Genomic DNA, 144179 nt, shown 5'->3' with positions numbered 1-144179 from the left:
GGTTTTGTATAGTGTAGTCAAGGTGGCCTCATTGAGAAGGTAGCATCTCAGCAAAGACCTAAAAAGGTGAGGGAATGAGGCATACAGATTTCTGAGGTAAGGGAGTTCCAGCGCAGAAGAGAAGTCTAGGCTGGAGACATAAATAAATGCATGAATCTTGGCATCTGAATGACATTAAAATGAGACTAAATGAGATCTTGAGAATGAGTAGAAAGGAATAGAAAAGAAAAGATCAACAACTGCAGCTTTAGTGCACCGCAATTTTAAGACACTGAGAAAAGGAGAAAGAACAAAGAAGGCTGAGAGGGAGAGACCAATGACATGAGAATAAAATCAAGAGAGTGAGGTGTCCTGGAAGCCAAGTGAAGAGAGAAGGAGAGATTAACTCTGCCCAGTGTCATGGAGAGCTCAAGTAAGACAAGCATCTGTACTGTAGATTGTTTTGAAGCCTATTATTTTTCCCCATTTACTCTTTAAACCATAAAGCTCAAATTACCTCACAATGAAATGGGTATGTCATAGTACCAACAAATCAAAATAATTTTTATTTGATTTATGTGGTCAAATTTTTTAATTTGATTTATGTGGTCACCCTACTCGCATACTATTTGTTACTTGCCTATGGCAATTAAATCCCTTCCAAGGGTCTACTAAAGAATAAAAGGGCGATGAAAAACTCACCTTGTCCAGTGATGTGAGAGAATAAGGGTCAAGGATTTAAAAAAGAAAATAGAAACAGACTCATTAGCACATGGTAAATCTGAAAGTCAAGGTTTTTCTAATAATTCCTTCAGAGACGTAGTATAAAAAATAAACACCATATTCTTAGTATGACACTACTTCTGACCTCCAGAAGTCTGAGAAGTTATAAAGAGAGAAACATGGGAAGAAAAAGAGAGAGAGAGAGAGAAGAGTGAGAAGGAGAATGAGCATCCAGTTTTTTAACATGGGATCTGGTTTCAAAAAGGCTCTAGAGACATTTTTGACATATACATTCTAAAACTATTGACTTCCTGCCTTTGGCATCCTTCAATTTTCTCCTGCCACTATTTCATTAGATTTCATTTCTTTACGATTTTTGATCTGAAATTTCTAATTCAAGCTCTATTTTGTACTTCATCTGGAACCTATCAAATTCTCATCCTTCTCTCCAGTTGAACCCTCTTCTTGAAATTTCTCACAGATTTCTTCCTCATTGGTCATTCCCATTGCCATCCCCCTTGGGTTCTAACACATTTGTATTAGCACCTTAAATACTCCTCCTCTACTTACTTTGTCCTTCAGGCTCATCCACTTTGTGGCCTCTGAGTTCAGACCTTCTGAAGGTGAGGAAGAACCCTGGGGGACCATTCCTTTTGTGGAACCTGGGTGATTTTTTAGCCTCTTTCTACAGGCTCTTTCTACGGACTCTTTCATAGTCACCCTTCCTGATGGATCTCTCTACCTGAGTTTTCCCTCTTCCTGTATGTTCTGAGAAGTTGACAGTTTTATTTCCTTAAAATATGAATCTGACCTTTTCTCTCCCACTTTCCCTGAACATCAAGTTCTATGTATAAATGTATATCTCTATCAATCCCTCTGTCTAATTTCTCCTTTCTGCTCCAGACAGGACAATCTCCCTTATGGACCTCTAACACATTGTTTCAACCCCTCTCATGCTTAGAAATGCCTTCTCTGCTTCTAAAGTCTACTTTCTCCCTGCAACAGCTTTCCTGTAACTCACATTAATCCTTTTCAATTCATGTTGCACTCACTGCTAATCCCACACACTACTATCATTCACCACGATATACTACCCTGGGCTCAAATCATGCATTAGTTAGCACTTTGTTTCATCAGAATACAATAACGGTTGGTTTACTATTCTTTTTTCTTCTAATTGTTTTGAGCATGTGTCTTATCTCTCCAGCCAGACAGTAAATTCATTGTAAGAAGGAGCACTGTCTCATAATCTCTTATATCCCTACCTTCTAATATAATGTCAACTAATTGACTCTAACTTTTAACTCTTGCCATCCTCGTTTACACTGGTTGGAAAACAACAAAAATATTTAGTAAAAGTAGTTCAATAAGATAATTGACAGCAGATAGCACTCTATTATATATTTATTTTACAAAGGCTGAATTTGGTCGTGAATATATAGTTAATATTTAATGGAAGCTAGTTCACTAACATATGCTGCTTTTTGAACTATAATTCTGCATGTTTTCTGATCCTTCCGCACTTACAATAAATTTTATAAATCAACCTGACACTTCTTTCCTAAGCTCCAAATTCATATATCCAGTTGCCTACTCAGCATCTCCATGTAGAAAACCAATTGACTTTTCCAAAACTTGGGGTATCTATCCTCTCCTTCAAAAAAAAAAAATCCTAGTTCATCAACTTCACTATCTCAATTAATGGCAACTTCTTTTTGGGGGGGGGCGGGGGACGGAGTCTCGCTCTGCCGCCCAGGCTGGAGTGCAGTGGCGCGATCTCAGCTCACTGCAAACTCCGCCTCCCGGGTTCACGCCATTCGGCACCCGCCACCACACCCGGCTAATTTTTTATATTTTTAGTAGATATAAAAAATATAATTTTTTATATTTTTAGTAGGGTTTCACCGTGTTAGCCAGGATGGTCCTGACTTCGTGATCCGCCCACCTCGGCCTCCCAAAGTCCTGCGATTACAGGCATGAGCCACTGTGCCCGGCCAATTGATGACAATTTCTATTCACTCAGGCAAAGAGTGATTATGAATCCGCTCTTTCTCTTAAACCCCCATATCCAGTCCACCAACAAAATCAAAGACATCCATGGTACAACCAATTCCACCACTCTCATTGTTACTACCTTGATACAAGCCACCATCATCTCTCATCTGGATTACTGCAATAACATCCTATCTAGTCTTCCTGCTTTCGCCCTTGCAAAACACTCCTCTGCTCAAAGCACCTCAATGTCTTCTCATCCCACACAGAGTAAAAGCTAAAGTCCTTACAATGGCCTACTCTAGACCCTGCATAAATTGGAACCTGTTACATTTCCAACCAAATTTCCTGTTAACTCTCTCTTAGTCCCAGCTCTCTAACCACACTAGCCTTGTTCCTAAAACATGGCAGGTATGACCCACCACAGGACATTTGCACAGGTCCTTCCTGATATGCTGTAACCCATAAGTATCCTCATCACTAACTCCCACCTCTTCTTCAAGACCTTGCTCAAATGTTGCCTTCTTACTGAGGCTACCTTAATGACCCAATTCTAAATTGCAACATTCCCTGCCTTAGCCATCTTTATTCTCCTCCCTGCTCTATTTTCTTTCCATAGATTTATCACTGTGGCTGATGAGAATGTGCCTCTCAGACATTGAACTACAGGAGCATAATTGACCCAAGAATCCCACTTTGGGTCAATAAAAAAAATCAAACCTTTATTCTGAAATCCATTCCTATGGTTGTTTCAAGGCTATGCTTCCCAGGGGCTACTCCCAGACAGTGACTGAGCATGGCAAGAATGCTAAAATTCCTGAGAGACACTGGACCACTCTGGTTGCTGACAACTGATGGGTCTCACCACGTGTTTATTCGTTTGTTTAGTCGACAATACTAATAATTGTTAATTTTTTAAGCATTTGTTATTCATTCTGCATATATTTATTGAGAACCTCTGATGTGTCAGGCACTGTGTTAGGGGTTTGGGATACATGGATGAACAAACTTTCTCCTCTCCTGGAACTTACATTCTGGTAGACAATAAAAGATTAAATAAATAAAATATAGTAGATGTGGAAGTTATGATGTTATTCTGGATCCTATGAGAAACAAATGCCAAGATGGGTTAAATGTACAGAATTGTATGAGGAGAAATGACTGTACGAGAGAACATGGGAGGATCGGCAGAAAAGGCTGGAGCTGGACATGTCTAAGAGGCAGGTGAAAGAGAGAGGGAGGGAAAGTTGAGTGGAAACAGCCTAATCTGTAGTGCAGACCAAGGGAGATTGTCAAGGCCATCAGAGCTCTGGCTCCAGGATTCCACTCAGGTCCCCCAGATTTTCCCAGCTCCAGCCTTTTCTGCCTATCACCCACATGAAGATGCCAATCAGTTGTTGCAACTCTGCTCCCTCTTAAATTCCCTGATCCTCTTTTTTTAAATCTTGTCCTCCCCTACACTAGCAAAATCTTGGGTTTTCCTCTAGCAGAAATGAGATTTGAGAGGTAAATTGTTTTTAGGAAAAGATCCAGACTAATAATTGGATGACTGCCCATTTGTTCTGGGCACCAAATATGCAGTTCTGACTGAGATATTTATCATTACTGCTTTCTTATCTTTAATTTCAGCCAGGATCTACAAATAAACAAAATCAAAAATTTTGAAAGTTTGATTTTTTTTTTTTAACGCGTAAATATGCATCCAACAGTAAACAAACTTGGCCTACATCCAAACAATCCTCCTATTCTCTGGTCTCCCTAAGTGTCCCTTCTGAGGATGTATGAGCAAAGACAAACTACTCTCAAGTATAATTTCAGACTCTTAAAACATGGGTTTCACCTTATAGTGACTGACTTGGGATGAGGGCTCTGTGGTTGGGGAACTCCAGCCGATAATGTGGGGAAACCTCAGTAGGGCCAATAAATTTCTCCAGAGGACATTCCCACACCATTCTGCCTTAGGCTGTTACACCCAGCTGTAGTGTTCTAGGAGCTAGACGGAGGAGGAGGCTGGGGGCCCAACCCCTTCTCATAAAGACTGACTTCACCTTCAGCCTGTGCCTCTCCTTGCCCTGTGTCCTTGGGCAGTCCTTGATGAATGCCACTTATAAAGTCAGGCAGCTGGAGTTCCAATCCTGGCTTTGCTGCTTACTAGCTATATGGCAAATTACCTCTCTGAGCCTGTTCCCTCATTTTTAAAGCGGGGATTATAGCACTTATCCCTCAGCACTTTGCAAGAATGCATTTGCCTATAGAGAGAATGCAACAGATATTAGCTATTATTATTACTAATATCAAAACTACAAAGGAAATATGTTCAATGTTTGGGTTGTCCTTTTCACCTCTTCAGCTGAATGTCGATATGAAAATGCTTAATAGCATTCAAACACATAATAATAAGGTAGTTGGTAATCAGGATTTACTTCCACAAAATTTAATTAAAGAACCTGTAGGGAAAAGAAAACAGACAGAGCCAATTGTACAGCTTCCCAGCCTCTGCTTTGACCTAAGAGTCCCATTGGGCTTGCCTGCCTTTTTCTAAAGAGGGGAATATCCACACAGTGCAGGGCTCCAGGCAGTTCCAGAATGTCTCATCACATTTTCAAAGGCTCACTCCTTTCTCTTGCGTAACCGGTGAGGTCAAAATGGGCACCTTCCTGAAAGCCAAGAGTGTCATTTCTGAACAACGTCCAAGAAAGAACTGCATTCCACAGAAATCCAAGTCAAGCAATAACAAAAGGTGGCACTTGGTGTTTAAGCCACACTAAATACCTTGGTGGGCCAACTTCTTAATATAGTCACATTAACACCTTTGAGTTCTCCATGACCTAAAGATTCCAAAGTTTGCAACAAATTGCTGAGCAGGTGGGTCGGGGGTGGGGTGTAGAAGGGGGAGAACAAACGAATGTAAATTCACCGCTACATGAAGTTTAACGTAGCTATAGATTGTTGTATTATTATCAAAGCCAATCAGTGGAAGAAAGGCAAACAAGTGACTTGGCACTTCTGCCTCAGCCAAGGTAAGGCTCTCTCTCTAGAGGCAGAGAGCAGGTAAACGAGCTTGGTACAAACACACACAGACCCACACATCCGGGGATGGCTGTGTGTTGCTAGAGCGGAGGCTGATTAAACACTCAGTGTGTTGGCTGTCTGTGCCACTCCTGGAAAATAATGAATTGGGTAAGGAACAGTTAATAAGAAAATGTGCCTTGCTAACTGTGCACATTACAACAAAGAGCTGGCAGCTCCTGAAGGAAAAGGGCTTGTGCCGCTGCCGTTCAAACTTGTCAGTCAACTCATGCCAGCAGCCTCAGCGTCTGCCTCCCCAGCACACCCTCATTACATGTGTCTGTCTGGCCTGATCTGTGCATCTGCTCGGAGACGCTCCTGACAAGTCGGGAATTTCTCCATTTCTCCACTGGTGCAAAGAGCGGATTTCTCCCTGCTTCTCTTCTGTCACCCCCGCTCCTCTCCCCCAGGAGGCTCCTTGATTTATGGTAGCTTTGGACTTGCTTCCCCGTCTGACTGTCCTTGACTTCTAGAATGGAAGAAGCTGAGCTGGTGAAGGGAAGACTCCAGGCCATCACAGTAAGTCTGCGTACAGTTATAACTCATGAAGGTGGTTGCTTAGAGGAAGGCAGACCGTGGCCGGCTGCCCCTGTCGCTGAGCCCTTGTAAGTGGAAAAACAGAACTGTCAGCCTTCATGGACGCGTCTCTGTTTCTCTCTTAACCCTTATGACCCTCTGTAACTCTGGGGCTTCAGAACCTGAGTGCAGGGCAAATGTTCTTGATTTTCAAAAAGGCTGTGCCTGCATTTTAAACAACAATCCAAAGCTGTTAAGGCAGTCTGATAACTATCTTTCACACTCTGTGTACCTTAGAAATGCAGTTTTTCCTTAAATGTTCATTTGACTGGTCTTAGATCAAAAAACAGATCCCCAACTTGGAAACTTTTTTAAGCTATGAATGCATCAAAAAGTTAGAATTTTTATAAAAGAGAGAAAAATAAATTTTAAAAATCACCTGAAACTTTGTATTTGTAGTGTGATAGCATGTTCCAGAAAACCTAAGATAATTAAAATGAATGTTCGTATACGTAATTTAAGCAGTAAACAAGAGAAAAGTAGGTAAAAGCACGTATCAGATTAATTCTAAGATATCAGTTTCCAGCAGAGTCACAAACTGAATAAGATCCTGATAAAGGAATGCAGTGCATGCAGTGGATTTGGAAAATATTTTGTTAATACCGAGAAGGAAAATCGTACATTTTTTATGTTTGTTCCGGGAAAAAGTCAAAGTAAGAAATAAATTACTTTTCTTAAATGATCCAGCTTTCTTTTTAATTTCATAAAGCCCTGCATTTGGCAGTAACTTGAAAATCTGTGTCACAATCATTTATCATTAGCTACAACTTTTGATGTAATTGTTTTAAGAAATAAAAGATCTTTGTAAAGCAAAATCCCAGTTTCTCAGCGTTTTCTGCCACTGACATTAGGTATAGGAAAAAAATTAGTACTTTTTAAAAACTGATGCTAGATCAGGGATTTTTTGTTGTTGTTCTTAAAATTTTCATTGTATAGCTAATTATGCTAATCGTAATTTAGATTTTTTTACTAAATTGATACAATGTCTTAGTTTCACCCAGAAACATTCAGTAAATTGAAATGTCTTCTTAGCCAGTAGTAAGACACCAGAAGTCTATTGATAAGGTTGCTACTTATCCATAAAACAATGCTTTGCTAAATGTCTAGCTTCTAATTATTACATTTTCCTTTCTTCAGAAAACCTTGGTTGGGATTGTTGTTTGTTTTGTTTTGTTCTTTTTTGTTGTTACACTGAGACACCATCTCAGCTGTCCTGCTTTAAGGGACAGGAACTCGGCTCTGCTCTGTTGTTTTTGGCATGGGCCTTTTACATTACAGCTGTTGTCTAAAGGTTACTTTATTAGACTGTGTGAGTTATGTGGTCACAAGCTCCACTATTTCTAATGCTTATATCTCCTAATTAGCTAATTGAAATAGACAAGTAGACCCTTGTTCTGAATTTTCCTCTTTCAGTTGGGGCACACCCTTGCTCGAGCCCTTTTTCCCTCCAGTGCACCTTATAACTCTTACCAAAACCACACATTTCCAAAGATATGGCTGTATACAGTTATTTCTAAGGCTAGGAATCTTAGTCACTGAAGGTTCCAATTGCAAATAGAAACAGAAAATCGTCATAATGCCTTAAAAGCCATCAAGAGAGTAAGTAGGTTCCTGAATATACAGATGTATGCTTTTTTGATGATTAAAAAAATATTTGGATTATTCCATCAGCCTAAATATATCCCATTAGAAAGGATTAAACAAATCTCCAAAGTAAGATCACAAAGTAATTCTAGCTTGGAAGTAATCTACTTGTATAAAGGTTGTAGGGAAAAAACTGGAAAAAGTTTATGGGAACAAATTTCTCATAAACCAGCCTACACCTCACCAGGCTAAATCCAGTCACATTTGTCACCACCTAGAGGAAAAGTGGAGCAGTGGTGTGTCCATGGAAACAGCACATCCAGTCTCCTCCCTCTTGGACGCCCTGGGACATGCCAGCTTTCCTCGCCCTCACCCTTGCCTTGCCCAGGAAGCCACCTCAGCTAGTCTCTTCCCCTCTAGGAAAACAAAATCACAGAGTGTGCAGAGAGTTTGCAAGAATTATTCCATTTTTGGAAGTACTTAAGCCTCAGAATCTCCAATCTAGACTAAAACTCAGTGAGAATCTTTGCATTTTAGCTTTTTCCTCCTGTTTACCTACACTGGAAATAATTTTTTATATTCTTCAAGAATGAAATCAGAACAACGCACCCAGACATACCAACACATAGACCTCACTTTGGAAGAAAAAAAAAAAAAAAAAACTTTTACACTATAGGATGTATTTGATTTTTACATTAAAATTTGTTTCTCCAATGACTGGCTATAAAATAAAATAATCTTCACAGTTGTATTTATTCTATCTGGTTTCAAGTGCCTAAAAAGTCATTATTTTCACTGCAAAGAATTGAAAAAATAAATTGAAAAGAGAATTGAAAAAATAAATTGAAAAAATATACCTAGAATTTGACAGAACCAAGATCCAAGTGCCCATCTTTTTCTTTTTCTTAAAAAAAAAAAAAAGATTAAACACATTAAGTAGTTGAAATGAGATACTTAGGTTCTCAAATTGAAAACTAAATAACTATCATGAAGCCATTCATTTCTCATATCAGATCAGTAAATTGAATTTTTGATTAGTCAGACGTCTTCTCAAAGATTTAAAGAGAATAAGAGCAAAATTATGATGGTATGCAGAAACAATTGTTCAAGGGTAGGTACTTCAGTTTGGGTGTACCAAACACAGATTCTATTTTACACAATTGCTTTCATGTTCTTCCTTATTACTTTATCCATGCACCAACTCTTCCCTTACCAAATTAATGGTCAAAGTACCCCTTTGCCTAGAAGTTCAGTTTTCAACTATAATTTTAAAACAGGGGTGCTTAAAGTTAATTAAATATTATGTTGATCTTTAAAATGTCTCTTGAGGCCCTTTTCAAGTCAGTACACATTTTAAAAAATAGTTGATCTTTCTACAAAAGGAGAGTTAACTGGAACTCAATAGTATTTTGAAATAGACTAGTAATTTGAAATTCACCTTTAACAATACTGGAACTGAGGATACCAATGACTCCAGCATTCTCGAGAAGCATGAGATGAAGGACTGAATGTACCACTGACAGAGTTATCCCTGCAGAGTTCCTGTCTGAAAGTGAACGTGGGCCACACTGAAGAACAATGAAAAGGCCCAGGGAGTCTCTCCTCAGAAATACAAAGATTCCCTTAGAATGAGTAACATTCTGTATACCCTTGACATCTCCTCCACAGCTAATACATTTTCTTACTCCCATGCCTACAGTGACATTGGAAAATACCATTACAAATATGAATATGCTCAAACTGGAAAACTAGATCTTAGACTGTCTTGTGATCAGAGACTCAGTTCTATTTGAAGGATGAACTCAGAGGAAGTTTAAGAACCAGAATCCACTTTCAGAGAACAGACTCCACTGAAGAAAAGAGAGTAAGAAGAAAGCTGACATTTTATTCTCATCCAGGCTAACCTTTAATTGTAAGGAATGTGTGTTATAAACACAGTCTCTCATGCCTCTATTCAATTAATGGTTATTAGGCACCTACTATGCACCACACCTTGTGCATTTGAATGAAAAGAGGTGAAATAAGGGGAATCTGGAGTGTGAGGAGTGGGAATGGGAGTGCGTTGTAAGTTTAAATAGAGAGGTCAGGATGGGCTTCACAAAGAGGGTGACGTTTGAGCCTAGACGTGAAGGGGTGAGTTCTGTCAAAAGTTGGACAATAAAAATAATCACAAGTACAAGCACCTGCTTAGGACTGCCTCCATTTGGAAAGAAGCCATATAAAGTCCTGACACTGGAATTTAGGCAGCAGAGCCAGATTTGCTGGCCAAAGCTGCTCATGATGAAAAAAAAAAGAAAAAAAAAAAAAAAAAAAAAAAAAAACTCTCACATTTCCCCAGATCCACTCCCTACTGCTTTCCACTCCCAAATACCCAAATAAGTTTTTCTTGATTTGTAAATATAGGAATTTAAGAGGCATGGAGTTCTTTACATAAAACAGAAATCTCCACAGTACAGAGACCAATATTAAAACAATAACATGAACACAGATGGGTTCTAATTATTTCTTTAGCACATGTTCCCTGTTACAAGTGTCTCCGAGCATTCTACCTCATCTTGTTCCCTTTTTGTCAATATCTGGGATCATCTAACAGTCAATAAGACAGTGGCCCAAAGCAAGACCTGCTGTGTGATTTGTGGGGCCAAAAACACAATGGAATGTGGTGGCCCTTGTTCAAAAGGTATTCAAAATTTCAAGGTGGTGACAACAGAGCTTTGATCTAAGTGCTAGGCCCTTCTGAGCATGATGCCCTGGGTGACTTCACAGGTCAGAAACCCAAGAAGTCAGCCCTGCTTCTGTATTCCAGACTGGCCATATATATTTTTCCTTATTTGCTCTATCTGAATCAGTGAGAGAGTAAAAACAAGTGTAAACTAGCCTGGGTCTTTAACAAAGGCATACCTTAACATGTGTTTGGATCATTGTATTATTTAGAGTTCTAAGGAATTCTTAAAGTACCGGTGGCCAAAGAATGTATAATGCCCCATTGTTAACCAACATATCTCATGATTAAGACATAGTTAGAGGAACAACTTCTAATTTGTCATGAGCTTCCAAAGAAATTCACATGAAGATGGTACGTGAAGATGTAGCAATCTTCTAAATAAAAAAGTCCCATGCCACAATAGTCAGCAATGTAACCTCAGCACAATTTTCCACAGTGCTGTACCAAGATTACATGTTTCTTCCAGAGAGGGAAAGGTTTCTTCAAACAAATGTGGTATGCCACACTTCTTTGCCAAACATAATAGCCCACCCATAAAGGAGACCATGTGATGAGGTATAATAATTTTGATAGCTCATTAAGGAAACTGCTTTATGATAACTGGGGAAGGTTTTTCCACTGTGCAACAGAATGATAATGCTACTTTGCTAAATCCTCTACTGACAAAGATCCCCATGAACTTTCTGAACATTACTGGATGGTTGAAAGGAAAAGCTGCTTCTTTAGAAAACTATGATTAAAACAAATTAGAGAATAAGCATCTAAGACTAACCAGAGTATAAACAAATGTAACATAGTTCAATGCTAAAACTGCAATAGGACTTCCACTTTTTAATCTACAGTCTCCAACTACCTACCCTCTCTTAAAATGAAATAAGAATATTTTAATTTATTTAAATGATAGTAATGTCATTTTGGGAAGAGACTCCATGAACATTTACTGCTTAAGAAGTTCCCTTACCCAGAACCCTGTGGCATGCACATTTTCCTAAAACATCATCAAAGCAGTTTGAGTGAGATCTGTAATTATAGTTTTTACATAAAATCCCAGGGACTGAGAGGATTCAGTCAAGCCACTTAAGACACACAGCTAGGTTATCCTCAGAAGTTCTGAATGGAACTTAAAACTAGATTCTTCTGTCCTAAGCATCAAGTTTTCAACCTATTAAATGTATCAGTGATTGACACAGGATGATGTAACATAGCAAAGTGGGCTACAACAGCTATTATTAATCAAATATGCTAACAACTGTGGAATAAAATGGACATCTCCTAAGAAAAAGAATTGTGAGATTTCTAACAATAATAACAGTGCCTATTCTTACATAGCATTTAGGCTATGAAAAATAAAACTTTCACATCCATTTTATCTCATTTGTCTAATTAGTCCTATGAGTATTTTCAAAAGCATATGTTATCATTCCCGTTTTATAGTAGAAAGCCAAGGCCAAGAAAAGCTAAGGAATTAGTCAAATGTTGGAACTTGAATCCATTCCTCTGCTTATCGGATTCTCTGACCATCATGATAAATTTTTATAAACATCAAAATCACACCCCTGACCCCTGTTCAGGACTTCCTCAGATTTCTGGCTGGGCACGGTGGCTCAGGTCTATAATCCCAGCACTTTGGGAGGTTGAGGCCGGCAGATCACTTAAGGCCAGGAGTATAAAACCAGCCTGGCCAACACGCTGAAACCCAGTCTCTACTAAAAATACAAAAATTAGCTGGGCATGGTGGTCCATGCCTGTAATCCCAGCTACTTGGGAGGCTGAGGCACGAGAATCACTTGAACCTGGGAGGCAGAGGTTGCAGTGAGCCATGATTGTGTCACTGCACTCCAGCCTCTGTAACAGAGTGAGACTCCATCAGGAAAGGAAAGGGAAGGGAAGGGGAAGGGGAAGGGGAAGAGAAGGGAAAAGACAGAAAAGAGAAAAGGAAAGGAAAGAAAAAAGGAAAAGAACTTCCTCAGATTTCTGTTGTTCACGCTTGTGAATAGTTTGAAGTGGAGTCAAGAGAAGAAACTATGGAGGTTCTGCTTTGCTTAACCACATTTTCTAACCTGAAACAGTTCTCCACCTCTGCAGTTTCCTCCCACTTTCCCCAGTTTGCAAGGAATAGAAATGGGCAAGAAGAGATTGTGGTGTCATTTCAGAAGCATTTGTTATTGTTTTAAGAGGGTTGGAACAGAATCAAAGTGATTTTTCAGAACACCTAATAGTTCAGGCCCTTTTTGCCTCTGCCTTCCTCCCCATCCCACTTCTTTGCGTAGTTTCTTCCCTCCAGCCAGGAATTCTAAAGACAAAGACATCCTTGCATCTTTCACAGTTCCCTCAACAAAGAGCTCAACACTAGCTGGAGCACCAAAACAAAACAAAACAAAAAAAACCGTCCTGAGTGGGTGAATGAATGAATGAACAAATACAATCAAGCTGAGAAAGGGTGAAAGCTAATGATTGTCTGGCCTACTGACAGATTTTTCTTCAATGAAGACCTGGCCAAGTTTACCATCACTCCTTGATTATTCAGGGGTTTGTTTTGTGTTTGTTGTTTATCCTGGTTTTGTTTTGTTTTGTCGCTATTTGTTAGAACAAACAAGATAGGGTAGACAAAGGAATAAATAAGTAAAACACACACTGGATTCTGTTTAGAGGTCTGTTAGAATGTGTTGTAAGGTTGGGAAAGAAGACTACAATTATTTGATAAACGGGGTTTAGAAAATTTGTACTTTTTAATTCACCCCATAAATAGTAGTGATAACCATGCCCAATTCCCATGGCTAACTTAAGAAGTAGGATATTTCAAAGCTAGATGCAGACATAATCATTGGAACAGAAGCAAATGTAGAAACTTCTTTATCCACGTCCTCACTCTGTTAACACCATGCTCAAGCTCACCTTGAGCTTCGCCTTGAGCACTTCAATATCAGGTGGATCAACACCCCCCAAAACACCCTTTTCCATTTGAGAACAACTCTCTGGGTTAAGAGTTCTGACATAATGTACCAGAATCTGGTTGCCTTTAACTTCCACCCGATTATCATGACTCCTGCCACTGAAGCTATACAGCTTTGTTTTCTGGATTTCAGTCATTCTTCACAGACTCATTCCAGACAGTCTCCAAATTGTCGGTGTAACTGTTAGAAGTTGGTGCTAAGAGTTGATCAGAACTCTGATGAGCATAAAGCCCCTTGCTGTTATAATGTCCCTTATTTGGGGAATTGTATTTCTATTGATATATTTGGAAAGCAATAAGGAAGAAAGAAAATAATAAAAATAAAAAGATAAAAAAGCATCACCCCTGGAATTGTAGAAAATCAGGTTTGACACAAGTCCCACCACTCGATCAGTCACGTGACTTGAGAAAGTTAATGAACTCTCTAGTTTTCATCTTCAGTGTCTCTACGGTTAGGAATAAGAATTGACTTGAAAGTTCAGTAAAGAAACCAGATACACAATGAATATATATAAAGCAGTAGTTTTCTGAAAAACAAAAATTAATCAGAAAATATAATGTGAAAATTTTCCATCCTTAATAGCTACAACATTTTACAGTGTTAAAATTTAAAAATAATACTAGTAAGGAAGTATGCCAGATTTACATGAAGAAATGTTTGCATTTTTATACCTACTAAGGAAATGTGCAGTATTTAACAAAACTTTACCAAGTGACGTACTATATGTGACCAGAGACACATATTATTCCTGAAAGTGCAGTTTTAAAACAGAAAAGTTATCATATACTTCCAAATTTATTTTAAGTTTAATATAGTTTCAATCAATATCTCTAAGGAGGTATTCGCATCCATTGCTGGTGTGGCCAATTTATATTACTAAACATGTAAAAATAATCCCAATTTTATATGAACTGTAATAAACTATGCAGATATAAATCTTATGTAACATTATCAATCTCTGATTATCTCTGGATAGTGACCATTAAGAGTAACTTTAAATTTCATCAAGGCGTGTAGATTTTTGCTTGGTTGGTTGGTTGGTTGGTTGGTTGATTTCTCTGATTTGGTGGGGAATGTGGATAAATAAGGAATTAGTTGGGTTTTCAATTTTGTTTCTATTGGAATTTAACAAAACGATTCCAAAGTCCAACTAGAAAAATAAACTATGGCTATTAATCAATACATTTTTGATAAGAGCAATAAAGGAAAACTTGAATATATCTAATTGGTAAATGATCTAAACTATGCAGTATTGGTACCAGAATCAATAGCTGGAAAACTATACAGATAACCTGCAACCAGACCCTAATGTACAGTTTAAAAAATTAGTAAGTAATAAAAGTTTCATCCTAAGTCAATAGGAAATAATTATTTGATAAAACTTCAGATACACAGTTAAAAATTTAGAAAAACAATTACTCAGCATCTATGATGAATCAAAATAAATTCAGCTGAATTACAGTCATTTTTTGAAAGAAAATATGGAAGAATAATTATTGAGTCTTAGATGATAAATAATATTAAAAACATTAAAAAATTCATAAATGTTAGTTATTATTAAAACCAGCTTAAACCTTTGTTATCTGCAGATCTTGAAATAATTAAGCAATAAAAAATAGTGTGTTTTAAATGCGTTGTTTTTAGTTATCAACTGCTACCACCTAGAGTTATTCCTTGTCTAAATACCACATTCCTTGTCTAGATGCAGTTCACTCTACAACTTTGCTAGGGATTAATCCATAATTTCACCAGTCTTTAAATATTCATTATTCACCTCTTTGCCTCTTCAAAAAATTGGGTCATTTGCCACTTTCGGTCTTCTGGTATCTTTTCACTTCATCCAAGATTCCAAGGAGGTTACTTAACAATATTTTTCTGTCATGTCTATAAATTTTTCTACCCACTGAAATGAAACCCATCAGAGACTGAAGACTAGAGCAGCTCTGTCTTTAATGCTGTATTTCCTCTTCAGCTTTGATTTCCCTTTAGACATTTTTGTTCTACCCTTTTGAGGATCAAGATTATTCTCCTTAATCAAAAATATGAAAGTAAAGTAAGAAACGGAATAGTATTTTACCTCTGTCATTTTAATATTATGCTATGTATCTCAGCAGTCATCTTGTTGCCGTTATCTTTTTGTTCTTAGCATAACACACATGCGCACACACACATGCACACACACACACATGCACTTTTTGTGCCCTCGGTGTTTTCATGTTTCACATCTTCACATCACCCTGAATTTTTACCTTATTTACACTATTATAAATAAGTGTCACCGTGTTATCTTTATTCTTGGTTGTGTGAACTTATTGGGAAACTCTCAGTGATAGTAAATGATTTGGTTTTATTTTTTTAAATAGTAGCTCTCTTTTCCTCTTACCCGACATCATTTTTAATTGTGTGTCCATGTTTCCATTCGTAAATTGCCCATGCCTTATGATCTGTGTTCCCTCTTGAAATTTTTGCTCCATTTTCAATAATTTTTTTAAGAATGTTTCTCAAGAATCGTTAAAACATACTTTTACTGAAATCTGGTAAACTTCTAATTATGCCCTGGATTCTTTCCTAAGAATATTGTTAGCACATCTCTTTTTTTCCAAGTTACCATTACTTGTACACCACCAACTCTGCACTGTTGGTAGTAATTACATTCAAATAAGCAGTTTCTATTAGTGTTCTTTTCAGACCCTAGGCAATGAAAATAATCAGCAAAGCTAGTCATGAAGTTGTAAGATTATCAGCTTCTAGCAAAATGAATCTGAAAACATTCAACTATTTTAATTCTTCAGTCATTGCTCTAACTTGCCTCTTCCAATTGTTTCAGATGGTTTAGAAAAACTACCTATACCCTCTTTCTAGTCAAGTAGTATGATGGCTTCTATTTTTCTTTACTTTTATCCTTGCCTAAATGCCCACAACCATGCTTTTCTTTTGTAGAGATAGTGAGAAGTAAAAAGAGCCCAGGACTGATCATTAAGATCTTCTTACAAGTCTTGGCCCTGCTACTAAATACCTTTCTAAGCAAGCCATTTAACCTCTTAAGGTTTCAAACTCTTACATGTAAAATGAAGCATTTGGACTGTAGGATTAGTAGATCTCTCACAACTTACAATATCATGACTCAGTGGTTGCCCTTTGTGCTCCCCACAATCTGTTTATTTGAAATAACACATGTTCGTTCACTGCTCCTTTCAGTTATGCAGCCAAATTCACCAAGTCCTATTATAAATAAGATCAGACTGACCCAAAATAAACTTCCACGTGGGTTCCCCTTCTCCTATACCCATTAAAGGTAGGTGCTTCATGGAGGCTCTCCTTAGCCTCCTTTTCTTTTCATAAAAAATGTCTCCCATTGCTCTCATCTATCCCTTTCAAAACTCCCACATCTTTATCTCTAGCTCTGATTCTTTGTCTCTCTCCATCCAACATTCCAACTGCCTAGCAGATAATTCCACCTATTTGGCCCAAGGACACCTCAAACTTGGTGAATCCATCCTCTTTTTTCCCAAACTCTTCCTTCTCCTGATACTCCTATTTCTATGTGTCATTCTGCTCTCCCACCAGTTTCCTAAGCATAAGAGCCTTGCATTGCATTTGACGCTTTCCTTTTCCTCAATGATATGTCATCAGTTGCCAAGTCCTGACGATTCTAACTCCTTGTTAATTCTGACATCCATGCCCTCTGCTCCTTCTCATGCAAGCTCTCATGGCCTCATGTATGAGTGGTGCAGTGGCCTGATTCTCCTCTTTGTATTCTCTCCCTTCCATAGCTACTAAACAATGAGGCCATATTCAACTTCTTAAAACATGCTTTTAACTCTATCATTCTTCTTCCTCAGAAAACTTTTTATTACTCCTTATCTCAATATGTAAATAAATTCTAAACCCTTTGTCATGCCATTCAGTATTCGCTACTGAGAATCTATCCTCATCTGGTTGTCCTTAATTTCCTGCTACTCCTTATATGGTAACTTAGATTCCAGACTTGTTGTTTTAAATAATGTCCCAGTGTGCTGGTTCCAGGCCTTTGCTCACATCAAGCCCTTGACTTGAATGCCCTTTCTCCCTACTCCCCAGCCCCACTGTAACCACCCAAAATATTCCACTCACATGCTACTCCAAAGTTTCTCTTAATGACATCAGCTAGGAACAACCTCTCCCTGTCTCCCCTCAACCTGCATCCTTACTAGTGCCTTAGTGATAACATGTATTACCTCTAAAGTTATTATATGTTGGCTGGCGCAGTGGCTTGCGCCTGTAATCCCAACACTTTGGGAGGCCAAGGCGAGCGGATCACTTGAGGCCAGGATTTCAAGACCAGCCTGGCCAACATGGCAAAACTCCATTATCTCTACTAAAAATACAAAAATGACCCAGGCGTGGTTGGGCATGCCTGTAATCTCATCTACTCGGGAGGCTCAGGCACGAGAATCACTTGAGACCAGGAGGCAGAGGTTGCAGTGAGTTAAGATTGTGCCACTACAATCTAGCACTCCAGCCTAAATGATGGTGCAAGACTCTGTCTCAAAAAAAAAAAAAAAAAAAAAAGTAAAGACAGAAAGAAAAACTATTACATGTAATAACTTTATTTCTTAGACTATAGTTACTTGCACAAATTACTTTCTTTAGCCAAGGTGGGAGGATCACTTGAATTCAGGAGTTTGAAACCAACCTGGGCAACACAGAAAGACCTTGTGTCTCTTAAAAATAAAAATATATATATAGCCAGGTGTGGTGATGTGCACCCATAGTCCCAGTTACTTGAGAGGCTGAGGCAGGAGGATGATTTGAGCCTGGGAAATTGAAACTTCAGTGAGCTATGATTATGCCACTGCACTCCAGCCTCTGTGACAGAGCAAGATGCTGTCTAAAAAAAAAAAAAAGAATGTAAACTCACATCTACCAAATAATTTTTAAACACTGCACAACTCCTAATGTCATCTTGAATATAGCATTTGCACATAAGTAGCTAAGTGTTGAATAAATCAATAATCAAACAAGAAGGAAATTCTGCCTTCTTGACAGGATTAGGCATATTAGAATTTAGCACATTGTTAATCAATAATATAACTAAAATACTTATACTCTTAAGCATTGTGCTTACTTTTTATCAAATATGTGATTGTGTTAATATCATTGGATCATATTAATAGATGGTCACAATAACTTTATAGTTGTACAAGGTGAATAAATTAATTTTCAAAATAATTAAGAGATAACCTTTTCCAGATCGAAATTTGTGGGCATCAGTTGCTAAAATAGGCTGTCAGATGGCTAAAAATCTAGGTAAATGCCCATTGAACAAAAAGTCAAGGTAGTTGAACATTGAGAAATAAGCAACAATATGTTATTCATAATGGTTACGTTAATAACCAGTAACGTCTGATGTGCCAGGTTGCGATAGCTATCTATAGAAGTGCTCCAGGTGCTGGGGAAATCTGGGGAAGCAGATGGCATTTCACATTTATTTGCTCCATGAAAATTTGGGAAGAAATTAGCTGACGATGATAACTTTTGGTACACTAGCAACCGAGCTAGATAAACATCTTAAGGTTGACTTATAGTTTATTCTGCTATACTGAAACAAAGTTATTGTCATACTATTTTTCATTAATGCTAACAGTCCAGTGAAATTTGGCAAAGAAACAATAACTCTGTGCTGATGAATATCTTATGAGGAAAAAGTACACCTATCTTAAAATAGGATCGTGCCTATAAACATTATGAAATTTCCTTCCTACATACCTAGACTGATATAAGAGAGGCATTATATTACCTCTGAGTGACAAAACATTAGTATTCCTTAGCAACTCTTGTATAAGCCTGGTGTTGCCAAAATACTCCAGATGCCATGCCTCTACCCACAGATTCGATTACCTGATTACTAACCCCAAGATGAAACTAGCACAAATGGCAAACCAGCCCAAACTGGCAACGAGCAGGGGTGGGGAGGCATTGCTGAGTTCAGCAATCCTGTCCACGACACAAAACATGCTCTTCTCTATGGGCTTTTCATGGAGAGCTAGTTGCAGCACCAGCCTCTAGGGAGCTAAAAATGTGCTCCCTGCTAATGAGAGGTCACACTCAGTGCTTGTTGTCCCAGTGCTGCCTCCTGGCCACAGTACCTCATGAGGGAGAAGAAAAAGGCAGAATTTGTGACCAGCTTGATTAACTTTCCGCTCCAGGGAATGGCACAGTGAATTGGCTAGGAGTGTGGAGGCTGACTTCAGACTGCCTGGGTTCAGATCCTGGCTCTGACAATTGTCAGATGAAACTTGGATGAGTTAATTTCCCCTAAATTTCCATATCCTCTTTGTAAATGGAAATTATCATAGTATCTCTCTGTTATGATGAGTATGAAGTAAAATGGTGCCTGAAAAATAATTACCAAAATGTTTGGCACAATGAATTTAAAATATAATTAATATTTGCTCAATAACAACCTCTAGAGATAGTGAAGAACTGACTCACAGAGGCTTTCAGAGTTTTTGTTACTAATGGCCAGATTTCATCCAAAGAAAGAAGTGGTTCTCAAGATGCATGCCTGTTGCCTAGCTATTTTTTTTCCAAAAGAAATACTTATGAAATTTTGAAAGTAAGCTGATATAGCCCGAGTCACATAGTGAGACCCTGTCTCAATAAAACATCAAAAAATTAGCCAGGCATGGTAGTGCGTGCTGTAGTCCCAGCTACTCAGGAGGCTAAGATAGGAGGATTGTTTGAGCCCAGGACATCAAGGCTACAGTGAGCCATGATTATCACTGCACTCCAGCCTGGGCAACAGAATAAGACCTTATCTCAATAATAATAATAAGCTGATGAAATCGTATATTTTCCTGACATGCAAAGAGAAACACAGCATACAGTTGGAGAGCAATATGTTGCTTTTCTTCAACAAATGTACCTGAAATTATACATCAAAAAAGAGTTTTTATCTTCAAAATAGTCACATCAGGGAAGCCATGCACTTATATATCAATAATGCACTTATATCAATAACGCTGCCAAATATTTTTGGATCTCCTTCTTCTAAATTACCTTTATAGTTTACTTCTTTTGGATGTCTTCATTGGGAACAAAATTTCATCCTTTGGGAGTTTTTAATTTTGAAAGCAGATTTAAAACCAACACATATTAATAAGATGGAGAGAATGTCACCTCTGATCAAAAATGAGGAAATAAAGACCTTTTTGCATGACTAGTCATATGTCTCAAACAATTCCAGAGAATCTCTAAAACATTTCAAGCTAATGAAAGCACCGTCAGATTTAATGTGTTGCTTTCTGTGTGATTAACAAGTTATATATTTATTTATTTAATGTTATTAAATACCTCTAGAGCACTGTGACGAGCACTGTTCTAGAAACTTTTACATAAATCAGCTCATTTAATGCTCACATCTTATGAAGTAGGTACTCTCAGTATCCTCATTTTACAGATGAGGTCATTGAGGCACAGAGAAGCTAAGGATTTTGTCCCAAGACACAGAGATAGTAAGTGGAGGAGGCAAAAGTCAAACCCAGGCTATCTACTTAGTATATTTGCTATATTTTCTTAAAAGTACAACATTTTTGTATTAGTAGTTATGCTTTCTGGGTTGTCTGAAGTAATGTAATTTAAACTTGGTGAAAGATACAATATATCTTCATGAGCTAAAAAGCCTTCTTAGTGTTAAGAAGCTCTATCTAAACTATTTTCCTCTATCTTCCCATAGCAGGCTATACAAGGAAGAAACAGTCCCACTTTCCAACTTCCTAGTGTTTCTGATGATCCATAGGTTGACCCGTTTTGCCACATCAGTTCTTTCACCCAGAAGCTTCTTAAACCTTGGGCCAGGATCAGTCTCTCTTCTCACGATGTTTCCTCACATCTATTTCAAAACTGTCTCCTTACAATTCACTTTTTCGATTACATCACTCAGTACGTCAATCTTGCTAGACTAATGGGGAAGAAAGAAAAGGGGAGTGAAGAAGGATGTTTAAGCCCTCTTTGAAAAGGTACCTTTTCATGTGCTTTCCCATCAGGAAAATGCTTCAAATGTCTCACTTTGCTCTCCTTTGCTTTGAAATAGGAGTTTCCAAAGCAGTTTCGCACCAATGCCAAAAAAAATCACTAACGAGCCATTCAGATAGTGCCAACAACCTCAAGGAAACATAATTAAGCACATTTTTAAAATAAAATATACTGGAACTTTTTTATTTCAGGATAAAAGAAAAATACAGGAAGAAATCTCACAGAAGCGTCTGAAAATAGAGGAAGACAAACTAAAGCACCAGCATTTGAAGGTAATTTATGGGTTTAATTTCATTTCAATGATTTTGTATTCAAAAATTCTATTGGTACTCAAATTTCAATAGTAAAAAAGCTTCAGGAAAGAAAAAAATTTCAAGATAGTTTGACTAACATTGTAATAACCACAGGGGAGGCCAATAAGCTAATAATATTTGCATATGAGAGTACTACCTTCTAGCAAACATGTGCAAAGTTGAAAACATGGTTTTATTACTTTTATCCTTTATGACTGAGTTTCCCAATTTTCTTGAGCAACCTTGAGAATTCAGCCTTGAGAATTTGGCCCTGCTCACAGTCTTGCTTAACATCCCTAGGGAGTGGATCCAGCTAGGAAGTGCCTTTTGAAATCAATGAAAGGCCAGTCGTTCCCCTGGGGGTGCAGAACAGTGTCTGGCCTCGTCAAGGATGCTTGTATCTAAAAGCTCAGTGCAATGAGTCCAATGTTGCTTGAGTATGCTTCGGGTTTTTGTTTTATTTTGTTTTGACAGAACATGAGATCATAACCAGAAATAACTCTCCATGTTTAAAATCAGATTTTACATCTTTCACTGGGTGTGGTCATTTTGTAATTAAAGCACATTGAGTTTCAACATTTTATTACTTAGCTTAGTGACAGGATGCAAGCAAATGACAAACAGCAGCTCCTTGTGAAAAGGCCCAGGCAGGAAACTACTTATCTGGCAGGGCTGCTATCAATAGATTTAATGAATCCCCTTAATGATACAAGGCTGCACACTCACGGGGTCTACAAAGTTCAGTTAAACTTGCCGAATGCAACTGACTTCATTTTTCTAATGGAACAAGTACCTGCCTCTGAAAAGAAACATAATTTAAGATTCCAATTAGCCTCATTCTCTGGATTCTGTTTGCTTCTTTGCTTCTAAACAACTTGACATTTCCGATGTTTGATGGATAATTTCAAAGCATAGCTAGTCTGCTGCCCTTCCAATATGTCACATTGAATTTACATGAGTAGTATACATTGTCAAGAAATGTAGCGTGTACTCCTAGAAAATCAATGAAATTAAAAAAAAAAAAAGAATGTGCCACGTTGTTCCAGTGCAATTCAAATGAAGTCAACAATCAAATCTAGAAAGTTTTTTAGATAGGTCATTTCTAACTCCAAAACCAGAAGGTCATTTGCTCTCCTTTCCTCTCTCTGTCTCACACACACATGCACAATTTACACACACACACACACACAATTACACACACAATACACACAATCCCGATCTCCCAATGAACTACTTCCTGCTTCTGAGTAAAATGATAGCTCTCTAGCTATCCTTGAGAATGGGCAATTGCTGTCCTTGCAGAATGGGTAACCACAAAACAGTGGAGCTCACAGTAGACGAGAAGATTTAAATATCCCCTTAGTTCATTCTAGAAAGTAAGTTTCACATGAAAAGCCTGACTCACTGAAAGGTCCATTTCTGAAGTAGCACCTCATTTCAGCATGTGCCAAAAACAGTCTGGAAAGTAGTACATGATCTTCCTTATTGGTTTGCTCTCGAGAACACAGGAGACCTCTCCTGATCCAATCCAATCAAAACATGTGTCATGTTTTGGACCGCCATATACAGTTGTGCAGACCGTGTACTGCACGAAGGTACCTGAAATGATGGTGCTAAAATCCTGTCCATATTCCTTTGCCAATCATGCACTCTGGTTCAGAGATGCTTATACCTAGAGCAAAAGATTTCAATTTTCTCTGCACAAAAGTGCTATCCACTTTCCCAAGCTGTTCACTGGCCAAAACGGGTGTGTGTGGCATGGAGCAGGGCTGGGAGTTGGGGGAAATGACACATTGTCCTAATTTGGGAAATTCAAGATTAAATAAACAAGATAGATGACAGTTGTTTTAATTTAAACTACAGGATAAGTATTCTTTAATCTGGAGTGATCAAGAAGGCACTATTGAAGGTATGGGATTCAAGTTGAGTCTTAACTGATAAGTAGAATTTGTATGGATGTATATAGGACCTTTAGTCAATAAATATTTATTAAGTACATATTATGTACAGGGTATGAAGCTAGACACTAAGAATATAAAATAAGTGAGATTTGGCCTGTATCCTTAAAATGGTAACTGATACATAAACTCACAATAACAGTTATTCTGTGATAAACACTTTATGGGAGGCATAAACTGCACAGGGCACAGAGAAGACAGAGTGGCTACTTCAGTAGAGCACATTCTTCCAAGTTTTACAGAAAATAGTTGGCTATACCAAACAGCAATGAGGCATCCTTCCAAAATGGGGTTCAAAATGTGCGAAAGTATTTTTAAAAACATTTCTACCATGTGTTCACCAAGTTAAGAAAGCTCTGTTCACCTCTATAGCCTGTCTCTTACTTTCTTCATCCATTTGTCCTGGTTTGCATGAGTATCCTCTCCACTTTCCTGATTGCAAACTAGTTCATTATACTTCAGCGACACACATTACACAACGTAAGCATAAACATTTACAAAGTGTTCCTCCCATATCAGAAAACACACTTTTCAAAACAGTTGTAGTAACTCACTCTGATAACTCTGATATTCTTTAGCTCCTGAACCTGATGATCATTCTCATAGTGTGCTAGCAAGGGAATTTCTGGGACACTTTTAACATCTTAATATTCAAACCATTCCGAGATTTTCTTCCTGGATGGATCTTCTTGCCTAGTAATATGATCACAGTCTCACGTTACCAGGAAACACAAAATACAGTCAATCTGAAAAATTTTTGATTTCCGTGAGTCCATTCAATTCAATCTATGAGAAACCAATTTATTCCTACTCTACTGTAACTTCTGGGTAGATATGGAAGTGCTTCAGGAAAACCTTTTCCTATAAAAACTGAAGAAAGATCTATCACCTGCATGTCACATATTTTCATTTAGTTCATATGCCTTTCAATTCTGAATTCCATTGTAGATTTTATTATACTCATTAGCCTCATATACTAAAGCACAAATCTAAACTGTGACATAAAAGCAAAATAACTGTTTTGATTACTACAGTATGTATGTGATTGCATCATATATCATTTTGATTGCACATCCAAATTGAATATTTTATATTTAAGTTCAAAGAGTTCTTCACCAGGCGTAAATGAAAACTTATGAAGTATGAACAAACTTTTATAAGACCAAAATTAAGATTATTTCTAACCAGACTAAGAACCAAGAATATAGCCCCAAGTTAACCTAATCACATCACAAGAATGATTCGCTACCCTCTATTATTCAGCCTCAGAAGACCACCCCATCTAAGTGTTTGTTATGGAGCTATGTATGCCATTGACTGGAACTTTTCTTATAGGTGGTTTGTAAGGAGTAAAACTTACCTCTATAGGTGTTACTGTCTTCTTTCCTAAGCTTTAGCAAAAATTCCATTAAATAAAAATAAATTAGAATCAAGGTAAATTATTAAAATGCTGCTACATTCAGAGTTTCTTAGCATCTTTGACCCCAGGAGCTGAATCTTAACCAATGTTAATCCTATTTACTGGGTCTGTGGGAAAACATTTTTGCAAACAGCTAAACAGCTATAAACAATGGTTAAGATAACACTGGGGTAAAGAATCTCTGGTCACAGAGTGGAGTAATACAAATTACTCTTATAGTATGTATTGTCCACATGCAATTGCTTAAGACACTGAAAAGGCCAACATAAATGTGACAATCGGGGGTGAAGTTATTTACTGAATCTAGTGGTTTTCAAACCATGTTCCGTGTATCCATAAGCTTTCAGGCCCCCTCACTGCTTCAATTAGAGAGGTCCAGAATTCATCTGTTTTCCAAACTATAGTTCCATATAACATTTATTTGTAATGTTATAAGTTATAATGTTATATTGGCTTTTTTTAAAAGAGAAAAAGATTTAAAAGTCATTGCCTTAGTAAAAAATAACCATCCTTTGGTAATTACCTATCACAACTAAACTTAATTTTAAATGTTTTTTTAATTCAGAGATACTCGTATCTCAGTGGTATTTATTCTAGCATCCTTAAACACACACACACACACACACACACACACACACACACAGTTATTCTTATTTACTCTCATTTAAATTTCAATATAAGAGAAAGAAGTCCCAGAAAATAAAGTTTCCATTCTCTCCTATGGATTTTAAATATAGTGAATCCCCAATGATTAATTAACAATGAATAACTGAACAAATAATTTATAGGGCAGATTAGATACATAATAAGAGCCCTTTTATTCTAGGAGAAAAAGAGAAACTTGAGCTCCTTGAAAATAACATGACCATATATATCTAACACTTCCTAACTGAGATGTAGGCTACATGCTAATTAAAGCCCATCCAACCTTTAGAGGTCTTTTTCATTTGTTTTAGGTCTTCTTAGGTCCTTAAACTCCAGGTCCAGGAGTTTAATTTCCTAATGCAAATTCAAGAGCAGTTTTTGTTTGTTCCATCTGGTGAAACATAATTTTTTGCGTGTTGTTAAAGTTGACAAAAACTCACCAACGTTTAGACAGATCAGTAAATTTTGCACTTAAGAATGTCTATAACCAGGGAGATTCTGAGAAGAAAGAAGGGGGGTTAAGTAGGCTAAACAATAAACAGCTGCCACACAGCCTAAGAATAACATTGAATATGTTTAAGGTACAACAGTGACCTTCGGTTTTGCCCCCCATTCTGATTAATACCACTAAAGATTTTTTTAAAGCAGTCATTGCATGCTCTCACCGGGGGGAGGTATCAAAATGGCTTCAAGAAGCTTTTGACTTTGTTAAGGACACAAGATATATACCCATCAATAACAGGTGACACTGAAGACATCATATTACGAGGTCTCATTATGACTGTGATAAACATACAGTATGGCATGGTTCTGAAGACAGAAAGTGAGGGTCAGGATAGGGCTGCCAGGAGTATGGGGGCCAGGGATCTTCATGCCGAAGGAGAGACCCAAACTAAACCTTGAAGTATAAATGGGATTTAGATGCATAAACACTGGCTTTGAATAGAGTCAAGAAGCTTACAATGATAGAAAATACCAGATTTATTCAGGCAAGTCACTGAGAGAAAATAATTCCTCTTTAACGTGTCACCTATTGAAATTCATAAGATTTGAAAGCAGTAAGAGATTTTGGAAATTATTGACCAATATAAGAATATATCTTTATGTTTCCTGACATCAGAAAAAGGCCTTGAGGGAGAAATGGCTTCTAGATGGAATCAGCAGCGGAAAAGAACAGGAAGAGATGAAGAAGCAAAATCAACAAGACCAGCACCAGATCCAGGTTCTAGAACAAAGTATCCTCAGGTATGGCCCTCACTGAGATTACTCCACAACTACCTTTATTTTGACTTTGTCCCATGTTGTACATAGACATGCCATTCTCACTTTCAGCGGCGCAATAAAATCTTCCATTTGAATTTCTTTTTTTTTTTTTTTTAAAGGCAGGCTTTCACACTGTCACCCAGGCTGGAGTGCAGTGGCACTATCTTGGCTCACTGCAACCTCCACTCCTGGGACTCAAGCGATTTTCCAGCCTCAGTCTCCTGAGTAGCTAGGACTACAGGCATCCGCCACCAATTCTCAGCTAATTTTTGTATTTTTGTAGAGATGGGGTTTCACCATGTTGCCCAGACTGGTCTAGAACTCCTGAACTCAAAGTGATGCATCCGCCTCCGCCTCCCAATGTACTGGGATTACAGGTGTGAGCCACCACGGTCAGCCTTTAGAAATTCCATATGAATTTCTAAAAAAGACTAAGGAAACACACCAGAAGGCCACAATAGAAATTTTACTATAAATATCACCTGAGTATAGCAACACTAGATTTATTTTTAAATGCACATTGAAATGCACATTGATGACTTACTCATACCTCCCTGAGCCTATTTCCTGCAGAATGGTAGTAACAATGACTACCTTTTAAAAAATATGTGTGCTAAACTACCAGCACCTACCTGGCGCATGGTAAGTATACAAACAACAGTCCTTCTTCACAGCCCCAGCCCCTACTCTCACCTTAGGACAGGTGACAAGCCTACAGGTGTGTTTACCCTGTCCTTCCATCAGATTTCTCTCAGGCCCTCCCCAGTCACAACCATTATATTTGGGAAAGAAGGTTCTATAGGAATACTCTGTTCACAGTTTCCCTCTTCTAGTTCTTTGATGATTTGCTCACAGGTGTTCACCTCATTTCTCAACATCCTTTCCTGCTTAATTTGTGAGATCAGTACAGTCAGGCAACTGCTGGTGTAAGAAGTAATGTTCTAAAATTATCTTGGCTTGAAATAAGGTGATGGACATGAAAAAACCGGAAAGCTTAAATGTAAGATGGGATTATTAGTATTCTCACATGCAAAAAAGACACAAAAGAAACAGATACGGGAAAGGCCAGAATCATTTTCTAACCCACACAGGGAAAACATTTAAAAGATGGAAATTCTTGTGTTATAACCATGACAACAAATTAAAGTCTACCCATCTTTGAATATAGACAACTTTCAAAACCTCATTTGCTTTAATGCATTGCCTTTAGTGAGGACTATAGAAAAGATCTGAAACACAAAAGTATTTGGTGGCTGTGCTACGACCACATTTTGTCCATACTCACTGCGCTATACAAACAGATCTCGTTAGGCTTAAAACTGACAATGTGAAAAAAGGCTTCCTCTCATCAAATGATTTCCATTTTACTTGATTAATTGCAAGCACTTGTATATTTAACAGCTAAAAGCATTGACTGCTCATCCTTATCTAGATGTTTTTGAAATTAACAATTCTTAAAAGGTTATATAATTGAAATGTTTGCATTTATAAACCCCTCAGTTGTTTACTCAAAGATTTCTAAATAGTGGATAATAAGTACTTTTAAAATAACCCAATAAATCAGTTCTATGGTTTGGAAAACTCAATTCTTATCAAGGCATCCCTTAGCAAGACTTTCTCACCAAGATCCCAGCATAAGTGGGTGATTACTTTCTTCATTCCTCAACACAGAACCCTTATCTCTGAAGGAGTCCTGAAATTAATCCCTGCAAATCTTTCCTACTGCACAGACACCTACTTGCTTCCCCTCAAAACCTCCTTTCAGAGTCTTTCCACATACTGAACACTTACAACTTTCTCTGCATCTCATGATAATGGAAGTGGCCACATATACTCAAACTCCATTAACAGGCTTGGGCAGCATTCTGAGTAATCCTAGTATTAACCAGGACTCTACTGATTGCTTTTAGGCCTTGCCTGAATGCTCTGAGAAGCACATAAGCTCCTAGTAGTATTGATAGTGGCTTGTCTAGTTAGAGCTCCTTCCTAACCAAAAATTAAAAAGGAGAAGGAGGAGGGAGATGAAGAGAGATATATATTTAATAAGCCATAGTATACACCAGGCACTTTACAAGTATTGTCCCATTTAATCTTCATAACCCGGTGAGGGTAAGTATTGTTCCCTTCACTTCTTTCAGAGAAGTTAAGGAATTCACACAACGAGGAAGTGGGAGGTCAGGGACTGACCCATTTGACTACTCTACAGTGCCTGTGAAATGATGGCACACATCAACCTCTGTGGACTGGAAAGGTATCTCTTTTATAGAAAATCTTTGAAGTATGTTCTGTCCCTTTTGCTCTCCTTTCTCCAAAAAGCTCCAACCACACAGGATCTCCTTCTATGTCCCCCTATTCTCTTTGGTAAATTACTGATTACACGTTTGTTCATTACCCAGTTTCTCGCATCTCACTACAACTTTTAGATCTTCATGATGCTATGAATCCATCAATACTTCTTGTGAACACCAAATTAGTTTAGTCCTTAAATGTAAGTAATAGTAACAGTAGTGGTTCATTTTTAAAGGAACTTGTATAATTTACAAAGTACTTGCACTTACATTAAGTCATTAAAAACAACAATCCTAGAAAGAAAGCACCAACACCTCCATTTCACAGATGAGGAAATAGGCGCAGCGAGAGAAAGTGACTTAATTAAGGTCACAGAGTCAGTAAAGGGTAGACTTAGATTTCAAAGCAAGCCAGGTTCAGTGCTCTTCAGCTGAAAAATGAAAGGAGAGCTGTAAATGCAAATGCTCTAGAAATAGTAAAACACCTAACACAGACAAGTATCTCTAATAATCAGCAAACTGCTTTGTTTAAGGAATGATCCTGAAAAGATGTATTTGCAAAAAAAAAAAAGTAAAGAATTTGTTTTCTTGTGACCTATAGAGGCATGTTTATCTGGTTAAAAATATAAAAGTAACAGAATGTTCCAAAGCAACACACGAAGAGAAAAAATAACTATGCCTTGTCTGTATTCAGCAACTTCCCCTACTGCCCAGCATTATAAAAACCACATTGCCAAAGCAGCTTCATCTGATAACGGAACATTTTCTTCTCAGATGTTTGTAAAGCTGCTAAAAAAAAAAAAAAAAAAAAAAAAAAAAATTCAGGTGCATGTTTTTAAATTCAATCTTTCTCCTAAACAAGTACCCACAGTGCTTGAGAAGCTCTTATTACCAGCTAAATCAGTACAATTTCCTGTTAGCACTGAGTAGCAATGGAGCCAACTGATGAAGTTGAACTAGGGAGAGCCACTCACAATCCCTAAGCAGAGAAAGTAACTCAAACTCTGAATGTGATTTATCACTTGACTTACGTGCCTGCTCGAGGGTGACATTTGCCACTCTGCCAGGCCCCTCAGCTACAGGATAAGACTTTAATGGGAAGATCAAAATAGAAATATTGCTACTACCGTGGAGTCCATAGCAGGGCCAGACTTTGCCCATGAACCTTTCTTTCTTTCTACTTCCAAGGCGCTGTGACATGAACTGAAACAGCATTGCCTCTGGCATTCAAATCCCTGTTTTGCTGACATAGTACATAGGCTTGGCCATGTTCTTTCATTTCTTTGAGCCTCAGTTTCCCTGCCTGTAATGTGAGACAGTTACAGCCACTTCACAGGACTGCTGTGAATACAGAGTGCCTGACATATGGTAGGTGTACAAAAAATGTTAAATACTAGTCCTTACCAAAAGGTGAAATTAGAAGAACAACACTGCATGGATCTTTACCCAGGTATTTTTATTTTTTGGCCAAGTGCTCTCCTTTCTTTATGCTAGTACAAAGAGTGTTTTTCTTGGAGTAAACTGAGAAGACTAACCAATGAGTATATTTCCACTTGGAAATAATCTATTTTTTTTTTTTTTATGGTTTAAAGGCTAGAATGCTACCATAGTGGTTAATTTTTGTGGAACATTTGCTGTGGACCAGGCATTGTGCTAAACATTTCATGTATATGATTTCACTGAATTCTCACCACTACCCTATTAGGTAGGTAACATTTAACAGATGAGAAAAATTGACACTTACAGAGGCTAACTCACCCTAGGTCATACAGCTAAACATAAAGAGCCAGGATTTTAAACCTAATTAAAAGTCCTAATCATAAAAATAAAATTGTGCCTCAGATCCTGCAGAAATTTTTTACAAATATTAAATTCTGTAAACTCTATACTTTTATAGCAATTTTTAAATTTCCAATCTATGCTATCATTTCATTTTTATGTGTACCACTTTATGTAGACATTTACCTGAATATTTAACATATTAAAAACATTCAGAGGGTACCCTGACTCACGCATAACCTTTAAGTAAAGCATATCTGCTTATTCATCCTGTTGTCTTCTCTTCCAAAGAGAGGCAACATTTCAGAAAATAAGTGGGTTTCCATGGTTTCTGTCTCTGAGTTACATTCTTAGCTTTGGAACAATATTGTGGAGTATTTTGCCTGGTGCCCTGATTAATACCTTAGGAGGAAATGTTCCCAGGGGAAGGCTACACTGAACATCTCCTTCTGAATCACTTTGCTTAAACAGAGTTTCAATTTGCCTCCCAAATGAGCCCTGCTCTTACCGAGACCACTGAACCATTTACTGCCTGATTGTAGGCACAGGTGCACTGATTTTCAGTCCAAATATCCATGTGCACGAATTTATATCCTGGTTTGGAAATCTTGTCCTAACACTTTCCTTGCTCTCCTCTATTCAATAGCCCACACCCAAAATGACACCTCCAATAAATCTCCATAGGAGGTATGCCCCCAGCAACTTGTTCACATCCTGGGTTCTTCTTTCCTATCCGGCTGCCCTGCAGTTGTCCATGACCTCCCTTAGCCAAACTGCCCTGCGCCACGCTCCCATCCAGACACTGTACTTCTTGAACTGTGTCCAAAGACCTCTGACTTTAATTGGAGCACACAGAGTGCCTGACAGAAATGTCATAAGCATGAAATGTAAAAGGTTAACTGCCGAGGAGAATGATGCAAATACACTGCATTCCCTTTGGGAAGGATAAGCTACTTATGATTAAATGTTCTCTAGCATGGATTTTTTTTTAAATACTCCAAAGTGCCCTTCTGACCTTCTGCCTTCTTTTAATGAACTTTCATTTGTCCCCCAAATAGTTAGAAACTGCCATCCGCAGATGATACAAATGGGCAAAGGTGTATATGAAGCCTTGGATGTCTATGTGACTACGTGTCATGAGAAAAGCCAAGTAGACTGGCACAGCAGCTATAGCCACATCCCACATAACTTGAGGAAAATTCCTCCACAAAAGTAGCTGAAACCCAAGAAAATGCATTCTGCTCAATATCACGTAAAGCAATAACCTACTCAATTAACTCAAAAGAGAGCAGGCAAGGCTCAATTCAAAAGGGAACACAAAACATTGATGTAGAAATATAAAAGTTAAATTTAGTTGTTACTGGTTGTCATTTATCAAAGTTTAGCTTGTTATTATTTCCATCCAAGTTTAACCCCTACCTAACGCTTTTAACTATCTGTGCAGGTCAATTGTACCTTAATGAAACTAATGTTTCATCAAACACGGGTGAGGTACGCTAAGTGAAAAATATTACATTCTAGATGTTTCTGCCTTCCTACCCTAACCCGTATCTAATACCACATAGCAGAGAGATAGACAAGCTGCTCTTTTATGACAACATAAGAAAAAGAAAAAAAAGGCGAAAAAAAACTCTACCATTTGTTTCTTATTAAATTTGCTGTTGCCTAGAGACACTGAAGAAATTATTCTAAGGTAATTACATGAGTCAAAATCATTCCAAGCATGTTTTTCACTCTCCATATTTGACTAATTGGTTTACCAGATTTGTAATATTTCATCTGTTGTTGTTTCCCAGATAGTCTGATTATTTTTAATTCAGGAGCTTCACTTATAATTTAACAAAAAAAAAAGCCAAGTAAACCAAACTTAAAAGCAAAAAAGGGAAGAAGTCTACCCACTCCAACCCACCAAAACACACACACACAGGCCCCTAGTACAACGCCTAGCACATAGTAGGAATACCTGTGAATACATAGCCTAATAAATGAATTAATGAGTAAAATAGATGATGTATAGATGAATGTTAGTACTTAAAATACTACCTTTCTAAGAGGACCAGCTGAAGAAGCCTAGATAATGACTTGAACATTAATGAACTGAAAAGGAAAGCTTTGAAACTCTTTTAAAAATAAAAAAAGAATAAACATCCAGCTATTTTAAGTCAAGGGCAAAGTTAAATGGTAGTGGTGTCCTGGTTTTTGAAACAATTATCAATGGCATGTTTTAACTTCTCACCATCGCTTTGTTTACTTTCTCTCCATTTTCCCTTCCTCCATATGCCCTTTATTTTCCTTATCCCGACCTTTCAGCATTCATTCTTGTTCACACCTGCCAATCTCATCTATATGTTAGTAGAAATAAGGATTAAATGGTTACTGGCCCCCGCCACGATAGGCTGAAAAGTAGATTGCAATAACCTCTGAGGGTCCTCCCTCCACTCCACTTCAATTTATGTAACAACAGCTACCCTTTATGGAGCACTATTCTGAGAATGACAGTTCTCTGAGGGAAGTCTAATTAGCCTCATTTTGTACATAAGGACACTAAAGCATAGAAAGCCATCAATCTGGTAACAGTCATGCCAGGAGTCACACGTAGGTCTTTCTGACTCCAGACCCTTCCCACCAGACCTCACACTGCTTATTCTTGATTCATTCCGTGAACATTATTCAGAACTTGCCATATGTAAGTCTTTGAGTCTTACAGAGAAGATTCCATATAAGCTTCCCCACAAAAAATATATTTGTGTTTTTCTTTTTAAATCCTTTAACTTTTCAAAATGCATTTACATTTATTATCTCATTTTAAATGATATTCAGTGCCTTGAAATACAAATTTGATACCATTAGCCAAGTTGTCATAGATCTTTGGCTGTGCTGACGTGAGTAAAGATGAACAAAGGAGCAACTGCACAATCCAGTAAGTGGGAGGTGAATTAGTTTCAGTGATCCGTTCTCCAAGCCTTGGTCATAAAGGAAGAATGTTCAAGAGCAGCGACTCACTGTAATAGAGAAAGGATCTGTGCTGCCTGCCACCAGGCCTAGGCTTCTCCATTCTGCAGGAGAGTTTCCCGTGACTAATTTTACCAGCTCAAAAAACTTCCACACCCACCCCCTTGTGATGCACCTTTTGTCTGCCATAAGGCAAATGTCACTTTGTCCACTTAGACCACCCAAGGTTATCTGATTCTTGTTGGTTATTCGATGTTTTATTAGGATTGGAATTTATATTTGTTGATCTTCAAACAATAGAGTCCTGTTCCTTGGTATCAAATATGAACAATTAACATCAAGAAGCAAAGCAAAAATGAAGTGGATAAAAAATAGAAAATATAGTGGCTGCTCTGTAATATAGTCAGGGATAAATGTTAAGGGTTACCAAGGCACAAAGCCAGGAATTATTTCTGAAAGGAAAGAGTCACTAGCTGTCTCCATCATTGAATACTTTTTGCCATTTCATTATATAATTACAAGTAGTTTATTCATAGAAATGTTTTTCTCTACAATTTTTTTTTTAGGAAAATAAAAGAGGCTTACCAGAATCATGGATAAGTATATCTTCAGTTAACTTGCCATGTCCTGGCCACAACAGTAGTTGATGGCCACTTGGGAAACTCATGACACCTAGGTACAAGTCAAATTATTACAATTATTTCACTCCTATTAAATGTTTGGCATGTACTACAAGGTCCTCTACAAGCCCTAATTAAAACACACACACACCTAGTTTCTATCCCGCCGGAGCGTTGAGAAGCCCATAACTAACCAATCCTTCATATCACATCAACCTTGAGACTATGTTTATTTGCATTCATTTGAAAATGACATTTGTATAATAACTTGTGCATGATAGTGGCTGATTTTCTGAAAACCAGTTTTGTTTCTTATTTTTCATGGCAAATGAAACCCTCAGTTTGCAAAATATTGTTGTGATTAAGAGGGTTTGCTTTTCTACTAAATCACTTGTAACGTTACATGCCTACATGGCGGTTTCAAATCAAGATACTATCATCTGCCCATAAGATAATTAATAATATTTACAGAGTTATATTAGGAGATGAGATTCACCCGTGCAAAAGCTATTCACATATAATTAATTATTCAGCTTTCTAAACATCTGCTCTGTTCCCAACCATCAGAGCAAACTGATGCTTGTTTCAATGTCATTATTCCCTTGCCTGTCTGCTTCTTGTTGTCTTAAAGCTGCTGCATTGTATTGTTTGTTCTATTCTTAAATGCTGAGAATTAGAGGCAATAGATCTGACTTGTGGCAAACTTAGTGTTTGCTGTTTGCCAAATGCCCTTTAATTCTCTGGCATGCTTACCAGTAGCATATGACTGTTTGCACTAGTAGGTTAGATCTTCCTTATTCTGTCCTGTTCCTTGGTATCAAACATGAACAATTAACATCAAGAAGCAAAGCAAAAATGCCCTTTGACAATGGCTGGTTCTAAGGCGTTCTTGTTCTTCTTTTTTTTTAAGAACACCAGCCATACTGGATAGTTTTTCTTCTTACCTACTGTCTGTGCATTGAATTATTCATCTTTTTTGATATGCACTTTTAAAAAATTTTTGTAGATATAGGGGGTACAAGTGCAGTTTTGTTACATGGATACATTGAATAGTGGTAAAGTCTGGGCTTTTAGTGCAATCATCGGCCAATAACGTTCATTGTATCCATTAGGTAATTTCTCATCCATAATACCCCTCCCACCCTCTCACCCTTCTGAGTCTCCAGTGACTATTATTCCACTCTATATGTCCATATACACACATTACTTCGCACCCACTTATATGTTAGAACACGTGGTATTTGTCTGTTTCTGAGTTATTTCACTTAAGATAATGATTTTATTTCAGCTTAGTGAAGAAAATATGCCTGATATGTAATAGGTCCTTAATAAAGGTTTGCTATATGTTTGATGAAATTTATTAAACCTCAACTTTAAAAAGTTAAAAAAAAAAAAAAGCTCCACTTCTAATAGATTACACTACTCTCAACTTTATTAAGAAAATGTAGCTTGGCATTACCATTGGCCAAATTATCTGTAAAGATGAAATATCTTTAACCTCTGACCCATTAGTAGTAATGTATCTGCCTATTACGTATGACTAACACACTGCAGTCAAGATAACTTGACTAAAGTCAACTGTACGTACTCAATAATAGTCACTGAATTTCCAGAGAGATTATTTTAGATGAGCTATGGTTTTAAAAAATAAAAAGAACTTTCATTTTTCACTGCAAACCTTAACCATTCAATATTAGCCAGCTGTCAACACAAATCATGCCAGATTTGATACATTTTTAAGAAACATATAAATCCTTTAACCACTGGGAGCAAAGACTGATTAATTTTTCTGTTTTTGCTAGTTAACTACCTGAACTGCAAGATAATGAGTAATTCTGCAAATCAATTTAAAAAATTATGAAAAATCACATAAAATGTGTCACACTACAATTCATTCCCCATAAGGTTACACAATAGTCAGCATATGGGTTTTGTCACTTTAAAAGAGTCCTCAAGAGCAGTGGCTTAAATGAGATAGAAAGGTTCATTTCTCTCACATACATCAAATCCTAACTGGTAAACATACACACAGAGGAGAGCATCAGTGTTACATGAGGTTATCTAGAGGCCCTATTTCTTTCTGTCTTGTTGTTTTGCTACCTCCTAAGGGATGCCCTTGGCTATATGGTCAAAGCCAGCTCACTACTTCATCTGCATTCCACTTCAGGAAGGGAAGATAAATGGAGGACAAGCAGCTCTATTTTAACGGCATGACCTGACAGTTGCAGATGTCAATTCTGCTAATACCCTGTTGGCCAGAATTTACTCACATGGTACTATCTGAATGCCAAGGACACTGGGAAATGTAGTCCATAGCAACGTAGCCAGGAAGTCATATAAAACTCAGGGAGTTCTATCACTAAAAAGAACAAAAGGAGGATGGATCGGGGGTGGGGTGTGGAGAGAGGAAATAACAGGTTGTCAAAAAAGACTAGAATGTTCTTTCTGCCCACATTTACTACATAGACATCATCCTCGTACATATTACTACAACTCTTCCAATCATGCTAGATCACTGTTGAGATTTTCTGTTTAGATCAGCATTTGCAAGGACAAGTATGTCCCTGAAGCTATATTAGTACCATGCTTGCTAAAGTTGCAGATCAAACACCCAAATGGACCTGCTAGATTTTTGTCTTCCAATGGAGTTGTCACAGATGGTCCTCCTCTCCCAAGCAAACTAAGAAAGAGAAAAGGGTCTTTTTTTTTTTCTTTTGAGACAGTCTCACTCTGTCACCCAGACTGGAGTGCCATGGCATGAACTCACTGCAACCTCCACCTCCCATGTTCAAGTGATTCTCCTGACTCAGCCTCTTAAGTAGCTGGGATTATAGGTGCATGTCACTATGCCCAGCTAATTTTTTTATTTTTCGTAGAGACAAGGTTTCACCATGTTGGCCGGGTTGGTCTCAAACTCCTCATCTCAAGTAATCCACTCGCCTCAGCCTCCCAAAGTGCTGGGATTACAGGCATGAGCCACCATGCCCAGGCCAGTGACTCATCTTTATTAAGGAACTCCTCTGCATCAAGCCCTGTTGTAGGGGTTTATGAACAATTACCTCAACTATCTCCTTAAGACAACCTTTAGTGAATACTATTACTATTCCCTAAATGAGAGAACAAGCTTGGAGGGGTTAAAGGATTAAGCCAACTGTATTAGCTTTGAGATGGGTTCATTTTCTGTTTCCATGGGTAGAGCTGTAAACAGTCTTTTCTTCCCCTGAGAAAGTAGGCCTTCACACAAAAACTCACAAAAATATAGGTAAACCACCAACTGTTTCCTGTTCTCCCAAGATTTAGTGTGGAAGAAAGGGAAGATAATCTCTAGTCCAAGGGGAGAATCAAGCTAGAATTGCTCACCACTCTAGGCAGAATTCAATAGTTATCAGAGGCAAAGACATTCTGAGAACCTGTGAGTCCCAAAAGAAACTGGATCCAGCTGGGCATGGTGGCTCACACCTGTAATACCAGCTTTTGAGGAGGCCAAGGCAAGGTGGGAGGATCTCTTGAGCCCAGGAGTTAAAGACAAACCCGGGCAACACAGGCATACCTCGTCTCTTAAAAAAAAAAAAAAGAAAAGAAAAATTCCCTCTTTATCTAGCTTGGGGAATGTTGGAGGTGGGGGTTTGGTCCTAGCACTTCCGTCAGCTGGCCTCAGAGGCACATCAGTAGTGGCATAACACCTGCTGACTCAGGCTATCCCAGAGAAATAGCCATTGGACCCTCTCTTTAGGTGTAGTCCTGGCTTTTAATAAGACAGTTTGGGCTACTGAAATGCAAATAACTAATCAGTCCCTTCAAAGTATAGATAAGAGCCAGCCATAAACTTAATTTCATACCTAGCATTGGTGGTTACCTTGAAACTGCAGTAACATAATCAAATTGCATTAGCCAGCTTTATATTTAAGACCTACTGCTTCAATTACTTTGAACAACACAGTCTTGTGTGGAAGCAAAGAAAGTCGTGCTGTAAAGTGGCATTAACTTAGGAAACCCCAGATTCTTTGAAGGAGACTGTTCTGAGAACTCATACCAGAACCAAAGTCAAGCAGCCAAAAAAAAAAAAAAAGATAAAGCCCAGACTTTAATCCTTGTTAGACGGACTAACCCACTGAGCAGAAAAATCCCCAGTACAGCAAAATAACCCTAAGGAAGATTAGGACAGAAATATTCCCTTTATATGTAATGGGTCAACACTTTTACACACTGGTGTGCCCCAGCTATCGTTTCAATCTTCACTTCCTTTATTATCATAGAAAGTAAAAAAAAAATCCCTTTACACTGCAGAGCAAAATGAATGCTGTGTCTAAGTTCCTAAGAATCCATTTTTTTAGGTTTTCTTTCTACAGTGGTAATTGGAGAGGAGTTAAGAGTTCAGACTCTGTAAGTAAAGATCTGATTTCAAATTCCATCCTGCTTCATGCTGCCTGTGAGCCTCTGGGTCGGTTACCTTTCTAGGTGCCCAGTTTGCTCATTTGTCAATTGGAACTAACAGCAGTGCTCGTGGGGGTTGCTGTAAGGACGAAATAGGCCAGTGCCTGGTGCAATGTAAATATGCAATATGTGTTAAATTTTATAAATGCTAACACATGAAGTGCTGAAAGGTAGGATGATGACTTTTGAATTTTGGTTTGTGTGGTTTTTCCCCTCATGAGTTCCAGTCTGTTTGGCCCCTAATGGCAAACTCTATCAGGTTGTGAGTCCTTGTTAACTCCACCAAAAGCTGAGAGAGATAAATGGACCCTTAGCAGCAGAAAAATTGCCTTCTGAAATAACCTCTTCCTGATGCATCCAGCATTTATGTGCTGTCCTTTTTTCCAAGACAAAAAAATTGCATGTTGGAATTGGATTGGAGACATTATCTTGTGATGATTAAGGGAGGTTATTACTGCAACAGTTCATGAAATGAAAGCTACCTGCTTTTACCTAGGGAGCTCTTGAAAATAACCCTCTTTTTCCCCAGCAAATAGGCAAGGAGAAGAAAGATTCCAATAATGGATAGCATTACAAATCCTTTTTCATGTACTCTGCTTATCTAAATTGGCACATGATGCCTGCCCACCAACTCTCAGAAATGGTGAGAGGCACTGACTCATCCATCAAGCCCCACCTAACAGCCTGGGAGGCACCAAGGAGGATATTTCTTTCTCTGCTGCCTGTTCCTCACCAAACTGAATCAGCATTTCAAGGAGCTCAATTCCCATTCTGAAAGGTAATACCTTCTAAAGATGGGGATGGCAGCACTTATGGAAATTCTAACCCATCAACTGAAAGATAGGCATGTGAAGGTTAAAGAGTTACCCCACGGTAACCTCCCCAAATGCTCTCCATTTGAAACAATTTTAATTTTACATATATATGTATATACACTCACAGATAAACACACATACATACACATATGTATATATCTATGTACATGCATACATGTATGTGTATATGTATGTGTGTATATATATGCATATATATATATATAGCCTTCTGAAATAACCTCCTCCTGATGCATCCAGCATTTATGTGCTGTCCCTTTTTCCAAGACAAAAAATTGCATGTTGGAATTGGATTGGAGACATTATCTCGTGATGATTAAGGGAGGTTATTACTGCAACAGTTCATGAAATGAAAGCTACCTGCTTTTACCTAGGGAGCTCTTGAAAATAACCCTCTTTTTACCCAGCAAATAGGCAATATATATATATAAATATATAATGTATATATAAATATATATGTATATATAAATATATATGTGTGTGTGCGTGTATATATATATATATAAAAAGATAAAGCCCAGACTTTAATCCTTATTAGACGGACTAACCCACTGAGTAGAAAAATCCCCAGTACAGCAAAATAACCCTAAAGAATATATATTTTTTCTACAGTGGCTAATTGGAGAGGAGTTAAGAGTTCAGACTCTGTAAGTAAAGATCTGCTTTCAAATTCCATCCTATATATTTTCCCAATACTTCATTTATACTTGCCAAATTTTTTCTCTCCCCCAACACTGCCTTTGGAAAGGGATTAGGTAAGAGTCCCTAATTTAAGTCTTGCATTATTTAAGCTTTAAATCAGGGCTGAATATTCTCTTAACTTGAGTGGCCATTGAAAATGGGAAAAAAAAAAATAGATACACAAACATTTATGTATATTGGAATGGGAGGGAATAATAGGGAAAAAATTAAAATATAAAAGAAATGGATATAAACAAATTCCTTATAAAGTACCTATCAAGAACTTACACTATATCAGGCTTTCTTTTAGGTATCCAGGATTCCTCAACCCCAGCACTATTGACACTTTGGACTAAATAATTCTTTGTTGTGAGACAACTGTTCTGTGCATGACAGGACATTTAGCACCATCCCTGGCCTCTACCCACTAGATGTCAGCAGCACCCCTCGCCCCCACCAAGTTATGAGAAACAAAAATGTCTCTAGACTTTGCCAGATATCCCCAGGGAGCAAAATCGCCTCTGGTTACGTACCACTGTGCTAGATAACACAAAAATTGCCCTGCCTACTAGTTGCAATTTTTGATTTACGCCCCTTAAGGACAGTAAGTCCTCAAAAACTCAGTGCATTATCTGGTGTAGAAGTTGTCAAACGTCCTCTTCTCCATTGCTAGGCTACTGCTGACTTCTGACCAAGTGGAGGGGGTTGGGGAGGTTCTGGGAGCGTCCAGTTCCTTACTCTCAGTTATGCTTTCTAAGCCTCTCATCATTTCCATTAGCATTCTGATCTTTTAGAAAGCTTTTCTAGAGCAGCGAATCACTAACATTCTTCTGATATTTATATTGTCCATAAATATTAGAAGTAACAAATCAACACACAAAAATAAGAAGTCAAGTTTTGCATTGAAGTGGAAATTTTAGGAAATGTTCTACATCAGTAGGCATCTCCTGTTAGAGGTTTGTGATTCTAAGTAATTAGTACCAAGATGTTTCCTAGTTATCCTTTTTAACTCAGAGTTGGCTGTGATTAAGTGATAAAGAATGGAAGGGAGGTGTTTGTTTATGTTTAGTTTTCACAAACATGTCATGATGTACCCAGTGACTTGAAAAACCTTCAAAAATATTCATTAACAGATATGCTGATGAAGTTTGCAGGTTTTCAACCTCATATTCTTACCATATTAGTCTAAAGAGATTCTTGGGACGAATCATATGGCATTATATTACCCACGGTTTTTTCTTCAGAGAGAAACAACAACAAACACCAGTGCATTTCAAAATTCCCTAAGGTGTCATTGGCCGAGCAGACCAAGAGCTTTGTCTCTATGCCCCAGGAAAAGAAAGGGGCAGAGACAGGAAGAAACTAGCTGAAGTCGCTGGGCTCATGCCTGTAATCCCAGCACTTTGGAGGCCGAGGAAGGAGGATCACTTGAGTTCAGGAGTTTGAGACCAGCCTGGCCAACATGGTGAAAGCCCATCTCTACTAAAAATACAAAAATTAGCCGGGCGTGGTGGCACACTATTGTAGTCCCAGCTACTCAGGAGGCTAAGTCAGGAGACTCGCTTGAACCCAGGAGGCAGAGGTTTCAGTAAACCAAGATTGCACCATGGCACTCCAGCCTAGGTGACAGAGCAAGACTCCACCTCCAAAAAGAAAGAAAGAAAAGAAAACCCTATGAAGTTGTTAACATTGACCACATCTCTAAATGGTGAATTGCCCCAGATTCAGGCCTTGGAATTCTTATCTCCCTCACTTTCTAGGAAAACTTATCCACTCCTGTGGTAATAAATACCAACTCCCAAATGCATATCTTCAAACCCAGACTTCTCTGAGCTCCAGTCTTGTATATCCAACTGTCTTCTCCATATCACACTTGATTGTCTCAAATTTAACACATCCCCCACAAATCCCCTTTCTTCTCTCTCCCAGATTTCTGTTCAGCCAATTGCATTTGCATGTTTCCAATTATTCAGGTAACAAACAGTGGAATCAACTTGACATCTCCCTTTCTCTTATCCCCTGCATGTAATCACCAACAAATTCTGGCAGCTCTTTCTCTCAAATATTTCCAGAATCCAACCACTTCTCACCCTTCTACTGGCAACCAACCTGGATTACGCCATCTTCATCTAGATTTTTAGGACAACTGACCTCCATGTTTGCCCCATCCAGTCTATTCTCCACACAGTGTAACTGTTTACATTTCAAATCATAGCATGTTTCCTCTCTGTTCAAAATTCCAATGGCCTCCCTAAAGCCTTTCCATGCACAAGGCCCTGTCTATCTGCCCATCTGCCTCCTCTCTGACTTCATTTCACCTTTCTACTCTCTCAGCTCTTGCTTCAAGCTCTGTAGTTACTCTTCCATCTCTCTGGAGCACACTCCCTTTGAAACCCTCACATCTCTTCATGTCTCTGCTCAAATGACACTTTATCAGAGAGAACTTCCCTCACCACACTGTGTGAAATAGTGCCCCCTCCCCAGGCTTTCTCTGTATTATTTATCCTGCTGTTTACAGACTCTATCCTGCTTTTCTCATCAAAAATATTTTTTCTTCATAAATAAATGTATGTGTTTGTGTATATATACATAGATACATATATACATCTGAAATATATACATATTTGTATTACACATTTATTAATGTAGGGGTTGACAAACTATGGCCTAGGACCAAATCTAGCCCTGGCCTGATTTTGTACAGACACAAGCTAAAAATGGTTTTTACATTATTAAAAGGCTGTAAAAGAAAAAGGGGGGAAAAGATGAATAAGCAAGAGAAAGCATATGTGGACTGCAAAACCTAAAATATTTAGCATCTGGCCCCTTAGAGAAAAAGGTTGCCAGCTCCCGTATTGTCTCCCACTAGAATATAAACTCCTTGAGCTCAGGGACTTTGTTTTGGTCACCGTAAGATCCCCAGCACATAGAAGAGTATCTGGTTCAAAGTAGATGTTAAGTAAATATTTTTAAAAGAATGAATGAATAAAGACAATGAGTTTTTGTGGTTTTTTTGTTTGTTTGTTTGTTTGCTTGTTTTTTGAGACTGGGTCTCACTCTGTTGCCCAGGCTGGAGTGCAGTGGTGTGATCATGGCTCACTACAAGCTCGACCACTTGGGCTCAAACAATCCTCTCACCTCAGCCTCCCATGTAGCTGGGACCGCAGGTGCATGACCAGCTGATTTTTTTAAATATTTGTAGAGACTGAGGTCTCACTATGTTGCCCAGGCTCATCACTAACTCCTGGGCTCAAGCAATCTTCCTGCCTCAGCTTCCCAAAGTGCTGGATTATAGGCGTGAACCACTTCTCTCGGCCCAACACTGAGTCTTAGTGAGGTAAGGCCACTTGTCTGCCGTCACATAGGAAGCTGGCAGATGAACCAGGATTCAAACCCAGGTCCACCTGATTCCACAGCTAGGTCCTGATGTCCAAGCGCTGCTTGCAGCAATGATTTGAACCTTCTTGTTTTCTATCTTTGTAGACTGTCTTTAACAGGCAAATTAGGTAACTACCCAGTGGGACAGGGGATGAAAGAAGAAAGACATACAGTATGTTGCAGAAACTTTTAAAAATTATATCATAACAAATTTACAACTGATATCAACCATAGTCAGTGTGCTTTCATATACGTCATCTCTTAGTGTCACCAAATATCTGTATAGGGTAATGAGCGTAATCTGTAATTATGCTCATTACACACATTACAAAACTGAATTTCAGAGAGGTTAAGGGAACTGGCTTTCACAAGAAGTGAGTAGCAGAGACAGAATCGAATCCAGATTTATCAGTTTTAGTGCAGAGCTTTCCTGTTTACCAAACTGGACCAACATATATCCCCACAGCTCTGCTGAAGGGTAAAAGTGCTGCCATGGATGTGGAGGAATTTTAATAAAATGGCAGTCACAGTTCAGACACTTCTAAGAAACCAGGGGCTACTCCATTTCACTTAGAGGTCTGTGGTGTGCAAGAAAACCTGCTCAGTTATAAACGCCAATCTACCAATGGCCAGAGGCAGCAGCAAAGTAAGAACTTTGAGACTGAAGCAATGAGCAAGAGAGCTGTCAAGCTGACCACATCTTGGCCTTTTATTGGTGTGTCAATAGCACAGCATTTTTGAGCTGCCAGGCCCATGACCATCTTCGAAAAGGAAGCCAAGAAAACTGACAGTTCTCTTAGCTGACACGAATATCCACAGCTGTCACCTCCTGGACCAGCTGCTGAATCTAATCAGCCATCCTCTGAGGCAGCTGACTTTAGAGCCTTAGTGTATTTGGCTGAGAAACTATGTGTGTTACGTGGCTGCCAAGGGCCAGCCTTCTGCGTGATTGCCAGTGTATGTTTTTATAGAGTAGAGGTCACGATGCTGCCCCCTGGAGTTTATTTGAATCTGACACGCAGCTCTATGCTGGCCAAGATACCAGCTCAGAATGCTTGCAACAGTCCAGTTTCAAATGTCTGTCTCTTTGTCGCTGTAAGTTCCTTGTGATGTGTGCCCTTCCCCCCGCCGCCCCCCAAGAAAAAGTAATCTCTATAAACAGCTGCGGTTGAAGCTACTATACTAGATTTGGTCCATTTTTGCATCTCTTCACCCTACTCGCTATAATATGGCCCAACTCTTAGGAAATTGAAATTAAATCAAAGTGTCATTTTCAATGTTAGAATATGCAAGAATTTTAAGTATTAAATGGCTATGATTATTAAATCAGTTTAATAATTACAACGTTTTCTTCAAATAATGTATATGATGACTTGGATATGAAAAACTGGTGAACTACATAATAACTACAAATGTACCATTCCTTTTGGTACAACTTTAAACTTATGTCTCTGTATTTTAAAAATCACTTTTATTTGGAAGTAACATTAGTAATTGCAATGAAGAAAATGGAGCAAAAGTCAAATGCTTTACCTAATATGTTTCTTTGTCAAAAAAAGAAAACTTGAAAATTGTTCAAAATCAGGCATTAGGTACCTTCTATAAAGTATCATGCTTGGTGTGATGCTAAGTGTGACATTATGTTCTCAGAAGGTGTCTGGCTACTTACACACATATTCCAAGGAAAGTTTATATATGGGGAAGATATATTTGAGAACTCTGCATTTGTACTGTGTTAAGCAATAGAAAGTATACCTTTTTGTTGTCAGGCTTGAGAAAGAGATCCAAGATCTTGAAAAAGTTGAACTGCAAATCTCAACAAAGGAAGAGGCCATTTTAAAGAAACTAAAGTCAATTGAGCGGACAACAGAAGACATTATAAGAGTGAGCATTAACCAATTTTAAAACTGTAATTCTCTCTCAAAATGAATTCACAAATACTATACAATTTTTCAAAGCATATCCACATTTAGATTCTATGTTTTAAACTGTATTAATCATGGAGAATTATTTTTTCTTACAGTCTGTGAAAGTGGAAAGGGAAGAAAGAGCAGAAGGTATGTTTTTGAATAACTTCTTTTATGTTAAACTAAGGTTTTTTGGTAATTCGAAATTGTTCCTGTTGTTGTAAATATATTCTAAATGTATTTTGAATTCATTAATTTTACAGAGTCAATTGAGGACATCTATGCTAATATCCCTGACCTTCCAAAGTCCTACATACCTTCTAGGTTAAGGAAGGAAATAAATGAAGAAAAAGAAGATGATGAACAAAATAGGAAAGGTATATGAAAAACCTTATTGAAGGGCATGTTCTTAATTTCAGATTTTATAGTGTCAAATATTCACAACTTGCTATGACAGATTATTCTTCCAGGTTAAGCAATGGTTCATTTTACAAAGTTCTGTGAGATAGGTTAGTCACTGCATAGGTGAGGATAATGGGGATATATTAATAGCATTTATTCCGTGCATTTTATTCCCTAACAAACCAGACAGGGATAAGGAAGATAGAGACCCGAAGGAGACAAGAAGCTCTTAAAAGCAGAGCTTCCCTGGTCAAAAAGTATTTCTCCTGATATATTCCATCCAATAGACATGCTTTGGGGGTTACGAAGATCTTTTTTGAAAATGAAAATATTCCTGTGGGAAGTTTAGGCATTATTTTCTTCCATGGGAGATTGACTTACATAAAATCGATGCTTCAAAGCTTCTGGAAAAATGAAGGTTTGCATTAGAGCAGAGAGGAAACCTTTGAATTTTAGAGTGGAAGGAAAAACTACTCTTTATTTGCAGATAGCAGTCATTTATTCATTCAACAAATATTTAGAGAATAGCTACTATATGCCAGGTTCAGTTAGGCACGTAGTAGGTATTCACTAAATATATCATGGTAGGGAGTGCAATACAGAGAGTATAGCAGAGAAGCTGGACAGGGAGAGTGCAGATGAGAGGTGTTGCAGTTTTTCTTGGATAGTCAAGGACGGCCAAGAACCACGAGGCTATAGAGGAGGTAAGAAATACAAAAAGGGTTCAGAAAGAAAGGTGGGAGGACACCACAAAAGCAAGCTGTAATTTTGCACAGAATTCTGTTCGCTTTACCTTTCCTATTGAAATTCCAGCCATAGGGATCTTACCTGGGTCCTGAAGCAAATCTCATCTTCCCCAGTTCTCTCCAGTCCATTTGTCTCAGTGTAGACAATATTGCTCTATTTTTCAGTCCTTCCTCTACTTGAAAATGGGAGTGAAAATGAAAAGAAACGTAAGGCAGAAAGAGAAGTGTGTGATTCTAGCCTTCTCCCTCCCGTTTCCATCCCAGTTCTACATTTAAACAGCCTCTTCATTGTGAAGACTGTAGAACACACCTCTGTAATTTCACCAGACTGCTGGCCTGTACAACAAGGATGTAACTTTATAAAATATACTGTACTGGGCACTTTGCCCACTGTGATGCACAGTGCAACATATTCTTCTTGACTAAAGAAGAGATTGATTCTGCCCATTGAGAAATGCAAAAGAAGGTACATCCATCTTGCTGAATGTGTTAATAGGAAAGAGGATATCTTTCAGTTCCCCAGTGAAATTCTTTCCTATTTGGAACCATCAGCTTATCTCCTCTAATCAACTTATCTTCTTCAACCCTTTCTGTTTTTCAGTAATAATTCCATACACCATTACATAAAAACCCACGTTATTCCAGTTGGTCATTATATCATTAATGAGTAAAATCAGAAATTTAACAAACAGACAACATCTCACATAAAAGAACATGAAGGGTGTACTTCATATAAAAATAAATATTGTAAAAGCAGGTTAGTTTATAAAAGAAAAGTTAACTAAATCAAAGATCAAATTCGTTTCTTAACAGCTTTATATGCCATGGAAATTAAAGTTGAAAAAGACTTGAAGACTGGAGAAAGTACAGTTCTGTCTTCAATACCTCTGCCATCAGAAGACTTTAAAGGTACAGGAATAAAAGTTTATGACGATGGGCAAAAGTCAGTATATGCGGTAAGTTCTAATCACAGTGCAGCATACAATGGCACTGATGGCCTGGCACCAGTTGAAGTCGAGGAACTTCTAAGACAAGCTTCAGAGAGAAACTCTAAATCCCCAACAGAGTATCATGAGCCTGTATATGCCAATCCCTTTTACAGGCCTACAACCCCACAGAGAGAAACACTGACCCCTGGACCAAACTTTCAAGAAAGGATAAAGATTAAAACTAATGGACTGGATATCGATGTAAATGAATCCATACACAATATGGACAATGGTCTTTCAGAGGAAAGGGAAAACAACTTCAATCACATCTGTCCCATTCGGCCAGTGCCTCATCCCCGATCAGTGATTCAACAAGCAGAAGAGACGCTTCACACCCCACAAAAGAGGCTGATGACTCCTTGGGAAGAATCGAATGTCACGCGGGACAAAGATGCACCCTCCCCAAAGCCAAGGCTGAACCCCAGAGAGACAATATTTGGGAAATCTGAACACCAGAATTCACCCACTTGTCAGGAGGACGAGGAAGATGTGAGATATAATATCGTTCATTCCCTGCCTCCGGACATAAATGATACAGAACCGGTGACAATGATTTTCATGGGATATCAGCAGGCAGAAGACAGTGAAGAAGACAAGAAGCTTCTGACAGGGTATGATGGGATCATCCATGCTGAGCTGGTTGTGATTGATGATGAGGAGGAGGAGGATGAAGGAGAAGCTGAGAAACCATCCTACCACCCCATAGCTCCCCATAGTCAGGTGTACCAGCCAGCCAAACCAACACCACTTCCTAGAAAAAGATCAGAAGCTAGTCCTCATGAAAACACAAATCATAAATCTCCCCACAAAAATTCCATATCTCTGAAGGAGCAAGAAGAAAGCTTAGGCAGCCCTGTCCACCATTCCACATTTGATGTTCAGACAACTGGAGATGGGACCGAGGATCCATCCTTAACAGGTAATAAAAATGACAAGGCATGCCACTGCTGTTCAGTCATGTGACCAGCTTCTCTTGTGCTAACACAGTCTTGCTTTCGGCTTCTCTGACCACCTCATAAACTAATACACACTGAGATTTTTTTATTAATGCTAATAGGGATTATTATCACTATAGTAAAGTGATTAAATCACTTCAAAAGATAAAGAAAGTAAAAATAAATCATTGCCTTATTTGATATTGTATTGATGAACTTTAATAACTTGAATTTCATCTTCTATCATGGTATGGTGCTGCTTGCCAGTGTATTTGGGTCACTAATATGTTGGATCATCAATAACATATCTTTTCCCACTAGAATCTTTTCACTACTTTATTTGTGCCTCACTGTGATTTAAACTTTTTATATAAGTTAACAAATTGCCTTAATTTTGCAAGAAAGTACAGGAAACAAATGTTATTTTCAGAGTATTTTATTACCTTGCTGTATCTTGTTTCTCCATATGTCTATAGTTTCATTAATTTTATTTTCCTAATTTTTCTACATTTTAAAATAGAATGGTAGTTTATTTTATGTTTTCTATAACCTTTAACTTTGCATAGTCTTCCCCAACTTGGCATATTTATCTTTTCCATTTTCTATATATTAGCATTTCTCATTCTTCATAAAATTTTTATAGCTTTATAGCAAACCAGCTATTTTAGCATTGAGTGGAAAATAACTTTAACGCTTTTTTCCTACAAAAGTGATAGCTTCTCAATTTTAGATTCCTTGTTATCACTTAAATATTATATTCTAGTTATCATTTATAAAGAATAAATAAGAACCTGACAAAATCAGTTATAATAGCTGTACTTACCTTGGCTAAAGATGTAAATCAAATTACCCTGACATAACCTTTCTGTATATTTGCTAGGGATAGTAATTTTAAATGTCTCTAATGGAAGGATTCTCATTAAAAAGCAATAAATATTAAGTACGGCTAATTTCACAAGTCGAACTTGATAATTCTATGGAAGTGCAGTAGTACCTGCACAATTCAATAATATTTCTTCCTCTACAACTCATCAGCCCAATATTAGGTAGCTAATAATAGAGTAAAATGAACCTTCTCCCATTCTTTTAAGTAGTTACAGTAGGTATCTCAATGATAAATCTCATTACCTGAAGAATTTCTAAGCTTTTGGAAAGTATACACGCATATAACTTCCTCAATCAGAGTTGACTGATATGTCCCACAATGGAAAGCTGAAGACACTAAGTTTCTTTCCATCTTAAGAAAGAGCTTTGTTCACTGATCAAACTTTGCCATCTTAAACTCATTTTAAAAACAAAAAACACGGAAGACTTCAAAAAGAGGAACACGCTGTTTATGGTCAATAGCAGTGACATTATCCACTATAAAACCTCCCTTTTCTGAACTTGGATATTAGCCAGCTCCTCCTGAACACCCTTATTTCTTCTCCTCTAACCTTGTCAACACATTTACCCCATGGAAAATGACAGGAAGTGACTAACATTTCCAGACAACACTAATCATGCCCCTGAACTAAAATAAGGAAAACAGGAAAACCTATTCCAGACAAAGTAACAATACAGAGTTCTGTATTATCAATCAAAGTATCTTATAAACGGAATGCTCCAAATTCCTCGCCTTCCACCATGATATTGTTTTACGTTGCTGTTTTCCAATTCGGTGTACAGACTACAGAGCTGATGTGTATTTTTTAGGTAGGTTTTAAAAATAAGTCAGTCACAGTGTCATATGCCCTCAGGTGCCATCCATATACAAAGAAAAATAACCACCTATGTACTCCAATTTCACAAACACCAAGTGGGTTGAGCTTCTCCCCATTACTCCCCAAAAAATGCTCATGATACTTGAAAACTCACCATTTAGGTCAATTCCTTTGTTTATGGTATACATCCCCTATTTAATATAAATAGCTCCAGTAGGCATAATAGTTAAGAATTGTTCGTCTCTTTTCCCTTGGTATAAATATGGTTATCAATGCCTTATCTCAGAGTAATTTTAGTTTGGAAAACTGCATGAAGAAGAAAGAAATGGGAAAAGGTGGAAGCTGGAGATTCTAAAGACAAGATTTTGTTAGTCAAAATTTTGAACAGAGTAAGACATGACAGAAAAATTCAGGCAACATTATGTCCATCTGCTTAATGTAAATATAACATGTTTGTAGGATAAAGCTCAATGCCAGACACTTCCACCATCGCATGGCCCCAGCCAGCTCTGTGTGGGAGCTCACTGCTACCCCTACCAGTCAGCGGGTAGTAGTTGGCTTTCATTGGTAGTCCTCACCAACCTATTCTTGTACTTCCAGCTCTATTCTGTCCTCTTAGAGATGTCAGTGGCATTCCAGGATGAAGTGGTGGGGACCTCAGCTCTGGGAGTTCACATGCTACTGCTGCTGATTGCCAACCTGCAACAGCCATTAGAGTCCAAGGGACACTGAGAGTAAGGAGACTTCTACCAAGTTCAGCCAGCTGAACCCATGCATCTAAAATGCTATGGGAAGAAGAGGCAGGGATCAGAGAGGAGCAGAAAATAGAAGTGAAAAAGAGAGCTGATGGCCCAGAGTTTTTAGCTGCTAAACCAAGTCTTCTATTGCCAACATGCTCTGGCCCCATGCATTTACTGGAACTCACACTATCTACTTGACATAGGCTTGAAGAAAGGAGAGAAAGGAAAGCAGACTCTAGCAAACTTCTCTGAATGTCCACAGCACACAGGATGTGCCCAATTTATGGAATCTTACGGTGAGGAGTGACTGTAAGAAAAAGCAATTTGCCTGTGACTTAACAGAGACTCTTAAAAAGCCCCTCACTCCTACTCTCTTTTGTTGGTAGGGGCAAGGCAGAGGTCCATAAAATCCAACAGCAGAAACTTCATAAAGCCTTGCTTTCTGCCTTCTGTTCACCTTCTGCTATGTTAACTACAGCCTCTCCCAGCAATCAAGACCTGCTTGCTACAGAGCACATTCTCTCAGCTCATCCTAAATTCTAGGGAATACTCTTGGCCCTGCCACTAGAAATGATCGTCCCTCTTAAAGTTTCAAGGGAAATAATGCTCTTTAGCTTCATTGAAATGAAAATATTTCATATAAGTGGAGTGACAATTAAAATAATCATGGTCTTGTTAAGAATTAGATCCCATCCCTTCTCATATTTGTGCAAGAAGTTTTCTTAGGCATGGGGTCATTTCCATGGTCAAAAGGTAACCAATATATGGCATAGAAATAAGAAAACATGTCTTCCATTTTATTTTTCATTAGACAAAATTGTGCAATCAGTTACATAGCTTGTTCTTGGGTCATATTACACATGAATGTAATGTTAGATCATTAACATAATCTTTAGATCAGTGCCTTGAAAGCATCTCTCAACTTTTGGAACATGACTAAGGCAGCTATACACTGAAATCCTAAATAATAAGAATAGAATATCAGAAACTCATGCAGAATACCAGAAAAGTGTTATACATTCTATATCTACATTTTTTTAAATGCTTTCTACATTCAATATATTATTGGCAGAAGAATATATCCAAAAAGATATATCTGCCATTTTAAAGCATGCTTATGTCTTGACAAAGACATTTTATAATCACTCCAACTTTTAATAACTGGTTCACATTGTTTCATTCATAAAGAAATTTGTTCTTGTTATTATATATCCAAAGGCCGGAGCTCCTTTGGGAAAGGAAGTTGAATGAGCTGAAAGCAAACACAATCATGAAATAGAGTTTAAGTGTAAACACCATTTTATTTTGGCAGTACATAGCTCAGAAATGTACATAAAATACAGTCATCAACCTATAGGAATCCGTTTGTATGGCTAATAGGGAAACTGTGCACTAATCCTGTATTTGTTCCACTTGTACTGGGTTTGCTCTACTAATTATTCTAATCTTTATAGAAATAGGTTCCTTCTAGTTCTGAACCTGCTTCTGCCCTAAGTTAACCATAGCTTATTATTTCTACTATCTTTTTGTGCTACTAAATCAATGCTCACATTGTTGGATAAAACCATCTGAGGTATGTTCTAAACTTTCCTGCATTCTATGAATGGCCATTTAGAGTAAAACTTGAGGATTTTTTTGTAAATCTCTTTTTTTTTTTTTTCTTTAATTTGCAGCTTTAAGGATGAGAATGGCAAAGCTGGGAAAAAAGGTGATCTAAGAGTTGTACCACCTATATAAACATCATTTGGAGAAGAAACTAAGAAGCATTTGCAAATTTCTCTTCTGGATATTTTATTTTTTCTGAAGTCCAAAATATTATCATTACAGTGTACCATATTAAGCCATGTGAATAAGTAGTAGACATTATTTGTGAAAAAATCCCAAAAAGCTGGGGAAAACAAACGTGTAACCTTTCCAGTTACTTGACATGATTCACTGGGGGAAACCAGCATTTTTTATTCTATTGATACCAAAGCATTTCTAATAAGAGCTTGTTAAATTTAAGAATAAAGTTATTTAAAATATTCTGAGTATAGTATATTAACTGGCATTGTGATTTTGATGATACAAAGATTGAAAGACAATAGGAAAGCATTGCACTTCATCACAGAAATATTCGACTCTGACAAATAAACACGTCATCGTGAATTAATAATGTCTTCATAAAAGTACATCCTCCTGCTAAGTATCACTTCAGCTGGTTTGGTAGAGACTTCAAACCCTTCCGCATATCCAAAAGGTGCATCCCGTAATGATCCTCAGATGTGGGGCCTGGGTTTGGATTGTCTGGCCAGTGCACAGATGATAACTAGCACATTTATTCTTCTTAAATTATCATCCTTTCCTTCACTCAGTTCAATGTGAACCCTGTAGTACAGTGACCAATTATGACCTCAGGGTGTTGGATAGAGGATGTCCCATACCTTCAAAGAGCACAAATCTGGTCTAATATTTCACTGATTCTTGTGAACAAGTTAGACAGGGGTGGCCAATCTTTTGGCTTCCCTGAGCCACACTGGAAGAAGAATTGTCTGGGCCACACATAAAATACACTAACACTAACAATAGCTGATGATCTAAAAAAAAAAAAAAAATGCACAATAACTCTTACACTGTTTTAATAAAGTTTATGAATTTGTGTTGGGATGCATTCAAAGCCATCCTGGGCCATGTGCGGCCCACAGACAGCAGGTTGGACAAGCTTGAGTCAGAATCTTAATATTAAAATTAGTAAGAATGTTTACGGCATATTACTCCTAAGTATTCTTGCCAAGATATTCAATCCTAATTTGAAGTGGAGTACTCCCATGACAATAAATTCTTTCCTACCCTGCCTTATTATATGTCCCTCCTTCCAACCCCCTCAAGATCCACTCCTACACACCTTCCCCTGAATCATACCAGTATATATTACCCAGTTCTTCTTCCCATGAAAGTCTCTTTTCTCCCAGGACAGAAACTGAATTTCCCCGCCGGGACTATGTATGATCAGATTTCATCTTAATCATTGGTCTGAAGGTAATGAGACGTCAGAGAAGCAGATGATGCTGAGGAGGACAAGCATTAACCTGCAGAGCCTCCCCTCCAGCTGAGTGGTTTTGCAAGGGGCAGCTCTTCTCTAGTGGGAGAGAGCTACTTCTGGTGGCCTGAAATGTTCTGGGAAACCTGGAGGTTCAAATTTTTCAAGTAAAGTACTTTCAGCAAATACCCCTATTCCAGATCCAGGGACTCCTTCCCTTTCACAGCTCTGAGTTTAGCATATGTGACCTCTCAAACCTGCACGTTCCTTTGTTGCCTTGCCACCCTTGGGATTGAAGGAATAACCCTTAGGATTATTTTCACACAGTTTGCCTTCTGTCTACAACAGACATAGGTCTCTTTAAACATTGCCATGATGCCTGCCTGGCTTTCTGGAATGCCCCGAAATAGTTGGCTGGTCTGAGCCTAATTCTTTTTCTTCAGTTTCTAAGGCAATTATCAAAAAGCAGCCAACTTCACAGCACATGTCAGTACATGACAATACTTTTGCCCTGTACTAGTCAAGTGCAGAGCTACTTTATAACCTACCTCTCCCCTTTTCACCTGTATCTCATCTCAATCCAGTACAAGGGAGAGTCTAGTAACTATAATAGTACAGAGACAAGATACTGCCTTCTGTTCACCTTCTGCTATGTAACTACAGCCTTTCCCAGCAATCGAGACCTACTTAGCAGGTATTTTGTACCTGAGAACAAACCGTGGGTTATAACCCAACACAATTGCTGCTCAAATTGGTCCAGGTTTGGCTATTGACAGCTCATTCAGTTGGCACCTGTGCCCCTTTGACATATCCCTATAAGTGATTTTGCTTTGTTTTTTCCTTACTTTCTGGCACTACAAGATGACCCAGTCTCACCTTTTTAGTAACTATAATAATACAGACAGCCAAAGGTTGTTACCATTAACTTATCACACAGTCTTCACTGCCATCTGACCAGTGAGAGGACAGTCCAGTTCCAGAGTCCCATTCAGAGCATCTGCTGTGTAGAGCCACTCTTGGTTCCAACAAGAAGTACAGCCTGAAATTAGGACTTAGGTCCAGTAGTTTGAGAAGTGATCCCAGGAGCAGGAAGAAAATCACAGAAAAGAATGGTAAAATACAATAGTATGCAATAAAAGTCAATGCTTTAGGCACCGGAGACTGAATTTTACCATAGTCTCAAAGAGAGTGTACAGAAAGCAGTTAACATTGTCTGTCTGAAAGAAAAAACTAGGGCATTTATCCACCAGCTCAGGTCCCCCATTGAATGAGGGAGCATAAATTCCCCCCCCGCCCCCCCACTTCTGGACTGCACTTTCATGAGAGTCACACAGATTCCCGTAGTGCCCAGAGTGGAAAGAAGCACAGAACATGCCTCTCGAAGGATGGTAAGTCTGAACTTACTCGGAACTGTCCACTGCAGCTATGGTGCTGCAAAAATGGACCATGGGGAAATGACACAGGCACCAACAGCATCTACCACACTAGCTGTATAACCCTGGGCAACAAACAGTTTACCTGAGCCTGTATCCTTATCTATAAAATGAGGTACATGTCACATGTCTAACACAGTCATTTGAGGACTCATTTGTCAGTGAATTAAAAGAACCACGTGTCCTGCCCATCATCAAGACTGGCTGAGGTGTCACACATGAAGGTAGACACCATACACCTTCATCATTTCATATCTTGATGTGTTGTATGTTTAGCATTCATTTTAGGTCAATGGGGCATTTCAAGTTAAGTGGAATAGAAGTAACTGAAGGAAAAGTTTGGGGAAGCGTAAGTGAAATACAAGTTCAGGGTATTTTTTTCCCAGAGACATTCAGTTGGTTCAGCTCTATTTGTTGAAACACTATTATTTTTCACATTGAATTACCTAGACACCTTTGCTAATGAGTTGGTCTTAGAAGTGGGAGTCTACATATGGATTCTCTGCTCTGTTCCATTCATCTGCATATCTCTCATGAAAATTGCACACTTTTTTTTTTTTTTTTTTTGAGTCAGAGTCTCGCTCTGTCGCCCTGGCTGGAGTACAGTGGCGCGATCTCGGCTCACTGCAAGCTTCACTTCCCGGGTTCACTACAGGCGCCCGCCACCATGCCTGGCTAATTTTTCTGTATTTTTAGTAGAGATGGGGTTTCACCGTGTTAGCCAGGATGGTCTCGATCTCCTGACCTCGTGATCCGCCTGCCTCGGCCTCCCAAAGTGCTGGGATTACAGGCATTGAGCCACCGCGCCTGGCCACACTTTATTTATAGTGGCTAACATTGTAGTTTTGTAATAAATATTGGAATCAAGTCATGTTAGGTCCTCCAATCTTATCTTGTTTTTTAAATACACTTTAAAAACGGTTTTAGATTAACAGAAAAATTGAGAAGACAGCACAAAATTACCACCTACCCTGTACTCAGATTTTCCTATTTTAACCTCTTACATTAGCATTGTACACCTGTTACAATTAATAAACCAGTAGTGATATATTATTATTAACTAAAGTCTCAAACTTTATTCAGATTCCCTTAGTCTTTAGCTAATGTCCTTTTTCTGTTCCAAAATCCCAAATAGAAAACCATGGTACTTTTAGTTGTCACGTCTCCTTTCGCTCTGCTTGGCTGTGGCTCTTTTTCAGATTTTCCTTGTATTTGAATGACCTTGACAGTTCTGAAAATTACAGAGTAGGTATTTTGCACTGGGGTACAAACCATGGGTTATAATCCAACACAATTTGCTGCTCAAATTGGTCGAGCTTTGACTGTTGAAAGCTCATTCAGTTGGCTCCTGTGCCCCTTTGACATATCCCTGTAAGTGATTTTGCTTTGTTTTTTCCTTACTTTCTGGCACTACAAGATGACCCAGTCTCATCCTACGTATTTCTTACCCCACTTCTAGAATCAGCAACTTATCCAAGAGTTTCTGTTGCTTTTATTGGAGAATGGTGTAGAAAACAAAATCTGGGCACTAGGCATGCTCATTGCTACTTTGTCTTTTTAAATATTGTCTTGACCATTTATGGTTCTTTGTCTTTCCATGTGAATTTTAGAATCAGTCTGTAAACCCCTTCAAATGAGGCTGCTAGGATTTTGATTGGAATTAAATTTATAGATCAATTTGGAGAGAATTTTCATTCTAATATTGTTTGCCAGTCCATGACTCCAAGAAACCAAAGGGCAAGATATCTACTTATGCCTTCTTTGTGCAGTTGTGCAGAGAAGAACCTAAGAAGAAAAACCCAGTGGTCCCTGTCAATTTTGCGGAATTTTCTAAGAAGTGCTCTGAGCGGTGGAAGACAATGTCTGGGAAAGAGAAGTCTAAATTTGATGAAATGGCAAAGGTGGATAAATTACACTATGATCGGGAAATGAAGGATTACGTACCAGCTAAAGGAGGCAAGAAGAAGGATCCTAACGCCCACAAAAGGCCACTATCTGGATTCCTCCTGTTTGGTTCAGAATTCTGTCCTAAGGTCAAATTCACAAAGCCTAGCATCTCTATTGGAGATGTGTCAAAAAAGTTGGATGAGATATGGAATAACTTAAATGACAGCGTAAAGCAGCTTTATCTCACTGTATTAGTCCAGTCTCACGCTGCTATGAAGAAAAACCTGAGACTGGGTAATTTATAAAGGAAGGAGGTTTAATTGACTCACAGTTCCACATTGCTGGGGAGGCCTCAGGAAGGCAGAAGGCAAGGAAAAACAAGCATCTTCTTCACAGGGTGGCAGGATGGAGTGAGTGCCAACATGGGAAATGTCAGACACCTGTAAAACCATCAGATCTCGTGAGAACTCACTATCACAAGAACAGCGTGGGGAAAACCGCCCCCATGATCCAATTACCTCCACCTGGTCCCACCCTTGACACGTGAGGATTATCGGGATTACAATTCCAGGTGAGATTTGGTTGGGGTCACAGAGCCAAACCATATCAATCAGGAAGGCAGCAAAGCTGAAGGAGAAGTGTGAGAAGGATATTGCTGACTAGCAAAGTCTAGAAAGTTTGATGGTGCAAAGGGTCCTGCTAAAGTTGCCCAAAAAAAGGTGGAAGAGGAAGATGAAGACGACGAGGAGGAAGTAGAGGAGAAGGATGAATTAAAAAAAAAAAAAACTGTTTATCTATTTTAAAAATGTGTTTCTATAATGACTTTGTATCCTACAACTCTGATAAGTTCAATTGATTTTAGCATTTTTTAAATATATTCCTTAGGATTTTCTACTTAATGATGAGGTTGTCGGCAAATAAAAACAACTTTACTTCTTCCCTAATCTTATGACTTTTATTTCATTTCATTGCTTTATTGCACTAAGGCTTTCAGTACAATGTTACATATAAATGCAGAGAGCAGGCATTCTTTGCCTTGTTCTGATTTTTCAGAGGGGAAGTATTATCTTTCACCACTGAATATAATTTTAATTTTGGCTGTAGGCTTTTCATGGATGCTATTTATTACATTGAGGAAGTTTCCACTTCTAGTTTGCTAAGTTTTTACCATGAACGTGTTTTGAATTTTGTCAAATGCTGTCTCTGCGTTTGTTGAGATCATCAAATGGGTTTTCTCCTTTCATCTCTAATCTGGTGAATTTCATTGTCGAATTTTTCAGATGTTATGCCAACAGTGCATTCTTTGCATAAATCTCATTTGGCCTTGATGTTTTACTCTTTGTGTAAGTTGCAGAATTTAATTTGCTAATATTTCATTAAGTGCTTTTTTTAATTACAGATTTTCAGTTTATGTTCACGGGGAATATAGTCCGTAGTTTCCTTTTCATGTGTTATTTTTGTCTGGTTTTGGTATCAGGGTAATACAAGCCGCATAAAATTAGTTGAGTAATGTTCCCTACTGCTCTATTTTCCAAAAAAGTTTGTGTACTCTCAATGTTAGTTCTTCCTCAAATGTTTGCTGGAATTCATCAGTGAAGCCATTTGGACCTGGAGTTTTCTTTCCGGGAAGATTTTTGGTTACAAATACAATTTTTAAGTTTTATTTTTAATTGTGGTAAAAATACATTAAGATAAAATTTACCATCCTAACCATTTTTAAGTGTACAATTCAGTGGTGTTAAGAAAATTCACATTGTTGGCCGGGCACGGTGGCTCAAGCCTGTAATCCCAGCACTTTGGGAGGCCAAGACGGGCAGATCACGAGGTCAGGAGATCGAGACTATCCTGGCTAATACGGTGAAACCCCATCTCTACTAAAAAATACAAAAAAAACTAGCCGGGCGAGGTGGCGGGCGCCTGTAGTCCCAGCTACTCGGGAGGCTGAGGCAGGAGAATGGCGGGAACCCGGGAGGCGGAGCTTGCAGTGAGCTGAGATCCGGCCACTGCACTCCAGCCTGGGCGACAGAGCGAGACTCCGTCTCAAAAAAAAAAAAAAAAAAGAAAATTCACATTGTTATGCAACAGAGCCCTAGAACATTTTCCTCTTGCAGCAATGAAACTCTATACCCACTGAACATCATCTCCCCGTTTCTCCTTTCCCAACCCTGGCAACCACCATTCTACTTTCTGTTTCTATGAGTTTGTCTACTTTCAATACCTCATCTAACTGGAACCATACAGTATTTTTCTTTTTGTGATGCCTTATTTCACTTAGTATCACGCTGTCCAGGTTCACTCTTGTCGTTGCATGTGACAGGATTTCGTTATTTTTTAATGCTGAATAATATTCTATGGTATGTTTATACCACATTTTTTTCTTCCATACATGGGCATTTGAGTTGCTTCTGCCTCTTGGCTCTTGTGAATAATGCTGCAATGAACATGATGTGCAAATATCTCACAGAGATCTCACTTTCAATACTTTTGGGTATATACCCAGAAGTGGAATTGCTGGATCATATGGTAATTCTATTTTTAATTTTTTTGAGGAACATCCACACTCTTTTCTGTAGCCATTGTTCCATTATATATTCCAACCAACAATGCACAAGGGTTGCAATGTCTCCACTTCCTCACCCAACACTTGTTATTTTCTGGGTTTTTTTTATAGTAGCCATTTTCATGGATATGAGGTGATATCTCATTGTGGTTTTGATTTGCATTTCTCAATTATTAACGGTATTAAACATCTTTTCATACACTTGTCAGCCATATGTATATCTTTGTTGGAGAAATATCTATTCAAGTCCTTTGCCCATTTTTAAATTTGGTTACTTGTTTTTGTTGTTGTTGAGTTGCAGGAATTCCTTATATATTCTGCATATTAACACCTTATCAGATATAAGATTTGCAATTATTTTCTCCTATTCTGTGGCAGAAATTTTCACTCTATTTCTTTTGATGTACAGGAGTTTCAAGATTTGATGTAGCCCCATTTGTCTATTTTTGCTTTGTTGCCTATGACTTTCATGGTCATATCCAAGAAATTTGTGACTAAATCCAATGTCATGAGCTTTTTCCCCATGTTTTCTTCTAGGAGTACAGTTTTAGGTCTTCAGCTTAGGACTTTCATCAATTTTGCATTAATTTTTGTATATAATGTAAGGTAAGGGGCTCACTTCATTGTTTTGTATATGGATATTCAGTTTTCCCAACACCATTTGTTGAAGAGACTGTCCATTCCCCATTGAGTGATCCTGGCACCCTAATCAAAGATCATTTGACCATAGACAAGAGGGCTTATTTCAGGGCTGTCTGTTCCATTCACTGATCTATATGTCTGTTTTTATGCTAGTACCACACTATTTTGATTATTGTAGCTTTGTAATATGTATGTAATTCAAAAATCACAAAGGGTATAGTATAGAAAATTATATTTTTTGATAAAAATGCAGATATTCCTCACTAAAAATATATTCTCTTTCTGTGTTAATTCTTCCAGCATAGAAATCTTCAAATGACTATTATATAAGATAATTCATACCTTAGAGGTAAAGGTGGTATATATTTATGCAAATTCCTTGCATCCTTCCCAACACTTATTACCTTTTATTACAGCCATTCTAGTGGGGATATAGTAGTATCTCAGTGTGGTTCTGATTTGCATATCTCTAATGAGATATGTTCAGCACCATTTCATGTTGAGCATCATTTCATGAATTTATTGCTCATTTGTAAATCTTTAAGAAATGTCTGTTCAAATAATTTACCAATTTTTAGTTGGATTGTCTTCTGAGTTGTTAAAATTCTTTGTATATTTGATACTAGTCTCTTACATGATTTACAAATATGAATACATTCTCCCAGTCTGTGGGCCTGTCTTCACATTCTTCATGCTGTGATTTGAAGCACATAAGTATCTATTTATAGCACAGTCCAATATATCAGGTTTTTTTCCTTTTATCCCTGTGCTTTTTGTACTATATCTAAGAAATCAATGCTTAACCCAAGGTCACAAAGGTTTAGTCCTGTGTTTTCCCCTAAGAGTTTTATAGTTTGGCCCTTACGTTGAAGCCAAAGATCAATTTTGCATGATTTTTTTTGTTTATAGTGTGAGGTGGGGGTGGAGGTCTAAATTTATCCTTTTGTATATGATATCCAGTGTCCAGGCACTATTTGTTGACAAAGCCAGTCTTTACCCCTTTGAACTCCCTTGGCACCCTGCCAAAAATAAACTGACTACAAATCTAAAGTTTTGCTTCTGAGTTCATAACTCTATTTGATTAATCGATGTCTCTCCTTATGCCAATATCATGCTGTCTTGATTACTATAGCTTTGTAGGTTTTGACACTGGGAAGTGTTACGTTCTTCAACTTTGTCATGTTTCAAGATTGTTTTGCCTATTCTGGGTCTTTTGCATTTCCATAGGAAGCTTAGAGTCAGATCTCAATTTGTTGCAAAAAAGCCAGCTAGCATTTTGACAGTGATTGTGCTGAATCTGTAGAACAATTTGGGAAGTATTGCCATATTGATACTAGTATGTCTTCCTGATCCATGAACATGAGATATATTTCCATTTCATTCAATCTTTGGTTTCAACAATGTTTTGTAGTTTTCAGTGTACCACTTTTGTGTTTCTCTTTTTATTCAGATTTTAATCTTTTATTTTACTGATTTGTATTTAATTGTATTTTCCTAATTTCACTTTCAGGTTTTTCATTGCTAATGTTTGGAAATGCTGTTGATTTTCATATATTGATTTTGTATCCTGAAATCTTACTAAACTCATTTATCACTTCTAGTAGTTTAGTGAATTCCTTAGGATTTTCTATTTATGATTATGTTATCTGTAAAAAAAAAAAAAAAAAGGACAGTTTTACTTCTTCCTTTCCAATCTGAATGCCTTTTGTTTCTGTTCCTTGCCTTATTGCCCTTGCTAGAAACTCCAATACAACATTGATGCAAAGTGATGAGAACAGACATACACTTGTCCTGTTCCTGATCACAGAGGCAAAGTGTTCAGTCATTCACCATTAAGTGATATTCGTTGTAGGTTTTCCTTAGATGCTTTTTATCAGGCTTCATACGTGTTCAAGGGTCAACCAGAGAGAGATGTGGACAAACAGGATTGGGGATCCCCTCTCTAGAATTTTCCTTTTCAGGATCACCCACGGACTCCAGCAGCTTCAGTTGCCCCAGCCATCAGTCCTCTGATTTGCTATGCCAGAGAAACTGCAGTTTTTCCACTGGATCCTCTATCACCTAGCAGTCTACTGACTACAACTGCCCTGAAGCTAAAATGTAGAAACAGAGCTCACGCCAAATAATTTTCCTCCTCTGCAAGTGGACTCCTTGCCAGGAACCCTCCTAGAGTTGTTAAAATTCTTTCTATATTCGATACTAGTCTCTTATGTGATTTGCAAATACAAATACATTCTCCTAATCTGTGGGCTGTCTTCATATTCTTGACACTGTCATTTGAAGCACATAAGTATTTATTTAAAGCATAGTCCAATATATCAAGTTTTTTTTCTTTAATCCCTGTGCTTTTTGTACTATATCTAAGAAATCAATGCTTAACCCAAGGTCACAGAGATTTAGTCCTGTGTTCACTCTCTGAGGCCCTCAGGCAGCTGCTTTCTGAAGTTTACACCGGTTTTCTGGAGAAGGGTTGATTTGGTAGGCTCTTACTCAGACATTACTTGCAGTGCAAGTCAGATATTTAGAATGTGTGATTTCAGGAAATTCTTATCCCAAGAGTTTGATTACTATACATCAATGTCTAATTGAAAAATCCAAAAGCGTGTTTAGGTCTTCAGAGAAAACCCAGAGCACAGTACAATTTCTTTTACATGTGAATAAGATATCATATGAAAAAGATATACTTCTTAGCATGTGCTCTAGGAACCTCCTCTCTCCTAAAACAGAGGTATATGACCAGGCATAATATACAATTACATTAACTTCTTTGACAACAACGTAATACATTAAACAGTTACCGAGTTTATGCCAGCAAAACCCCCAGATTTTTTCTACCCAAAGGTATAATCCAAGAGCAGAAACATGATAATCTTTTTACTGAGATGGAATTCACATAACATGAAACTATTTTAAAGTGGAGACTCAGTGGCATTTCTTATATTCCCAAGGTTGTGCAACTACCACCCCTATCTAGTTCCAAGACACTTCATCAGCCCAAAAGAAAACCTTATACTCATTAAACAATTACTTTCTATTCCCTTCTTGCCCCACACCCAGCCCCTGGTAACCATCAATCTCTCTTCTCTCTATTGACTTACCTATTCTGGATATTTTATATAAACGTAATCATAAAATGTAAATTTTGTGTCTGACTTCTTTTACTTAACATAACGTTTTGGAGGTTCACCCACATTATAGCATGTATCAGCACTCTGTTCCTTTTTATGGCTGAATAATGTTCCATTGTATTTGCATACCACAATTTATTTGTTCATCAATCAATGGACATGTGGGCTGTTTCCATCATTTAGTTACTGTGAATAGCACTGCTATGAACATTAGTTGTTTTCCACATTTTTTATTGTGGCAAAAAAATGCATAATAATGGGAAATTTTATTAAAGTATAGTTTAGTACATTATGTATATTCACAGTGTTGTCCAACCATCACTACCATCCATCTCTAAAACTTTTTGTCCTCCCTAACAAACTTTGCGCCCATTAAACGCTAACCTCAGCCGGGCGCGGTGGTTCACACCTGTAATCCCAGCACTTTGGGAGGCCGAGGCAGGCGGATCACTTGAGGTCAGGAGTTCAAGATCAACCTGGTCAACCTGGTGAAATCCCGTCTCTACTAAAAATACAAAAATTAGCCGGGCGTGGTGGCGCATGCCTGTAATCCCAGCTACTCAGGAAGCAGAGGCAAGAGGATCGCTCAAATCCAAGAGGCAGAAGTTGCAGGGAGCAGAGCCCACAGTAAGTTTGTCAAACAGGTCAAAGTTGTCTGCAGCTCCACTTAGCCTAGAATCCAGTCATACCACTGCATTCCAGCCTGGGCGACAGAGTGAGACTCCGTCTCAAAAAAGAAAAAAAAGAAAACGCTAACCTCCCATTTCCTTTCTCCCACCAGCTCCTGGTACCCACCATTGTACTTTCTGTCTCTGTAAATCTGACTACTTTAGGTACCTCATATAAATGGAATCATATTAATACAATAATCATCCTATGTCTGGTTTATTTCATTCAGCATAATGTTTTCAAGATGAGCATCAAATATTTTTTATAAAAAGTACCCATTTTACATGCATGCAAAATTTATTAAGTTTAACACTGCAATCAAATGGCAAAGGCATCATCAAAAAAATGTATGAAGCAAGCACCTTTTGCTAGCATCACTTCATTGGATCCTCACAGCCGTTCTGTGAGATGGGCTTTCCAGATGAAAGAATTGAGCCCGGAGAAGATAAGTGACTTACCCAAGGATATGCAGCTTGTAAACCAACAAGCAAACATGCATTTTCAGGTCTCCTAATTTCCAGTTCTTTTTAATTTACAAGATCAGCTGCCTCCCATCCCATGTATCAGGATGGTCAAAAGAAAAAGGTACCGATGTTGGATAGCAAGTAAGGGAAGGAGCTAGAACTTGATAAACTAGCTTTTGTAAGTGATACGGGAGGGAAGTGCTGGGAAAGGCGTAGTCCCTTTAAATAATAGGAAAGGAGGGAAGGGAAGTCCCTGGCGAGGGCTCCACACCCAGGCCCACGTGCCCATGGGCCTAGGTGAGTTCAGGCACCCCGCCTGCAGCGCCCAAATGTTGCATTTCCCAAGACCACTCTGGCTCACCATGCCCCCATCTTGTGCCTATAAAAACCCCCAAGATTCTAGCAGGCAGACACACAAGCAGCTGGACGTGGAGAGGAACACATCAACAGAAGAAGACACAAGCAGCTGGACAGCGAGAGGATGTGGATGGGAGCACGCCAGAGGAAGAACACATGACAGATGCTGGCATGCTGACAGGCCACGACTGGCGGAAGGACGCGCAGTTGGCAGAGTTAGGCCAGGGCAATCAGAGGAGAGCCCAGGCAGTCTAGCAGCCCAACTCCAGGGGAAAATCATCTCCCTTCTGGCTCCCCCATCTGCTGAGAGCTACTTCTACTCAGTAAAACCTTGCACTCATTCTCCAAGCCCAGGTGTGATCCGATTCTTCTGGTACACCAAGGCAAGAATCCAGGGATACAGAAAGCCCTCTGCCCTTGCATTATAAGGCAGGGGTCTCATTGAGCTAACACAAGCTGCCTATGGACAGTTAAACTAAAAGAGCACATGGTAACACATGCCCACTGGGGCTTCAGCTGCAAACATTTACCCCTAGACATTGCTGTGGGGTCGGAGTCCCACAGCCTGCCCATCTGTATGCTCCCCTAGATTTGAGCAGTGGGGCACTGAAGAAGCGAGCCACGTCCCCATTCCACACCCTGCAAGAGGGACAAGGGAACATTTCTCATTTCACTGAGAAGGGCATTCCAGACTGGTAACCCTGTGTGACCTGGGTGCAGAGATGAGCTTGGTGGGGGGTTGCACAAGGAACAGAAATGGCATTCCAGACTGGTGCCCATCCATGACCTGGGTGCAGAGATGAGCTTGGTAGGGGCTGCACAAGTAAGAAAGAAGCAGGATGTGGATAGGAACTGTGAGTAGTGTGAGTAGCCTAATCTGATTTTAAAAGGGCTTAGAAGAATCTTTCCTTTCATTCCAACCTATAATGGATTATCTTAAACCAGAACCTTTGTTCTTTTTTTCCTGCCTCATGAGAGTATACAGATAAACAGAATTTCAGCCAAACACTACATGTGCCCTGAGAACTTCCTAGTTGGCATCTGCTGCATTTGTCTTTTCCCGCTGCAGCCTGGACTGGGGCAGGATGTGGAAGGGATGAGGCATTGCTTAACACACATTAGAGACAAAATCCTTGACAAAAATAAAGTACTACTGTGCATTTGATACATTTATTTGATAACCCATCCTATAGACTACCTATGCCCTTAAGATTGATTTCTGCAGACCAGAGAATTTTTTTATTGCCTCAGCTATTAATGCCAGCTCAACCACAATTTTCTAGAATTTCTTTCATTTCTTTCTGAAAAACATACATATCTTTATTTTATATTGCCTCACTTCTTTTAGAAGAAAACATGATTTTGCTCATTGTTTTTGGCAACATTGCTAAAGATATAAAAGCATTTAATTTAACAATAATTCCTATCAAAAGAAATAATTTTTGAAAACCTGCCCAGAGTGTTTATTACAGAAACAAAAAGAAAAACTGAGAGGAGTGAAGACGAGGAATTTGCAATTTGTGGATACCAACCACCCATAAGCAGAAGAATCATAATTTGATTCTAATCAAAAGATTTGGTATATTTGGGGCCAGGTGCAAAGCTCATGCCTATAATCCCAACACTTTGGGAGTCTGAGGCAGGAGGATTGCTTGAGCCCAGGAGTTCGAGATCAGCCTGGGCAACAAAGGGAGATCCCTTCTCCAAAAAAAAAAAAAAAAAAAAAAAAAAAAGTGCAATTAGCTGGCTGTAGTGGTGCGCGGAGTTAGTGCCTGTGGTGCCAGCTACTCCGGAGGTGGTGGGAGGATCACTAAAGCCCAAGAGGTCAAGGCTGCAGTGGGCCAAGATCACACCACTGCACTCCAGCCTGGACAACAGAGTAAGACCCTGTCTCAAAAAAATAAAATAAATAAAATAAATAAATAAAAGATTAAATGGCAAAGGCTTCTTTGGGCAACTCTGTATGTAAGTTGACAAAGATCAAAATAGTGCCAACATATGAAGCACTGAAAAAGAAAAAGTTAAAATATCTTAGCCTCAACACTGGAAATATAGCAAGCTCACATATTTGAAGACCAAACACATCAAGGCTCATCTTTCCCTTAAAAGAATTTTCAGCTCGGCACAGTGGCTCGTGCCTACAATCCCAGCACTTTGGGAGGCTGAGGCAGGTGGATCACTTTAGACCAGGAGTTTGGGACCAGCCTGACCAACATGTGAAACCCCTGTCTCTACTAAAAATATAAAAATTAGCCGGGCATGGTGGCACACACCTGTAGTCCCAGTTACTCAGGAGACTGAGACAAGACTTGCTTGAACCCGGGAGGCAGAGGCTAAAGTGAGCCAAGATTGCACCACTGCACTCCAGCCTGAGCAACAGAGTGAGACTTTGTCTCAAAAAAAAAAAAAAAACAAAAGGGAGAATTTTTCTTTGTCAGATGTAGAATATAACTTAAGAGAAATTTATTAACATTTAAGCTCGTTAGTATAGAAAACTGGAGGAAAATAACTTTAGTACACATTTAATTTGCTATACTAAATTTTTTAAATAAAGACATTCAAAAGGAAAATTTAGATTATAAGTAGTATAGCACATATAGAATATGAACACAGAAAGTTCACATCTAAGCCCTAAGCCACTTATGATAAACACCTATAAAAGAAACAAAAACTAAACTTCCACATTATTTTACCCAGTAAAAAATGTAGGCTATTAGCAGAAAGTTGGTTAAATTCAAAAAATAAAGATATAAAAAAATAAGAAATAATGAAAAAATGTTTGAAAAATAATAATAAAATAAAGATGTAGGCTACACAGCTGAGGCTATTATTCACACCATATAGAAATTAGGTTCTTGGGCCAAGCAGTAACTATAACATAATCAGAAAGAATACCTAAAGAAATAAAGTATGACTTCCTAAATTTTTTATTTTAAAAATGCCCAGTTTATTTATTTTCTTTGCCTAAGATAGCTGCATTCATTCATTACAGGGTCAGGGGACCATAAAAACAAGTATCAAACAATTGTTATAAATAATCACAGAAAACAAACTGGAAAATAAACAGTGGTTACTAATTTAACGTTTTAACCCATTACCCCAACCACCCAAAAAAAAAAGTAGACATTTTTAAAATAAAGATTAAGAAGAGTTGGTGGAATTTAAGGGAAATGCCATCCCATAATGTTACCTAAATACTGAAAAGGAATCAGAACAAGGAAACAGGAACAAAGCAATACAGTACTTCGGTATTATAGCGCCACCTACTGGCTAGAAGTCCTCATAGCACATATGAGATGTAGCCATAAAATAGATGAATTCTTGAAATAAGGAAGATAACACTGACTATTCTGATTCAGAAGAGCATCAAAAATGTCTAACAAAACAGAGACACATTATATTATTTCTACAAGTAAACAGAATATCTATTAGATAGGTTCACAAGGGTGAGTTTTATCCATTTTGAAATCCAAGTCTATAATCCCCAAATGCTACAAGGACTTAAATTCTATAGCCAAAACAACACATAAAATGCTATTTCATCTCTGTACCTGAAGACATAAATGGGTCTTTTAAGTAAAAGATGCATACTTGCAGTTCATTGCTAAGAAATTCATAATATATTTAAATGCTGGTAAAACCTACAATGGCGTCTGCCTCATTTCCACCTTTACTAGAGAAGTAAGGAAATACACTGAGCAAAGGATATGTCCAAAAAACTAAACTGAAAAACAGTTTCTAAATAAAGTCCACAGACCATTCAGATAAACTAGTAAAAATGTTTTTCTTTAAAGTACCACAGCACCTTTGTAGTTCAAAATATAGTTACTGTAATATATCTCTTTTTTATCCTAGTGACATCTGTTGTGTTTTTCCAAATCACTATTTATTTCCTTAAATACCAACATTCTTAAAATCTTGGCAAGAAATATTTGAGTTACTTCTCCTGAAGTACAATCTTTCCTTTAAGACCCAGAATTACATATAGGGCATGACATTAATTTGTAGTCTGTAGGACCCTCTTGAATGTTGGTCTCTAGAGGCTGGACTTCAGAATTCCTCTACAGGCATGACCTCAGTCTTCCAAGTGAGAATTCACAAATATGCTCCAGGCAGTCAGGACAGGCTTCAGCTTTCTTTGGTTTGATGATAATTATCACTCGGCCTGCAAAAGCCAAGGTCTTTGCTTGCTCATAGATGGTTGATTGCAGATAAAAATACGATGAGAAAAGTAACATTCCCACAGACATAAATTGCCAACACTGCCTTTTTAAAAGCATGACCCTGAAAGAAAAATTGAGATATGAAAAAAAAAAAGTATTACCGTTAAGGTTTGTGTCAATGAACAAGAAAAGGACTTACCTCTGTTTCCGCTGCAGTAAATGACTGAAGGATCTGAATTCTGTCATCGTCTAATATTTCAACTGTCAAGAATAATAACATAAGTTTATAAGGGCAGCGTTATGCAGGTAAATTAAATTTTTAAAAACACCTGATTTGTGCTGTTCACCCCAATTTCCAGGGTAGAAATTCTCCCATTCCAAGCTACTAATTATTGCAAACTTCCTCAACAATTAAGCCTCTCACAAATGTGGACAATCTGGCAAGAGTACACATTTGTTGAGTAACTTAAAATATGCCTTAAAAGTCATAATGATCTAAGCTCTTTGGTTTTCTTTATTTTTGATTGACAAAATATTGTATATATTCATGGTGTATGACATGATGTTTTGATATATGCATACATTATAAAATAGCTAAATCCAACTAATTAACATATGATAACTATCCAAGTTTTAAGTATATATGTATTTTAAACAGTAAGCCATTGGCCAGGCATGGTGGCTCACACCTGCAATTCCAACACTTTGGAAGGAGGAGGCAGGTGGATCACTTGAGCCCAGGAGTTTGAGATCAGCCTGGGCAACAAAGTGAGACTCCGTCTCTAAAAAAATTTAAAAAGTTAGCAGGGCATGATGACATATCCCTGTGATCCCAGCTAGATGGGAGTCTGAAACAGGCAGATGGCTTAAGCTCTGGAGTTCAAGGCTGCAGTGAGCTATGATCACACCACTGCACTCCAGCCTGAGTGACAGAGTGAGACTCTGTCTCAAAACAAACAAACAAACAAACAAAAACAGTAAGCTATAATTCAGTGGTCATCAAGAGCCCCACATATATAAGCCTATCAAGGATCAAAAGTAGCAGGACTGATATGTACTACTCCACTCCTAAAGCCACCCCAGGCTCTCCCAAGTTTACAACATATATACTAGACAACAAATAATTTTTGCTTTTAGAAGGCCACCTTCACTTATTTTGGTGGATGAAAAGGATGAAAACCAGGCAGGACAGAAAGGACATTTAGTCTAGAATCCAGGGTAGTTTAAAATGACACCCATTCCCTACTAATTTCTCCACTCCTAATGGTGACTATAGGTACCCTGACCCTGCCTGGCACCAAAACAGACCTTGTCACTAAAGAGCAAAGGCAAAATCAGTCTTTCCTATCTAGCTGGCTTGCTCCTAGCTATATAATTATGCACATGGCAACCTAAATGACAGCACCCAGTAAGTTTGTCAAATAGGTCAAAGTTGTCTGCCGCTCCATCCAGTGTTGACTTTGAGTCTCTTCTTCCACCATCTCAGGGTTCCCTCAGCTCTAGGATTCAGAGTTCCAGTCCATACTGGCTCTAAGTCAGACCAGCAAAGTGAAAGTACTTACAAGGAAGGACCCCCCCCCCCGCAAAACCTAAAAACCTTTCCTTTATATCTTATTCACAACTTCTAATAGTAAAAATTGTAAAAAAAACAAAGGCAGAAAATCTCCACCATTTCTACCACTGGCTGAGTGATCACAAATTTTTAGTGAGCTACCAATGTAATAGCCGTTACTATCAGGAAACTCATTCTTTTCCAATGGTTTATATAAAAGTGATTTTACATAACGTGGCTTTTTTAGCAGATTACCTTTGCGAGAGAGCCGATAAGCATGTACCTCCAGAACAATCTCAGTCCCTACATGCCAGGCTACAAATCCAATCATTGCATAGGTTTTCCGTGAATCAGGAAGATTCAGTCCTGGTAAATCCATTCCCAGGAACATCGCTGCCACTACATGTAAAAGAAAAAAGTTATACTCAAATGTTGTCCCACCTAGAGAGACAATTGTGTGTGTGTGTATGTGCATTGTCAAGTAAAACATACTAAAAGAGTTTGAGATAAAAAAAGATTAATATTTAAGACCAAATAGCTGATTTAGGCTTTTAAAATTATAAGGCTAGATAGGGCAAGATGGGCAATTGATTATGAATTTACCAGTTATGGGGGCAGTTCAGGGCATATTGCATAATAACGCTGGAGTTTGGCCTTCTAGTGAACCCATCACCCAAGTGGTGAACGCAGTACCCAAAGGGTTGTGTTTCAACTCTTTCCCCCACTCCTCCCGCTCCTCTTTTGGAGTCCCCAGAGTCTATTTTTTCTATCTTTATGTCCGTGTGTACTCATTGTTCAGCTCACATTTATAAGTGAGAACGTGTGGTATGTGATTTTCGGTTTCTGCATTTACTCATGTAGGATAATCACTTCCAGCAGCATCCATGTTGCTACAAAAGACATGATTTCATTCTTTTTTATGGCTGCATAATGGACCAATTGTTAAGAGAGATGCACCCACATTTTCCAGATTGTTTTAAGTCTGCAATGAATGAAAGGAGAAAAGTATAGAAACCATGGTTGATTGGACTCCCCCTCCGACAAAGAATCCCATAGACTATAGCAGTGTTAGGGTAGAAGGTACCTACTTAGGTGTTTATTATACAAGGTATCAAAATACACTGTATAATTATTCCTGACTTTTGAAAACCACCCTACCCTGGAAGATACAAGCCCCGTGGAAAGGACCTGGAGATGGAAAGCTTGAACCCAGCAACCCACCTCAACCCAATTCACAAATGACCCTCAATTTGAGCTACTCAAATGTTTGGCCATCAGCATAGCTTATTCTGCTGGCAAAGGCAAATGCTAAAATAAGTCTTAATATGAGAGTTTTAAAGTTATTTTAAAGACCTTAAACTTAAAACTGAAATAATGACTTAAATCATTACCTCTAGAAATTACTTTCTGGATTTCAACGTTTAAGGCTGATTTCTCCTCAACAACCAATTACTCCAATTACTAATGCATCTAAAAATCATTTAAGCCAAATTACAACTTGCAATATAAACAGCTAGCAATTATATATGAATAAGTGGCATCACAATCTCTTACCTGCTATTATTCTAGCAGCTGTTCCCATACTCCAATGAGTCCAGTTAAACATTTGCCTTCTACCAAAATAAGAACCAGTCAGTGTTCTTAAAAGCAATGGAACTATAATTAATTCCCAATAGAATAAAGAGCATGTAATTTCCCTTATTGTCTGGGAATTAGATATCTGAAATGCATTTTAAAGTATTTCAAAGTAACTATAATTTATCACTGAATTTTATAAAATGCAAAATTTTTCCATTTGAAAAGAGATTAGTTTGCCACTAATGATATCTACATTAAGAGAGCATTTATATAGAAAGGCTCTAAGTACCTTGGGTCATGTAAAGGTGGCCTGAAGACTGCCAGAAGAGGCTGAAGAACTGCCAAAGTCATCACTATACAGCCGAGGTATGGGTGGTAACCTGCACGCTAAACAAATTTACACCATTTCAATGGCCTCAATCTCTCTCATCAATTTAAATCCTCAAGTTAAAAATAATACACACAGATGCATTCTTAGTATTTTTCCATGGCTTTAAACATTCAATAATGATGATAATAATAACAGGCAACATTCACTGAGTATACACAGTGTACCAGGAACATACTTTACACACACTAATTCTCACTACAATGTTTGACAACTGGTTATCAATATCCCAGTTTTACAAATGGGGAAACTGAGGCTCAGAGATATCAAGAACTATGTCCACAGTCACAGTATGTAAATGGTTGTGGTGGAATCCATGTAGAGAATGCTACCTCTCCCCATCAGGATGCTATAGGTTGGTACAAAAGTAGTTGCAGTTTTTTTCAAGTATTTTAATCCACAATTACTTTTGCACCAACCTAATAGATGGCCACCAACATCAGAACAGCCATCTGCAGCCCAGCTGGGACTAGTTAGTGTCCCCATGTCAAGCGCAATCACCCCAGCGCATGTAATAATTGGTTTAGCCCTCTATGTTTCCCTGAACCGTGGGTTCTATATGACTCCCTGTAACCCTGGAGCTTAACAGAGTCTTAGTCACTCAATAAATGTTTGTTGATTCAGTGAATAACCTATATAGCCACTGTATTAAAAGCTTATCACCTCTGTCCAGAATGAAGATCTAACCCAAGAAAAAGTACTGACAGACTACCACAATAGTTTCTGCTGCATTCCTCCTTTAGTGATGTCACGTGCCTGCTCAGAACAGCAGATAGTTGGATTCGACCACTTTGTGCAATGATTTTTCATTCAAACACTTAAGAGAAGGGCTAAGAAGATGCTCTAACCTGTAACACATTTGGATGGAGGGATACTACTGTCTGTTGTCAGTGATGCCCATGCTTGGTAGCACAGATTTGTATCGGTGACCTAGAAACGGGGACATAGTGGTTTCTAAGCCATGATAGGAAGTCCTTGTAAATAGGAACTAAAGGCTAACAAAAGAACAATATGAAAACATTCTCAAACCGTGGACTCAGTGATGCATGGGTAAATTTATAACCATGACTTTAGAGATACAAAGGGTCTCTAATAAAAAATAAAACAGCAGCAGTAACAAGATTCTTGCATGTGTTAGAATGTGCTAGGAATTATCCTAAGTACTTTGAGTTATTTTATCCCCAATCCTCACAGAAAGCCTGTAAGATAGATACTATACCATCCCCATTTTACAGATGAGTAAACTGAGGGTCATAGTTAAATAACTTGCCCAAGGTGTGCCCGCCAGGTAATAAGTCATAGTGGCAGAATTTGAATCCAAGGAATCCAGCTTTAGAATGGTGCTCTTAACCTTTGTTCTATCGTATTCATAAATTGCAAAGGCTATAAACTAGACAATTACAAAATAAGTGTTACCCTTGTCCCAAATGTCTGAATTAAAATAAAGTTCTCATGTCTCAACTCATATCACAAAATATTCATAACTTCCTTAAAAAGATAGGTTGACTGACACAAAAACTACCTAAAAAGCAGGAGGGAGATTTCCTAGTAATATCTGTGACCCAGGATTCGTCAATCTTATCCCTGTGGCACCAGCCCAAGCTCTGAAATACGAAATTTTGATATCAAATTCTCATTGGCTATAAAAACTGGAAAAGCGTAATGAAAGCACAGGCTCTGAACTTAACTTATATCACTTATTCTCAATAAGACTTATTCATTCATTCACTAAATGTTTACTGAGTACCTGCTACATACTTAAATCTGTTCTGAACATACCAGTGGATATCCCAGCTCTAACAGAGCTGACATAGTGTTGGAAGGGAGATCAGGAAAAAATATGACAAGTAAGTAAATTATATGAAATGGCATAACATAAAGAGTGCTGTGGGAAAAAACAGAGCAGGGCAGGGCTCTCTGAGAGGCTTCCATTTGAGCAAAGACTTGAGGAAGGTGAGGGAGTAATGGGAGCACGTGCCAGGCTGAAAGAAGAATGATGGCAAAGACTATAAAGCAGGAGCATGCCTGGCATGTCTGCATACCAGCCAGGAGGCCGGTATGGAAGGAGATGGACTAGATGGAGGACGAGGAGGTCAGTTCAGAGAATAACTGGGAGCCAGTCATGAAGGTCCCTGGAAGAACTTTGATTTTTACTCTGAATAAAATTGAGAGACATTAGAGAAATCAGTTTGGGGTACAAAAATGGCATGGTCTGATTTACTTTTTGTTTTTTTTTTTGAGACAGAGTCTCACTCTGTCACCCAAGCTAGAGTGCAGGGGTGCGATCTCAGGTCACTGCAATCTCCGCCTCCCGGGTTCAAGTGGTTCTCCTGCCTCAGCCTTCTGAGTAGCTGGGATTACAGGTGTGCGCCACCACACCTGGCTAATTTTTGTATTTTTAGTAGAGACAGGGTTTCACCACATTGATCAGGCTGGTCTCAAACTCCTGACCTCAAGATCTGCCTGCCTCTACCTCCCAAAGTGCTGGGATTACAGGTGTGAGCCACCACACCTAGCCTGGTTTACATTTTTTAAAAAATAACTGTTTTCTTTGTAGAAAATAGATTGTGCATGGGCAAGGGTTGAAGTGGAGGGACCAGTTAAGTGGCTACTGCAATGGCCAAGCAAAAGATGATGGAGGCTCACACTCCTACAATAGTATCTGATGACAGTGACAAGTGTTGGACTGTGGATATACTTTACATGTAGAGCCAATAGAACTTCCCAATGGATTTGACATCGGATGTGCAAGAGATGATAATTCCAAGGTTAATGATAATTCCAAGGCTTTGATCTAACAATGGAATTCCAGTAGCTACCATGGAGGTGGCGGTGGGTGGAGCAGCCCTGGGAGAAAAGATGATCAGGAGTCCCATTTTGGACGTGTTAAGTCTGATGTCTTAGACATGCAAGTCAAGGTCCTGCATGAAATGTGAGCTAGATGTGTGAGTCTCAAGTCACGGGAGAAGTCTGGACTGGAGATAAAGATTTGGGAATAAGCATCAGTTTCTTCATTTGTGACATGGGATTATTATTAATACCTACTAATCTGAAATTTAAAAGATTTTTTAATAAAAATATGTATAGATGAGGCCTCACTATGTTGCCTAGGCTGGTCTCGAACTCCTGAGCTCAAGCAATCCTCCCTCTTCAGCTCCCAAAGTGCTGGGATGACAGGTGTGAACCACCACACCCAGCCTGAGATTTAAATTAGATAACACATATAAAGCACTGAGAACCACTGGGTACAGAGTAGAAATCCAAATTATGTTAGCTTAGTGGTCATCATAGTACTAGTTAGAGAAAACCATCTCACATTGTTCATGTTCCTGAGACATCACACATTGAATTGTCATCCCTCTATAGTGAGAAAAATTAACTAAGGCTATAGCATGTATATAACTCATGATGCAGCCTACAAATACATTTCATTACTGAATAATCTGTACTGACATCCTCACCCTACCCCAACCTCTAACCATGTGAAAGAGCCATCCAATGATTCAAAAGGGAAAGAAAGAGGGATCGATGAAGAAATATCTTTTTACCCATCATTTGAGAATAAAACAGCAATCTGTTTTGACGTAAAATGGATTTATATAAAAACATCCTATTTAAGATATACTTACCCTACTCCAGCCTCCCCTGTATATAAATGGCATAACAAAAGCAATGCAGGTGAGGGCAGTTGTGGTGAACATAAGCACCCGATGCACCTGCAAGGTAAAATGACAAATTGAGAAGACACTTATCCATGTAAGAGAAAGGTGGTGTTACAATGGGGAAAATGGGGAAAAGACCATGGGGTAAGATTCACTGAAGGCATGCATTCAACTGACATCTAATCACAGTTTGTAATCAGTTTTTAAAAAACTTAGTATATAATTAAACTTTGAAGAAAACCCTAAGTTGCCATTCTCATCATTCAAAAGTGTATGCCAAGACTTCACCTGCACAGAGCAGCAGGAATGGATATTTCACGCACAGAGCATATTTACTTGCCAAGTCCTTCATTTCCTTCCAAAGATATTTATTAAGCTCCACCATTGAGCACAGTGCCATAACAGGTGCAATGAAATAGTAAGGAAACAAACAAACAAAAAATACTGTCTCCTGAGGAGCTTCAGATATAATTGAGTCAATAAGAGAAAAATATGTGAACTATATAATTCATGATACAAATTAGGAGAATAGTAAGTGTGAAAATAGCCACTGTTTATTGATTATGCCAGGATAACTGGTGCAGACCAAAACTATCCTGGGGAAAGTAGGAGGCACCCTGTGTATGAGTGTGTGTATGGATGGAGATGGATGGCTGGATGGATAGATGGATGGATGGATGGATGGATGGATGGATGGATGGATGGAAGGAAGGAAGGAAGGAAGGAAGGATGGATGGAGATAGAGATAGAGATAAAACTATGACGTGTGTATATATACACATCATCTGCATCATAAATTTAAAGGCACTGGAGGATTCGAGTTGATAAAGAGAATACACAATCTTCAAGCTGGGAATATCCACATGAGCAGGTAAGAGAGAGAGAGCACGAGAGCAAAGGCACTCAAGTGCAAGCAAGAAAGTAGTCACCTGGCAGCAAACCACAGGCAGAGAAAGAAAGTAGCAAGGTGAGCCATGTAGCAGTACTGAGAACAAATCAAACAGATTGGCCCTCCCAGGCAATAGTGAAAAATGAGGCTAGATAAGGTAAACCTTACAATCTACAAATGTATATGAATATGAAGCGCCAAGGATACCCTCTTACAAAGTCAAAACTGTTCCAACAAGCAGTATTTTTTTTCTACAGGCATGTACATTCTTACCCAACATGAACTCACTGATTTTCCACTATATATGTAAATATCTATACTCCATGACCCATGAAACATAAGGTTTGGTTTGCTTTGTTTTGAAGGATATTCATTGGCTCTTGCTATGTTCCTATTAGTAGACTGCCTCCCCATCTCACGGGAAGGAAGAGCATGAAAAAGAACATGTTCAGTTTCTGTTCCCACCCATATAGGAGATAGATGATCCCAAGTGATGAGTTAGAGATAACCAACATTCAATGGCCCACAACCAGAGGAGTGACCCTTGCTTTGAAACACAGTAAGCTCCCACTATTTCTTTCTTCAGTTCCTCTGCATTCCTCGGCCTGACTTTACTCAGTGCAGTGTAGTGGGTGAATGCTCCTCCAACATATCCCTCTACAAACAGAGGTATAAGTAAAGGTCATTTGGGTCCCAAAGTCTATATTACAAAGGGACTCACATGGCCCTGACACATTCTCCAGTCCAGCCTGACTCTTCCTAAAACTGTCTGTATTCTTGTCTCTATCAAGCACCTTGTGTCCACTCTCAATTGATCAGGAAACCAAAGGGAAAAAGGAAGATCCCAGACCTACATCTGTAACCACAAAACACATACACATACACACATACTTCATATGTTTTCATGTTGCAGTGTTCAAATACTATGAAAATTGCATCGAACTTTTTTCCCTCACCTACCTGAAACCAAGCTGCTTCACCAAGGAAGAAAGCTTTTGACCAAACTGGTTTGAAGAACCGGGCAACCAGTACACCTATGCTAACAGTAGTCATCCATGCCACAAACATTAAGGCACCTACAAGTGAGATAAATGTAATAGTAGACCATCACAAACTAATCAAGCTGTTGCTTAAATGATGAAGCCAAATGCTCAGAAAACATAAACAGTCAGCAAAATACATTCAGCTGACATAAGTACAACCTAAATGATGCTATACATCATAGTTTTACTACCATTACTCTTTTGAACAGCAAACACTTCTATAGCTCCTATTATGTGCTAAGTATTCTAAATGCTTTACATATACTAATTTAGTTGATCTTTACAACAATCCTATGATGTAGTTATAACTATTAGTCCAGTTTTGCTGAATGGGGAAACAAAGCCATAGAGAATTAAGTAGCTCTTCCAAGGTTACAAAGTTGGGATACAAACCCTATCTGATTTCAGCAACTGTGCTCTTAACCAGTATACTAATAACTGCCTCTGCAGTTATTTCAAAAGCTTCTCACATCTCACTCCAAAAGGCAGTGAGAAACAAATAGGCATGTTATTTCGGAATCCAATTACAACCAAACTGGAGCTACAACACGAGTAGAAGCAAATCAACAACAATAAAGTTACTTTCAAGCTTAACAGTGATGGCATTTATGGAAAACTTTACTATAATGGATAACTCTGGAAAATATACAGGGAATATCCCAAATAAGGAAAGTTTCCCCCAAAACACTAAGAGTTTACAGTAGTTTAGTGTACACTACACTATTCCCATACTTTCAAATCCCATCTTTTTTAACAATAAGCCAGGCTAGTTTTCGAATGAAGTCAACTTTCATCTGTAGAACCAGAGCATATTAAAAGTCTTGGGTGTTTTGTTTTTTGTTTTTTGTTTTTTGGGGGATGGAGTCTCACTCTGTTGCCCAGGCTGGAGTGCAGTGGTGCAAACTCAGCTCTCTGCAACCTCCACCTTCTGGGTTCAAGAAATTCTCCTACCTCAGCCTCCCAAGTAGCTGGGACTACAGGTGGGCACCACCATGCCTGGCTAATTTTTGCTGAGATTTCAAAGTTTTTAGTAGAGACAGGGTTTTGCCATGTTGGCCAGGCTGGTCTCGAACTCCTGACCTCAAGTGATCCGCCCACCACACCCGCCCACAGTGCTGGGATTACAGGCATGAGCCACCACCGTGCATGGCCTAGAGCCTTGTTTTTAGGCTACTGTTCTTCCAACTTCATTCTATTCCTCATTTAGGTATTATATATGATGCCTAAGTATAGCACTAAGTACTTTGCATGCTCTGAAATACTTGTACGTTGATCAATGCAACAACAAAATTGTACCTCTGAAACCAAACTACTGTTCTAATTAAACAATCTAAATCACAGGCCATTCTTTTATTAGCATTTATTTTAATAAATGGTAAAAATTTAGGTCTCATAAAAGTTATATTAACCCAGTAACACTTGACCCTGGCTGCAGTTAGAAACAACTAGGATAGTTTTTCAAAATTATAGATGTCTTAAAAGCTCCACTGGTGATTTTAGCGTGTAGCCAAGGTTAAAACCACTGAATTAGCCCTACTCTCCATTTTTAATGAAAATTAGTAAACACTAAGATAGATGATGCTTACCAACAGCTGTGTCAAAAAAAAAAAAAAAAAAAAAAGATGCTGCTGCCTGCAAGTGTTACTGTTTAAACATAAAAGCTTTATAGGCCAGGCGTGGTGGGTCACGCCTATAATCCCAGCACTTTGAGAGGCCGAGGTGGGCAGATCACGAGGTCAGGAGATCGAAACCATCCTGGCCAACATGGTGAAACCCCATCTCTACTAAAACTACACAAAATAGCTAGGCATGGTGGTGCACGCCTGTAGTCCCATCTACTCCGGAGGCTGAAGCAGGGCAATCTCTTGAACCTGGGAGGCAGAGGTTGCAGTGAGCCAAGATCACGCCACTGCACTCCAGCCTGGTGACAGAGCAAGACTCCATCTCAAAAAAATTAAAAAAAAGCTTTATAAAAATTAGCTACATTATATCCACAACCATGCCTAATCCAGCCAGCACTGAGTCCGCAGGTAAGTTGATTCCACAAAGTAGTTACACATGGAACCTACCATGAACCTTCAGAAGGAGTACAGAATGGGATCCTCCTACGTTCTTCGGAGAGTCTGTCACATCATATTTTTCATAGGTAATCAAAGGCTGCTGAGAGTGCCTATAAATTCGACCTGCAAATTAGAAACAAAATTAAACCTGACAAAGAATAATTACTGCCTCAGATAAAAAAAGGAATTGAGATAAGGGCAGGGCATGGCAACAAAATTTCTTAAGGTAATAAAAAATAATTAAATATCAACAGAGATGTCATTCATACGCAAAAGCAACATAAAGGTATATGCAAGGGCACACAGCCTTCCTGAAAAAAGTTAAAGAATGTAGCCAACCTAGAGATGAATTAAAATGAGAACTAGGAATGGAGAATGTATAGTAAAAGAATTGGTGATATAAAGAGACAAGTTAAATAATAAATTAAAATAAACATTGTTAATATGGTCACAAACCATTGAAAAATGTTTTTAAAAATATTGAAAGAGAATACATATTTTTTAAAAATCTACAAGCCATTGACCACCACCTGCATATAAAATCCTAGAATAAACTAACTGAAATTGGGCTGGGGGAAAGAGGATGGTTGGAAGACAAAGAAAAGCATTTTATGATATATTATTTCACACATGGTCAATTCGAACTAACAAACTAAAATTCCAAATAGTAGTGACATAAGCAAATTGAGGATATATTATTTTAATATTACCATTTATTGTGTACAAAATTAAATAAGTGAATGTATAGAATTATTCCAAATGTGTGTGGATCTGTGTGTGTTCTTTCTAGGAATCTATCTTAGCAAAGATATATGTAAGGAAAGTTTATATCAATGTTTTCCATGCTGGCAAAAAAAAAAAAAAAAAAAACTAAACTAAATAGCCATCATTAGGGGAATGAGTAAATAAATTCTGGAACATACATATTTTTAGAATACTGTGCTGCATCAAAAATAAGACATTTAATATAACAAATATAAATATATGAAACTTTGTCTAAAACAAATGATAAATATTAGACCACAAACTACATCTTAATAATTTCCAAAAGGAAATAAAAGGATACAGGTTATATTATCTGCCCAAAATGCAACAAAACTAAAAATTAACATTGAAAAGTTAGGGGGAAAATGGTCCACCTAGATATTTATAAAACTACTCTTTCTAATAACCTTTGGATTAAATAAGAAATTAAAACTAAAACCACATGTCTTCAATCAAGATGTATAACAATAAAGACACTTCATAACAAAACATGTGTGATGCAAACAAGGTACTATTCAAAAAATGTTTTTATCATCTTAAAAGCATTTCCTCACACACACAGACAGAAATAATTTCATTCAAGGTGCATTTAAAGTAACAAAATATAACCTGGGAAACCAGAAAAAAAAGATCAATTAAAAACAAAGGTAGAACTTAAGCTAGTAACGCCAAAAATCAGAAAAGTCAAACCTCTAAAAGGATAATTAAAATCCATTGAGTTTTTGGCAACTCTGATACACAATGAAAGGAAACATCATAATGTTAGAAATTTAAAGGATGGCTGAGTGTGGTGGCTCACGCCTGTAATTCCAGCACTTTGGGAGGCCGAGGCGGGTGGATCACGAGGTCAGAAGTTCAAGACCAGCCTGGCCAAGATGGTGAAACTTCATCTCTGCTAAAACTGCAAAAATTAGCCGGGTGCGGTGGCAGGCACCTGTAACCTGTAATCCCAGCTACTCAGAAGGCTGAAGCAGGAGAATCGCTTGAACCTGTGAGGCCGAGGTTGGTTGCAGTGAGCGGAGATCCCACCACTGCACTCTAGCCTGGGAGACAGAGCAAGACTCCGTCTCAATTAAAAAAAAAAAAAGGAAATTTAAAAGGTGACATAGCTGCTAATATAGAAAACAATTTTATATAAAAACACTGTATACAACTTTAAATCAGCCCCCAAAAATCTCAAAATCTAAACAAAATGGGTGACTTTGGGGGGAGAAATATAGAATTACAAAAACTGACCAAAGTAGTAGTAACCATGGAGAGTAATAACAATAAAAAAATTCTTTTTTTTTTTTTCGAGATGGAGTCTCACTCTGTCGCCCAGGCTGGAGTGCAATGGCACGATTTTGGCTCACTGCAACCTCTGCTGCCCGGGTTCAAGCAATTCTTCTGCCTCAGCCTCCCGAGTAGCTGGGATTACAGGAGCCTGCCACTGCACCCAGCTAATTTTTGTGATTTTAGTAGAGATGGGGTTTCACCATCTTGGCCAGACTGGTCTTGAACTCCCGACCTCCTGATCCACCTGCCTCGGCCTCCCAAAGTGCTGGGATTACAGGTGTGAGCCACCACGCCCAGCCAAAAAATTCTTTTTAGTCAAATATTTCCATCTAACATCCAGATTGTTATATGGGTGAGTTCTACCACACCATTAAAATTTTTCCCTAATTTGTTTTTTTTATTTTATTTATTTATTTATTTATTTATTTATTTTTTTGAGGCAGGGTCTCACTCTGTTTTCCAGGCTGGAGTGCAGTGGTGTAATCACAATTCATTGCAGCCTTGACCTCCCAGGCTCCAGAGATCCTCCCACCTCAACTTCTGAAGTAGCTGGGACCATAAACGCACACCACCATGCCCAGCTAATTTTTGTATTTTTTGTGGAGATGGGGTTTCATCATGTTGCCCAGGCTGGTCTCAAACTCCTGGGCTCAAGTGATCTGCCCACCTCGGTCTTTCAAAGTGCTTGGATTACAGCATAAGCCACTGTGCCTCGCCTGTTAAAAATTCTTTTTATTTAAACTCTTCTAGAGTTTACCCTATGAGTCTAGTATAACCCTGAAATCAAAACTACACATGTGTACATTCACACAAGCACCCCACACATTCACGCAGTCACAACATAAACCAAAATCACTTATGAATATAGATGTAAAAAGCTTAAAGAAAATATTAGTAAATCAAATCAGTTATATACTAAGAGAATAATAAAACATGACCAAGTAAGGTTTATTCCAGGAATGTGAGGATCATTCGCCATCCAGAAATCTATTAAAGTAACGATAAAATACCATCTCAATCACTGCCCAAAAGACATTTGATGAAATTCAGCACACAGTCATATGAATTCGTAGTAAAGTTAGAAACAAAAGAATATTTCCTCAACACCATAAAGGATATCCACAAGAAAAATACAACAAATAAGACATTTAACACTGCATATCAGATGCATTTGCATCAAAATCAACAATAACCACAAAAATTCTTGCCACCTCATTGCTACCATTCTACATTATTCAGCAAGAACTAAACAATGCAATGAGACAAGAAAGAAAATGAGGGCTATTAATCTGTCATTATTTGCACAGGATACGACATTTATCCAGAAAAATGCAAAATAATCAACTGGAAAATTAGGCTTAAATTTAAGATAAATATTCAATAATAAATAACTTTCCTATATGACAATATATTTACAAAACGTATTAAAAACAATCCCATTCATAATAATTTGCCTTAGAGAACTATAAAATACACAGGAACAAAGTAACCAAAAATATATATATAAGCCCTATGAAGATATGTAGAAAACCAGCCGGGCGCGGTGGCTCAAGCCTGTAATCCCAGCACTTTGGGAGGCCGAGACGGGTGGATCACGAGGTCAGGAGATCGAGACCATCCTGGCTAACACGGTGAAACCCCATCTCTATTAAAAAATACAAAAAAACTAGCCGGGCGAGGTGGCGGGTGCCTGTAGTCCCAGCTACTCTGGAGGCTGAGGCAGGAGAATGGCTTAAACCCGGGAGGCAGAGCTTGCAGTGAGCTGGGATCCGGCCACTGCACTCCAGCCTGGGCGACAGAGCGAGACTCCGTCTCAAAAAAAAAAAAAAAAAAGATATGTAGAAAACCATAAAATTTCATTGAAAGACACATATTCAGGTTCGGAATACATGGAATATCCCAGTGTGTTCCTGCATAGGCAGGCTCACTATTGCATACAGTTATTCTCTAAATTGCTCTAAAATTGCATTACAATTTCAATCACAACCCCAACAGGGTTTTTAATAGAATTTGACAAATCAGCTTGAGCCGGAGAGTTGGAGAACAGCCTGGGCAACATAACGAGACCCCATCTCTATAAAAAATTAACTGAGAATGGTGGCACATGGCTGTAGTCCCAGCTACTAGGGAGGCAGAGGTGGGAGGATGGCTTGAGCCTGGGAGGTCAAGTTTCAGCGAGCCATGATTGCACCACTGCACTCCAGCCTGGGCAACAGAGTGAGATCCTGCCTCAAAAAAAAAGAAGAATTTGACAAATTAGGTCTAAAGTTTATCTAGAAGAACAGATACACATGAAGAAGCAAAAATTCTTGAAAAAGAAGGCCAGAAGGGGTATTATGTTCTATCAAAACTCACAAACCTATTATAAAGCAACAGCAATTCTAACTAATGCAGAAACAGACAAACATATCAATAGAAGAAGAGATACACTAGAAATAATTCAATTTATTGATAGACTTTTAATGTATGATAAAGAGGCTTTTAAAGCAGTGAGAAAATGTGGACTATTCAAAAAATGGTGTTAGGACACCTGGTTACTCCTCCAGTGAATACTATTTTACCATGGCTTGTTATAAGGCAGAAAATGAGAAAGAAGAATTTTATGTAATGAATGCCTAGAGAAGAGAATGTCAAGAAGAAAAAGACAATAACTGTCAGGAGCTACAAAAGTGTCAAAAAGAAAATGATCAAGAAAACTATCAAAAATGACAAGAAAGGCACCGGGGAAGCTAAAAATCCTGCATTCATTGAGTGGTAGTGATGAAAAAGAGACTCCAAGCCCAACAACCCTGAGAGACAAGTTGGAAGAAAATGTGTTTAAACTCTGAATCACTGTAGAGTCATGAACTAAGCATGAACTTAACCTTCATGAAAGCAGAAGTCCATTATGATTTCAGAATTCCATTGTGTGGCTCCATTATAATTTTCTAGTCTTGCTCAAAGGGAGTTCATGCTTAGTGCAAGAACCGGCAGTAACAGGTTACCTACAGTATTCCTAAATTCTTTAAATAACAGGTCATGTGACAGCTGTGTCTCTACTTCATTAATTATTAAAATTGGTAGATTTCCTCGTTGTGAATTATTTAATTACCCAAGTGATTTCTATCTTTCAGTTTAAACACTCAGTATTTCACATGACTGCTTATCCCAAGACAGGACAATGTCAGCAACATGAAGAAAATAGCAGTTAGAAAAAGGTTTTAAATGGATAGACTGTTAGGAGACTTTATTGAAATTGCATACATTTTACATTTATATGGGTTACAGAGATTATATGATTGCTTTGAAAATTGGCTTAAACCTTACAAAGTCTTACTGCTTTTAAGCAGAATTCAATTTATAAATGGTCCATATGCACAAAGCTAAGTAATAGAAGAGGCAATGATTTATGTGATAACTGTCATATGTTCCCCAGTACAAAAAGATTGGAAAATTCATTCCCAGGGATAGCAATCTCCAGGTTTGTTTATTGGAGTGTTTTGTTTTGTGTGCTTTGTACTCTACCAGTAAAAAAAAAAATTAGCTTGTGTTCCTAATATATGTATATTTTTGTTAATAAACAGATTCATGTTTATTGTATCATATTGTATTAATATCTATTACACCTAATACATATTGTATCAATATCTATTATATCTCATACATATTAAGATATTAATATGTATTAATATCTTATGTACACCAGCAGTCCCCAACCTTTTTGCCACCAGGGACCAGTTCCAAGGAAGACAATTTTTCCATGGAAGACGGGGAGGAATGGTTTTGGGATGAAACTGCTCCACCTTAGATCAAAATGCACTAGATTCTTATAAGGAGCACACAACCTAGATCCCCCACATGTGCAGTTCACAATGGGGTTCGTGCTCCTATGAGAATCTAATGCCACCGCTGATCTGACAGGACAGTAATGCTCACTTGCTCACCGCTCACCTCCTGCTGTGCAGCCCAGTTCCTAATAGGTCACAGACCAGTACCAGTCCATGGCCTATCAGTTGGGGATCCCTGATGTACACTATAAAATATATTAAAATATTTAAAATTTTAATGACAAAAAGTAAATCTAAACAAAGTTCTAGTATTGTTCCCTGTATCCCCTGGCCTGCCTTGCAATGTGCATAGCTTACTTGGGAAAACCCCATCCTAGAGCAGTAAGTTATCAAACTACAGCATACATAAAACCACCTGGGATGCCTATTAAACTGCAGATTCCATGCACCAACAAAAGAGACTCAGTGGGTCTGAGATGGAGTTCAGGAATCTGCACTGCTAGCAGTCACTCCAGGTGGTTCTGAAGCACATTAAGCCCCACATTTGGAGAAACACCACAGAGGAGTCAAGGCAGAGATTCTCCCTCCCATGCCATCAGCACAGCAACATCAGTCAGCAAGGGAGGGGGAACAATTCTCTACTTTCACACGGATCATCCATTAACTCGGTGTTTCTGAGGGAGTGTTAGAACTATCATTTAAAAGAAAACATGTTCTGATTTCTACGTTGCTAACCTACGAAAAAACATTTCACCTGCTGTATGCCCACACATATAAAATTTATTATACAACAGAATTCCTCCATTTAAATGAAATAGTTTTTCTCTAAAGTATATTTTAAGTATAAAACTTTAAAAAGTATAAACCATTAAATCGTCTAACAATTTAAGAAATCCATTTGCATCAATAATCATTTATGAAGCATCTACACATGTTGGGCGCTGATATGGTTTGGTTCTGTGCCCCCTCCCAAATCTCACTTTGAATTGTAATCTCCATGTGTTGGAGGAAGGGCCTGGTGGGAGGTGACTGAACCATGGGGGAACACTTCCCCCTTGCTGTTCTCGTGAAAGTGAACGAGTTCTCAGGAGATCTCATTGTTTAAAAGTATGTGGCATTTCCACCTTCATACTCTCTCTCTCCTGTCACCATGTAAGATGTGGCTACTTCTCCCTTGCCTTCTGCCATGATTGTAAGTTCCCTGAGGCCTCCCCAGCCATGCTTCCTGTATAGGCTGTGGAACTGTGAATCAGTGAAATCTATTTTCTTCATAAGTTACCCAGTCTCAGGTAGTTCTTTACAGCAGTGTGAGAATGGACTAACACAGACACCAAAAGAAGCAGTCTGATATTATAGAAAGGATACAACTTTTATAATTGGAAGTAACCTGGGTTTAATTTCTGACTCTGCTACTTGTTTGATTTTGAACAAGTTGCTTGGCCCTACTAGGTCCCAGTTTCCTTATCTCTAAAAAAAGCAACAAAATACCTACATACAAAGCCTCTGTGAGAAATAAGAGAGATACATGTAATATGCAACAAGTGATGGCTGCAATCATAACAATGCAATGACCTGCACTTTAGTAGTAGCTATTTAAAAACACAAATACTTGACCTTTTCCTTATTGAAAATTAATTCCCTACATTTCCCATGTTCTTTTTATTTTTGAGACAGGGTCTCCCTCAGTTGCCCAGGCTGGAATGCAGTGGTGCAATCATAGCTCACTGCAGCCTCTACCTCCTGGGCTCAGGCAATCCTTCCACCTCAACCTCCCAAGTAGCTGGGACCACAGGTGCACACTACCACACCCAGCTAATTTTTTCTTTTTTTTTAATAGAGACCAGGTTTTGCCATGTTGCCTAGGCTGGTCTGGAACTCCTGGGCTCAAGCAATCCACCTGTCTTGATCTTCCAAAATGCTGCGATTATAGGCATGAGCCACTGCACCCAGTCCATTTCCCACATTCTAAAGTACTGAATACATAGGCTCTAAAGGCCAAATTCCAACTGCATCATTTACTTGTCTGGGCAAATTACTTCACCTTTCTAAGTCCAAATTTCCTCCTCCAAATAATAATAGTACATTTCTAGCTTGTACTTTATGAAGATAAAAATGAAGAATCTATCTAAAATGCTTAGCCACTGACTCGCATTCAGTAAGCACTGAGTAATTTTTACTCATTATTATCAAGCCATATTAAGAAATTATTACTCACATTAAGAAATTTTTGCTCATTATCAAGTCATATTAAGAAATTATTTTCAAGCCCTATTTGGTGTTGCTAGTACAAACAAGAGTAAATGATTTGACTAAGATAACTACATGTGTCGCCTATATCTAAATCTAAAAATGTTCCTTTAGCATTCTTCCTTCAGCTAAAAAAATAAATAAAAACAAACAAGTTAATTAATTTAAATGTTCCTAAATTTTAACATTGAACAGATATTTTATCCTGCTTCAAAACTTTTTGGGAGTCGGCTTTACCAAGATTAAAAAGTCTTAAACACATGATAGAATTGTAGACTTTTTCACAATTTGCCTGTATCACATTTCCTATTCTTCCTTTCCTTTACCCCATCCCTGTCTCTTTACTGTAGACATCTACCTTCTCACCATTTTCAAAGTGGGCTGTATTCTCAAAGTTCTGGCACAGTGTTATCTCCTAAGAGATGAGTCATTAAATACTACATTGACGTTTCCTGCAGTTCCTCAAAAACCATTAGCCAAGACCTCAAACAAAATCGAATTATTCCTATTAATATGTGTTGCAATATCCACCAGGGTAGCCTTCTTGAGAATAAAGATTCAGACTCATAAGACTACATTAGGCTGTACTTGGCATCAGAGTCATGTAGAAAGATGTGAGACAGGAAACATACCACACCCAGGGCAGTGGGAGGCATTCTCCCCTCAATGGGAGGTCTCACAGCAGCTTACTCAGCTGTCCAGGAGCTATTCTCTTTCCCCTCCCCACCTCCCTAGAGAAAGCTCAGGTCTAAGGACATGAGATTCATATTGGGCAAGTTTCCCCACAGGAGCCAATATCTCTTGCAACAACCCCAAAGTACTGTTTCTAGGACCCTTGCAATGTTAATCTACTATCACTACACTCAGGGAAGCCCAAATAAATGGCTTCTTATTAGGTATTTATAGTTCTTCTGGTCACATGCATTTTACTAATCAGAAGCCATTTTGATCATGAGCAATGTTGTCTTATAACACAGTGGACACTCTATCTCTAGTTTCCAGCAAAATTTTTCTTCCTTTATCCAGTTTCTGGCAAAATTTGACATTTATAGGAAAATGTATGCCTTAAAAATGGGCAATTACAGTAGTTTTTCCAAAAATGGGGGAAAGAGAGGGAACAAGAGAGAAAAAGAAAATACTTGAAAAGACAGCTTGACAATATACTTACCATCATTAGCTGCACCATCTGCTAGAAATATGTAATAGCTTGTGTTTAGATCAAATCTATTCTTAACTCCAGGAAGGGTAATGTTTCTTCTGAAAGAACACTGCATAACACCATCCGCCAACCTCCAAGCCATATCCTCAAGGGTATCCTATAAACACACACAATGGGTCTTCTCAGCACTTTCCAAAGATTTGCTAAAAATAAGATATGATCAAAATCCTGCCCTGTTCAGTTTCCTTTCTCTAGATCATATGTGCATGCTTTGTCTGCAGTGTCATTGTTTTTCCACTTCCGCTTTGAAGAGAACAAGAAACATTTTCTCCCAGTTTATTTGTCTTTATCCCATTTGGCAAAAAGAAAATATATTATTTTTACTTTGAGCCAGAACCCCACAATTCCTCTACCTAGGTTAGAAATTTTAGCAGATGTACTAACTCCATCTGGCCACGAGTATACAATCAAAAACACTGAAAAAAACAGTTAACGAGTACTACCCTAGTGGCCAAAATGCAACATGCAACTGGGGAGAAGTTCAAGCCAGCCATGGGAGTCAGCCCCATGGGAAAGCTGTGCACAGTTATGTCATTGAGTGACAGCTACTGCTCAGTCAGAGCGCATTTGCTCTGTCATTAAGTGATAGCTACTGCTCTTTCAGAGTTCATTTGCTTGTCAACTGTCCTGCAAAAAGGACACTTTTCTACCAGAAATAGCCCACCTTCAATACCCATGCCAACAAAGGGCACTTAAGACAACTGTCCAAGGCATCTCCAGCCTTCGCCAAATGTGCTCCTCTTTCTCACTAGTCAAGAAATTTTGTCACTAATGTCATCCTCTTCTTAGAAACCTGTCTATAAGCTTTTGAAAGGAAGCTAATGCCCTGACCATCTTAATAAACCATAAAGTACTTTTTTGTAAGATAACAACCAAAAGGATGGAAGTGACACAAGCAAGAATTCATGTTTTCCTATAAGAGAAACTTCTGAAGTGTAGAAAAGTTTCTCAGAGATCATTATGAGAGGAGCCCTGCTGACAGGCCCCTGCTCAGGCTGGGTGTAGTAACTGTGGGGGTTGGAGGTGATCTAGCAGCACAGCCACACCAGTGATAGCCACACTGCCGGAAAGCAGGTCTCAGGTGGAGGTTCCAGAATTTTCACACCTACCCTGGAGTCCATTACAGGGTGACTTCGCCCCGTTAAATGGGAAGGCTGGATGTACACAGTCTGATCTTCATGAATACACAGATAAGCATCATCATCACCCTGAAAAATAATTGCAAATGAGAAAAAAAAGTTCAAAGGAATTTCAGCATTTTATTTTCTTTTTTTAAAAAAGTACCTCAGGAAACCAAGCATTATTTGATGCTTTTAAAACATAATTTACTGAATCGTGAATGATGCTATGAATTCTAGAGAACTGGTTGTCTAATTTGCGGGTTGCAAATAATTTTGTTATAATACAAAAGCAATAGAATTTCAGTGTAAAATAATAGATTAAGATAGATATATAACATGTTTATATGTTCATAAATCCATCACTAATCGAATACCACTTTTAATATTTTCATGTATATTCATCCAAACCTATTTGCATTATACCTATTTTTTCCTTCCCAAATGGGAAAATACAGAGTTCTGTTATCTTTTTTCAATTAACTTACCATAACCAATATTCCAGATATTTATTTATAAATATCTATATCCTACATACTTTAATGACCAAATACACCACATTGTACTGGATATTTTTTGGTAACTTCTAAGATGGAAGACACTGTAAAGAAATATTGCTACACAGTGTACATATTCAATAGATTTCATGCTATATAACTGAGGTAAAAATACCTGTCCTCAAGGAGGAATTAGTCAGTCTACCTCTTACCTAGCCTTTAGTCTCCAAGAATCCTTAACTCTGAAAGTTAGATCTTATTCTTTAAAGTGATAATCAAGCCAGGCATAGTGACTCACACCCATAATTCAAGCACTTTGGGAGGCCAAGGCAGGAGGATTTCTTGAATCCAGGAGTTAGAGATCAGCCTAGGCAATATGGTGAGACTTCGTCCTAGAAAAAATTTTTTAAAAATCAGCCAAGCATGGTGATGCATGCCTGTGGTCCCAGCTACTCAGAAGGCTAAGGCAGGAGAATCACTTGAGCCCAGAAGGTCAAGTCTGCAGAGTGCCATGATCATGCCACTGCACACCAGCCTGGGCAACTGAGGGAGACCTTGTCTCCAAAAAATAGAAATAAAATAGAATAAAATAAAGTGATAATCAAAAAGCAGACTGTCAATTAATAGGGGAAAAAAGAATGAAAAAGAATACTAAAAAAAGAAGCAGACTGTAACTTCAAAGTACATTTAAACAATGGTACAAAGGAATAATCTTGATTTTAAGTTATTGTCCATGGTTTGGTCTTTCACTTGGTTTCTCCATAAACTATCTAACAAGGTTCTTTATGTGGGTTAGTCATCCAATTCCTTATACAAGGTCCAAGACTACCCGGTTATAACAAATCTTGCTATAAATTCCAATATTAGATTCTAACATATTTCTATACTTTAAGATTCAACTTTATTTTAAAATGTTCCACTTTTGAAAACTCTCAAGGATATACTCTTAGCAAAGTAATTATGTACTGTTACACATATTACAGTAAAATCAGAATTAGCCCAATTCAAGATAAGAAATTTGGAGCAATCATGACTTAAACCAGGAGTCAACAAACTATGGCCTGCAAATCAAATTCAACCTAAAGCTTGTTTCTATACAGCTCATAGTTTAAGAATGACTTCTACATAATTAAGTGGTGAAAAGAAGAATATTTCATGACAAATGAAAATATATCAAACTGAAATTCAATGTTCGTGTTTCATTGGAACACAGTCACATTTATTCACATACATATCATCTATGGCTGCTTTTATACTACAACAGAGTTTAGTAGCTACAACAGAGACCATATTGCCCACAAACTCTAAAATAGTTACTATCTGGTCCTTATAGAAAACGTTTTCTGAACCCTGATTTATTTTTTATTTTTTAAAAAAGTAGAGATGGATTCTCACCCTGTTGCCCAGGCTGGTCTTGAAAACTTGGGCTTAAGCAATCCTCCTGCCTCAGCTGCCCAAAGTGATGAGATTACAGGTGTGAGCCACCATGCTGGGCTTGAACCCTGATTTAAACAATGTATGTTTTCTAGAATATCATGAATGAGACATAGAAATTCTTTTGTTACATAAAAAAAATTAACACAAATAATGATTGCTTTGAGGCAAACTGAGGATAAGAAAGCAAATAAAATCAATACAAGCAGACCTCCCAAATAATGGAGAAGATGATGGGGATAGAGAGCAGGTAACTCTCAGTCCTCACTATTCCAAATGAAGAGTAAGTGAAGGTGCTACTGCAACCTCAGGCTCCAGGCAGTTCTAGAAACCTCAAGTTTGAAAGCATAAAAGTACACCATATAAGAACTTCCACCAAATCCCCGGGTTTTACTGAAGCTCTCCCCAGTTTCCCCTCTCAAGCCAAGCATTTAGAGAGCATCCTATGAGAAAACATTATGCTGGACACTGTAGGAGAAACAAAGATGACTTTGTTATAAGAATATGGCTCTTACAACCTAAAGCTATGTTTTAATGAGGCACATAGATAGATAAAGTGACACAAAAAGACAAATTATGTATGGCCAGAGAATTGAAAATGGCTTACCAGAAAAGAGAGTAATTAAGCAGACCTTAGAAGATAAAACATATTTATAGGAGGACAAGGTAAAGATGAGATTAAAGGAAAGGTTTTCCAAGTTGAAGAACTAGGACCAATGATATAGAAATATGAAAATTTTAAGAAACAGCTAGTTTTGCTAGCTAAAATACGTAAAGGATAAAAAGAAAGCTCTAAGGCTGAAAATTCCAGAAGTATTCCCAAAGTACTGAGCACCATGCTTTAAGAAAAAGGACAGTTTTTCTATAATTACTGAAGTTTTGCCAAAGGTTTTGAGGGATATTTTTTAGACAATTTTTTTTTTTTTTTTTTTTTTTTTTGGAGACAGGATCTTGCTCTGTCACCTAGGCTGGAATGCAGTGGTGCAAATACAGCTTACTGCAGCTTTGACCTCCTGGGATCAAGTGATCCTCCCACCTCAACCTCCCAAGTGTCTGGGACCACAGGTGCATGCCACCACGCCCAGCTAATTTTTGATGAATTTTTTGTAGAGATGAGGGTCTTGCCATGTTGCCCAGGCTCATCTTGAATTCCTGGGCTCAAGCAATCCTCCCACCACAGTCTCCCAAAGTGCTGGGATTATAGGCATGAGCTGCCACACCCAGCCAAGACGATCTTAAATGTGGCTTGGGGAGAAAATTCCAATGGCTGTATGAAGGATGAAATGGAAGAGGAAATCATGGAAGCAAGGGGACTAATGACTGGTTACTAGAGCAGTTCAGGAAGCAGACAGTAAAGCTACAAGCCAAGTCAGAGATAGTGACAATGCAATAAAGAGAATGAAAGAGGTATGTCAAAGATAGAATCAGAAGTACCTGGGAGATCAGTTGCAGTGAACATATTAGCACCCAAATCTTGATTTCTAGATACTATTCCTACTAAAAGGAAATAAAGTCCTTTTGAGAAATGATGAAATGCATGAAAGTATGAAGGGAGAACATTTTGTTACACCAAAAACAAAGATACGCTCAAAAGTGGTAGAGACACATCAAAAGGGCACAGAAGCCTGCTTGAAAGGGCTCCCATCGGCCACATTTGGGTCAATATGACCCTCTAAAAGAATGAATGGTGGTAAAAAACTACAACACAATGGACAAAAGAAATCCATTAGTCCACAGTGTTACTATAAAAGGGAAGGGTAAGTGCAGAGGAAAAAAAAAACTCGTATTTTCATAAAAATGTCAGCTAATAAGTAAGTTAGAAGATCAACATTTTGCAACCACAAATGTAACAACTGATTCATACAAGAAACATCAATAAATGCAAAAACCTAGTTACAGGCTATTAGGGAACAGAATATTCATACAGACTCAAAGTATCATCCCACATATTACTTAGTACAAAAAGAAAATAGACTGCATGGTACAGAAATCTGACAGACACCAGTGATCAAACATAGTATCATCAATAATAGAACAACTGGACATTATGAAACTTTGAAAATAATGCACTGATATGGAAATAATATCCCTTATGTAGCATTTGTGCCAAAAAGTCTTAACACAAATCTATTATACAAATTGTAGAATATTCTACAAATAACTGGCCTGAATTTAATTTATAAAAAGGAAAAAGGATAAAATAACTGTTCTGAAGTAAAGGAGATCCAAGAGATATAACAACTAAATGCCCTGAGTAATAACTGATTGGATCCTGAATAAGAAATATTTTTAAAAAACAAAGGACTTTATTGGGACAACCGGGAAAATTGGAATACAGATTGTATGTTACATAAAATTATTATATCGTTATTAAATTTTCTTAATGTGATAAAAATATTGCAGTAATTGTAGAATGCCCATGTTCTTAGGGGACACATGTTGGAAACCTTAGAGATGAAATGTCATTATTATCTATAATTTACTTTCAAATAATTCAAGACAAAAATATGTATTTATATACACCACATAAATCAACTGAGATAGATGGAAATGAGAGACAAAGTGGCAAATCTAGGTGAAGGGCTTATGGGTGTTCATTGCACTATCTTTTTAACTTTTATTGAGGTTTAAAACTTTTCAAAACAAAAAGTTGGAAATGGCAGGAGGAAGGATCTGAGAGATGGATGAAAGGAAGGAATCCAAGTCACAACCAACATTTCTCTGAATACCAGAGAAGATGCTGGCAGCAGTAAATGAGGTGTTTATAAACTGCCTAGGACAGCACCCAACAAGAAGCAAGCCATCAACAATGGTAGCTGCTTTCCTGACATTGCTGATCACCAAGAATGGGGAAGACAAGGAGACATCAGGAGGCATAATAAAAAGTTCAGTCTTTTAGATGCTGCTTTGTGCTGTCCAGGAACACACATCTGGATGAGACAAGCCTGCAGCTGGAAATCAAAGTCTGGAGTCCAAGGGAGTTCAGGATTGGGGACATCCTGGAATTGGGGCATGGAGAGATCACGTATGGAGTAAGATGATAAAGCACAGTGGAAGGAGAAGGAAGGAAGCTAATAATGTGCATACTTGATAGACTTTACATTATTTAACAAAATAACTCAAATAAGAAAGAGGCATGTACAGTACATCTTCAATTAAAGTCATAGGCAAGTTCTTGAAAACTGTGACTTTAAGCAAAACAACATACAACATGGCCAATATTTTTTTCCTCATCAGTGTCATAACAAAACGATATTGAAGGAAATGATATTATTCAAGGGACTGCTGTATGTAGCCTCACTTAAAGTCAGAGGCTCCAAGAACCTATTGACGACATTAAGTAAGGACTTATTGTACTTGGAAATTCGGTTAAAATTCACACATTAGCAAGTCATTATTATCAGAAATAGGGTAAATTACACATTTTGATTTTAGTGATAAGGTCTACCATACCAAAATAATTGCTAACATTAATTTACAAGCCAAATTGAAAACGGGTATAATTTGGGTTATCGAATGAGTATTCGTGACATCAGATACCTTCAGTATTTAAATTTACATTATACACTCCAAAGGAATAGCAGGTCACAAAAATACCCGAAAGTTTCAAAAGTATAACCAAAAATAGAAATAACCACTTAAAAAATATATTTTGAGGATGATTCATTTCCCCCAAGTTAGGCAAACAGGTGTACAGATTATTTTAATCATTAAACAGGATTGCTCTGTAAATCAACTGCACCTGCATAATTAAGTCTTTTTTGTAAACATTTTTGATGAGTACTATACTGGAAACAGATAAGATTTCTAAGTAAGATAAATATATCTTGAATTAGAGATAAATGCTTTTGTGCCATCAATGCCTACAATCTAGAACAGAATAACTGACCTACCTGTGGGCTACTCATTACCATACTGAATGCAGTAATAGTCTTTCCCTCTTGCTTACAGGTTTTATGTAACCAGTAAAAGGAAATGTATCCATACACTATGGCATGAATTTTGGCTATAAAGTGACTGGAATAAGTTGGGTGTTTGGTTTTTGTTTTTGTTTTTTTTTTAAGTGACTAGAGCATATATCTAAATGAGTGCTGTAACTCAGAGATGAACCTTAATTAAAATATACATTCATTCAAAAAGTTAATCCTTTTTGGACTCATTTTCAGAATTTCCTTTCTAGCCAATTTTATCACATTCACATGACAGCAGCACTACCACCACCTATCATTATTGCTTTATAGTCACATTTTATTTTTAACTCAACCTCAACCTCATTCACCTTATACTAAATGTAGTTCATTTTTACCAACACTAAGAATATCCAAAAGAACATGCTACAGGTCTGATGGCAATCACAAAAGGAAGTGGGGAAAATGTTTTGAACAATCACCACATCAGCTGAGCAAGTATAAAATTCCCTATACAAGCAACTTGGAAAGGGAAGGATTCATTATTTCTTATGTTATTTTTTTTAAGTACATGATATCTTTTGTATCTCATAGACTTAAGGTATATCTTTTGTTGAATGAAAGAGGATGGCAAGTGCATTCTAGAGGTGTCTAGCGAAATATGTAGGTCATACATACATACTGAAATGGTATCCTATTAAAGAAAGTTAGTTACATCCAGCGTCCTACAATACTTGCAAACACTGCTCCAGGACCAATGTGATCAAGAGTATTTTCAGGATAAGCATTAGTTCTTCTATTACAGCCATGTCAGAGTTCCTTTTCTTTTTCTGAAATATGATTCCCTAAAGAAGTGGTGTCAAGTTTAAATCCTGATAAGAAGAAAACCCTCAGGACAAGACCCCTTGCCTGTGTTAATAAGGGGCTTTCTCCATTTCTGGTCATCCCTATGCGCCAGGCCCACTCTGCTTGAACAGGACTTATATGTGTCCTGGCCACAATACTCTTCCTGCTTCCTAGGAAACTGAGGTGCTTATGCGGGCCTCTGCTCTTCCACACCACAGCACAAGGCTGCCACCTACAGAATCACTGAATCCATTTCAGCACTACCCAGGGTGAGTGAGAATCAGCTTAAAATAAATGCTGCCTTCTGCTGATTTGACAAAGCAGTCTACTGTAATACATGCCGCCTGGATATACAAGTTTAATTCTCTGTTTAGGAAATGCACTGATGACTACTAAAATAGGACACCAAGAGCAGGAACACATGCTTTAGTTCTGGCCACATGAATAAATAATTCTGGTTTGAAAAGCATTACAAAAAACACGACATTTTGCGTAGAAAAACTTTTCTTAACTGTATTTCCTGCTTTATCGCAAAGAGATAGACATATAAAATAGCAAATACACTGGAAACAAAATGATCTTCCTAACTTTCCTTAGGACAGCCTGTTCTTGGAAGTAATTGTCAAACTTAAAATCACACAGTACTCAAAGCTATTTAACTTAGAATCTGTTCTAAGTTAGTTTCTCCTTTCTTATTCCACCCTTACGTATGACCATTTGACCCTGGAACAAACAGCGTCAGTGATTCTCCTTTTGGTTTTTGGGGGGTTCTTTTGGATTTTTCTTTTTTTTTTTTTTTTTTTTTTTGAGATGGAGTCTCGCTCTGTCACCCAGGCTGGAGTGCACTGGCGCAATCTTGGCTCACTGCAACCTCTGCCTCCCAGGTTCAAGTGATTCTCCTGCCTCAGCTGCCCAAGCAGCTGGGATTACAGGCACCCGCCATGACACCTGGCTAATTTTTGTATTTTTAGTAGAGATGGGGTTTCACCATCTCGGCCAGGCTGGTCTTGAACTCCTGACCTCGCAATCCACCCTCCTCGGCCTCCCAAAGTGCTGGGATTACAGGCATGAGCCACTGCGCCCAGCCGTGATTCTCCTTTTGTTACCACTTATGTAAGTGAGAGGTACCAACCATCCATTGGTCATGAGACAATGCAAAGGATAAATAGCCTTTACTGGGGCCACTCATTTCAACCATCACCGATTGGTCATCTCTTGTGAAGGATAAGAAGACACAGGAAGCCTCCTTCTCTGGGTCACAGTTCAAAGGACTCCTAATACAGAACTTCTTGTTCCCACAATCTGAGGCACTGAACTAGAAAAATGACAGAGGAAAAAAAATCTTAATTATCAAACAAACAGTTCATTGGCAATGACAGAAGAATAACTACCTTCAAGTACGGGTAGCTCCCAAATTAATGAGAATACCTTTCCATAATAAGCATTCAAATGGAAACAAAAGACACATCCCAAATTAAAAATGATCGGAGCAGTAGTTAGGTTATGAACTTTTAAACTTAATTAATTTTAATTAAAATTTGGAAAACATACACTTGTTGGACTGTAATTGTTCAAGACTATTAAAGCTCCTGTAATACACAAAACATTTCACATTAAGTATGTTTTGGAGCAAAGTTTCTGATAAGTTTGAGAAATTTTTGAGGTAATATTTCAGTCCCTAAGACTTAAATGACACTAACATTCCTGCCTAAAGGGTATCCTCTAATTCTCAGAGATGAAGTTTTAAAAAGTAACAAACAAAACTTAGCAAGTTATTATATTTAGATTGTGGATTCTGCTTCTAGAATTCAGATTCAAATTTCATACTAAAATTATATAAGAAAAAAATGGTTGCCCCAATTTACCAGCATTCCAAATAACCGTAGTGATTTATTGGGGGAGAAATTAGCAACAATCAGATGACTTAATCCACAGCTTCTTGATAAGGAATATAAGATAAAGAGTCTTAGAAAAAAACAAACAGCTGTATAATCAGACTTTGTTCGAATGAGCTGTGACAGTAAATCTCAGAAGAGATCTAAACATTATATAACTAGAGTTCATGGAAATGTAAAGCCAGATCATACTAGGGTGAAGAGAACAAGCCACTGGGGACTAAGAAACTTGGACTTTGATCTCTGCTCTCCCCTTCCCTACATCATGTTTGCCAAAGGACTTGTTCCCTCAGGATCCCTGAACCTTCAACTACATAAGAAATAGACCCTAAGGTATCTTCCAGCTCTAAACATGCTATAATCCTTTGACTCTGAATGAACTTCCCTATAATTAGAGATTATAAACATGGCACAAAGACACAATAAATGTTCCAACAAGAGCTTTTTATTGAATATATGGAAAGATAACAATAATGTCAACCGATTCCTACTGGGAAGCTCAGGTCCAAACTGACTGTGTATTTCCCTAAAGCAGCTTTTAATTAAATAAAGCATTAAGCCTAAACTGAGAGCTAGTACAAATAACAGATCTAATTGCATGGTCAAACAAAAGTACAACAATCATAATAATGTAATTAAACATAGTGCTCATATGCTATAAGATGTTGAAGAGAAGAAAAATAAAATAAGGAGCATAGTGCATTACTTTGTCTTCTCTATGCGAATAAAAAGGTACAAAAGGATAATAAAAAGAAGGAAAAAGTAAAGGAACTAATGTTTACCGAATATCTATTAAATGCAAGACACAGTTCTAGAAAACGTGCATTCATTATTTTGTTTAATTCTTACAGTGATATTAAGAACTAAATATTATTACGTCTCTTTCTCTAGGTGAGGAAACTGAGACTGAAAATTAAGTAATTTGCCCAAAGACACACAAAAATTAAGCAAGTCAGTATTTAGGCCCACGTTTGTTCTTTCAGCTGAAACAACCTGCCTCAACACGTTTTTTTGTTTGTTTGTTTTTTGTTGTATCCACTTCTGAATTAAGAAGTCTAACTTATCAGAATTTCCTGCAGTAAAATCCTTCTTCCTAATGTTTCTAATACGCATAACACTTTCCAAGATATTTCTTGTCAATCATAAACCTTTCGAATCGGAGGGCCCAGATGAAATTATAACTGATGAATTTACAAGAGATTTTCTATTGTTCAGCATATACAGTTCCCTAGGACTCTTTGACCTTAATGAAATGAGATCTGAGTTATATCACCACTTTAAGAATCTCCTCCAAATCTTGTCTAAATTTAACTTAAGCTCTTTGTTTGATATCTGGCTGTGTTTAAAAGAAGAAAAAAAAGAAAGAAAGAAAGAAAGAAAAAAAAACTATTGCTTCATCAGAGTTATTTTCAAATGAAAACATATCCACTACCAGTAGAGACTACAGGTGAATGTCATGACCACACCTTGAACATGCAGGGTCTTGCTTTCCTTTCATTCTAACCTATAAGTCATAAGGTTGCAATGAAGGCTTCCTTCAGATTCCTACAGAGGACCCAAAAACATGCTACCACTATGCAGCATAGCTTCTTCTCTGCGCACTTCACCACACAAAGTACACAGAACCACAATTTCCAACCACAAATTTACCTCTTTGCTCACATAGAGAAAACTAAGTACAGTACTTTACTCCTATGTAATGTCTTATTTTGTTTACCTTCTCTTCTGTATTTTATAACATACGGATATTATATTTGGCTACATATTATTTAGATTGCATTTAATGAAGCTATAAAAATGTTACTTAAGCTGGGCACAGTGGCTCACACCTGTAATCCTAAACACTTTGTGACTCCAAGGTAGGAGCATCGCTTGAGTTCAGGAGTTCGAGACCGGCCTGGGCAACATGGTGAAACCCCATCTCTACAGAGAAAATAAAATTGTTACTTACTGGTTTGGTTAAGTGGGAAGCTGGAGGTAATGTTGGCAAAGGTACTATTGTAGCTTTAGGTGTTGTGAAAGGAAATGCATTTGGTTGTGAAATTATAGGACCAGGAATCTTCACCCAGTAGATTTTGTACTTCTCAACAACTGTGACTCTGAAATGCAATACCAGTGAGATTAGAACCCTCATTGTGTCCTGTCACAATCAGATCAAAACATTAAAGGGAAAAAAAAGAGAGACTAAACTAGAAAAACATGACTTACTACCTACCAGGACTATTAATTTTGTCTGAGGCAAATCTCTAACCACTCTTTCCCACCCCATCACTTGATAAATTTGTATTGCTTTCTCTCCCTCTGTCCCTCTTTTCTTACTTGTCTGTTTTGGGGGCATATTCCAATAGCCGTGATGTCAGACCCAGGGACAAAACTGCACAGATTTCTATTTCCTGGCATATGAAGAACATATTACTACTCATTTCAGAGTGCAGTATTCAATTCTTCCAAAGGGCATGTGTGGCAAGCAACTATAGCAAGAAGCTGTAATAGAGGCTGCATCGGTAACCATCAGCTTTCACTGGGGTCACATCCCCTTTTTCACATTCCACCTAACATACTGGGGCACAGTTGTGCTACTGTGTGTTGGGGACCTATGCACAAAGTGAAGAAAACAGATATGTCAGGATAGCAATCCTTCCCTTAAAATATATGTCCATATCACCACTCAGGAATCATTACAAGGCATTATAACATTCCATTTCCCCTTGTATGTAGGATAAGGAAGAAGTACTGTTTTAATTCTACTGAGTTTCATAACTCTGAGAGGCACGCAGCCTTTTCTGAGAGTCTAATCTGCAAGTTGTAACACTGCAAAAGAGTCATCCAAATTTCAGGACTTCCATTTGTATTCTCATGCTAATACAGGAGCAAGTCTAAAAGTAGTGTTATATAACATAAAGACTCAAGTATTAATTGATAGTTCTTGTTAGGATTAAGGCCTTGCAAGATTTCATTCACTCAACAAATGTCTATTAAGTGCCTATTTGGTGCCAGGTCCTGTGCTAGGTGCTAGGTATACACTGGTAAAAAGTAAAACAAACTCCTACATCAGGAAGGTGATGTTATTACTATACCAAAGCTCTCCTACATGGGGGAATGTCCAATAGGTACAGAAAATGATACATACTAATTATGGTTTCAGTTATACTAACAGTTACAGAGTTGTAAACTCTTTTTTTTTTTTTTTTTTTTTTAAGAGATGGGGTTTCACCACGTTGCCCAGGCCAGTCTCAAAGCCCTGGGCTCAAGTGATCCACTGCCTTGGCCTCCCAAAGTGCTGGGATTATAGGCAGAAGCCACCATGACTTGCCCAGAATTATAAACTCTTATACTCACAGAAACTGTGTGTGATTTGGAGCACTGCTTGGAGCATTCCAGTAGACTTTAACTTCTGTTTTTTTAGATGCACTTCTGTGACTCACAGCTGATCCCTGAAATAAAAGGGAAAAGAGCTACCATTCAGTCACTCTATAGCTCAGCATGGCTGGAACTTCTATCATTTTGCAAAGTAATTTATCGTTGCATGACATAAGCATTCTGGTGAGGACTATTTTATTTAGAAGAAGGCCTTGGCCGGGTGCGGTGGCTCACCCCTGTAATCCCAGCACTTTAGGAGGCTGAGGCGGGCGGATCACGAGGTCAGTAGATCGAGACCATCCTGGCTAACACAATGAAACCCCATCTCTACTAAAAATACAAAAAATTAGCCAGGCATGGTGGTGGGTGCTTGTAGTCCCAGCTACTTGGGAGGCTAAGGCGGGAGAATGGTGTGAACCCGGGAGGCAGAGCTTGCAGTGAGCAGAGATCGCACCACTGCACTCCAGCCTGGATGACAAAGCGAGACTCCGTCTCAAAAAAAAAAGAAGGATTCAGGCACTCCATAAATGAAATGTTGATTAGTTGACAATATATTAGCAGTTGGCTCTGTGAATAAATGAGAGTCAACAGAAATCTAAGAACTGAAGAGAGTTGTGAACACTGGGTACGTTAACACTAGATAGAGCTTGCTCACTGTTTCATGTACATTATAAATTTATATCTCTTCCATTAATAGACGCAAATAGAATACAGAAGATTCATTGAAAGAGAAAAACTTCCTGCCTTCAAATACGTAGCATGATATTTTAGTAATTCTTTCTCTTGAACAATCTTGTTTCTCACTTTCATGCACCTGGCCAACTCCTACTCATTCTTTGAGGCCTCACTTGAAGATCACCTGCTCCAAGAAGCTCCCTCCCAGTTCCTTCCAGCCTGTGTGTGGCTCCCTCTGCTATGCTTCCCACTCGCTGCGTATGCTTCTAACCAAAGTTATCACACAGTTCTACTTATATGTTCATAGATGTGCTTATACGTAAGGTAAGGAGTTCTTCAAGGAACAAGAGTAAGTCTTGTCCATCACCTATCCCTCCCATTCAGGACCATTTTTGGTATAATAAATAAATGAACGAATGAATGAAAAAAATTAGACTCCTGTCATACTCTAGATCTCTGTCTTCAATATTAAAACCCTTCAAAAATTAATATAATAGAGCCAATATTAATATAAAACATCACAAGCTATAAATTCTTCAAACTACTTTACCTTTTATGGAGTGCTGATGTGTAAAAACATATTGCAAGTAAAATTAAGGAAAAAGTCTGATCGTTGTGAATCTATTTAGATGTTTACAATACATGGTTAATGTCATTTATCTTGCAACCACCACCTTATAGTGCAAAGACCCCCCAAAAAACTGACAGAGAACAATTTCAAGCTACAGTTGACCCTTGAACAACACAGGTTTGAACTGCATAGGTCCACTTATATGCAGATTTTTTTTTCAATAAATATATTAGAAAAATGTTTGGAGGTTTTTAACAATTTGAAAAAACTCAGTCAAACCGCATAGGCTAGAAATATTGAAAAAATTAAAAAGTTAGGTATGCCTTGAATGCACAAAATATGTAGGTATTAGTCTATTTTATCATTTACTACCATAAAATATACACACACCTATTACAAAAAGTTAAAATTTATCAAAACATACATACACAAACAGACCGCACATGTGCCATTCATAGTCCAGAGACATACAAACAAATGTAAAACTGCAGTATTAAATCATAACTGCATAAAATTACGGTAGTTGGGACTACAAGCACATGCCACCTTGCCCAGCTAATTTTTGTATTTTTTTATAGAGATGGGGTTTCGTCATGTTTCCTAATCTGGTCTCAAACTCCTGAGCTCAAGCAATCCACCAGCCTCAGCCTCCCAAAGTGCTGGGATTAGAGGTATGAGCCACTGCACCCAGCTTTTATTGTGTTTTGTGCACTACTATAAACCTTGAATAACACCATGGGACCTATATGAAGTGCCACTAGTGATGCGGTAAGTGTTCCCAAGAAGCACAGAAAACTTGTGACATTACAAGAAAAAGCTGAATTGCTTGATATATACTGTAGATTAAGGTCTGCTGCTGCAGTTGCCTGCCATATCAAGATAAATGAATCCAGTATAAGAATCACTGTAAAAAAAAAAAAAAAAAAAAAAGAAAAGAAAATTCGTGAAGCTGTCACTGCAGCTATGCCAACAGATGCAAAAACCTCACACTTTTTGTGAAAGACCTTTTCATCTCATATCGGAAATGCAGCTTTTATGCAGGTGTAAGAATTGCTATAAGAAGGGGATACTTATAGACTAATATTATTCAAGAAAAAGCAAAGTCATTATATGACAACTTAAAGCAAAAGGAAGGTGAAGGGTCTAAAGCTGGAGAATTTAATGCCAGCAAAGCATAGTTTGATAATTTTAGAAAAAAAGTTTGGCTTTTAAAATGTCAAGATAACAAGAGAAGCAGCTTCTATTGACCAAGAGGCAGCAGGCAAGTTCCCAGGCATCATTAAGAAAACCATTGATGATACCATCCTGGCTAACACGGTGAAACCCTGTCTCTACTAAAAATACAAAAGGCCGGGCACAGTGGCTCATGCCTATAATCCCAGCACTTTGGGAGACCGAGTGGGAGGATCACCTGAGGTCAGGAGTTCAAGACCAGCCTGATCAACATGGAGAAACCCCGTCTCTACTAAAAATACAAAATTAGCCAGGCGTGGTGGCACATGCCTGTAATCCGAGCTACTCAGGAGGCTGAGGCAGGAGAATCGCTTGAACCCAGTAAGCGGAGGTTGCGGTGAGCCAAGATCCCACCATTGCACTCCAGCCTGGGCAACAAGAGTGAAACTCCATCCAAAAATAATAATAATAATACAAAAAATTATCCAGGCGTGGTGGCAGGCACCTGTAGTCCCAGCTACTCGAGGCTGAGGCAGGAGAATGGTGTAAACCCAGGAGGTGGAGCTTGCAGTGAGCTGAGATCGTGCCACTGTACTCCAGCCTGGGTGACAGAGCAAGACTCCATTTCAAAAAACAAAAACAAAAAAAAAAAGAAAGAAAAAAAAAAAGAAAGAAAATCATTGAGGAGAAAGTGTATCTGCTTGAACAGGTTTTTAATGCAGACAAAAGTGCCCTATTTTGGAAATAAATGCCACAAAGGGCACTTATTAGTAAAGAAGAGAAGCAAGCACCAGAATTTAAGGCAAGAAAGAGCAAGCTATCTTTACTGTTTTGTGCAAATGCAGTCAGTTTATGATCAGGACTACTCTTACCTATAAAGCTGCTTGCTGCTAATCCCCGAGCCTTGAAGGGAAAAGATAAACGTCAGCTGCCAGTGTTCTGGTTGTAACTATAAGAAATACTGAACAATAAGAAACCTCTGTCTGGATTGGCTCCATGGACGTTTTACATCTGAAGACAAGAAGCACCTTGCCTTAAAAGACTGTCTTTTAAAGGTTCTTTTGGCCGGGCATGGTGGGTCATGTATGTAATCCCAGTGCTTTGGGAGGCTGAGGTGGGTGGATCACTTGAGGTCAGGAGTCCAAGACCAGCCTGGCCAACATGATGAAACCCCATTTCTACCAAAAATACAAAAATTAGCCATGCATGGTGGTGGGTGCCTATAATCCCAGCTACTCAGGAGGCTGAGGCAGGAGAATCACTTGAACCCAGAAGGCAAAGCCTGCGGTGAGCTGAGATCGTGCCACTGCACTCCAGCCTGGATGACAGAGTGAGACTCTGCCTCTAAATAAATCAATAAATAAATAAAGGTTCTATTGGTATTTGATATAGTTTGGATATTTGTCCCCACCCAACTCTCATGTTAAATTGCAATCCCCAACGTTGCAGGTGGGAACTGGTGAGAGATGTCTGGGTCAGGAGAGCAGATTCCTAATGGCTTGGTGCTGTTCCTCAGGATAGTGAGCAAGATTTGGTTGTTGTAAGGTGTGGCACCTCCCCTCCACCTCCACCAACTCTCTCTCTTGCTCTTGCTTTCACCATGTGAAGTGCCTGCTCCCACTTCAGCTTCTGCCATGAGTAAAAGGCCATGAGGCCTCCCTAAGGCCTCCCCAGAAGCTGAGCAGATGCCAGTGCCATGCTTGTACAGCCTGCAGAACAGTGAGCCAATTAAGTCTCATTCCTTATTAAATTACCTGGTCTTAGACACTTCTTTTGGCAACACAGAAACAACCTAATACAATATTAGACAATGCCTCTGCTACCCAGAACCCTATGAGCTCATCACCGAAGCCACTGAAGTGGCCTCCTTACCTCCAAATACAATGTCTCTAACTCAGTCTCTAGCTCAGGAAGTCTTAAGGACATTTAAGGCTCTTTACACACAGTACTCAATGGAAAGGATTGTCAACGCTGTGGAAGAGAACGCTGATAGAACATCATGAAAGTCGGGAAGGATTACACCATTGAAGACACTATCATCGTTACAGAAAAAGCCAAGAGAGCCATCAAGCCCAAAACAATAAATTCCTGCTGGAGAAATGCTGTATCTAGATTTTGTGCATGACTTTAAAAGATTTACAGAGCCAATCAAGGAATCATAAAAGGGACTGTGGATATGGCAAAAAAGGTAGGGGATGGAGGGTTTCAAGATATGAATCTTCGAGAAATTCAAGAGCTAATAGACACCACAACAGAAGAATTAACAGAAGACAACTTGATGGTAAGTGTTTCCAAACCAGTGCCAGATGACAATGAGGACTATGGAGAAGAAGCAGTTCCAGAAAACAAACTGACATTAGACAACCTGGCAGAAGGGTTCAAATTATTCAACACTGCTTTTGCTTTCTTCTACAACATGGACCCTCCTATGATATAGCACTGAAACTAAAGCAAAGCAGGGAAGAATTGGTACCATATAGAAACATTTTTAAGAAAATGAAAAAACAAGTCAGACAGAAATTACAATGTATTTCCATAAAGCTACACCAGTGTGGCGCCTCTCCTGCCTCCCCTTTCACCTCCTCCACCTACCCCAAGACAGCAAGACCAGCCCCTCCTCTTCCTTCTCCTCTTCAGCCCATTCAATATGAAGGCAATGAGAATAAAAACCTTTATGATGATCCACTTCCATTTAATGAATAGTAAATATATTTTCTCTTATTTTCTTAATAACATTTTTCTCTTGTCTAGCTTACTTTATTGTAAGAATACAGCGTATAACACATATAAATACAAAATACGTGTTAACCAACTATTTGTTATCAGTAAGGCTTCTGGTCAACAATAGGCTATTTGTAGTTAAGTCTGTGGGGAGTCAAAAGTTATACACAGAATTCCAATTTCCCCAGGGGTGGGGTCGGCACCTGTAACCTCTACATTGTTCAAGGATCAACTCTAAACACAAACCTGTATATCTTCACAAGTCAAAAGCTGTGACACTTCACTGTCAATCAACGTGAAGAAGCCAACAGGAGGGCCATTCAGATCCTCAGCATTACGCGCTTCTAGGAGAAAGCCTTTAAATGGATGCCCTGACAAAGTAACTGAGAAAAAGACAAAAGGATTGGTTAAAAAGCTTAGCAATATCAAAAAGAAAATGTTTAGAGGTCGTACATTACAATTAGAATGAGGTGTATGTATGCAAAACTACTCCTGGAGAGAAAAGAGTCATCCTATAGGCAAAGAAGCTCTAAACTGTGTTCCATAAGATGTTCACTCCGTGAGCCATTCCGCAAAGAGAAAAGAAAAATAGGTGATGGTCCAGGGGCAGTCCATAAGGCTAAGTTAGTTTATACCTATTGGGTACTATGCTTATCACCTGAGTGATGAAATAATCTGTACACCAAACCCTCGTGACATGGAATTTACCAGTAAACAGACCTGCACATGTACCCCTGAACCCAAAATAAAAGTTTAAAAAAAAATGTTTACTTGACCTCATTAGAGGAAAAAACATGAGGTGTTTTCTTTTGAATTCCAGTATTTAATACAGTGTCTGGCTCATAGTGACACTCAATAAATTCTTACTGAATTAAAAAAAAAAAAGAAAAACACTAGATGAAAGTAAATACTTGTTTCTTTGCTGTAAATTTCTTAGGGTATTTAATATCCTACTGTACAGTGTGAACTCTAAGGCATATTATATATCACACAGAATATTACAAACTTACTTTTCTATATACTCTCTATGTAACAGAGTACCTATCAACATTTTGCATTTCTAGAGTTGCAAAAAATAAAGTTTGCAAAATGCTGTTACAGATTTATCTTTAATAATCAGCCTACATTTTACCAGAGAAATTAGAGAATTATTCTTAAAATTATATGATGTTAAGAAGGACAAGGGTTTATATATTTTAAACAAGATAAAATAAACTTTATTTTTCTCTTCTCTTGAAGTAATAGCACAATTAATAAAAACAGTAAATAATGATAAAAACTTATTTTAAAGCCTGTTCTGGATGGGGAATACACAGACTACTTAAGTAATATAGTCATCTGGAACCAAAAATAAGAAGTATGATAGTATCTTACAAAAGAAAACAGATTTAAATGAAATAGTCAAAATCAAATAATAATAAAGATTCAATAAACAGTAAAAGAGTGAAATCCAAAATGTAAACAGTTAATCCCAGCCCGGTACCTTCAATCTGATCTCCTGGTCTGAATGTCATCTGACTCACGGAAATGTCATGAACAGGAACAGACTGTGGACTATGACCATGTTCAGGAATCATTCCATGGCATGACTGTGTTACTTTTCCATTGGGATAATTAGCCACATAACTAATGTGCAACAGAAGTATGCAGGTACCAAGAGTAAATCCAGAAACTGCCATCTCAAAAAGAAGATTAAAAGCCCATTATTGTCATATATAATTAAAGTAAAATATAAAAGCTTTTACACCACAGGACTATAATTCTAGATAACTACTTGCTTTCTGTGTTCAGCAAACCAAACCATATTCTCAACATACCTGATAAAAAGAAAATGATATGTGAAGTTTCACCTGAATTTCAATCTCAGCTCTACAAATTACTGTGAGACTTTGGGCAAATCGTTTAATCTTCCACTTCCTTACCTGAAAAATAAGGAAACAAAGACCCTCTTTTCAATGTTTTTTGTTTTTTTTTTTTTTAATTAAGACAGAGATCTCACTCTGTTGCCCAAGCTGGAGTGCAGTGGTGCGATCTTGGCTCACTGCAACCTCCACCTCCTGGGTTCAAGTGATTCTCCTGCCTCAGCCTCCGCAGTAGCTGGGAATACAGGCATGTGCCACCACACCTGGCTAATTTTTGTATTTTAGTAGAGACGGAGTTACACCAAGTTGGTCTCGAACTCCTAACCTTAGGTGATCCTCCCACCTTGGCCTCCAAAAGTTCTGGGATTACAGGCACGAGACACCGTGCCTGGCCCAATGTTGTTTAAATAAAAATGAAAATATAGCTCAAACTCTGACAAGGACGATAATAAATAATAGCTTTCATTATTATCAATTGGAAATAATAAACTAGTCAATAAAAGCAAAAGGTTTTACTCCACCTCATCCTAGAAAGCTTAAGGAACAAAGAAGAAATGTTTCTTCTGGATTTAAATATCATCACCTGAATAAATCTATGATAAGACTTTTCCCAACTTCCTATTAAACTGATCATGATGACTGGATAGATAATTTAATTTGCAATACTGAAAACTGAGGATAACAGAGAACCAATTGGTAGAGATAATATTTCTACTACCTGTAGCCCAGATACTTCTGAATTAAGAAACACAATTGTCAGCCCACACAATCTTCTTCCCTCCCACGGCTCCAATTTTCCTCTTACCATCTGGATAATAGAAAACCAGCTACTTTACCTCAGTCCCACATTCTTGTAGCCCAGATCAGCCACTTTGCTTGATGCATATATTCAAAACCTGCAAATCACAGGACTCAACAAGGCGGGAGGTGATGAGCAGTGACACGTTACATGGCAGTAAATAAAGTTAACACCACGGACAGGTTGCAGATGGGAAATGCCTAAGAGGCAGTTAATTATTAATAGAAAATGAGTTTTCTATATCATATATCTGGTCATAGACAAAAATAATAGCAGCCTTAGAATCACTAGAAAAAATTACTGTTTTTTTAGTTATGTCAATCAGGAGCAAATATTTAATTGCAGCCTAACTTGCTGGGGTTTTATCAGAGTCTACATGACCTGGAGGAGGGGAAATACGCAATTCCTGCCCACAATAACCATCCTGTTTCACCTAAGTGGGGGAAGAACCTTGAAGCGGTTGTGGGGTTCACACTTCAGGGGCAAAAGCTCACTAAAAGACTGAGGTCTATTCACGGGGCTACAGAGAACAGTTCTCCTCCTACCACTCCTTACCACCACATTATTAAAGGCCTATTTACAGCAGTTCCTTTTACCCACTGCATCATGTCCAGTTATTAAGAACAAATTACAAGGCATACTGAAAGTCAGAAAACACAATTTGAAGAAACAGGGCAAGCCTCAGAACCAGACTTAGATATGATGGAGATGTTGGAATTATTAGACCAGGAATTTAAAACATTATGATTAAGATACTAAATGCTTTAATGGATAAAGTAGATGGCACATAAGAACAAATGCACAGAGATGGAAATTCTCAGAACCAAAAAGAAATGCTAGAGATCAAAAACACTTTAAAAGAAGTGAAGTATGGGCTTATGGGTAGACTGGACATATCTGAGATAAGAATCTCTTAGCTTGAAGATATCCTAATAGAAAAATACCAAACTGAAAAGAAAAAAAAAAAAAGACTGAAAAAAAGAGAACAGATCCAAGAACTGTGGAACTACAAAAGCTACAACATACATGGAATAGGAATTTCAGAAGGAGAAGAGGGAAGGAAACAGGAGAATTATTTGAAACAATAATGACTGAGAATTTCCCCCAAACTATTATCAGACACACAATACCAAGTGGGATAAATACAAAAAAAAAAAAAAATCCTACATCTAGGTATATATGATGGTTAATTTATATGTCAACTTGACTGGGCTGAGGGATGTTCTGATAGCTGATAAAATACTGTTTCTGGAGTGTCTATGAGTGTATTTCTGAAAGAAGTTAGCATCTCAATCAGGAAACTGGGTAACAAAGATCACCTCACTAAAGTGGGTAGGTATCATCTAATCCTCTGAGGACCTAAATGGAATAAAAAAGCAGAGGTCGAGGGAATTACTCTTTCTTCTTGATCTGAGATATCCCTCTTCTCTTGCCCTGAGACATCAAGGCTCCTGGTCCTGGGGTCTTAAAACCATAGGACTTACACCAGCAATCCTTTCCCCAACCCAAGGCCCTCAGACCTGACCAGGAGGTACACTATGGGCTGACCTGGTTCTTAGGCCTTTGGGCTTACACTGAACTATCCCAGCAGCTTTCCTGGTTCTCCAGCTTGTAGACAACAGATTTTGAGACTCGTGGGCTTTCAGAATCGCAAGTCAATTTCCATAATAAATATCTATAATAAATATAAATAAAATCTTATTTTAATCTGTCACTTTGGAAAACCCTGATTAATATGGCATATCATTTTCAAACTACAGAAATCTAAGTTTTTTTTTAATCCTGAAAGAAGCCAGAGGAAAAAGATAGCAACAAAGATAAGAACTATATCTGACTTTTGCTCAGAAACCACATAAGCAAGAAGAGAGCAGGGTGAAATATTTAAAGTGTTGAGAGAAAAAATGGACACCATAGAATTCTATACCCCAAAAAATTATCTCTCAAAAGTGAAGAAGAAATATGAAGACTTTCTCAGACAAACAAAAATTGAGGGAATGTGTTGCCAGTAAGACCTATCTTGCAAGAAAAGTGAAAAGAAATTCTTAAGAGGAAAGGAAAACAATAAAGGTCAGAAATTCAGATCTACATAAAGGAAGAAGAGCATTGGAGAAGAAATAAGTGAAGGCAAAGTAAAAACGTTTTTCTTCCACTTAATCTAACATGAAAGTTTGTTTGAAATAATAATACTTATAATTCTCTGTAGATGCTTATGTATGCTTATTTTCATATGCTTCTATATCAGCAAAATAAATGACAAGATACAAGGGATGGTGAGATAGAGCAGGGACCTCTCTCTTAGGGAACTACCTCTCTCAGCCTTCATAGATTTAAAGAAAGGTAGGATCTTGCTCTGGACTAGACTTTGGCTTAAGGAAATGTGATTGGTTTGATCTTCTATCCAGACCACTAAAACGTTCTCCATAACAACAATAAGGCTGTTTTGCCTTCTTATCATTCGTATGTTCACTGGAGTAACCATTTTCTTCAAGAACTTTCTGTTTGCATTTACAACTTGGCTGACTGGAACAAGAGGCCTAATTTTCAGCCAGTCTTGGCTTTTGGCATGCCTTCCTCACTAAGCTTAATCATTTCCAGCTTTTGATTGAAAGTGAAAGATATATGACTCTTTCTTTCACTTGAACACTGACAGCATTACAGGGATTTTTGTTTTTGTTTTTGTTTTTGTTTTGTTTTTTGAGACGGAGTCTCGCTCTGTGGCCCAGGCTGGAGTGCAGTGGCGCCATTTCGGCTCACTGCAAGCTCCGCCTCCCGGGTTCACGCCATTCTCCTGCCTCAGCCTCCTGAGTGTCTGGAACTACAGGCACCCGCCACCACGCCCGGCTAATTTTTGTATATTTTTAGTAGAGACGGGGTTTCATCGTGTTAGCCAGGATGGTCCGGATCTCCTGACCTGGTGATCCACTCACCTCAGCCTCCCAAAGTGCTGGGATTACAGGCGTGAGCCACCCTGCCCGGCCTATAGAGTTCTTAACTGGTCCAATTTCAATATTGTTGTGCCTCAGGGAATAGGGAGGCCTGAGGAGGAGAGAGATTGGAGAATAGCCAGTTGGAAGAGCAGTCAGAAGATACACAGTTATCAATTAAATTTGCCATCTTATACGGTGCAGTTTGTGTCTCTACAAAACAAGAGAAACATCAAAGATCACTGATCACAGATCACCATAACAGATAATGAAAAAGTTTATAAACTTACAAAAGTGTGGTCAAGTGTGGTGGCTCACACCTGTAATTCCAGCATTTTGGGAGGATCACTTGAGGCCAGTAGTTCAAGACCTGCCTGGGCAATATAATAAGACCCCCATCTCTATTTTTTAACTAAAAATAAAAATAACAAATAATAAATAACAAAATAGAAATTTACCAAAATGTGACATAGAGACACAAAGTAAGCATGTGCTATTGGAAAAATGGTGCCAACAGACTTGCTCAATGAGGAGTTGCCACAAGCCTTCAATTTGTAGCCAGGCACAGGACAAGGGGGCTGGCCTCCAAACCCTGGGCTCAAGGGAACCTCACCCCTATTATCCCAACACTTTGAGAGGCTGGGGATGAAGGATCCCTTGAGTTCAGGAGTTTGAGACCAGCCTGGGCAACATGGTGAGACCTCATGTCTACAAAAAAATTTAAAAATTAGCTGGCTGTGGTGGCACATGCCTATGACCCCGGTCACTTAAGAGGCTGAGGCAGGAGGATCCTTTGAGCCCAAAAATTCAAGGTGGCGGTGAGCTATGATCACACCACTGCACTCCAGCCTAGGTAATAAAGCAAGACCTCTGTCTCAATTTAAAAAAAAAAAAGGCAGGGTGCGGTGGCTCATGCCTGTAATTCCAGCACTTTGGGAGGGAAGGGCAGGAAGATTGCTTGAGCCCAGGATTTCGAAACCAGCCTGGATGGGCAACATAACAAGACCCTTTTTCTTTTTTTAATAATTTTATAATTTTTGTAAAATTTAGTTTTTTAAAAAAAGACAAACCTGCAATTTGTAAAAAAAACACAATATCTGCAAAGCACAATAAAGTGAAGTGCCATAAAACAAGCTATCCCTGGCTGGGCACGGTGGCTTACGCCTGTAATCCCAGCACTTTGGGAGGCCGAGGAAGGTGGATCACGAGATCAAGAGATTGAGACCATCCTGGCTAACTGGTAAAACCCCAGCTCTACTAAAAAAATACAAAAAAATTAGCTGGGCCTTGCGGGTGGGCGCCTGTAGTCCCAGCTACTCAGGAGGCTGAGGCAAGAGAATGGTGTGAGCCCGGGAGGCGGAGCTTGCAGTGAGCCTTGATCACGCCACTGCACTCCAGCCTGGGTGACAGAGCAAGACTCTGGAAAAAAAAAAAAAAAGAGCTGTCCCTCTATATCACTAATCACTTTAAATGTCAGTTGTCTAAATGTAGCAATTAAAAGACAGATTGTCAAAGTGGATCAGGAAGCAGAACCTATTATATGTTTTCTACAGGACACCCACTTTAAATATAAAGACACATTTACTTTTAATAGATTAAAATGGATAGAGAAAGATATACTATGTTAACACTAATTTAAAGAAAGCAGGGGTAGCTACATTAATTTCAGACAGCAGACTTCAAACCAAGGAAAGTTATCAGAGATAAAGAGAGCTTTACCTGATGATAAAAGAAGACATAACAATCCTGAATGTGTATGCACCTAACAATAGAACACCAAAATAAGTGAGGCAAAAACTAACAGAACTATATGGAGAAACAGATGAATCCACTATCAGAAATGGACAGATCCGGGCTGGGTACCGTGGCTCACGCCTATAATCCCAGCACTTTGCTAGGCCAAGGTGGGAAGATCACATGAGGCCAGGAGTTCGAGACCAGCCTAGGCAACATAATGAGACTGTCTGTAAAAACAAACAAACAAATAAGTAAATAAATAGTTGGGTGCAGTGGACTACACAAGTAGTCTCAAATACTCAAGAGGCTTAGGAGGAAGGATGACTTGAACAGAGGAGTTCAAGGTTGTAGTAAGCTTTGGTCACACCACACCACTGCACTCCTGCCTGAGCAACAGAGAGTGAGACCTTGTCTCAAAGACAGAGAGAAAGAGAGAAAGAAATGCACAGATCCAGAAGGCAGAAAATCATTAAGGACGTGGGTGAATTCAACAACATCAGTCAACTGAATATAATGGATATCTGTAGACTATTTCATCCAACAACAGAATACACATTCTTCTCAAGCTCATATGGAATGTTCACCAAGACAGATTACATTCTGACCCATAAGATACAACTTAATTTAAGAGAATAAATTTGTGGGATGCAGCAAAAGCAGTGCTTAAGGGGAAATTTACAGCATTAAATGGATATATAGTTACATAAACAAATCCCTCACTAAATTAAACTACAGGAATTCCTGCTAAACCCCAGATATTGTGCTGGGAGATACACACTTTAACCAGCCCTGCACCTAATGCCAGGAGCTGCTAAGTAAACAGCATAGGGTCCAACAGTACCATATACCCCACTATTTAGCAAACATGAAAGCTGGGGAGAATTCTTTTCATTTAAGGAGGAATGAAAGAAACAAAGGAACCAACCAAGAACTTCTGAAAAATATCTACAACATAAAAGGAGCTTAAGATTTCTCCGTGGAGAAAAAAATAATAATAATAATGGTTGATTATTATAGGAAACAGAATATTTAAGGAAATAACTGCAGCCAGGTACAGTAGTTCACACCTATAATCTCAACACTTTGGGAGACAAAGGCAGGAGAATTGCTTGAAGCCAGGAGTTCGAGACCAGCCTGAGCAACAAGTGAGACCCCGTCTCTCCAAAAATTTAAAAAAAAAAAAAAAAGCCAGGCACAGTGGCATGCCTGTAGTCTCAGCTACTCAAGAGGCTGAGGTGGGAGGTGGGCTCCTTGAACCCAATAGATCAAACCTGCAGTGAGCTATGATTGTGACACTGCACTCCAGCCTGGGGTTGGAGGGAAACAGAGAGAAAGGGAGGGAGGGACAGAGAGAGGGAGGAAAGGAAGAGAAGGAACATCACTATTTAATCGACTTCATCATTATTAAGAAGATTAAATGTAGTCATGTGCCACTTACCTAAAGAATGGTATAGTGAAAATAGTTACTTCAGTTTAACAAATATTTATTTGGCACTAACTTTCTGTCAGTGAAAACGGAAAAAAAAAAAAAAAAAAAAAAAAACCACCTTGATATCCAGTCTCTGCTATGCACTAAACAGCTGAACAGCATCAACCAAGTCACTAAATCTGTTTCATCAGTTGGAAATACACCAAGTGAACCAGAAGAAATTCAAGGCCACCTTCAATTCTACTATTGTATGATTTTAGAAAAGCAAAGTGGAAAAGCATATTGGGAATTATTTGAGCAAGAAGTATAAGACAAAAAAGGGAAGTGACTAAGACACCACCACCCATCATCGATTAGGAAAATATAACAAGGTCAGAGGGGAACCTGTATAATGGCAACTTCTTTGTCCTCTGTCAAATGCTGACTGTTCAAAGTAAAGTTCTATTTTCATTATAATGGCTAATTATGGTTTTCCAGTTAATGTTTTAAAGTACAACTATTTTTCAAACAGATACATTAATTCATTAGCCAACCTATGCTAACAGATCACATAATTATGACAGAATAGGAGTTAGTCATGGAAACATTTAACTTAAAATTATGGATTGTCAACAATGAGCTATTACATTATGAAATCATCCTTTAAGCACAGAAAGGACTCCTACCAATTATGTAAGATTTTCTTAAATTAATATTCACATTCTATTGTCTATACAAAATAGAAGATAAAACAAAAAAGATTTATTTTGTCCACCCAAGACAGAGACAGATTTATTATTTTAGAAGACTAAAAGAGCAGTTATCCTTATTCTCTAACTAAAGTATTCCCAAACCTGATGAGATTTGTATAGTTTTCTTTCTTACCTGAAAGACAAGTGCTTAGTAAAAGGGTATGATGACTGCTTACACCATGTTCTACATATATCTCACATAAAGATAAAACCTCAAAGCAAGTATATTTTTTATTATGTAAATAAAAAATTCTTATACTTAGATGAAAATGTAATTATTATTTGATTGTGGGCCACAGAAGCAAGTGATGTTAATCAAGAGAATGTATTTATTACTAAGTAAAAATTCAGACAAAACTAGAATTCAATCGAAAATATTTAGATGTAAGAAAGTCATTGGAAAAAGTAGTATGTGTTAACAAAAGATTTTTTAAAATAAATTGGTCATTAAACGTCTTAGTATTGTGCAACTCTAAGAACATGTGAGAATAAGAAAAAAGGAGGAAAACAATATTTTAAAACCATGTCAGATGATTAAGCTAGCAAATAGTGAATCATATCTAGTTATATTGCATTCAAGTTCTAGCTCTTGTTAGTCATTTATTTTAAATTAAAGCATCAAAGGAGTTCAAAAGTTGACATGCATACAAAAAAAACTGTGGGAACTCAGCCCAGTTACACCCACCCTACATTACCTAAGATATGAGTGAAGCAAGTACTGAGTCTTAATTAATGCATAGGTATGAAGCAGCAAGGAATTCTTAATTATGAAGAATGAGATGCAAAAAAGCAAAAACTTAGCCAAAATAATTCACTATAAAATATCTACATAATTTGGAAAAGGGTGTCTTTTTTTTTTTTTTTTTTTGCAATATATAGTGGTTTTAATTTTTGTTTACTACATCCAAAGTAAGAAATATTTTTACATTATAGCCCAACAAACATTTCATGAAACATTATTTAGCTTTACTACATGTTGTAGATGTATATGTTTCCTATTTCTTCCTTTTTTGTTTTATGCTGGTTACACCCTACTGCATTATTTCACGATCTACCAATGGATCTTAACCTGCAGTCTGATGAACATTACTTTATGGCATGCATAGACCATTAAGTTTCAGCCTTGAATCAAATTCTAAATTAGGAGTATCAAGAATTTCAGTAAAAAAGAAAAGTTCTCATAATCAAAGGAACAAACAGGCTAAGCAACAGGGAAAATTTTTGGAGATAGGAGCTGGATTTATCCAAAGGAAAATGCCTTATTCTCACTTCATTCCACTTGTGAGCCTGAACAAAAAGTATAAATATGGCTCATATATTAGCATTCTCACAGTAATCTTCTGTATGATAAAGGTTGTTGTTTAACTACACATAACATAAAAACGCAGCAATCCTTAAGTCACTTGGAAGCTCCTTTCAGAATTTCCATTGGTTGCATTCTTGTTTCTTTCTTCCATCAAGTACATTCTACAATGTTTAAGGTAAACAGCCACTTCCAACTAAATATTGTTTTCATTTTATTTTATTATGAGAATTACAATGGCATTATTTTCTTTTATTTTGGCACAAGTGCAATACATTTTAATTAATTTATGTCTTAAACATGCTTTTATTTCTAGGCTTTTGGCCTGAAAACAGAACCGCCATTTATAATAGTTGGAAACCAAAAAGTATCTATGACAGATTTTAATCAACTTAGAAATTTATTTTGCCAGGCTAAGGACAATGCCTGGGGAAAAAAAAAAAAAAACACAGAATCACAGAAACAGTCTATTGTCTGTGCCTTTCTCCCAAGATGAGTTTGAGGACTTCAACATCTAAAGGGGAAAAGTGGGCTGGAGGGAAAAGAGGAACTTGTCATTCACATGTTCCAAGACAAAAAGAGCAGGTAGGGGAATAGTCAAGTATGTATTGGCTTATGCTCAGTAGGTAGCTCCTGTGGAGATATCTAACCTTTTATCTGTAGCTCTCTGCTTTGAAACAAAAGGAAAGGCAGTTGCTTGCATGACTCAGCTTTCGGCTTAATTTCTTCCTCTTGGCATAATGAACTGAGGTCAAGTTTTTGTTTTTCTTTCACATATTGCTTCTATTAGAAAATGAACTTGAAATTCCAAACTGAGTTAGAAACTAATCTGATGTTGCAGGAAGCCAAGGACCCCAAATGTAGGGACCAGCTGGGGCCATGGCAGAGGAACATAAATTGTGAAGATTTCATTTTAATATGGACATTTATCAGTTCCCAAATAATACTTTTACAATTTCTTACACCTGTCTTTAATCTCTTAATCCTGTTATCTTCATAAGCTGAGGATGTATGTCACCTCAGGACCACTGTGATAATTGTGTTAACTGTACAAATAGATTGTAAAACATGTGCATTTGAACAATATGAAATCAGTGCATCTTGAAAAAGAACAGAATAACAGTGATTTTTATGGAACAAGGGAAGACAACCATAAGGTCTGACTGCCTGTGGAGTCAGGCAAAAAGAGCCAGATTTTTCTTCTTGCAGAGAGCCTATAAACGGAAGTGCAAGTAGGGAAAATATAGCTAAATTCTTATCCTAGCAAGGAATATTAATATTAATACCCTGGGAAAGGAATACATTCCTGGGGGGAGGTCTATAAACGGCAACTCTGGGAATGTCTGTTTTATGTGGTTGAGATAAGGACTGAGATACGCCCTGGTCTCCTGCAGTACCCTCAGGCTTACTAGGGTGGGGAAAAACTCCACCCTGGTAAATTTGTGGTCAGACCAGTTCTCTGCTCTTGAACTCTGTTTTCTGTTGTTTAAGATGTTTATCAAGACAATAGGTGCACTGCTGAACATAGATTCTTATCAGTAGTTCTGCTTTTGCCCTTTGTCCTGTTCCCTCAGAAGCATGTGATCTTTGTTAGACCCTTATTAGTAGTTCTGCTTTTTGCCCTTTGAAGCATGTGATCTTTGTACCTACTCCCTGTTCTTACACCCCCTCCCATTTTGAAACCCTTAATGAAAACTTGCTGGTTTTGAGACTCAGGCAGGCATCACGGTCCTACAGATAGGTGATGTCACCCCCAGCAGCCCAGCTGTAAAATTCTTCTCTTTATACTGTCCCTCTTTATTTCTCAGCCAGCCAACACTTATGGAAAATATAAAGAACCTATGTTGAAATATTGGGGGTAGGTTCCCCCAATAATCTGGGGACAGTGTAAATTTGTTAGCTCAACATTTCATCTAGGATTTGGGGCAAACTTGGTGAGCTTAGCATTGTCACCAAAAACCTAGACTGAGGATAGAGGTGGAAATAGGTGTTCACCTGTTGAGTTGCAGAGTTAGGTAGGAAGACTTTTAGAAAAATAGGTAAAACCGCAGAAGGATAAGAAGATTGATAGAGTCAGCAAGTTAAGACTAAGCACAAGATATATACAGACAGCAATAAAACTTTTGGGACAAAGGGAAAGAAAAGGATTGTAGTTTTATCGTAGAGTTGAAGGAAAGGAGACATAGAAAAAGAGGAAAAGAAACGAACACTTGGTGATCACCTGGCAGTTAGAGACCACGTCTGATGGAATCCTTATAAGCAGCAGATTTCTCTTCATATTAGAGATGAGGAAACTGAGGTTAAGGAATATACCCTAAATCACGCATACTTAGGATTTGAACCAAAATCTAACTGCAATAGCCATGTTCTTTTCCCTCTTCATCACTGTTCCCTGTTTAGAGAGAAGGTGAAAAGTAAACAGGTCCAGCAAGGATCCATGTTTCACAGGGACAAACAATGTGAGTATGGAGCTATTGGGACAAAGGTTGAAATCTAAGTCCACCTACCTAATTCAGAATGTTAAATCTGCTTTATAAGAGACTGAATAGCAATGTAGAGATTTATTTCACAGAACTAAAGCTCCAGAAAGAATGAATGTAAAAATCCATAGATGCCTGAAAACATAAGTTGTGAATAAGTGGTAATCGCCACTATTTATAACATCACTATTAACTTTCCATCTCCTCAATATGTACTAATTTTTTCTGAACACTACTGGGCTTAGATAAACTGAGATTTTTGCATGTTTCTTGCATCTGTATTTGATTTGTTCAAACGTAAAATGTTTCAGAAAAAACTTCTACACCAAAAACTAAGTTGACTTTGATAGCTGAATCTCAAATTATAGGGAAATTGAAAAATAGGTCAAGTATTTCCACTTCCCCAGATAAAAATGTTTCAGACTCCATTTTCACAGAAGGAAGTGAAGAAAAAATGATTTTTTTAATTAACAATCAGTGTTATGACATTTTCAGAGAAGGTTCTAAAAGACAAAGGGCATAAAAGTGGCACATTCAATACCAGTTTAAGATCTGTCAGATCTGACAACTTAAGATGGTAGGAAAGACTTATTTTCTTTTTTCTTTTTTTTTGGGGGGGGGGGGGGCGGAGTCTCACTCTGTCACCCAGGCTGCAGTACCATGGTGTGATCTCACATCACTGCAACCTCCGCCTCCCAGGTTCAAGCATTTCTCCTGCCTCAGCCTCCCAAGTAGCTGGGATTAATTACAGGCACCTGCCACCATGCCCGGCTAATTTTTGTATTTTTAGTAGAGACGGGGTTTCACCATGTTGGCCAGGCTGATCTTGAACTCCTGACCTCAGGTGATACACCTGCCTCGGCCTCCCAAAGTGCTGGGATTAGAGGAATGAGCCACCATGCCTGGTCAGTAGGAAAGACTTCTGAAAAATATTTTAGAGTTTGAGTGAAAGTAAGACAAAGTAAGGGGAAAGGAAGAAAAAAACACTGGAAAAAAAAGTAATTTGAAACTCTACAATCTAATCCTAGTTTCTCTAATCACAGCACCATCAGCAAGTAATCTTTCAATTTTCTTTTTAATTTTGTTTTGGGGGGGTGGGGGGAGGGTCTCATCTCACTCTGGCACCCAGGATAGAGAGCAGTGGTGCAACCTCTCAGCTCACTACATCCTTCATGTATCAGACTCAAGCAATCCTCCCACCTCACCCTCCCGAGTAGCTGGGACCACAGGTGCATACCACCATGCCCAGCTAATTTTTAAATTTTTTTGTAGAGACAGGGTCTCACTATGTCACCCAGGCTGGTCTTGATCTCCTGAGCTCAAGCAATCCTCCCGCTTGGCCTCCCAAAGTCTTAGGATTACAGACGTAAGGCACCTCACCTGACCAATTTTTCCATTTTCTTTATTAATTTTTGGGAAAAATGATTGGAAACAAATATCTTATTACATGATATACAGGTTTCATTTGAATCACTCCATGTCGCCCTCACAATAATTCTTTCCTTAAAATAAAATTCAGTGCTAAGTGGAATGGCCCCTTCTCTAAAGACCCAAAACTAAGAGATAAAACAATAGCAAATACTATTAACCTATAATTTAATAATGTTATTATGTATTAAGTGCCTGCTCTATTCCAGTCATCACAGTCCTGCTTTACATGTATGAATGCTAATCCTTGGAAGAAACATACAAGGGTTTTTGTTGTTGTTGTTGTTGTTTTTTACTGGTATAGAAACTGAAGCTCACAGAGCTTATTAAAAAAAATAGTGCCTACGATCACACTGGGACAGAAATTTTAAAACTGCATTTCATTATAGTAATTCAGAGGTATGGAAGAAATAATAGTAGAAGACCTAACAATTACTAAGGGCTTACAACATATTAGACATCATGTCAAGGACTTAGTATGCATTCCTCACAACAACCTAGGGAGCTATGGGAGGTATTATTGTCCCCATATTTAAAATAGGAGTTACAGAAAATGAGAGGTGAAAAGTATGGTCTCTGGCCTACTTTGTGAGGTTCTGATCACCAAACTATCCATAGCTTCAAATCAGACCCTTAAGGCTGACATGGTAAGTAAATAAGGCATTATGGAGAAAGAGGGATTCTGAATAAGCATGATTTGAATTGGAGCAATGGGAGAATCAAAGGTAGAAAGAAAAAAGTGAGAATGGACTTTTGGGGGGACTGCTCTCTCCACAGAAACTCCATAAGCGTCAGTTTTTCCTAATAAAGTTTATCACGTTTTTCCGCCACATTTTTTGGAGGCAGTAAGGAAATCTAACTAGAACAGAAATCAAATGTCAGAAATAGTCATTGTAAAAATATTTTAATGAAGTCTGGTTCCTCTTTTACGTCTCTTTCATGAAGATATCCTTCTCCAAGACTTTTTCACTTGGCTTTTTTTTCTCTTTTTTTTTCTTTTTTCTTTTTTTTCTCTTTTTTGCCCTATTTCTCTGTAGGATCATCACTTCCACAGCCTCAGTTATAACCTCTAGGATAATATTTCTTAAATCTTTCAATTGCTCCACCCCACAGCTCTACAATGCTGTGACACAGATTTCCAACTGGGTATAGACTTCTGTTTAGATGACGAAAAACTCAATTTGTCTGAAGTGAAATTCATTTTTTCCTCCAGACTAGTTCTTGAACCTCACTTTCCTAATCTGATGGTGGTCTGTCAACACATTTCTCATCAGCAGGATTTCAAACCCTGAACTCTCAGGATTGGATTCCAAACACTCTTTTGGTCCCCAACTTGCACCCAAGCTCTGCAGATTCTACCTCCACCAATTCTGCACTCTACCTATCCCTCTGGCAACTCTCTTCTACTTCCATTCTATTACATTTGTCTACTGTTTTCCTTTCTGCCACCTCCAAGCATGAAGACTTCATTACCTTCACCCAGATTAATAAAACACTTTCAATTGGTCTCCCTGTTTCTGTACCTCCTTAACACAGGATTATTTTCCTAAGGTACAATTCTCATTATGTCTCTCCTCTCCCCACAAAACACTCAGCAGCTTCCCAAGAATTATTAGATTAAGGAGCAAAGGCTCTCGACACTTAATGTTTTATACTTTTCTGCACATCCCAAATTTCAAGGATTTTTTTTCCCTATACTGTAATAACAATGTACCATCTGCTATTCCAGAAATAAGCTTCTCTTTTTTCTCCTGAAGTTTTGCCTTCTAAATGGGACCCCTATTTCTCCGCTAAATGGGACATTTATTTTTATATGGATAGGAATTTGGCCAAATTCCTATCCATATAAAAATAAAGGTTACACTGAAAAATAAGATACAAAAATCTCTGTACACTATGCCAAACTAGGTAGAATTGTGTATTCCCCATTATTTCACATAATACGCAAAAGAGTAATAATATCTGATATAACCAAGGATGTGAAGAAACAAGCACTCTCATACACAGGGACAATGGTAAACTGTCACATTTTTAGATGTTAACAATATCTTAGTAAATTAAAAATGTTTATCCTCTGACCTAGAAATTTCATTTCTAGAAATGTATCTTACAGGCTGGGCGCCGTGGCTGCCGCCTGTAATCCCAGCACTTTGGGAGGCCGAGGGGGGCGGATCACCTAAGGTTGGAAGTTCGAGACCAGCCTGACCAACGTGGAGAAACCCCATCCCTACTAAAAATACAAAAGTAACCGGGCTTGGGGGTGCATACCTGTAATCCCAGCTACTTGGGAGGCTGAGGCAGGAGAATCGCTTGAACCCAGGAGGCGGAGGTTGAGGTGAGCCAAGATGGCACCATTGCACTCCAGCCTGGGCAACAAGAGTCAAACTCTGTCTCAAAAAAAAAAAAGAATGAAAAGAAAAGAAATGCATCTTACAGGAAAACCCATACAGTTATGCAAGGATAATTTCCAGTAGCAAAAATGTTGGATAATTTAAGTGGTTACCAAAATAAACTACACTATACCCAAACTATATAATACTTGCTAACCATTAACAAGAATGAAATAGAGTAAAAAGATAACAAATACATCAGCTAATAATTATTGAGTGCATTCTAGGAGGTAGACATTGTTTTAAGGACTTTCAAGTATGAACTCATTTCACAAAAATCCCAAGACATGAATCTGCATGTTCTTAAGAAGATACATGCTCATGCTCCACTGCGGAATCAAAACAAGAAAACTGCAAAATGATATGCAATGTACCAAAATATACATAACTTAAAAGGAAAAGAATAAAAAACCTTTATACATGCTTCCAATTGTTCTCAACAGTGTTTACTGCTTAGGAAGGTATGTGTTTTCAGGATGGGAAGAGGAGTGGACTTCCTTTCTGTAATCTACTTTATAATGTGCATTTTTTTAAAGGATGTAGTGTTTTATAATTTTAAATAACACTACAAAGTATGTACATGTAAAGACCATACAGAAACTGATTTGAAGGTGGTTAGATTTTTTTCTTTTTTCTATTTTCAAACATTCTATGTTACTTTTACTATTTTTGTTTGTTTTGATAAAGAAGACCTTTATCCCTCTTTCAAGATCCATTTAAAATGCCATCAACTACTCTCCTATGATACAATGAAGTGTATGGACTTTGAAATATCACAGACCTAGGTTTGAATCTGTCCATCGATGTAATCCACTAGGCACCACCATAGTGACCCTGGACAAATTATTTAACCTTACTGAGTCTTAGTTTTCTCACTTGTTAGAGACAATGCCACCAATATCAATGGCTTGCATGAGGATTAAATAAAATACTATCTCCAAAATATCTAGCACGATGACCACCATTAACAAAGTCTCCCATATAAAATTGTCTTCCTTTCTTGGAATCTTGCCTAATTCCACCAACCTAAAATAACCGTTCACCCCAAAAGCGTTAGTTTTTCCTAATAAATTTTATCATGTTTTTCTGCCACATTGGGTGACTTGTCTTGTGGTAAACCTCTGGATATCAGTAAAGGTGTCCTACACATTGATCTCCATTCATTCTGACTAGCAGACAACCTTCAAAACAGTACTCATACAATGTGATTGTTAACGTGAATTTTGAGAAAATCCGACATTAAAAAAGCAGACAGGGCCGGGCGCGGTGGCTCAAGCCTGTAATCCCAGCACTTTGGGAGGCCGAGACGGGCGGATCACGAGGTCAGGAGATCCAGACCATCCTGGCTAACACGGTGAAACCCCATCTCTACTAAAAAAAAAAAAAAAAAATTCAAAAAACTAGCCGGGCGAGGTGGGGGGCAACTGTAGTCCCAGCTACTCGTCTCAAAAAAAAAAAAAAAAAAAAAAAAAAAGCAGACAGGTGTGAAACAAAGAGTACACTTCACCAAAAAAATCAACATGCTGGCTAACAAAATGACGAATTAAAACTCACTTCTCCAACCTAACAAAACCATCTTTTAAAAAGTCTTTGTTTTCAATAAGCTGATAGATCAAATTAAGCCCCCCACTTCAGTTCTATCCCAGTATAACACTCAAATCTTACCACTTTTTTAAAAACACAGAACTGGCGAGGCGCGGTGGCTCACGCCTGTAATCCCAGCACTTTGGCAGGCCGAGACGGGCGGATGACTTGACCTTGGGAGTTCAAAACCAGACTGACCAACATAGAGAAACCCCCTCTCTACTAAAAATACAAAATTAGCCGGGTGTGGTGGCGCCTGCCTGTAATCCCAGCTAGTCAGGAGGCTGAGGCAGGAGAATTGCTTGAACCAGGGAGGCAGAGGTTGCAGTGAGCCGAAATCCCGCGGTTACACTCCAGCCTGGGCAACAAGAGTAACACTCCGTCTAAAAACTAAGTAAATAAATAGGGCGGGCGCGGTGGCTCACGCCTGTAATCCCAGCACTTTGGGAGGCCGAGGCGGGCGGATCACGGGATCAGGAGATTGAGACCATCCTGGCTAACACAGTGAAGCCCCGTCTCTACTAAAAATACAAAAAATTAGCCGGGCGTGGTGGTGGGCGCCTGTAGTCCCAGCTACTCGGGAAACTGAGGCAGAAGAATGGCGTGAACCCGGGAGGCGGAGCTTGCAGTGAGCCCAGATCGCGCCACAGCACTCCAGCCTGGGCGACAGAGCCAGACTCCGTCTCCAAAATAAACAAACAAACAAATAAATAAATAAATAAAATTAAAATACAGAAGCAAATGAAAATATCTGAACTGAAAAGTTTACCTATATTAAGAAATATTCCTAATAACACATTTACAATTTGAAAAATCCCCTTTCCCCTTTAGGGCAGCAAGACAAGCACACACAAACGTAAGTGCAGCGATAGCACCTTGCCACGCTGGAGTCTTTCTGAAATTTTAACGACGCTCCAGGGTTAGGGAGTTGGGGGGTAAGGGGACTAAAAGTTCTGGAAGAAAAGACACTTTAAAAACCAAGTAAGGCTCTAAGTAACCCTGATATAAGTATCCATGCCATTAGCTTTAAATATGAAACAGAGTTCCCATAGTTTTAAATTTAAAATTAAAAACAAAAAACTCCTACAAGAATAAAGTCGATGATTTTCAGGATCCCAAACACGTCTCTACTTATAACTACCCATTTCTTGGAATTAAAGCTTGTTAGTCAAAGTCACGGGACATTATAACCTAACTCGTTAGTGAACACTCATTAGCTCAATTCAAGCTCCAGAACATAGTTTGGGAACAGAGCACCCGTTCTGCCTGGCCGACTGCCCTGGTCAGCACAGGCGCTGGCTCTCCAGTCTGTAGCTAAGCTGGATTTGATTTTTAACGCTTTGCAAAGAGCTCTGAATTTAGAGAAAAAGACGTGACACTTACCTTGAGAAGCGAAGGCAGCCTAACCAACTTCCGGTTTTGTTACAACTTGTATCACATTTCAGCAGCTGGGTGGAGCCAGTTAAGCCGTAAGCCAAAAGGGAACCTTTCCCAAACTAAGCTACAGAACTTGATTTGCAAGACCAGTGCTAGTTTTAGGACTCCATATCTGAGAATTTAGAATACTGTTTTACACAAAGGGACACTATTTGCCAACCAGTACTTATTTAGCCACAAAATTGTAATTTTTGTCTTTCATTGCAAAACTATTTGAAAATACCTGTCCTATAGTAGTGCTAAGCAAAAGCAAATTAACTTTTAAAAAGTGGGAAAAGATCAGATTGCATAGAACTGAAACCTTTCTGAAGTGTGAATGATATAATGCAAAAGAAATCTTTTATTTTGCAAATTACACCCTGAAATTTAGGAGTTTTGTTTTGTTTCTTTTTAAGCCTTTAATCTGTTTCACAAGACTCTTTTGCAAAAGAAAAATTTTAGGGCTAGGAAAAGACAATGGAATTGAATTTTTTTAAATCTTTTTTTTTATTTTGTTTTTGTTTTCCTGTTTTCTACTTTGTTTCTTCTCTTTAATGTAATTGAAAATATTAAACATTCCATTTCAGACCTTGAGTGGACATTGTAATTGCCCAGTGGGTTACCTTGCCCTCTGTTTATCAAGATAGGGGAATTGTAATGGAGAAAGTGTAATTCACGCGGAGCTGGCTGTGCAGGAGACCGGAATCTTTTGTTTTGTTTGTTTGTTTGTTTTGTTTGAGATGGAGTCTCCGTCTGTCGCCCAGGCTGGAGTTCGGTGGTGTGATCTCAGTTCACTGCAGCCTCCCCCTCCCGGGTTCAAACGATTCTCCTACCTCAGCCTCCCGAGTAGCTGGGACTACAGTCGCCCGTCACCAAGCCCGGCTAATATTTGTATTTTAGCAGAGACGGGTTTCACCATGTTGACCAGGCTAGTTTGGAACTCCTGACCTTAAGTGATCCGCCTGCCTCAGCCTCCCAAAGTGCTGAGATTACAGACGTGAGCCACGGCGCCCAGCCCGGAGTTTTATTATTACTCAACACAGTCTCCTCAGGATTGGGAGATCAGAATTTTTAAAGATAATTTAGCTGGTAGGGGCTTGGGAAGTGGGAGTGCTGATTGGTCAGGTCGGCGATGGAATCACGGGGTGGGGGGCGGGGGGTCGAAGTGAGGTTTTCTTGCTGTCTTCTGTTCCTGGGTGGGATGGCAGAACTGGGTGAGCCCGATTACCGGTCTGGGTGGTATCAGCTGATCCACCGAGTCCAGGGTCTGCAAAATATCTCAAGCACTGATCTTAGGTTTTCCAGTAGTGATGTTATCCCCAGGAGCAATTAGGGGAGGTTTAGACTCTTGGAGTCAGAGGCTGCATGACCCCTAAACCATAATTTCTAATGTTGTAGCTAATTGGTTGGTCCTGCAAAAGCAGACTGGTCCCCAGGCAAGAAGGGGGTCTATTCAGGAAGGGGCTATTACCAATTTTGTTTCAGAGTCAAAACATGAACTGGATTCCATCCCAAAATTAGTTTGGCCTATGCCCAGAAATGAACAAAGACAGCTTAAAGATTAGAAGCAAGATGGAGCCAGTTAGGTCTGATCTCATTCACTGTCATAATTTCCTCAGTTATAAACTTTTTGCAAAGGCACTTTCAACATATGCAGACTGGAAAATAGATTATGACCCACGCCTTGACCTGTGAATGCTGGTTATCAATCAACACCAGTAAATTCTTGAAACCATTTTTAAAGAGAGAACAGAGAAAGCAACACCATCACATTACTTTCTCTTAAAGAACTAGTCACAATGAACAAAAGCCCCTCTCTACAGGATTTTAAAGAGAAGCTTTAAATAAAGATGACCCAGAGTTGGTTTGCTATCCTAAAGCTGCTGGGAACATGAATAGTTTTAAACTAAGTCAGCTGATCTTCAGTTCTTCAAAGCCTCAAGTGGTGAAATAGCCTTCTGCAGATAACAGACCCTTTCCAGGAACTCTCTCCATTGCATGCCAAAAGTACGATATGTCTATAAAACAAGAACTCTTCGACTATATTGTCAGAATCCTACATCTAAAGCACTCTTGTGGTACGACATAGTGGGAAGAACTGAATGGAGAGAGAGGCTAGCTCTGTCTAAAACAACCCTATTACCAAGCTCAGTGGCTCACACCTGTAATCCCAACACTTTGGGAGGCCAAGTGGGGTGGATCACAAGACTAGGAGTTCAAGACCAGCCTGGCCAAGATGATGAAAACCTGTCTGTACTAAAAATACAAAAATTCGCTGGATGTGGTGGCACATACCTGTAATCCCAGCTACTCAGGAGGCTGAGGCAGGAGAATGGCTTGAACCCAGGTGGCAGAGGTTGCAATGAGCAGAGATTACACCACTGCACTCCAGCCTGGCCAATAGAGCAAGACTCCATCTCAATCAATCAATAGATAAATAAATAAAACACCACCCTTTATAAGCCTATCATTTCTCTCCATGTCCCCAGCTATAATTCCACCTTATCATTCCCTTCCAGATCACCTCTACCAGACTCTTCATCAACTCGTCAGTTGTCACAAAGGAGACCAATTTTACTAAAATCAGTTTAGTGGAGCTTAGATCCTAGGAAGTTAAAGCTACCCTACTGGTTACCAGTCTCACGCCTCTATATCAGCAGTTCTCAAACTTTTCTTATTTCAGGGTTCCTTCACAACTTTCAAAGATTATTATGTACATCAGAGATGTTTCTTTGTGTGGGTGATATCTACGAATATTTTTTGTATTAAAAATTAACAGAAAAAGTTAAATATTCATAAATTTGTTTTTAAGTGACAATAATAGTTACATGTTAACACAGTATCTTTTCTGTTGCTTATATGATTGTTTTTCAACAATAAAAAATTTAATGAAAATGTATAGCACTTGACTAGTCTAAAAAAAGAAAAGAAAAAGTGTCATTGTTTAAACTGTTACAAATCTCTTTAATGTGTGGCTTAATAGAAGACAGTAGGATTCTCATATCTGCTTCTGCATTCAATCTTTTGTGACATAATGTAACACCTCAGGTAGCCACTGGAAAACTCCGCTGTATATTCATGAGAAAATGAGAATGAAGAAGGCAAATAAAGTATAGCAAGAACACTAATTATCATTTATTGAACACCCATTTTAATGAAGGCACATATATTATCCTATCTATTATGAACATCCTATAGCTGAGAATGTTAAGGACCTGCGTGGCTAAGTAAATTGCTGAAAATTAGACAGAGAAGTAGTAGACAGGATCCTAAGTCAGAACCACTGTCTCCACTGAGCGCCACTGCCAAGTCTGAATGAGGTCTGATGGACTAAACTTAGGAACTTCCCTTCCCTATTATACTCAGCATTTCAAACAAGTTTACATTCAAAGAGAACATCTCCAGTTGACACAGCCTCAACTCAATAAATCCAAAACCCACCATCTAAAATAAACTCATTCTCACTTGGCCTTTAATTATGTTCATCTCACCCAAACAGCCAAATTCACCCCCTCTTCTCCATCTCCACTGCCACTATTCTGTTTTCTGTGCTGGACTGTAGTCTCAACTGAACTACAGTCATTATCTACTAAGTGCTTCCAGTTTCTCATAAACCTAATTAGCTATCCCACATAATATGGGATAGCTAATCTTTCTTTCTTTTTTTTTTTTTTTTTTTGAGACAGAGTCTCACCCTGTCACCCAGGCTAGAATGCAATGGCACAATCTCAGCTCACTGCAACTTCCACTTCCTCGGCTCAAGCAATTCTCCTGCCTCAGCCTCCTGAGTAGCTGGGATTACAGGTATGCACCACCACATCCAATAATTTTTGTATTTTTAGTACAGACTGGGTTTCACCGTGGTGGCCAGGCTGGTCTTAAACTCCTAACATCAGGTGATCTGCTCACATCAGCCTCCCAAAGTGCTGGGATTACAGGCATGAACCACTGTGCCCTGCCTGGGAGAGCTAATCTTTCTCAAGTATAACTCACATCTTGTAACTCCTATGCTCAAAAAAATCTTTACTTACCTACTTATTACTGCATAAATGAATGTCCAGATTCCACAGACAGATGCTGTGCCAAACCTCTATTGATTCCAGTGGGGATGGCAGCAGGTTCAAGAGGCTGACAAAGAGACCCAGAGCCAGAAAATGAGATATGGGTTTTTACTGGGGGCTTACACACAGGGGAGAATTCAGTGGCAGTAGGCTGGAAAGGATAACCCCATGGCCCAGTGGCAGCAGGATGGACAGGACAGCAGCTACAGGCTGGACAGAAGAACCTCAACCAATTGCAAAAAGCATGCAGTTTATATGGCATTTTCACTTAGCACCTTCCCCCTAACAACTTCCACCTGCCAATCTTCATTCAGCCCAAAACTTGGGGCCTCAATCCCCTGGACGGCCTGTGTTCCACAGGATGGACATGGGGCACAGATGTTCCTCATAGACAGGGAACAAATCTGCAGGTTTGCCACTCTCGGATTCCCTAGCTCGGAACTCTGAATCCACATTCAGGTGAGTCCGCGATACGGGGTCATTCTCAGGGTACGCTTAAGTTACTGCTATCAGGTTGCATTTACCAAATAACAAAGGGCCAAATGAAATAATTTCTGTAAAGCACAGTGCTTGGCACAAAAATAACTATTTGATAAATAGAAGTCAATAGCAAAAAAGTTTTCATGGTGGCTTTTTAAATGAAATGTCCCTTCTTTGCAGTGCTATAAATAATACATTGTTCCAAAATTATCCATGGACTTCTGACCAAACTCTGGTCAGTAAATCCATGTTTTACTTTCTGACAACATAAAGCCATTCTCAACATTCAATTAGTGGTAGTAACATTCATCTTCATATTTTTCTTACCCACCAGTTCAAGGTCACCTTACATTATGCTTCTCTAAACACTACCCAACACTTACTCAAAGTAATGTGACCTCCCTATAATAACAGATCCTGAAGAATATCCGCCCCTTCATCCTCACCCCTAGCTACAGCTGTCTGTGTCTTCCAGAAAGAGCTAACCTTACTACTGAAACCCAGTTTTGAATAATCTAGATAGAATTAAACTCTTCAAAATATTTTGTCCACCTAAAAAAAAAAAAAAGACACTAGAGAAAATTGTCTCTAACTGTGTTGGGTTTACTCAAAAATAGAAATAAGGATTATATTCTGGAATGTATGAAATGGCAAGCCATCAGCGCCTTTGGCTTGGGAAGGGTAAGAGAAGCTATTATTAGCAAAAACGATTTACATAAACTGCTTAGAAACACTTCATTGTTTCCACAGGCAGAGTTATTGTCATTTCTTTGGTAGAGATGACATTACTGGGCAAGTGTTCTTCCAAGATCATCTTATCTGAATTCCTGCAGGCCTAAAGAATGCCTAACGATAAACTATCAAAGCAGGAGATGTATGAAGGACAGAAAGTGTTTTTAGAAAGTTCTTGGAAACAGTTCTTATCTCAGACATGTAAGCATGAACCTCCTTTTTGCGGGGGAAGCTTCCTGGTCCTCTTTTGTCAGAGTATGACAAGAGTGATTTCACCCTGGTATCTGCAACTTTCACAATTTTCACCATTTTTTAAAAAAATTATAAAGTCAGTTGGAGATTATCTGAAGTCATAAAAGTCTACTCCAATGCAAATACATAGAAGATAGCTCTTCGGTGGGATAGGATGTGGCCTTCCATTTATTATTTTCAAGTGAGATATTTCTGGCCTGGTATGGTGGTTCATGCCTGTAATCCCAGCACTTTGGGAGGTGGAGGCAAGCAGGTCACTTGAGGTCAAGAGTTCAAGACAAGCCTGGCCAACGTGGTGAAATCCCGTCTCTACTAAAAATACAAAAATTAGCTGGGCATGGCGGGGGTTGCCTGTAATCCCAGCTACTTGGAAGGCTGAGGCAGGAGAATCGCTTGAACCCAGGAGGTGGAGGTTGCAGTGAGCAGAGATTGAGCCACGCACTCCAGCCTGGGCGACAGAGGGAAACTTTAACTCAAAAAGAGAGAGAGAGAGAAAGAAAGAAAGAGAGAGAGAGAGAGAGATGTCTTTGTTCTAAGAGACTGTCCTTTGCATTACTGTCCTTTGCATTACTGTCCTTTGCATTACAGAATATATAAGCATCCCTAATCCTAGCTATGAAATCCCAAAAGCCCTCTTCTTCCCCATAGTGATAATAAAAAAATAAAAGGGCAACAACACATTTCCAAAGTTGTGACCAGAAGCAAGAATAATGCCTCATTCCACTCTGTAAGGCTTTGATTAGATAGATGACTCTGGGTCCTAATGGAACAAAGCATTTTGCTTTCGAAGAAAATAAATGCCAAGATAGAAAATAACTAGAACACTATCTCTTCCTAGTGAAGAATAGTGCAGCTTCTTCAAGTTGACACAAAAATTCAAAAGAAGCTTGACTTAAAATAAGTCTAAAAAGGCAGAGGTATGTAGTGAAAAGAGCATTAGATCATTCTGGAGAAATCACTTATCGTCTCTATTTTTGTTACCAGAACAGTAAAGATGAGGAGTTACAACCAGAACTGTGTATTCTCTAAGTTCCCATCCAAATTCTGAATGCAGGTTTCCCATGGACAAGAAGAGACAGAAAATAAGTCAGACTTTCTGGGCAGGTGTGGTGACCCGTACCTGTAGTCCCAGCTGTTCCAAGGGGCTGAGGCAGAGGAATCACTTGAGCCCAGGAGATTGCACCACTGCACTCCAACCTGGGTGACACAGCAAGATTCTGTCTTAAAAAGAAAAAAAAAAAAGATTGAGAAAGATTGAGAGGCACTACATTCAATATATATTTTGTCAAGCACCTACTATATGGCAGATCCTGTGCTAGGCCCTACTTGTAAAAAGTGGTTCCACATTTACACTAATACAGTGTGATTTCCTAGGTGGGTAATATATGAATAGATGATTGAGAGACTGATAATTACCTAATAGATAAATAACCTGATAAATACACAGTTCTCTTTGCTTTCCAGATATCTGACCTGAGCATACTCTTTGTCCAATATCCAAGAGTGTATGTTTTATGAAGCTGAGTTCATTTTGTACTTGCATAAGCACACATACTCTCACAGCTTCAACTATCATGTTGATATTAATAAACACCCAATATATAATTACAATACTTACCTTTTATATATTAGTAAATGCAAGTACTGTTTTCCTAATGGCTTTCAAGGCAGTTGAACATCTCTCCATTCAAAAACTGAATTCACTATATTTTCTCTTCTCTCAACATGTGCGGTAGATTGAATGATGGCCCCCAGAAAGATATCCACATCTAAATCTCTGGAACCTATGAATGTTACCTAATAGCAAAAAAGGACTTTGCAGATGTTCTTAAATTAGGAGCTTGAGATTAAAAAATTATTCTGGATTATCCAGGTGGGCCCTAAATGCAATCACAAGTGCCCTTAAGAAAGAAAGGCAGAGGGAGATTACACATGGTTGCAGTTTATGATAATCATCATTAAGAACAGGCGGCCAGGTGCGGTGCCTCATGCCTGTAATCCCAGCACTTTGGGAGGCCCAGGAGGGTGGATCACCTTAGGTTGGGAGTTTGAGACCAACCTGACCAACATGGAAAAACCCTACCTCTACTAAAAATACAAAATTAGCCTGGTCTGGTGGTGGGTGCCTGTAATCCCAGATACTCTGGAGGCTAAGGCAGGAGAATCACTTGAAGCCTGGAGGCGGAGGTTGCAGTGAGCCTAGATCGCGCCATTGCACTCCAGCCTGGGCAACAAGAGCAAGATTCTGTCTCAAAAACAAAAAAAAAAAAAACTGGAAGAGGCAAGAAAAAATTCTGAAAATTCTGTCCTAGAGTCTCTGGAGGAGTATGTTTTCACTGACACCTTAACTGTGGCCCAGTGATACTGTCTGTGAACTTCTGGCCTCCAGAAGTGTGAGAATTTAGTTTCTGTTGTATTAGCCACCAAGTTTATACCAATTTGTTACAGCAGCCTCAGGAAACTAGTAACTTCTCTTGCTAATTTCTCCTTGTTTATCAATCAGTGGTACCCATTCTTTTCAACACTCAAACTAAAACTAGAAATAATTTTCCATATTATCCTTTTCATAGCTTATAGCTCTGAGTTTTTCAGCCAGGAGCCACAGCCCATTTATCAGTGGATTGTAAAATCTTTAATGAGTATACCCAAAATAATTGAAAGCAGAGTCTCAAAGAAAAATTTGTACACCCATGTTCATAGCAGCATTATTCACAATAGCTAAAACATGAAGGTAACCCAAGCGTCTAATAGACAAATAAGTAAAATATAGTAAATATATACAATGAAACATTAGCTTTAAAAAAGAAATTCTGACATATGCTACATGAATGAGCCTTAAAGATAGTCACAGAAAGACAAATACTGTATGACTCCACCTATATAATGTTGTTAGAGGAGTCGAAATCATAAAGTAGAACAGTGGTTTCCTGAGGCTGGGGGGACAGAGAAATAGGGAATTGTTGTTTAACGGATAGTTTCAGTTTTACAAGATGAAAAGTGTTCTGGAAATGGATGGTGGTGATGATTACACAATATCATGAATGTGCTGAATATCACTGAATTATACACTTAAAAAATGGTTAGGATGGTAAATGTTATGTTACGTGGATTTTACAATTTAAAAAAATCTTTAGTGAATCACCACCAAAAACATTTTAGTAAAATAGAAAAGAAAATGTCAGAGTGTGTTATATATGATAAGGTTAAATAAACTTTTTCTAATTGTATCTGTGAGTAGATATGTCCTGATTTATGAAATAAACTGGGTGACAGCCCAAAATCTTGAAACAAACTGCTTTTAATATCTCATCAAGTCAATTATCAATCCATTTCTTCTTTCTCAATACTCACACGCAGGTGTTTTCCCCACTTATTGATTTTAAGCAGGGCGATGTGGTGCTGTGGAATCAGATGACCCAGGATTTGAAGATAAACCCCATCCCTAACTTTGTGACCTGGGGGTCTCTGAATCTGTTTTGTCAGAGTAAAATGAATATCATGTTACTCTCCTCATAATGCTGCTGTGAGGATTAATTGAGATAAGAAATGTAAAGTGCTTAGTTCAATGCCTGCAGATAAAAATTGTTTGAGAAAAGATATGCACTATAATTATCTATGCTCTAAATCTTTAGACTATAGCGGTAAGTTTCTAACTAATCTAACTTCATCTCTCATCACTCCCATCAATCCTGTCCACAATGGCCCAACCTCAGTTTAATCTTCCTAAAAGATTGCTTTTATCAATAATGTACTGTGATTTATCACCGTTTGTACAGTGATATCTGTACTCTGTCTGACATTCAAAGCACTCCACAGTCACACTTTGAGCATTCTTACTGCTTTTCCAGCTGGTACAGCTAACTCAGTCTATTAAACACTCATTCCCATCTTTTCCTCTTTGCTCATGCTGTTCCCTTATCTCCTTTCTTTTCTTTTTTTCAACTATCCAGACATTGTTGAGAATCTCCTTTCTTTCCACCTATTTAATACCAAACATTCTTCAAGGTTTAGCAAAAAGTCACAATTTATCTATGGAATTTTCTGGCAATTTGAATTAATATTAGTTCTGCCATCTAAAAAATGACTTCATGCTTTCTGAAATCAAATTAACTCAGGCTGAAATCCCAGCTCTGCTCAATAATAGCTGGTTGACTTCAGGCAAGTTTCTTAACCCCCTAATTTTACTTTATTCACTTGTATAAAAAAGATGATACATAAGTGGGGTTGTTGTGATTATCTCATGACAGAATATTTCATCACGCTAGCACTGGAGTGACCTCAAAGACTTGCTCATAACACAATCTTTAATGTTTTAAACACAATCTTTAATGTCTTATATCAAAGTGAGAAAATACACATTACATGAGTTGCCATTCCCACACTCGAGCAGCCATCATTGATTACTTGCAATACTCTTTACTACTGACCCCAGACATAGTGTCAGAACTCTTCTCAATCCATTATACCAAACAGTCAATAACAATGGATGAAAATTCAGCCACTCTAAGCAATCACTGGGGCAGCCACGCTGTCATTACTTTCAAGTTCCCTTTTTAGAAACTGGAAAAATAGATGCTAAATAGAAGGCCTTACCTTAATTTAAGTGGCAGAAACATAGAAAGCTCCTTCTTTTGTTTTTTACCTCTCTTCAAATTCTATTTGAATGTCAGTTCATTTTAAAGCCAGATTTATTGACTTATAATGAAAGGATGGCAGACATGTTTTATCCTCTTTAATTATGTAATTTTCTTTTGTGGTATTTTAATTAAGTACAAGACAATATTAATGCTTTGTGATTATGTGCCACAGAGATGGTAACACTGGTCAAAGTAAAAATATTAAAAGGTTGACTCAGCTCTGCCAAATAATAAAATCTCTGTCAATTACCTATAGACATAACATAAAATCAAAAGTTGTGATAATGATCAGTGGCTTTTACTATTTCCCATCAGTTAGGGTCATACTACATTCAAATTTCTATCATTTCTCTTATTTAATCTATGAATCTATAAAGCAAATAAGAAATAAAAGTCAAGGAAAAGAGTAAAATAGCTCTTAGATCTATTCAGTAATAACCTAATTTTTTTATTTACCAAATTTTAACAATAAAAAGGTACCATTTACTATAGAATTTTTGCTTTAGCAGCTCTTGAGCTATGTGTTCTATTAAAAATGTCATTTATTTACAGCATGGCTCAGGTGCCAATCTGTTAAGTGACAACCGTTAATATATACAAAAGTAAAGTAGTCTCAATACTGAAAGAAACTGTACTCTCCACAAGCAGATTGAGAATAGATTTAATGATTGAAAAAGTCAGTTTATTTTATTTTTATTCTATTTTGTTTTATTTTATGTATTTATTTTTATTTTTATTTACTTATTTATTTTTGAGTTAGAGTTTTGCTCTTGTTGCACAGGCTGGAATGCAATGTCAGCTCACTGCAACATCCGCCTTCTGGGTTCAAACAATTCTCCTGCCTCAGCCTCCCGAGTCACTGGGATTACAGGCACCTGCTACCATGCCCAGCTAATTTTTGTTACTTTTAGTAGAGACAGGGTTTGCCATGTTGGCCAGGCTGGTCTTAAACTCCTGACCTCAGGTGACCACCCGCCTCCGCCTCCCAAAGTGCTGGGATTACAGGCATGAGCCACTGTGCCCAGCCAAAAGTCAGTTTACTATGCACAAAATATTATATAGTCAGGGTAACGTTTATCATGAAAGCTGGTCGCTACACTATAGGTAGTGCTCCTAGTTTAGCAGGACAGACAGAAATCTAATTAAATCATCAGTGTAAATGGTGTGCCACTTGCTGTGGAAGACTGTATAAGAATGTATGGAAGCTGAGAAAGCAATTCCCAGATGCTTGCATGAGTCTGCACAGAGAAGAAAACACAAGATGGGTGTCTCCTAGCAGACTAGCAGGACAAGGGCATCCTAGACAGGAAAAATGAGACAAGAAACACCAGTTATTTCACAGAGGTATAAACAGCATCATGCATTTTGGGAATGGGAAATAATCCTAGAACATGAGTGAATCATAGGGAACGTGAGTCCTACCCTTCAGCACACCAGAGGAAGCAGAAGTTTGTCTTACCCTATAGTGTCCCAAAGTTGAATGTAGGAGTAAAAGCCTTTACAATTTCTATGAAAACTGACAGTAGATACCAAACATGGTATCCTGACAAGGCAACAATATCAAAACAAAAAGAGCAAATCTAAATTTGGTCATTAATCAAAGCAACCATTGGGAAAACATGCGTGGAAATAAGTGGCCAAAATAAGGAACCCTGAGAACCAAGAACAGCTGGAGTAAGCAGCTGTTCTTTTTTTTTTTTTTTTAAGACAGGGTCTCACTCTCTCACCTAGGCTGGAGTGTAGTGGTGTGATCGCAGCTCACTGCAACCTCCATTTCCCAGACTCAAGCCATCCTCCTGCCTCAGTCTCCTGAGTAGCTGGAATTACAGACGTGTGCCACCACACCCAGCTAATTTCTATATTTTTAGTAGAGATAGGCTTTTGCCATGTTGGCCAGGCTGGTCTCAAACTTCTGGGCTCAAGTGATCCAACCACTCAGCCTCCCAAAGTGCTGGGATTACAGGCGTGAGCCACCAGGCCCGGCCTTTAAATTATTTTTTAATTAGATTGGTACTATATCTAGACATTTGTATTGTAAAAATTGAAACAGAGTAAATTTTAAATGTAATTTTATACCACCCAATCCCAAATTATTTCTTAAAAAACCAATTATTGTTATCAGTGTTCTACCTCCTAAGCATTTGTGTTTTATGTACTTGCAAAAACATACATCTTTGGTTTTGTAACATCAGTAGCATCATTCTCTGCATGTTACTCTTCTTTTTTTTTCACATAATGATATATTGTCAAAGAATAACTCAGAGACCTTTAATTATTTTGCATGCTCTTTATTTCTTACATGAGGAAGATAGACATTAGACTGTCAAGGGACAAAGGCAAAAAACAGGACTTATAAGAAAAATGGGAAAGCAAATAAACCTGTAGGCGGTCTGGGAATAGTGCACCCTTTTCTCCATTTTTGGTGTAAGCTCTTTCACCAGCAACTAGCTAAAAGACCACTCTAGACAGTCTGCCATTGAACAAGCTGGCTAGGGTCAATGGAGAAAATAATTTCAGTAGTTTATGGATTCTCCCGAAAACCTTGAGAGCCCTTGAGGAACTTACAGGAGCAGCTGTTTCTCTGTGAGGTCTGCTGTGTCTATCCGTTGTCTCCCCACCCCTACCTACTCTCCAAGAACTACTCTGCACCATTTCCTGCATCCCAATTTCTTCATCTCCCCTAATACTCAGCACCACCAAGGTCAGGAACCTTAGGTTCTCTTTGATTCCTCCTTCTAGGCTGCCTATTACGGACTATATATTTGTGATCTGCCAAAATTCACATGTTGAAAACGTAACTCCCAGTGGGATGGTATTATGAGGTAGAGGCTTTGGGAGGTAATTAGGTTTAGATAAGGTCTCGAGGGTAGAGTCCCCAAGATGGGATTAGTGCCCTTACAAGAAGAGAAAGAGACGAGGGCTGTTCTATCCTGGCCATGTGATGATATGAGAAGGTGGCGTCCACAAGCCAGGATGCACTCCCTCATTAGACACTGAATCTGGCAGCACCTTGATCTTGGACCTCCCAGACTCCAGGACTGTAACCAATAAATGTTTCTTATTTAAGCCATTTAGCCTATGGTATTATTACAGCAGCCTAAACTGAGGGAGACAGTCCCATTAGCTAAAATATCTTCACAGCTATTCTCCTAAATATTTCTCTAATCTTTCCTCTCCTAGTTAGGTTTTCATCATTATTTGCCTCAAGAATTATAACAGTGTCCTAATTAGTTTTCCTGCTTCTCAATTTTTTCCCCTTCAAATCCATCCTCTATCCAGCTGTCAGATCTGCTTACCCAGAAATTGAAATAAGACTATACCCACTCATCAGCTTAAAATTTTTAATAGGTCCTAGGGGCCTAATGAACATTATGCATTAAAACCTTGTTAAAATGGCAAAGCCTTCCAAGAACTGAGTCTCCAATCTCATCTTTCCACAGTCCCTGCCTCACATTTTATGCTCTAGCAACACTCAACTGCTTAAAATCCATTGTGCTATTTTTTAAGCCAATGCCTCTCCTAATGCCATCCCCTTTGCCTGGAATTCAGACTCTCATCCATCCTTCTCTGGCAATGAAAGAGCCCAAATCAACTGTTCAAATAGTCACTCACATGTAGTAAGCTCTTTCCGGGAATTGGTATGGTTGTACAGGGTTTTCTGATCACTCACTCCTTCTGTTCCTTCAATTCTTTTTTCCTGATAGAAATCTTTCTCCAAAAAAAGGCAAAAAAAAAAAAAAATTCTAAAAGAGCCTATAAATATTGAAACTATTGGAATAATCTAAAAACTCTCCGCCCATGTCTAGAATTTGAAGGACTCAGTGTCATAGACAGTGTTCCCAAACTTGATCTTACAGAGCATCACCAGGATGGATTCAGTATCCAGGGTGTATGCATGAAGATGACACTGAGGTAGGCAGTAGAGAGAGGTAGGAAAAAATGAGGAAGACAGACTAGAAACGACGGAGAACTCCAAAATGCCCATTCGATGCTAGCTCTGCATGGACTGGGAGGCAACCGGAGAGGAAATAATGTTTTCCCCCATTCTCTGGGCTACACGAGTGTGCCTCAACACTGGCTAGTATTAAGATTGTTTTCTTCTTAACATTGACAGCTGCAACCCTTCCAGACATCACAGAGCATTCAGAGGATTACATGCCTGTTGTCACATAGATTTAATGCATCAAAGTGCTCACTTGCCACTGCAGCAGCAAAGCCAACTATATTCTTGTCCTTAACCTGCAATTTTACACTTAGCACCTCCTTGTATAACCAAAATATGTGTGGATCATTTGCATCCACTTCCTGCCCTTTACTTCCTAACTTCTGCCTTTGAGATGGTATAGGATTTTGTTCTACCACTTTTCACATTAAAAAAAAAAAAAAAACTAGTTAGCCAGGCTTTCGGGTTCATGCTTTCCGTTTCTCTTCATCTATTCATTCCTCATTTATTCCACCTCCCTTGCACTTTTGGCACTAGGAATGAACTTCTCTTTCCCTTTTGTCAATTCCTTTGTCATCCTCCAAAAGGTCATAAAATAAAAATATTCTGAGGTTGGAGGTCATCAAACTCATTGGCAAAACATGGAAAAACATGGCCCAGTGGAGGAAAGTATGGAGAAGTTTTGTTTTGCTTTAAGAGACAGGGTCTCACTATGTCACCCAGGCTGGAGTGGGTAGCATGATCATAGCTCACTGCAGCCTCAAACGCCTGAGCTCAAGTGATCCTCCCACTTCAACCTCCTGAGTAGCTGGGACTACAGGCATGTGCCACTGTTACCAGATGGAAGGTCTTGCCTGTGAGTTGTCCAGGATCTTGGCATGTTGAACAAAGAATTGAATAAAGCGCACACAGCAACCAAAGAAGCAATGAAGATGAACAAAATAACAAAAGAATGGAGTAACAATGGCACAGATTTATCGAAGAAGCAACAGTACAATTCACAGAACGGGAACAGGCTCAAGCAAGCAGCTCAAGAACTTCCCCCGCCCCCGACTGCAATGGTCCCCAGGGTTTTTATAAAGCTAAAAGAATTTCATAATACCCCTAGGTGCCCTTTAGAAGCCTCCCATTGGTTACACTCCATGAAGGACTGGCCTGAGACCAACAAGAGGCTGAAGTGGAGACTTGGCCTGCAGTCAATTAAAAGCTGAAGTGGAAACTTCTGTCTCGTTATCACAGGAGTGCTGATGTGGCCTGTATGCTGCCTAATTTTGCCTAGAACTGTCTGCACCTGCTGTTCCTTTGCTTATACCTTAACCCTTAGTTGCCCTAATTCCGTATTCTGCCTCACTACCATGCCCAGCTGATTTATTTTTATTTTTTTAGAGATAGGGTCTTGCTCTGTTGCCCAGGCTGGTCTTGAACTCCTGGCCTCAAGTAAT

The 144179-nt window shown here is 38.4% G+C and overlaps 2 protein-coding genes across 7 annotated transcripts; one reads left to right on the top strand and one right to left on the bottom strand.

Annotated features, from left to right (window-relative positions):
• The first annotated feature begins 5780 nt into the window (after positions 1–5780).
• Positions 5781–53608, top strand: PALMD (palmdelphin). The gene is made up of 8 exons (XM_007977847.3): positions 5781–6282; positions 21810–21890; positions 27055–27179; positions 45932–46046; positions 46186–46219; positions 46333–46446; positions 48031–49125; positions 53258–53608. Exons 1-8 carry the CDS (start codon positions 6238–6240, stop codon positions 53299–53301), a joined length of 1653 nt encoding a protein of 550 aa, XP_007976038.3. The 5' UTR covers positions 5781–6237; the 3' UTR covers positions 53302–53608.
• Positions 53609–69829: 16221 nt separating this feature from the next.
• Positions 69830–141034, bottom strand: FRRS1 (ferric chelate reductase 1). 6 transcript variants are annotated; one of them, XM_073008550.1, is made up of 20 exons: positions 135776–137369; positions 135278–135378; positions 132664–132760; positions 130928–131025; positions 110367–110471; positions 110033–110228; positions 108796–108932; positions 103389–103483; positions 102001–102148; positions 99287–99469; positions 91461–91559; positions 90301–90448; positions 81088–81201; positions 78936–79051; positions 77054–77140; positions 73326–73423; positions 73013–73071; positions 71714–71857; positions 70106–70167; positions 69830–70027 (listed from the first exon to the last, which is right to left on the bottom strand). In XM_073008550.1, exons 6-20 carry the CDS (start codon positions 110226–110228, stop codon positions 69935–69937), a joined length of 1779 nt encoding a protein of 592 aa, XP_072864651.1. In that variant the 5' UTR covers positions 110367–110471; positions 130928–131025; positions 132664–132760; positions 135278–135378; positions 135776–137369; the 3' UTR covers positions 69830–69934. The 6 variants fall into 6 exon arrangements, 5 of the variants coding, with proteins under 5 accessions (XP_072864651.1, XP_037854021.2, XP_072864653.1 ...); XM_037998093.2 differs by lacking the exon at positions 130928–131025; XR_012090020.1 differs by lacking the exons at positions 69830–70027; positions 70106–70167 and adding an exon at positions 72263–72440 and having other exon boundaries at positions 71750–71857; positions 135776–141034.
• Positions 141035–144179: the final 3145 nt, after the last annotated feature.

Source organism: Chlorocebus sabaeus, chromosome 20 (genome assembly GCF_047675955.1).
Source record: "Chlorocebus sabaeus isolate Y175 chromosome 20, mChlSab1.0.hap1, whole genome shotgun sequence".
NCBI lineage: Eukaryota > Metazoa > Chordata > Mammalia > Primates > Cercopithecidae > Chlorocebus > Chlorocebus sabaeus.
Note: the sequence above shows the minus strand (reverse complement) of the source record. Positions and strands in the feature narration are given on the sequence as shown.

What these genes read in the sequence shown, in the direction of transcription:
- PALMD (XM_007977847.3), top strand. Translation starts at nt 6,238, where the DNA reads ATGGAAGAAGCTGAGCTGGTGAAGGGAAGACTCCAGGCCATCACA. An exon ending in AAGGGAAGAAAGAGCAGAAG is followed by an intron (nt 46,220 to 46,332) that starts GTATGTTTTTGA and finishes TTAATTTTACAG; the next exon opens with AGTCAATTGAGGACATCTAT. An exon ending in TGATGAACAAAATAGGAAAG is followed by an intron (nt 46,447 to 48,030) that starts GTATATGAAAAA and finishes GTTTCTTAACAG; the next exon opens with CTTTATATGCCATGGAAATT.
- FRRS1 (XM_073008550.1), bottom strand. Translation starts at nt 110,228, where the DNA reads ATGGCAGTTTCTGGATTTACTCTTGGTACCTGCATACTTCTGTTGCAC. An exon ending in ACCCTGTAATGGACTCCAGG is followed by an intron (nt 90,449 to 91,460) that starts GTAGGTGTGAAA and finishes GTGTGTTTATAG; the next exon opens with GATACCCTTGAGGATATGGC. An exon ending in CCACCTTTACATGACCCAAG is followed by an intron (nt 73,072 to 73,325) that starts GTACTTAGAGCC and finishes TTATTTTGGTAG; the next exon opens with AAGGCAAATGTTTAACTGGA.